Source organism: Uloborus diversus, chromosome 5 (genome assembly GCF_026930045.1).
Source record: "Uloborus diversus isolate 005 chromosome 5, Udiv.v.3.1, whole genome shotgun sequence".
NCBI classification, from domain to species: domain Eukaryota; kingdom Metazoa; phylum Arthropoda; class Arachnida; order Araneae; family Uloboridae; genus Uloborus; species Uloborus diversus.
Genome location: NC_072735.1, coordinates 46,859,786 through 47,003,964, shown reverse-complemented (window position 1 = coordinate 47,003,964; position 144,179 = coordinate 46,859,786). Strand labels below are relative to the sequence as shown.

Below are 144,179 nucleotides of genomic sequence, written 5' to 3'. Positions count from 1 at the left end.
ACCGGCGACAGGGAAAATTTGGTACACTCTGCAAAAAGGAAACTAATGAACGATTCTGTTTACGAAGTAGAGAATTGCGCTTGTATCAATTGTTTAAAAGCACACAACCAATCGAGAAAAGGACAAGACAGGGTTCAACGTCTTAAATGTCAAAACGCAGTCCCAAGACAAGTATGCGCAAAGAAATACTTCATTTTTGTTAGTAAAATCTCACAGTGATGAAGAAGATGACTCAATAGTTTTTGTTTTTAATTGGCAATAAGTCCTATGATTTTAGTTTAGCCTATAAAATGATCTTTAATTAATTATTTGTGATTTTATTTTTTTAAAGTGTTTTAAGATAAATAAAATATTTAAATTTCGTTAATAAATCTATTCCACTTACTATTTAATATAATTTTAATATGCGTGAACGTGCCCCACTCGGTGCGTAAACTTGCTCCATTTTCGGGACAAGTTTACGCAACCGACATGGACTCAAAAAACATTTTTCTTACGGTTAAAAACACAAGTTAAGCAACAACTGAATATACAAATTTTGACTTAATTAACTGCTTTTTAAAACCACAGTGTCTAAAATTTCCTAGGTTCAAATATAAAAATTTGAAAATTCATTGAAAAAAACCCTCGTAAATGTGCCCTGGTCTACCCTACTATGTGGGAGACTTAATCATGGAAAGAGAACAAAAATTTCTATTTAACGCTAATTATGTAATTCACTGTTTATTATTTTTCAGCTTAATAACTAAATTTTACCTTATATTTTAAAAAATATATATAGAAAAAAAATCAATTATTTGTAAAAATTTATAAATTGTATACCTTTTGCTGGACATCTAAATATACATGTATTTCGATTTGAATAATGTACCTTGGGACACATCCTGTTGTACCATGGGAAACTGTTCATGATTCAGGAAACAGCCATATAGGTTTGAACATGACATTTATACATGAACTAATTTTGCACCAAAAAACAAAAAAAAAAAAAAAAAAAAATTTTTCATGGTAATGAAATCAATCATGAATAATGAATTATTATTAAACATTAAATGTGTTTAAAGTACTACCTTATATTATAACATTTTCCACTATCCTAAACATATCTTAAGTATTCTGAACCATGCGTATGTTGTACATTGAAACGTGTCTTAAAGTACAATTGTTTGGCTGTCTCAAGGTACAATCACCAAGTGGTTTAAGAAAAACCAAAATGGTGGGGTCAATCTAGATGCATTATCATTATTTTCTCATACGCAGAATATTTAAAGTACTTCTGCTTTATAACAATATAAAATTCAGTTGATAAGTTTTACAAATACAAAGACAGAAAGTGAAATGAAAATAAAGAAAATATTTACCTTTCTTTATGGAGGAAACTTTATGGAGTCATAAAGTTTTCTTTCTCTCACAAAATCATCAATTTAGCTCATTTGATACTGATTGTTTCTATGAAACCATTTAGTGGTGAAGGTTACTATTAGATATTACAAAAAAACATGGCTGCTAAAAATAAATTCTAAGAAATCAGCAGTATCCCAAGGTGCAACACTATCCACTACAGGTTATCTCCAAAATTTTAAATTTGGTACTTACATCCCTTTGCTTCTAACTACCTCATTTGTATTTTAGCTCCTTCACTTTCCTTTGGAGGAATTGAGTGATATAATTTTGTGCATAGTTTTCTGAGAATACATGGATGTGAAAATCTCAATTTCATGAGTCGTTGTTAGCAAACAAAAATTTTCCTTTTTACCCCAGCCCATACCCCATTTACTTCCCAAAGAAGCTGTTGTGGGTAAATAATCGTTTCAACTTCAGATTCTTCCTTTTCTTTTCGATGAACTGAGCGATAGAATCATTAAAAAAATCATTCATCAATGAAAGCAACAAAAGCTCTCTGACCGATAAATTTTGACAATTTCCTTGCAAAAATGTGTTAACGGCTCTTCATCAAGGAACATGAAGTCCTTCAATTTGATAATGCATTGTCAACTAGAACAATGCCAGCTACAACAGAGTGTAACCAAAGACCATTTGTTTTCAAAACGTCAGGAAACCTTTCAGACTAATGCATTTAATTTATGTTTTAAAAAGTTATGCTGTTAGAAATAGTCTCATAATTAAAGGATTAAGTTTGATTTTAGAGTTAATCGTCAATGAGTTGTGCAATTCTTGTGAGAAAAAAAATAAACTTTTTTTTTATTTGATTAACAAAAGAGTGATCACAGGGACGCTTTGAACCTTAACTTTTGCGAGGAAGGAAATTCTGAATTTACAGAATGATTAGAAAAAAAGGCGTATGCATACATACCTATATCTAATGAGAAGAGACTAGGCATCTTTTAAAAAAAAATGTTTGCAATATTGCAATACTCACTCCAAATCGTCTGGAGTCAACATTTACTGAAAAGAGAATTTTGGAAGCCCATAATGAGTTTCCATAACCACCCATCTGTGTGCCTCTGAATGCAGTCAACTCCCGATTATCTGCGGGCAAATTATCCGCGAGTAAAGTCAGGAACATGTCTTTCCGCAGCAAGCAAAAAAAAAAAAAAAAAAAAAAAAAACAGTACTTTTTTTTTTTTTTTTTTTTTGCTTCCGAATAATTTCAAAGTTTAACTTATAGTTTATTTCGGTTTACTTATTTATTATAGTTATGTATTCTTCTTCTTCTTCTTTTTTTTTTCTTTTGCGCTTTCTTCACTGCACATGAACTTGATTGATGTTAAAAAGTTCGTTGTGCAAAAATACAACCCATTTTTACTGCACTGCATAGGGTCACTCGGGGTAAAATGGGTATAAAAAACAGCATTTTTGATTTCAGTGACCCATTGCAGAAATATCATGAAATATAATTGTGTTTTTGTTCAATATTCTATACATTGTGTATCTTAGGTATAAGTTGGACATTGTTTGTGTTAACTTTTTACTTTAAATTTAGTGTAAAGGGGTATACCTATTTTACCCCTGTGTATACCCATTTTACCCCGTGCTTCGGGGTAAAATGGGTATACACCGGGGTAAAATGGGTATATGCTGTTTAAAGTTGAACTACACTAACTAATGGAGAATTTTTTTTTTAATTGAGTATAATTGCATTGGAGGATAAAAACTTTAATCCAAAACAACCACAAAAAATGTTTACAGAACCAAATTTATGAACAAAAGACGCATTGGCAAAGACTTGCGTTTTGGCTGAGGTAGTATTTTTACAACTTTGTGATGCCTGCACAACATCAATGTTGTCTCTCTTGGGGAACACATAGGATAATTTGGCAGATGATTTTGTAGCAAACTTCTCAGTATATTCACCTTCAGCTGAGATTTCAGTGATAAAATCTTTGAATTCCACAAATTTAACAATCACCCTGTCGCCAATTGCTGGGGTGAACAACTAGGAGAACCACTAATTTTCACTCCTACTTCATTAGTTATTTTATCAATTATTGTTAATGGCTTTTTTTAATTTATTTAATTTATGTGTATTTATTTTTTCTGTTTTTGTTTGTCTCTTGCCTATTTATGTACAATCTTGCAGTCACCTGCTCTGTAATTAAAACTTCTCCCACCTTTGTTTGGACTCTTACTTTTTTTTATATATATATATAAATTTTTCATTTCCTTACCAGTGCTAAAAAATGGCTTTGAATCAAGAGGTATAGCAGGAGGATTTAGTTATTCAGTACAACTTTGCTATGATACATTAGGATTCTGTTGTGATTGTGTGTGAAGTTGTACTTAGACTATGTTCTGAGCATGGGAGGTTGGTAGTTTTAAAAGGAAATTAAAAAGACAGCGTATTAGCTATCAATACTTACTATGTTTTCTAATATGTAGCAATGAACCATATACATAATAAACTTACCATAAATTACTAACGTACAGTAATCATGAACTATAGCGATAAAAATCGAAAAATGTAATACCTTTAAGTACTAATTGGCGTAAGTCATAATAATTAAAATAAAACAAATAAATACAGAGTAATTATTTATAAAACTTTTTAAAAACATACTTTTAGTTTAAAAGATGAATAATATCTAACATTTGTCTTGCAAAGATAATTTAAGTTTTTTAATCTTCATGCATTCAATGTCTTTATCTCGAAAATGTTGGCTATACCCATTTTACCCCGTACAACTAAAAGTGCTATAAAATTTTTGTAAATATTAAAATTTACTTATTTTTTGAGTTTTCTGTTAGAAAAATTCATTTTCTATCAAATCCAAATAAAAAAACTTCCGAAAATCTTCCTGTAAATTTTTTTAGAAAGAAGTTTATCACTCACTATAAATGCATTGTTTTGTGTTCTGTAAATGAGTTGCTAGATTTTTTTTTCCGTAACTCAAAATGGTGCCTGATATGTAAACATTTTCATCATATTTTTTTATTTTCAAAAAATGTTGTCCAGTAGAATAAAATGAAGAAAAATGCAACTATACCCATTTTACCCCGGCTACCCATTTTACCCCGGGTCCCCCTATATTTTAACTGGTACTACTCTTCACCAATAATGCCATGTTTTCGAGGAAGAATTATTTTTGCCTTTGTTATCCCTCATTTCAGTCTTTTTGCAGTTTATCGGCCCTTTTTTATTTATCCGCGGCACTTGTGCCACTTAATTCCGCGGATAATTGGGAGTTAAATATACATACAAAATATAATCGTTTATTCGGAACAATATACTCGTATATTCTCACATGTGTTGTGCTTTAAACTTAAATGGCTTGTTATATTCCAATCCAGTTATTTTATTTTATTTTTTTAGTTATCACTAATATTTATTTTTGATAAAATGGAGGTGTCAAAAATGACATTAGAGATTTCACGGATGTGGAATGTCATTTTTAGAACACTCCGTGTTACAATTTAAAAAAAATATATATATATATTTAAAACCCTTTATTAAAAGTCCTTAGTTTGAGAAAAATACATTTTGTATGACAACGCTTCTTCATTGATTTACTACGCAAAAATTTAACGAAATACTTTTTCATGCATTTTTTTGTAGTAACTTACTGCTATAAATAAAGAACATGTTTGAAACTTCGAATGTAATCTTTCTTCCAATCAAATGAAAAACAATTCCCACGAAGTTATGATTGTTATCAATGAAAATTTGAATAAACGTAAATTCATACATATGTCCGTCATAACAATGTTTCATTCAGTGCGAAACAATATTTCATCTAACCATACGTTTCTCAACAAGTACAAACACTCTTTTATTAATTAATTTTTTTTAAAACCTTTTTGTTTCGTCCATTTCAGCGAAGAAAAGGGAAATTTCCACTACACTACGTTCTTTGGTAACATTTTTGACCCGTAACAGATTGCTAAACAATGTTATCTTTTGAAAGTAAACAAACAATTATTTAATTGTGATATGGACCTGGTTATGGTCTGTATAACAATTGAATAAGGGATGTAATGTTTAGTGGAGTCGTAATGTCTTGAAAAAAAAAAATAAATAAATTAAATGAACGAAAAAGCTGTTGGGAATTTCATTTTTCTTTTGTATCTAAACTAGAAGATAGATGTTACCCTCGTATATACTATAGTTTCAAGAGGAAGCGGATACAAGCGACCCCCCCCCCCCCCAAAGCCGTCGACAATATTATCCGTTCCCAGTATGTTCAAACATTTAATGAACTAAATGTGAAGAATTTCAGCAATATTTCCAATTTACAAATTTAACGATAAATATTTGAAATACCTCTTCTTTTCGTTACTTATGGAATTAGTAAGTGACCTGTATGCTCTATTATGTTTTTGCTTCAAGGTCATCCGCCTTCTTTTCGTGGGCAAGTAATACGGAAGTTCTGAGGCGATGATATAATCAGTTTAGTTTACATTTTCAATTCGCCAAATAAGATAATGGTGTAAGTCAGGGTTCATGTCACGGATTGAAGCAGCAATCGCAATTTTCTGCTTTCTTTCAATTAAAAACACTCCTAACATGTATTTGAATAACAGTCCCAGCTTTCATTAGTAAACCGTAGCATCCGTAAGAAATCATAAACGTAGAATGACAGTGATGTATGTCATCTGAAGTTACTTTAAAACACGTTACAAATAACTTATGAAAATAATTTTATTTCACTTAATCATGCAATTGTTTATCCCTTTCTTTCTTTGAAAGTTACATGTTTATGGTGATGGTAAAATTGCACCCAAACAGCTCAACAACGTCTTCGCCAGATTATTTTATTTAATAATCTTCTGTTTTCCATTTTACTAATTGTTTGTATTAATCATAAAAAAATTAGCCGCAAAAATTATTGCTAAATAGTTCATCTTTTAACGCATAAATTTTCATTACTGTATTTAGCATTATTGTTTAACTATTAAAATATATTTAATTTGAGGAAATAAGTTGCTCTTAATTTAAACTCTCTAAACAAGCCTTTTCTCAATTTGTTTCTCCTCCATTTTTTTCCCCTTCCATCCAAATTTGCTTAACTGATGTGATGCATTAACTCCAAGGTTTAAAACTGTAAAATAAACTAACTCACGATGTTGTATTTAATTTAGAAGTAAACATAATCCTTAGTTTGTGAATATATCGCTGTGAAAAATCATATAAATTTAAATACTTTATTCATGAAAGCTTTTAGAACAACTCCATAGAACTTAGCAATAAAATACGTAGAAAATAAATATTTAAAGACATGTTACCGCGACTAAAATCACAAAAAAAGTTTTACCAAACCATTTTGTTAAGAAGATAAAAACACAGGGAACATCTTGGATAGAATCCAACTCAGCTAAGTTTTAAACGTGTATTCAATATGTTTAAAATGTGTGTTAAATGTGTTATTCAAACTGTGCGCATGAAAAAACTAACTATAAAATCTGCTTTTCTTCACCGTGTAAGATGTCAGACGAAATTTCTGATCGTCCAAGAGTTGCACTCTAAATTGAACCAAGATTTCGGCTCAAGCTAGGATTTGCTGATAGCAATCACTAAACAAAACAAGGAAAATAATGCATTCTCTTTAAGATCCACGGATAAAAAGAAAAAGCACGTATTTTTTGTAGAACTAACAGATGCTGCTATACACCATGATTTAGAAAAACTTTTCAACAAAAGCATACCGAAAATTTTGAACTTTATACATATTTTGCTCCAAATTTTTACTGTCACTTACATCCCTTTGTTTCTCTATGCGATTGTTGTCTTTTCTGGAAATCTTCACCTGCACACGTCATATTAAAGTCAATATACTTAAGCTCGTTATTTCAAAGTTTTCTAGAGGCTAAAGTTTCAAATATGTATATATTACAATGTTATAATTCAATACATATTACAGGAAAAGAAACGAAATAAATACCAGTGTCTGAAAAATCTCAGGTGCCCGATCGCCGGGAAACTAAAACAATATTTTGGCGACTAGCTTTTCCAAAACAAGAATCATAACAAGACATGTTATACGGAAATTTTTAATAACTTCTCCGTCAAGCAGAAACTTTCCTGTCCCCTAAGATTTTACAATTTTTGTCGGTATTTGTAGATACACAATATTTACATTATGTTTATGAAATCCAGAGGGATTCCTGAAACCATTAATGGCAGGCTCACTTGATGGTTTTTTTTTTTTTAATCTGACAGATAAACGCCTATTTGCCTTCCATTGCTAACACATGGTAGATATCTTTTGGAATGACATTTTAGTCTCAAAAATAGTGTTTTCTGTTAGGACTGTTTCACAGCCGTACTTCTTTGAATCATTTTTTTCAGGTAAACTCCCTTTAAATATTACTATGCATCCAAACATGATTTTATTACAAAAGCATGCGCATACGTAACTCGACATCCTTTGTATTCATTTTATCCATAAATTTAAATGTAGTTTCGTATTTAAATGGAAACTAATGTTTGATTTTCACTTTCTAGTGATTGATTTTCACTTCCCCACTTTATTTAACCTGGATTATATAGTCAAAAGGCCGCAAACGAAAGTCCATGAATCAGGACCTCATTACTGATTATGCCAACTAGGCATTGGCCCGACTTTTAAGAAGTTTTTGGTCTAGCTTGATAGCTTAATCGGGCCCTTCCTACTATAGACTGCTATCGTCACAGAATTTTTGCTCAAATTAGGCAGTTAATTTTGCTGTAAGATATGAATGAATTTACGTCATGGTAGAAACCACTCATAACCAACAGCATCACCTGAAATTCGTGATCGTTTATCTATCTATTGAAATATAAGGTCTCAGATATGTATTACATCATTAAGGATATTTTTAAAACTGCTAAAAATGAATTCAAATTTTTATTTTATTTTTGACCTCACGTTCGCAATATTTATTCATTTAAACAGCAGAAATTATTGTCCAATACTGCCGAAATGTCTCTTTGATAGAAGTATATGAGGGACTGTCCATAAATGACGTCACACTGAGGGGGAAGGAGGTTCGCGAAATTGTGACTGTGAGATAAGGGGGAGGGAAGGAGCATCATGCATTTTTATAAGAATATGCTCATGAAAAATAGAGTCACCTTTGAAAAAGGGTGAGGAGGTAAAGTGGGGAGACTTTGTAACAAAAGAGGAGGGTCAACAATTTTGAAAAAAAGTGTGCCATTATTTATGAACAGCCCGTTACATAATTTAAAACTAACAAAACTAAACTAAACTCACAGAACTAAACTTAATAAGCTTTCAGGATTCTGTTTTATTCACTAATATACTGCCGTGGGCTGGTAAGCGACAGGATCAGCAGAAACGAGTTTTCGAAATGTTTGGAGAAACACGTTTTGAATTCAATGCTAACAATAGGGAAATGTTGGAATTAGATGTTTTGTTCGAGCTTTTTTTTCCAGTGGAAACGAAATAAGCAAGCTTGTACGATAAAGCTAACGTACAATAGATGACAAAAATGAAAACAAATTAAAAAAATTCAGTACTGCCCTTTACCTGCACACAGCAGTATAGGGTTATAACGGAAGTTGCGATAAGCGAGTGGAGTGTATTTGAACCTTATTTGAATGTTTGAACCAGTATCTTTATGAAAGTTCTATCATGCATCCTCTTCAATCCAGGCGTAAAATTTCAAAAAACTTGAAGAATGAAACACTTCAGATTTCCTTTCCGCCTACAGATGCTCTCACGATGAGCAGAATCACGTGGACGTAGTGAAAGATAGGAAAACAAAGGTTTGAACAATGCATGAACCTAACGTCATTTTGATTTTATTTTCGCCATCTTTTCTCTTGGTCTCGCTTTTATCTATTAGTTCATCGTTATGTTCTTTAAAAGGGAAAAGTGGAACTTCCTATGTTTTTTATTGTTTGCCAGAGTCTAGATAAACATCACGATTAACTCTTTGTAATGGCGAGTGATCATTTGGGCTTGGCTTTTGATTTCTTGTCTCGTGGGCGATTCGGTCCAGAAGCCATTTTATCCATCTCTCCCTCTCACACTTTCTCTATATCCATCTCTCTTTTTCCTCTCTCCCTCCTAAAGTTATGTTTTCTAAGAATAAATAATTTTATATGCCACTGCTAATTAGAAGGTCCATAAGATGAAACTGTATTTAAAAAATGTTGGCTCACCCCTTATTATGTCTAACCTCCTCCTCCCCCCTTTTTTGTCAGACTCAAAAAAGTTCTTTTTAAAACCGTATTTTTTAAATTATTTTTATAAGATTACTTACGGATATTTTTTATCATAAATTTCTAAAAGAAATTATCAAAAACATAGCTCATTGTAACAAGCTATGTTCCCCTTCTTAAATATAGGACCTTTTGTTTTCTTTAAAAAAAAATTGGGATTAAAATTTGAAATTGTCTTTTACATGTTTTCTATTGCATTCATTATTATATATATGGCATGTACCACCTCCAAAAACGTTTTCACATTATGATGAAAAAAGAAAAAAAAAAAAAAAAACTGCGTAGGCTCTGAGTCAGCTTTTCTTTTCTTCTCTTTCCTTCTTTTTTTTTTTTTTTTTTTTTTTTTTTGAGGATGGGGGAGGGGGATAGATGAAAAAAATGATTTTAATCCAGTGAATGAACACTCTTAACCAGTACACAAAACGCAACATTTTCTAGTCGTTTCCTTATTTATTTGAATTATACCTGGATTTACGAAAGTTGGAATTCTATGATTGGGTACCCCTTCATGAGCGTAAATGTTAATTTTTTTCTGGTGAAGTTCAAGTCAAATAGTATGAGAACTTTCCTGATTTAAGTTTTAAAGCATTAAATTCATTATTCATAATGAGTTGTTTTAAGTTTACTGCGTGAAGAGCCCTGGTCTCATCGGAACCCCTCTAAATATGCATATGCTCCCCTCCCCCACAAAAAACTCTTGCCAACGCCTTCGCTTTGTTTAATTAAATTGTAGTTTGTTTTGAGGTATTCAAGAAAGTATTTTTCTTCTCTTTTGCAATTTCCTGGAACTGGATTCCAGCCGACAAAAATTCTACCATCGACAAAATGACGCCTCAGAACTCGTAAAAATGTGTTCAACGTCAGTCTTTTCACATTTTTACATCCCTACCGTTTGATCGATGGTCCGACTTTATATCCCGAGGTTGAACACTAGGGTGAAAAACTTTTTTTTACAGATTCTGAGGCGTTTTCAACGCCTCTTTTTCAAACGCACACGTGAAGGAATGTGTAGGCAAACCCTTTCATTAATGTCTTGGAAGTGATAAAATATATGATTTGTCGTTGACTCTTTTATTTATGTTACTGGGTTTGTTGGTTAGAAAAATGGAAAATAAATACAAGGATTCAAGTGTAACGTAATAAATTGCGTCTATTTTTTATTGCATTGAGTTTTTTGTTTTATAGATGTCAGACAACTGCATTCTGTATTGAATAATTCAATTTATTCGCTTGAAATGTAAATGTCATCACTAAACCATTATTGCTTCAAGTTGTGGCTAACCTAACCAGGCAGATCTGTGAACGCTACGCCACTCCAGATCGCAGCATTGTGACTCTGTCAGGTTAGACAACTATAGGTACTTGTTTAGCCTAATAGAAAGGTGGGTGAAACAAATAAGGCCACGTAGACCACTAAAGCCAATCGCCCGTTTTTCTTTGTATTATAGCGAAAATTTGCTAGCTCGTGATTTCATCGTTATTAGAAAGCCTAACTGATGATAAAGCGTTATCAACAAGCCATTTGTAATCAACAGGGTAAAGTGTTGCAACCAAAAGAGTCTCGTCAAAATTGTCTGAACTTGATTTGCAGTAAATTTTGTTTCTTCTTGATTCACGGTAGTTTCTCTAATATATCAAAAAGTTTTTTAATGTGATAGAAAGTCTTATTTATGTAGATAATTAATTAAAAAATATACTTTAGAAAACCAATAAGGCCATGATAGGGATTATTAGTACTCCGATGCCCTTTTTAAGATAATGAAGGGTCAGGCGGAGGATATATCCAGAGTTGAATGTGCCGCACATCTGTGCACGAACTGTGCACAGGAGTGACCAAAAAAACAAAAAATAACGACTTATCTGTGCCCCAATAGTGATGATAAATTTCATCCATTCCATTAAAGTGAATATGGAATTTCTGATGATGTTTTTGAGTTTTTCAAAAGGATTTTTTCAATTTATTTTAGTTTGATAGTCTTTTTTGACGTTTTTTAAAAGTTGGCCTTATTAAAGGCGCCTGTCACTAAGATCAATTAGCCATTTTTGTGTTTAACTGCCGTCAAACATAACATAGACTTAAATTTTCATTGGAATGATTTTTTATTCTTATTTTTGTGAGTCATTTTATGAATGAAAAAAGATTAGAGCCAATTGAATTACAAATGATGGCTGTCTTTAGCACTCGATAGTTTCTGAATTGTTTGTTGGCAGCACCGGGACTCATACAAAAAAGGCGTTGCTGTATTGGCTCGTGGCTATTCGAATATTCGTCTGCTGTCGATGTTAAATGTCGAAATGAGATTTTTTCCGCCTAATTTTTATTGTACACTAGCCGCCTGCGGCGACCAGCTGGTCCGCCTTTTTACGCCAAGGTTGCCGCCTTCGGCGGCTGCTTAGACAATTTAGCGACGATATAATCAATGTTTTTCTCTATATATCAATATTATCATTCACCTTTTTACGCCAATGTCGCAGCCTTCGGCATTTGCTTGAAAAAAATTTCGTGGCGGTATCAACCAATCTATATCTATATCATTATTAATTTCAATAAAATACTTTCTAGACCTTACCGCTTCTCCGGGAAGCGCGCCACACACACAAACATCTTATTTTATCATAGTCGCCTGCGGCAACCAGCTGGTTCGCCCTCTTACGCCATTCGCCTTTCTATGCAAGCAGCCACCTACGGCAGCTGTTTGACTAACTTGTCATTTACCTTTTTACTTCAAGTTCGCCGCCTTCGGTGGCTGTTTAAATAAATTTGGCTGCGGTATTAATCAATCCAGCTTATATTTTTTTGTGCCATTCACATTTTTACGCCAAGATTGCCGCCTTCGGAGGCTATCTATCTTTACCATCTACCTCTAAATTTTCTTATCCGTCTCTATTTATTTTAACCTTCCCACCCATTTCCTAATAAAAACAAAGATCACTAAAAAAAACGCTTTTTTAGTTAAGTACAGCAAAAAAAAGGTATCTCTAAAATTCCCCATAGTGTGCAAAAAGCAGCGTTTGACAAAGAAAAAAAATCTCGCTGTTTTTATTGAATTAAATGCGCACAACTATGAAATCTAACGTAATAAAGATACAGCAAAACGTCCTGCTTGTTGGGGGGGGGGGGTGGAAAAATAAATAAGTGCAATCCCTAAATAAAACAACAAAAAGGAAAGAAAAAAAAGCAAGCGCTGCCGGAAAAAACACGTGGTCACACGTCTTAAAATGTAGAAGTAAGCTATATAGTAAAAAAAAAAAAAGATTAACATCGTTTGCGATTAAGATTCCATCGTAAATATCGAATTGAAATCCAAGTAGTGACGTCAGAGGCATAAAAGATTGAAGAACGCTTTCTTCGACCGATGCGTGGAAAGACATAATGTGTTCAGCATTAAAAAAACTATTAAAAACAACTATTGCGTATTTTTGAGAACTTTTTTCTTCTGAAGAGGGCGAAATGTTTTTATTATTACCAACTTAAGTTTCAGAAATGAGGCTTTGATACTTCTCGCAGGATGATATTAGAAAAAAATAAAACCAGGAAAAAGCGCAAATTAAAGGTTTTTTCAAAAATTCATAAAACATACAAAAATTGCTCAATTTTCAAAATTTTTTCATTCATCATATTTAAAATTAAATTTCCTAAACTATAGTGCAAAAATTATTTGTGTGGTACATTTGGTTCGGGGTCTGTGAGGTAAAAAGTGCAAAAAAACACATAAAAGATTAAAAATAACTTTTTTTTTCAATTAAAATATCAAAAATCCAAGCCCGAGGTGCACATCTTCAGTAAAAACTGCACCTGTATACCAAATTTCTTCTTTCTAGACCTTACCGTTTTCCCGGGAAGCGCGCCACACACACACACACAAACATCTTATTTTATTATATGTATAGAAGATATGTTCCAGTTACTAATTAAAGTTCTAACAAGTTTAAAATGATGGACTGTCGTTTTTTCAAAAAGAATAGAAATTTGCTCTCCCAAATAACCAAGCTATTTCGTTGATGAATTGAGCAAGGGATATCATAGGACATGAATCTTAGGTTGGACACATTTAGAACACTAACCTTTTTATTTTCGTTATTGTAATACATTATTCCAGTAGCGAAGCTGCAGCAGAATGGATTATTCAACGGTTTTTTTTTTTTTTTTTTTTTTTTTTTTTGATACTGATGAGATGAAGTAGGTTTTCTGACGCAAACCTTGCTGTGATCAAGTTGCCTGCTTTGTTTTCTCCTACAAATGCAGGGTAGTTGTTCAAAAGAGTCCTCCAAGAAGGCCTCCAAGTCTTTTTAGAGCATATCATATAATTTCCATCCACAATGGTTGGTGAGCAAGTACAAATAAGTGGTTAAAACCTAAACTGCAGTCACCTTACCCTCGTTAAATATAAACAGGAACTTTCAAAAATATCCTACAAGTAGGAAGTTATTCCTTCTTTAAGAAAAGAAAAAGTAGTATAGTAATGTTAATTTCTTCTTAGTGCTGTGTTTGCCAAACTTCAGTATCATCTCTTTTTTTACTCAGTGAAACTAGAAATGAAATTTAAAGCTAAATTTGAAATAGCATATTTTTTTCATGAAATATTTCATTTAAAAAAAAACTGCACTGTTTATTTCGGACAATTTTAAATATTTTAACACAATATATCTTTCTACCAAAGTAATTGATGAAAATGTTTGAACTAATCAGCTTGAAGAACCTAAAACGAAAAACCTAAAACATAAAACGAAACGTTAAGAATTAGTGTCTTGATTACACATTGTTGCTTTGGATCATCACATGCTTCTGCTAACAGTGACCCTAATGAGAGTTTCTGCGATTGAAATCTGGCAATTGGTGTCTCATTACTCGGAAAATAATCGGCTTACAAGATCATAACACTATTTCTATTATCTTGAAAATCTCAATATATGCAAATATGTGGTCTACATAAAATTGCATTTGCGGATTTAACTGCAAAATTATTGCTTACTATCAAGACGTCAAAAATTACACTTCTGACTTCAGAGGGAAGAAGAAAAACTCGATCTCTCAGAAGAAGCTCGGAAACAAACGATCATATTTTTCCGTTTTTCATCTTCGTTTTTCCAACATTAACTATTCGTTCATTTGAGCGTTAGTTCAGACTTCGTGGGCTCTTCTTTCTCAAACAGCTGTTTTCTGAGTTTTTAACTGTTTTCAGTGCTCTAATTTGTACTTATACTCGTTGAACTATTGTACGCATTTCATAGTACAAAGCTCTTCGACTGCCATTTTACATACCAACTAAATCTTTTTTTAAGTCCAATGAGGCTGAAAAATTTTTAAAATATACTTTTTGCAATTAGAAAGCTTTCTGAAGTTTAAATATGCATCTTTTACATGAAAGGCAGGACTTTCATATCGTTTTTATAGTCTTTATAGACGATATAAAGGAAATAAAAACGTTATAAAATTCATTTTTTCATAAATCCTACACAATTAGTTAATTAGTTATATATATATAGAAAAATTTCAATTAAAACGAGCGTAACTAAATATGACATTGGAAAAGTACAGTGATATAAGAAAAACTGAACAGTGCTTATAAATAAAATATTTAATGGTTATTTACAATGATCATTTGATGTGTTGCGTTGACATGAAAAATTTCATTTATCGTAACTTTAGTTTTCAAAATTACTTCCTGCAAATGAATTTGAAAATAACGAAAAGTTTCTTACTTCCTTTTCCGTGTCTTAAAAAAAAAAGAAATGTTACACTTTGCCCAGGTGTCAGTGTGGTTGGGTGGGACAAATATTTTGACCGTTGCCAAAAACAAAAACGAATATTAATGACAAAGATATTTTCAAATAAAATTAACAAATTAATCTGAAGGTGAAACTTAAGCAAGAATAGATTTGTGTATTTTGGCATTTTGAGACATTTCGACCTTTTCTAAAACGTTCCAATTTTCTAGGATCTCTTCAGGTCACTTTATCAATTTGAAAGGCTTTTAAAGACCGTTTCTTCTCCATATACTTGTTTAAAATTTATTCTGCAAAATTACCTTGGAAAGCCACAAACTTGATAAATCCCCAACTACCTTTTGATGTCTAATCTGTCTATGCCCGATGTCCTCAACAAAATAGTACTAAATCAATAGTAGTAAGAAGAGATTCATTTTATTTTAGACCGAAGGTCAGCATCACGCTTTTGAGTGAGATAGAGAAAAAATCCTATCAATTTCTGAAACGCGACTCCAACGACCTCCCTAAATTTTTCCACCTCTTGTTCATAATTCTGTCAGCAGTTTTGTACCATTGCTCGCCCATTTCATCCGATCAGAAACCATTTTCTTCCTTTTCAACGCCGACACGCTTGCCTTGTAAAGACAAAACATTTCTTATCGAAACAATGGCTTACTTTTGACAGGTTAATGGTTTTATACCTGAAGGAAAGCAGACTGGAGGAATTTAAATTTTGTTCGATTCTGACAATAAGATGAGATGAATGGCTTCCCTGTTGTGAAGAAGTGATGATGAGAGGAAAAACGAAACAATTGTTTTTTAGCTATCTAAGGTTCCTCGGTGTGTTTGAAAAAAAAAAAAAAACATTTATCATTTCTAAAATACAATGGTGGCACAAAATGCGACGTTTATGTCTCAAATAGCATTGCTGAAAATAAGGACACGAACTTGGATTTTCTCTTAAATGAACATAAACTTGTTAACGGGAGGATTCAAAGTCTGCAGTATGCGCTTTTAATGGTGGTCATTGATTTTTTTTTTCAATCCAAGTACGACATGATATCATATTCAATCCTCATATATATAATAGCCAATAATCGAATAACGCTCCTTACGTTATCAACAAACTCGCCTCACGGCATGATCATTTGATAATATTTTTTGGCAATGTTTGACAAGCAGAGAAACGCTTTTTTTTTTTTTTTTTTTTGACAAGACTGAACTGTATCCGGTAACTTAACTGTTTTACTGATAACACTGTCATTTTAAGAGAAAGGAAAAAGTGGTCAACATTTAACGCTATCTACTGCAGTTTAGGGTTCATCCACTGGAGTTAGGATTAAAATTTTAACAATCAAACAATTGCTTCATTCAAATGTAGAAGCAATTTTCACCCGTCGTATCTTGACGACTGATTTTCTAGTCCATTACATATTGACATAAATGCAGAAAGTTGCATCATTAAAATTGAGAACCGAAATGCAACCAAATAGTATTCCTTGATTCCACAAGGCGATCATTATTTTATTTACGAGAACTAGTATAGTAGATAGAACAGCAGAATCGGAATGTCCTGGGTTTTTTTTTTTGGAAACCGAAGCTATCCACCGAGTACGTGTACAAGCACCACCGAGTAGGTGCTTGTTTAAATCTGCGGATTTAAATGTCTGGTGTTATGTTGCTAGCAGTTATCATGGGTGCTGATTTTCTGATGATTTCCTTTCGTTTCGGAACGATGCTTAAATTGTAGAGATGGTGCTTCCATTTATAGAGGCTATGCCGAAACCATTCCCGTGTGTGGACAAGTTTTCCATAAAACTGCTCCTTTCTGTCTAAATATAAAAGATCAGACATCAGTTATTACGTTTTGAAGCAATGCTGCTTTTGACTCAGTCATAGTGGAATCTCCACTCTATCGGCAAATACAGAATACAACACTCGAGGAAAAATGACAATGTTTGTTCGGATCCTACCCGGTCCATCCACTGTGTTCATAAATGGTGACTGGGGGCCATTAAATATGCTCGTGATCATATAAAGTCTTCCAAAAGAATCAATACCTCTGGGGGTGCTAAACCAGGAGTGGTTCGACTTCTGGTTTGGTTCTAAATTATCGAACTGTTGATAGAGGATGCTGCCATCTATTGTGTGCTGTCTGAGCCAAACGCACATCCACCGAAATTGGTGCTCGATAAAACGAAAGCCGTACCTGTCTTCCTTAAATCGAGTAACATCGCAACTTTGGCTCGGGAATGCGAGTGGTGTAAGCAATAACAACTACAATTAATTAAACTACGTAGTTTAATTGTTGCCTATCGTCATTAGATCAAAACTTGATTTCAAAATTTGAAGGAACTGGTTAACCACCCTCTGCTTTTTTTACTTCCTTACTATAAACACAATTTCGGAGTTTTTTACCTTTTTTTTTTGCTGTGAACGTTGTCATGGAAATATTAGGTAGTGACACATTATTACGTTAATTTGAAATCATATTTTTAATATTATAAAATTTGTAAACATTAGGGGAGAGTGTTCTACTCTGGGAAACTGCTAATTTCTAAGAATCTATTTTTAGCAGCCACTTTTTTTTTTTTTTTTTTTTTTTTTGTAATCTCTAATAGTAACCTTCACCACTAAATAGTACCATAGTAAAAAATCAACATCAAATGAGTAAAATTGACGATTTTATGAGAGAAAGAAAATTTCATGACTCCAAAGTATTTATTGTCTTTATTTTTATTTCATTTTCTGTCTTTTCATTTGTAAACTTAATCAACTGAATTTTATTTTGTTATAAAAGAGAAGTACTTTAAATATTTTGTTTATGAGAAAATAATGATAGTGCATCTAGATTGACCATCATTTTGGTTTTTCTTAAACCACGTGGTGATTGTACCTTGGGACAGCCAAACATTTTGTACCTTAGAACCGTTCCAAGGTACAACATATCCGTGGTTCTTAATAATTAAGATATGTTTTAGAACAGACTTATGTCTTTAGTTTTAGTCTTATGTAGTCTTTTATGCACATTTAGTAAGATATATTAATTCATAATTCATTATTCATAATTTACTATTTATGATTCAAATCACTATCATGATTTTTTTTTTCTGGTGCAAAATTGGTTGAAGTATATGGCTGTTTCCTGAATCTTGAAGGCTTTCTCTTAGTATAACTAAAAATATATTGCATAGAAATATGTTGGGTTATTTTAATGTGACTCTTAGATTTTAAATTTGATTCAAATAATTGACGCTAAAAATTAGAACATGAAAAGTGTCCAAGGTGCAACACTTTCCCCTACAACAATACGGAATTGTTAATGAAGACATTATTTCTTAAATGCGGTATCATAAATTAAATTTGAGCATCCTGCCATTTGCGTTGGAGTGTAAAAATAGAATTCTCATTTCAGAGCCTCTAATTGACCTCCACAAAACCTTTTCTCTCTCTCTCTCTCTCTCTATTTTTTAAAAATCATTTATACCGAGCAAAAGGTTAAGAAATATTTTTTCCATACATTTAAAACCAAAGACAAGCTCCACTTTGTAACTTTGTCTTTGATTGTCTCATTGTCTTGCGGTCTCTCTATCATGCAGTATGTACCACTTCATTATTAAAAGGACACATGCTTCTGTATATAATTATTTTTCTCGCTATATTTAAAAGCATTTTGCACACCTGATAGGTGGTAATTACACACATTCCAATTTATGCTGATAATGAATCGCAAAATTTAGCTACAGAATAATTGCCACATTTGAGCTTCGACTAGGACAAGAACATACAATTTTCCCAATTGCCATCCAGTGCGTTCAAAACTTATTTAAAGCAACCGTAATAACAGTTCTCTGTTTCCCACCCTTTTGGCACAGAGGCGACCTTGAGAACAAAAGAGTCAAAACACCAAAAGCAAAAGTGTTTTTCCCGCTATCCTGACATAATGGGGCTGAAATCTGGAGCATTAGGCGTGTGATTTGTCAGATCTGCGATTGTGATTTCTTAGAAGGCGGGTTTTGTCGAGTTCATTGTTATTGTTATCAGAACAGAACATATTGCTAACGCTAACCATCATTATTATTTTTAAGGACAATTCGCAAACTGGTTAAGCGAGAGATAGATAAGAATGGTTAAGCTAGTATCTAAATTCCGATAATCATGTAATGATGCTTGGCGAAAAAAGGCTTTCATTCTTTATTAAGTTTTATTTTATTTATTTTTAATTTCTTATTTACTCACAGTATTGGTTATTTATTTTGAAGTGTTTTTTGCGAAGTTTTTTCTGGCAAATAAACAATCTAATTTTCGCGTTCAAAAGGATTAATTATTTGTGAATATTTGAAAGTAAAATGAACTTCAGAAGATAAACACTATTTGCTTGACTAAACATGCAGATGATTATAGTGTATTTTGCTTTTTTTTTTCTTGTTCAAAATATTTTTACGTGCATTAATATTAACTTCAAATAGTTTCTTTTCGAAAAACGTTTTTCATTATTTTTTAAAAACTGGTATTGATAACGTAAAGGAAAAGTGTTAGATATTGTTATTATAATAATATTTCAAAATTTTAAATAAATTTGGAATATGTATCAAAAACGCAGTTAATGTAGTTTTTAACCACGCTGTTATGATGTAAATAGTTTAGGCATGTTTTTTCGGATGATGTAAAATGCTCTTTATTTTTTTTAATTATTATTATTGTTTTGATTATTTACTTAAATCGTATTTCCATGCTTTTTCTCTCTCCTTTTACTTTCTGGTGTAAGGTTGTTTCGTCTCATTTACTGGTATGAGCTGTGTATTAGAAGCCAAAATACATAACTCTGAAAGAAACTTAATTTTTATTTTCTTAAAATGACAAGTTAACTTCATTAAAAAAAAGAAACTGATCAAAAATATGAACAGCATTAAAAATTTAATCGAACACATGAGAGTTATTTATCAAAAAATTTCGCAGTAAAAATGGAATCATATAAAATATTATCTAAAACTGAAATAGAATAGATGCACCGAGAAACATAGAGATACAAATAACTCAAAGGAAAATTTGGAGATAACTTGCGCAAATGGTAGGAGAAACACCAATCTGTTTTGTGACAATTGATTTTAATAGTAACCTAGACCCCACTCTCGACTATCCAGTGCTATTTGAAACTGTTTCTCAGTAGAGTAACCATATGCTTTAATTCTTACTCTTGTTTTACTTAAAATATTTTTTCCTTCTTACACCCTTTCTTTTCTCGTTGTTTTAGTTGGAACTGTTTGCTAATAAACTTAATTAATTACACTGAAAAAGAAAAAGATGATGTAGAGCAAAACCAAGAAGAATCGGATGAAGGAATAGGACAGCTTGACGAAAAAAGTCAAAAAAATATTTCTAGCCTGTCCAGCAAATATAACAGCAAGAGTTTAAAACCGAGGCCTTATCCACTAGTTATAGAGAAGTTAGAAAAAAGACGCCGTCCCATTCCTTCACTGATAATATTTCTAAATATCAAATTATCAATATGATTTATAGAGGCAAAACTTTTAAACAGTATCACAAGACAAGAACTGTTGGTAATACAACCGCTCTTACATTCAGGGGTGCCCACAGAGGGGGATTATGTCGCAAGTTGAGGCATCAAAATTTTTGGGTGGGATTTTTTAATTTTTTAAAAAAATTTTCTATTTAAATTGATTTATTGATTTATTTATTGATTTTTTTAAAATTCAAGTTATTTATTTTATTTTATTTTATTCTGTTTATATTTCATTTCATTTATTTATTTAGTTTTGTATGTGTGTGTGTGTTTGTCATTGGCGTATCACAGAACTTTTCTAATAAAATAATGATGATAATAATGATTAAAAATAAACAAATAAATAAAAAATTTTTAGAAAAAATAAATTAATTAACATATTTTTAAAAAAGAAAAAAGAAAGCTGGAAAATGAAAAAAAGGGGAAATAGGGCTGAGAAACATTTGGGGGGGGGGGGGGGGAATTGCGCCATTGAACTTGGGGGGGGGGATGGGCACCCCTGCTTACATTTGATAGTTTCATTACTTTCCCTAAGCTACTCTCATCAACATTAACAAAAAGAGCTAATGTCATAAAAAATAGCCAACATTAATAAATACAAATTGAAAGGAAAGAGGGGTGAATGTTCTTCAAACCTGTGTCCACGTTGGAACTAATTTCCGTCTCAAGCAGCAAAAAATGAAGGAAAAAAAAGGGTCATAGTTCAATTTCATATTACAAACGCGTCGCGAATCGCGTTATACAGCTTTTTCTCAACAAGCTTTTCAAATACATAATTAAGTTAAGCTCGATTTGCTGCTGAAAGTTGTTTCCTCTTCAACAATCAATGGGCTATGTTTTTGATTCTCTATGACTGAAGAATGACCCTAAACTTTTTTTTAACTAGCGGAGTCTTTGTTTCGGAGATTTCCTCACAGTTTTGTGTCTTTGTGATGGACATGGTGTTTATTTTTCTATAGTTATACTTCCGGGAATGCACTGATTACGGCTTTCGTGTTTCTTCCACGCATGCGATCGAAGTAAAGAGGCTGACTCAATGTCTGATCATAAGATTTGGAAAGTAAGAGTTCTTTATATAAACATTTTTTTTTTTTCAGTAAAAGAGTGTCCAACAATACGAATATGTTATTAAAATGGTTTTTCTTACAATAATTGTTAATGTTTGACACAAAAGAGGATGTTTTAACTCAGAATGTCTTCATTTCAAGTTTTGTATGTGGGCAACTTCTCGGGTAACTGACAGACATTTTTAAAGCAGAACAGAGCTTATGTGCGATATTCAACGCAAAATCTACATTGTGCAAAATGTCTGTTCTTCTTGATTATTGTATTTTTTAAGCAAAATTTAATGGAATAGTTGAATTCTCAAAATACATTTTACATTATTAAAAAAATATATATAAAAAGCTTAGTAAAGACTGACATGCTACTTTTTAAAATGTCTGTCAGTTACCGTGTTTTTAACAAACTTTTAAAAATCCTCCAAAATGTATTTCGAGAATTCAATTAAACCATTAAATTCAGCTTCAAAAATACAATTCTCCAGGAGAAAAGATCGTTTGCACAACGCTTATTTTGCGTTGTGCAATTTACGCTACAAAATACTTGTTTTTACGTTTCAAAATACGTTATAAAATAATGTTTTGCTCTAAAAAAGTCAGTCAGTTACCCCGGGAATTGCCCATATTTATTTCAAGTACAGGAGTCTTTCGTATAACACGTTACTTGTACAACACTCTTTCAAAATTACACGGTACGAAATTAGAGTCTAATATCATACGGATTCAAAATTACACGGAACAAAACTTCAATTTATTACTGCACGGTTTTGATTTTGATACAAAACGAATTTTAAAATATTGAGTTTTATTTTTGTTCAAAATGCACTGTTAAAAGATTATTTATAAAAAAAAAAATCTCGTATGACACGATTTCGATGCTACACGGTACGAATTAACCGTGTTATACCAGAGACACCTGTATGTAATTTAAACAAACCATAAGAAGTTTTATTTAGAACTAAATAAGCCTCTTTGAAACTATTTTGGATTATTTCATTGTTTCAACATAATATCAATAAATCAATAACAAAGGAACCAATTAAGAACATAATCTGGAAGTCTTCAATAACCAATGACACGTACTTAACTAAAAGTCATTAACTTATACACCTGAGCTTGTACTATAATGAATCTTAATAACAATAATTTAAGCGGATCATCTTTTATTTTGCTCGATTGCGATCGCTCGTAATCTTTTCGAACAAGGGGAATCATTAAAATGTTTTCATTGTATCCTAGTAATCGTTTAACTGGTAAATCAATATTATCTTGCTATAGGGCAAGTGTTTTAAACTAAATGATGCTTATATTAATATTGTTTTTTTTCTTTGTCACTGGTTTGAGTTTTACTTTTTTCGATAAAGTGCACAAGTTTTCAAATTTTCATTTTTAACGCGTTATAGTAGAAAGTTTAAATATAGTTTGTATGATTATCTTCTGCGTCATCCGATTTAGACTTTAATTGCTAGAATATGCGGTAATATAATAATTTTAGAAGATAATTTTACTGTGTTCCAGCAATACATTTCAGACGGAATGCAGAATTCTTCATGAATTCTTCATATGTTGTTTCATGAAGAGTGTTTATTAAAACTTGACAATTTATTTAACCCTTAAATAGTGATAAAGGGTGCCTTACACCAGGGGTGCCCATTCCTGAAATTCAATGGCGCAAATCCACCCCTCCCCTCTTTTTTTCTCTCAACCCTCTCCATTTTTATTTTTTATTTTTTAGCCTTTTATTATTATTTTTTATTTAAAAAAGATATTTTGAATTTATTTCTTTATTTTTAAAAACTATTATTACTATTATTTTATTAGAAAAGCTCTGTTCTACACTGATAACACACACACACACACATACACATTCTTTTAAAACAAGTCCATAAATAAATTCAAATAAATAAATTAAAAAAAATACCCCCCCCCTTCATTTTGATGGCGCAACTTGGGCCATACCTCCCCCCCCCATTTTGATGGCGGAACTTGGGCCATACCTCCCCCCCCCCCATTTTGATGGCGCAACTTGGGCCATACCTCCCCCTCCCCTGCGGGCATCCCTGAGTCTTACACACAAGAAAAAAAAGAAAACTAGAATAATGTTATTTTAGTTTGCTAGAGTGTGCTGCATAGTGCTGTAATTGGAGAGGAGATGCTATCCCCCCAAAATATTTTTGTTTTGCAACAATGATCAAGTTTAATATCGATTGGTTTCAAATAGCATTTTCTTTTGATGAGTGCCCTCCCCCCCCCCCCAAAGCCTAAGGTGAGTTGTGTGTCCAAAAATGTGTGTGTGTGTGTGTGTGTGTGTGTGTGTGTGTTTTTTTTTCAACTACAGCACACAGGCGCTGCGAGTTTATCCAAACTTTCTAAAGTCAAACATCACATGAAAGGCGCATAGCAGAGTTAAGTCAGCGTTGAATCCATTCCAGACCTTTAAAGTTTGGTGTGTAATGAACACCTCTTCATGGCGGTCATTTTAGGAATAGGAATAATGTCTCAACTCCGGCAAAAATGCTCCGCGACACATTTGGGGTCGCGACCCACAGGGTGGGAAACCCTATTTTAAGATGTAGTGGGAAAAAAAACCATTTTAAAACATATTTTGTTGAAAGAAGCAGGGATATGTCATTAAAAAAAAAAAAAAAAAAAAAATCAGGAGCCTTATACTGCTGCAGGAAGGTAAAACACAGTATATGTGCCAACTTCCTTTCTTTCGTTCTTTTTTTTTTTTTTAATTTTGTAATACTTTAGCTTTTTTGTACAATCTTGCTTACTTGATTTCCACTCAAAATAAAGCACAGAAAAACTTTAAATTCCAACAGTCCAGTATTGTTAGTATGGAAACCAAAATCCGTTTTTTCAAATATATCAAAAACTTATTTCTGCAGATACAGCGCTTTATCTTCCCACGGCACATACTCCGCACAATTCTTTTTTGCGCTTAAATGGCCCGAGTTTTGCCTGCAATAAAAAAAACCTCTTAACTCCCCTGCCCTAAATTACGGATCTTATTGAAAAAAAAGTAGTTTTTTTAAACTTTAACACTTGCCTTAGTGTGTATTGTTTCTTAGATTTTTTTAGTTCCATGTGTTTCTCTCAACCACTTTGTTTAGTCTTTTTAAGTTGCTTGTTTATTTCGTGAAAATAACTTATTCCTAAATTCTTTCACTTTTGCAAGATATCTTAATATTGAATTTTTCATTCCTACCCAAGAGCATCGAATTTTTTAGAATTTTTACATTATGGACATTTTTTTTTTTTTTTGAAACAGTTATAAAAAAAATCTTGAAGATTACACCAATCTTCCACACTTGGTAGATGCTTTTATTTCTCAACTTCGCTTTTGCTTAGGGCCAATTAACTTTAATTTTCAAGTTCCAAAACTTCAACCATGTGAAATATTCTTTTTATAAAGTAGGCTCATTGAACTTATGTTACCTTTACTTTCAATTAATAATGTGTTCAGTTTCAAGGGAAAAATACCTACATTTTCTATTTAACGGAAAAAAATTATGCAAACGAAAAATCTCTTATCCTTTTTGAAGGGAAAAGTTGTGAATTATATTCTTGAATTAATGACCGATTATTTTCAAAGAAGATTTAATGGCAAGCTTTTCAAAAAAACTACCCGTGTTTACATAAAAGAAAAACTTTTTACAAGCGAATTAGCATTTTAAAAATTTAAAATATAGCTGTAGTTTTCTTTTTTTAAATCATTTTCAGAAACTTATTACTTCGGTTTATTTCAAATAAAAGCATTCACAACTTCAAAGGTGTTTTCTGAAATCAATTATCCACTTTGGTTAAGCCACTTATCGGTGGCTTTGTTTTCGTCGTCAATTAAATCATTTTCTAATTTTAGCATTTACCTTTAAAAAATTCCTTAAAAAATCCATACAGAAAATTCATTTTCTGATCAAAAATAGGCTGGAAAACTAAGATTTAAAACAATCCACATATAGGACAATCTAGAGAAAGTAACTTTTGGACCAATATGATTTATTACTTGTTCAAAAGCAAAAACCGTCAGTTCTTAAACCTGTTTCCATTTTCAAAGAAACTGTTATGGTATTTAACAATGAGATACCTATTATCTTCGTATAGCCTTTTGAAAGTTCAATAAAGAATTATTGTATTGTGATGTTTTGTTAAAACATATTTAAGCAATGAAATTTAAGTATTCTAAATCCTTTTCTTTGAGAAGTATTAGTCAAACATACATGATTTCATTCTCAAATAATGCAAACAAATTATGCACTTTTTATTCTTTTCATTCAAAATTTAAATAGTTTTGCGATTTTTAATTTATGGAAACTCTAAATAGGTCAGAATGCAGGCAAGGCCCACTAAAAAGCATTTATCTGAGAGAAAACTAATGGTTGCTTGCTTAAAACTGATCCAGTTTCAGAAATTGAAGTAATTTTCTTGGATGAGAGCAATATTTACTCTTTCATGAGAATTTTGTGATACAATAGAAATGATGCATGACCTACATGGTGTATAATATCGTTGTGCTTATTTTAATAGGGACTTGGCTCCCAAACGGGATTTGTAGACCTTGTTTTATTGAACTGAAATTATTATAGTTAGTGTAAATACTTCATTTACTATATTTTCAATTTTAATTTTCATGTATGCCACCCTGAATGTGGTACGATAATAGTAATAGTAATAATAATAAAAATAATTTGAATTTGGACATCTTGAATTCAAGTTATGTTTTTCGCAATCACGAGTATGTGCGCGTGCAGACGCATGTGCGTGTGTGTGTGTTTGTGTATGTAGGCATATACGTGTGTATGTAGGCATGTACTTGTGTATGTGCAGGCGTGCGTGTGTATGTAGGCGTGTGTGTGTATATAGTGGTGTGTGTGTATGTAGGCGTGTGTGTGTGTGTGTATATATAGGCGTATGTGTATATGTAGGCGTGTGTGTGCATGTAGGCGTGCGTGTGTGTGTATGTAAACGTGTGTGTGTATGTAGGCGTCGTGTGCATGTAGTGGTGTGTGTGTGTGTGAAGGCGTGTTTAAGCGTATGTGTGTGTAGGCATCTTTGTGAGTTGGATATTGACGCAACCTGGAGACGGTGCTCACAGGAAAAGCAACATCGTTAGGGGACGACCAAGGTGGAGCACCTCCAAAAATTCACCAATTGTGGTAAAAATAAATCAAAGGAACGAATCAAATCCGAAAACAGTCAAGTGAGAACAATAAGCGATTCGTAATTGCTTAAAAATATTTGTTTTCTTTCTTTTTGCGTGTAAATATAGTTTAAAACAATATATCTCAAAAACTACTTTTTTTTTTTTGATTATTAGTTCACACTCTCTCCATATTAATTTTATCAAATCTAAAAAATCAAATAAAAATTCCTGAGGTACTATTTATGGCATGCTTTAGGCATCATTTTCCCATTGAAAAATACTGTTTTTCTTCCCATTATTTTATTTGATTAAACGGAAAAGAGAAATAAATAAAAAAATTACTAAATAAAACAAAGTTACCTTTGTGAAAGTATTTGTTTGCAGAAGTAAACACAATATTTTATCACTCTTTTTTCTGAAAAACGATGAAATAAAAGGCGACATTGGTGACGGTTTCATCTCAAACCTGAAAAAAAAAAAAAAAAAAAAAAAAGAAAAAAGAAATTCCAGAGGCACTATTTATTATTCTTTAGGCTCCATCTTCTACTAAATAAAGAATATAGTTTTTTTTCGTATACTTTTATTTCATATAACAGATTAAAAAACACAAGACATAATCACTGAAAATCTACTTGGCAAGCGAAACCCGTTACTTTCCTAACCTTCAGTTCTATCAAGTTCTTCACATCTATTGGTTACATTTCATATGACGCAGAGAGAAAAATACCGTTAAAGGCTCATCCAAAAATTGAAACAAGTTAGAAACAGGTTTAATTTCGAACCACGGAGCCAACATTTGGACAAATTTCCAAGTCATGCAATGGTATCGTCAGTAAGTTTTTTTTAAACAATGCGATTAGGTTCTACTAGGGTTCCAAGAACCCTGGAGTTAAATAGAAAGGTTCCGCAAGTAATTAGTATTTGCTTTGTTGAAGTACCCCACATTTAGTAAAATCATATTTAATTCCCAAAAGATAGAGTTCTTAAAGGTGATTTGCTTAAAAAAGTAAATGTAAACAAATGTTTTATTTGTTACTTTTGCTTTTCTGTTTCAGAACTTATTTTCGAGAGCTGTAATTTACGCGAAGAAGATATCGGTGAATTCAAGAGCTGAATATTTCTTAAATTTTAAGTGAACAAAACCGGAAGTTGGTTATAAAGTTGAAATATTTCAATCGACCGAAATTTTAGCGTTTACAACGGGCTCGTGAAAATCGCGAAAATTAAAGCCTCACGAAAATAAGTGCTTTAACAGAACAGTATAGACCCTCGTTTTACGTAGGTTCATTTTACGCGGTTTCGATTACACACGGTTTAAAATTTGACACCTTTATTTTATTTTACCAGATGAGTTTCGGTTTTACGCGGATGCGACAGTGCAAACAGATAAAATTTTCCCCTCTTTCAAAATCCAAACTCTTAAAGATTGCAGATTACATATAATAAACTGCATTTTGGAGTGCTAATAATCGAGCCTGTGCCACTGGAGATATTTTGCGCAATTGGTTGGCTCTTTCCAGAAGTAAAGTTATTAAAATCACACAGTTCAAAAATCACTGGAAGAAGAGCTTTTAGGAGTGACAAAGGCGGCCCACAAACCAACGAAGATACCAAGATCGGTGACACACAACCAAAAACGTTCACATTGAAAATTTTGAACCATTCCTAGACAATAGAAATGATATTTCTGATTTGTTAGTGAAGGAGGATTATATCATGGAAATGACGCAAGTGGTCATGGATGCGTTAATGCTCTGCAAAGAATTACAGAGAAAAATTCTTAATGACTGCCAAAAGACTATCATTGCCAGCTCCTCTTTATAAACATAACACGAAATTAAGTTATGTTTTCTTTATGCATGCTGTGCACAAAAATCGATATAAGTACGCATTAAACTTATTATACAATTAGTCATCACCAGAATAAAGTAGTTTTTTTATATACGGAACCTGTAGCCCCGATTTTAGTACTACTATTAGGTCTCAATTTACGCTGTTTCGATTTACGCGGAACATAACCCCCGCGTAAAAAGAGGGTCTACTGTATTCATAGAATCCTCATATATAAAATAGCGAATTCACTGATCGAGTAATACTCTGCCGTCATCAGGGTTGGCAAGTTTCTGCCGAGGTGGTTAAAACCACTGGTAGAAACCGGTTAAAACCGGAATGGCAAAAACCACTTTCTGCCACATTTGCGGCAGAAACTGGCAAAAACTCACAAAATGACGAAAAATTAAAATATGGCATACAACAGAAAATGCACCGAAAAAATGATTTATTGTTAACCAAAGCACAATTTAACTACAATATTGTCACAGTTCAAAATCAAATGTCACATTTTGTGGACCCTGCAGTTACCTCTTAGAAAAGGTGGTTTCAAAAATCTAAACGGTTTCTCGATTTAATGAGCACAAATGCAAAACTTTAGAATATTCTTGCTACAGAAGAGCAGGCAATGCATCAAGGAACAAGCAAAGTTCGTAAAACTTTCATCTGTTGCATATTTTTTAAAATCGGTCCACCACATACTAACTGGGTTAGCGGTAAAAATTTGACCAGAAAGATAAGTTTGGAGAGATGGGACCAATTTGTTTTGCAAAGCTGTGACATTAGGTACAAAATCTACGTTAATATTGGCAAGTAAAATTCTGGCACTTTCTTCTTAAAGCACGAGATAATTTCAATCACAAGAAATTCAGATGAAGCATATAAGCAAGCAAATTACAATCAGTAGTGTCTGTTTAATTCTTTAAGTCTCACCCCCTTTTCTTAAGCACCCATATGATTTTTCGTCCTTTGTTAGATTAATCCAATCATTAGAGCATCTACAATTGAAAAGTTCCCTTTCCAAACTAAATCAAGGGCACTATCATAGGATTTTAATTTTTACAATGATGAAATGAAAATTAATTTTTTAGTTTACTTAAACAAATATCATTTAGTAATTTGAGTTATTACAGACGCTTTTAAGTTTTTGCCAGTTTCTGCCTGTTTTTACCGGTTATAACCAGTTTCTGCCACTGGCACGGCAAAAACTAGTTTCTGCCGGCAGAAAGCCAACCCTGGCCGTCATCAACAATGAAACTCGCGCCATAGCATGATAATTTGATAAAATTTCTGGTAATTTTTAACATGCATGGAAATGCTTTATTTTGACAAGGCTGGACTGGAACCGAAAATTTAACTGTTTTACTGGTAAGACTGCAATTTTAGAAGAATGAAGAAATGAAAAAGTGGTCAACAAAAAACGCTATCTGCTGGAATTGATGGTTAACCCACTGGAGTTAGGGTTAAAATTTCAACTATCAAAATGTCATCAAAAAGGCAATTGCTTCGTTCAAATGTTGAAGCAATTTTCACCCATCATACCTTGACGGGCGATTTGCTAGTATATTTTAGAAAACCAAATATAAGCCCTATTAACCACCTTCCCATTCATTATCTTACTGAGACTTTTGCATTTTGATAAAATAAAGATGTAAAAAAAATCTAAATTTAGCTAGATAAAACTTTCGTATTCTTTTTGTGCGTTTTTTTTTCTGCTTTGCGATCAGGAGGCTCTTTTCAAAAAACATTAACTTCAAAGGGTTCTCCAAAGACTAAAAGGTCGAGCATGCCTTCGTTAAGGCAAAATATTAAATATGAAAGTTAAAGGCAATACTTATTCACAAAATCATATTATATCTACATTTTTCAAACTTTTAAATAAGCATTTGAAATTCCAGTAATCCAAGAAAAGCAACTTCCCTGAAACAAATTTTCACCAGCATAAACCATATTTTGTTTGCGCTAATAGATATCTGCTTTGCTGCAGTTTTACATTTTAACTAGTTAACCGCCTTTTACATCATTTAGCCGAACGTAATAAATTAGTTAAATAAAAAAAAACTCTGAAAAACTCGCATACATTTTAACTTTTCTTTTAACCTAAAGTTGCTTTAGTTTTATAAAAACAATTAACGAGGCGTTTGTTAATTCTCTCACTTGAGGAAGGAAACTTCCACATAAATGTTCGTTTATTCCTCGAATTTTAAACTTAATTTTGATGGCAATATTTTTCAGTCAAAATTAATATATGATAAAACACAAATTATAAGGTTTTGAAAAAACAAACACATCAATTATGAGCTTTACAATATAAAAGATTCTAATAAAAAATTTATGAAATAACTTTCTCTCTTTCTCTCTCAACTGAGTAGTAACTACAACTAAAAAAATTCGCTTCGCTTGTTACTCGTTAAAACAAATTATGCATAGTTACATTTAATTAGGTGATGAATTACATTGCTAAGATTTCACGAACTAATTTTTCTACTAATAAAACAAAATGCATAAAATAACATGATTGTTCTAACTTTAAAATGTAAACTAATCATGTACGAGCGTACATAACGCGTGCGTTATGTACTCGTAATTGATTACTATTTCTTTTAATAGTGTTGTTTTTTCTTGCATGGCATTTTTAAGTAATCCAGAATTGAGATAATTTAATTGTTTAAAATATAATTTTCAATGAGAGATTTTTTTGAAAAAAAAACTTTTTTTAGTTGCATATTGTAATGTGTGCAAAGGAAATCTCAAATGAAGGGGAAAAAAAGTCGAAAAGGATTTGTATCTGAATATTTTTAACATGCAGCTTTAATTTTTAGCATGGAAAAATGCTGTTCTTCTTTGCATTAGTATACTATTGTAGTATTTTAACAAAGAAATCAAGTAAAAAGGGATAAAAAATTCAGATTATTTTCTTGATTAAAATACAAACTACAAAGAGAGTTTTTTCTTTTGGAAAAAAAAGCTTTTTTTAGTTGTATAAAGTAATGTGTGGCGAGGAAATCTCAAACGAAGAAACATGAAAGTCAAAAAGGATTTGAAAACAAAAAATAGTTTTTTTCCCTGAATACTTTTAATATGTACATTACATTTTAAGCAAGGAAAAATGTAGTTTTTATTTATTTTAGAATATTACTGTGTTATCCTAATAAAGAAAAGCAAGCTTTGCTACTCATAATTGTTTTGAAAAAATTTCTGTTCACAACATTAATCTTAAAACATTTTTTATGTGTAACGAATTCAGGTCTGCTAATTTAAAATTCTAATACTAAGAAAAAAAACTGGCGTCTTTTCAAATGCTGTTTAGATAGTCTTCGTAACAAATGTGCTCCATCTATCTTCAACCGCTTTCTTATAAATTACTTGACAAATTGATGGTGATAACTTTCCTCCATATAATTCTCGCCTATTGTTGCATTGCGTATGTTTCAGGGTCAAGTTCATAAATTTTAAAACGGCTTTTCCACAATGATTCAACAAAGGGGGGGGGGGAGAACTGTTTTTTTTTCTTCTGAACAATCACGAATTACTTATTATCCTCACTTGATCAAAGTTGCTGTTGCTCTGGATTTTCAGATTACTATGACAACACTTGTTTTTAATATTTATTTCGAGGGTATAATTTTTGTCGTCATAGTTACAAATCCATAACATACACCGCCAGCTCAATAGCTCAGCTCGGCGGTGTATGTTATGGATTTCTGCTTTTGCCCTCGCTTAGGGTGGTAACTTACTGCAAAATAGTTACAAATCGTCTGCGTTTTACTTTGATTTATATTTTTTTCAGTGCTTAACTCAAGCAGACTTTACATTTAAAAAAGGGGGATTTTTTGTGTAAAACTACGTTTTTCAGGAAAAAAGTCCCATACAGATAAACGCAAACAGCACAACTTCATCTTCATGCAATATTTCTAGATTACTAATTCCAATCAATTTAGATTGAGAAGAAAAAGATTACATTTCGTTATTCGCTGTACATACTCGTTATGCTAAGTGTACTGGTAAATATCAGCCATAAAATACCTTTATTACCGCATCCTAATCACCATTTCTATTTCTTTTTTATGGATATACCGCGTCGTAATACTTGTTCTAGAAAATCACTAGTCATAAGATGACAGTTGCAATTTTTTTGGCTATTTCCATTCCTTTCATTTGTAGAAACAAGAAGCCCAACGAGAAGGGTCCTATCGCAGTTCGTGATTGCAAGAAACATAATTTTAATTCAAGAAGTCAAAATTCAAATGATTTTTTTTTCTTTTAAATGTTTGGACACATTTCTTTTCAATAGAAACCGATTGTTTTTATTTTAATGCAAAAAATTCTTTTCGTCAAATTTACATTTCTCCCCTTCCAAATGAAAAGAAAAAGCGATTACAACTCGTCTTTCTAGTTCGCAAGAGATGATTCAATTAATTTTTCAAGACCGCAAACATCCGCGCGCTACCTTAGCCACATTCTGCATAACACCTAAGCGCCACCTATCGACAACAGTTTCACTCATGGCCCCGTTAAGAACAGAAACTTGAAGTTGAAAGTTCTTTCCCATACCAGAACCAAAACGAGGAAGGTAACGGAACGGACAGGTGGTTGGATTTCGCACGTTTCCACAGCAGCCTCAGTTAGCGGTTTATTTAACTGATGCCGTGAGAGTTGATTCTCTCTGTCATAAATGCCTCCTCTGTCGCGGGCTTCGATATGCTCAAGGATTACGGTTGTATGTGGACAGTGGAGTCCACGCCATGGAAATTTTACTGAATTCTTAGACTTTGGTGATTTTTGTGTGAGTTAAGTTATTTCAAGAGGGTCATGTGAAGACAAGTCTGCATTAGTAACCTGGCTACTGCTGCTTCGCACTATTTGTTTAGATTATTTTTCTTGCATTTTCTTCAAAATGATTTCTTATTGCTTTTCATCCAAATTTCTCTGGTGGCTGCTACTAATTTTAGGTAAGTCATGTTTGTGTTATCTTCGTTGTTGAGATTTTAAAGTATGTACTTTTAAATTTTTCGTGTTGTTACAAGAAGGAAAAAAAAAGGATAAGATGCCATGGATTTCATTTTTTAACCGTTATTATTTTTCAAAGTACTTTAATAATTTAATAAGTCTCCTAAGAAATGCTGAACTTGACTATTAATAGGAATTAAAAGGTACGTTTAATGTGTGTAGTTTCCATATTTTTAACACAAAAAATCTTATCAGAGTTATAATGCGATGAAACGTAGGGATTTTAATGAGTTTTCAAGTATATTTGCTACTTACTTCATATCGCACTCTGGCAACATAAGAGATAAAACTTGGAAAAAAAAAAAAAAAACACAGCTTTGAGAGGCAACAAAATTTTATACTGAATAACTTTCAGCTGCTTACTTTTTTTTCCTGTAATATTACAATATGCACAAATTTATTTTGAAATTTTTCCTTGCTTTTAGAAGTCTTAATCAATTTTGTATATCTTAAACATAAAAAAGTCCTCTAAATTTTAATATTTTATTGATGTGTCGCTATTTATTAAAAATTTTTATTTGCCACCACGCACCCATTATATAAACTTTGTTCTAGTTTTGTCGCAAAAAAGATAACTAAGTTTAGTTTTTGTCAATAATTAGCACGTTTTTTCAATTTTTTGAAATTAGTAACTTCTGTTGCGGGGACATATGATATTCGCATTATCTTCGCTTTTTCTGATTTAACATGTGTTGCAAGATTGTATTGTGAAGCATAATTTCTTTTAAGTATAAATTGATTATTATGGTATTTCCAACCCACTTTTGTGTCATTGACGTGACTAAACCTTTCGAAAGAAACTTAGTTTTCAGACTTCGAAAATTATCGGACGCAAAATCGCTATTTTTCAAGTAATTGAACATTTTGAAAGAAAGTATTATAGACTGAAATGTTGTTTTGTATTTCTCAGTTTTTTCGAATTCCAAAGTTGTAGAAATATTGAACGTTTTTGCATAAATATATTTTAAAAATTTTAACTTCAAAAGATAGAAGTAACTTTTATTCCAGCACACAACTTTTAGTTTTAAAAGCTAATACCAATTGCTGACACACATTGAGTAAGCGGTGGTTGCAAATTTATTTTAGTAGTTTCGATATTTTAGTGTATAAATTTCGACTGTTTTTTCAATTGTTAATTTATTTTGTGTTTTTAGTTTTTTAATGTTTATGAGAAAAATCTGCATTTACATTTTAATTAATTTTCCACTATAAGTTCAGCTATGCGTAAGCACACATATTTAATTTATGAGCTTTGACCTACGCATTTCCACTTACGTGAGCTGTCACTGTACATGAAACTTTCACCTTAACAATCGCTATTCCAGACCCATTTATGAATAACAAATTACAAATACAGATAGCGTTTTAAACAGACCTCTTCTGACTTATTCTTGACTGTATTACGAAACAATGGTTAATGCACTTTCTCCCGTGTTCCGCATATATACCCCAGGCGAGACTTTCACTTCAGATTAGACCCGCTGTTGCCAAATCATTTGAGGTAGTGACTAGGAATTAAGGAAAGAAGCGAGGATGAATTTTATTTCAGATTCGAATATCGCCAGAAAAAAAATTAAACTGATAAATTTCGTTAGAAATAAAAAAAAAAAGTGACGTTTGAAATGTTTAGTAAAACTCGGACTGCAGAGAAATAGTTGATACAGATTAATTTTATTTCGCTATTATAAATAAGATATCCTTTATCAATGAAAAGGCGCTATCATTTTCTTTGGGGAACCTGTAAATATGGGAAATGTGTTGCGTATAATTCTTCAACCGGGCCCGTAACCAATGAGTTCGTGTCTTTCACACCAGAAAACACTTTTACATTCGAACATTTTTCCATGTTTACATATATACTTATGTGAAAGTGTATGTCCCTTTCGGCTTGGTTTTATTTAGATATCTTCATAATGAAAAGATTTTTTTTTATTTAATACGTTAAGTTTTGTACAGTGCATAAGAAATATTTGGAAGTTACATACAAGTGTACCTCACCATTCACGTTACGAAAGAAATAAAAAACAGAAGTTAAGGTTTCAAGAAGAAAGGTTGTTTGATTGCACATTGTAGTATTCTTGTGGTTTGACTTTTATTGAGTTCCAAACGTAATTTTTGGATTGTTCAGTCCAGGTTTTGAGATTAGAAATAGTAATAATATTTGAGTGCAACCAAAGTTTCTTGTAGTGAGTTGTCGCTTCGTAATAGTTCTTAAACATATGTATATTAACGTAGTTGAACTAGTACAGTGGACGCCGGTTAAGTTAACCAGTGGTCAATTGAATCAACAGCTTTAATGAATCAAATCGTCAAAAAGAGTTAAATTCTGCTTTATTGAATTAGCCACTTTATAGAATCAAATCTGTTTAGAATGGAACAAACGTGATTCACATAAACGGCGGCCACTGTAATGTGGTTGAAAACGAGAGGGTTTGTTTTTACCAACATCCTCGCTGTAATCCAACAAACCTAATTCTTTAGGTCAGTGGTTCTTAAACTTTTCACGACTGAGGACCACTTGATACCCTTCCGAATCCAAAGCAGATCACATACCATATAAATAATATTTTCACATGAGATTAATTCAAAAGGTTTCTCTAAATAAATTAAATTGTACCTATAAAAATGTTGTAGATTAATTTTCACTAGCTGACCACAGGTTACATTTTCACTAGCTGACCACAGGTTGCATTTTCACTTGCTGACATGAAAACTGCTTACTGACCACAGATGGAGAATAACTATTAGATTACTCTACGCCTGTGTTTTTAGCAATCACGTCATTGTAATTGAAAGTATTTTGAGCTTCATTAAGGGTAATATTTTAGATAATAATCGACAAAAAATATGGAGTCCCTATATATTATGTCTTTTTAAATGTTAGGTATCCAAAATTTTCGTACTTGAAAGTGTCCAAAATAAATAAATATATATTTTCGATTTTTTGATTTTGAAATGTATAGAGTCCTTTACCAATAACTCTACTAGAAAAGTTTTGAAACAATCTGATTCACTGTTCTATGCGTAAGTCCTTAATCGTTGTTTCATAAGTTTGAATTTTCAGCTTAGTAAATTAATATTTTCAATGCTTAAACTTCAGAAGTTATTCTTCAAAAAACTTGACAAGTCTTTAGGGAGCTTAATGCAATCTTCTTAACATTAATAGGATGAGTTTATACAGGCATGAGAAGATAAAATACTTAAAATGACAAAGTAGCGGATATTGTTATTTACCAAGTTTTTGGATAACATATTTTTTTTCTCAAACTAATTCATTTTCAGCAAAACCAACTCTTAAGGCTGTAATGTATACTATTGAGTGGGACAAAACAATTTTACGACAAACTATTCTATAAAAAAGGAAAAATAATTTTAAACGTTGATTTTTTTAATAAAAATCAAATTTAAATTTTCTGTTAAATGTATTTTTAATTTTAATGCGTAAGTAAAAAACTTGAAGCATAAAAAAAAAGACTTAAGGAGTAAAATGTTTGAAAAACGTGTTCCTAAAACGAGATTTAAATTGATGAGAATTTTCCTGAATATATGACATCCTTTCTAAACATATTTAACGAAGGCATTCGGAAATATTATTGGAGTACAATCGCATATAACTTTTTTACATGTTTTCCAAATAATTTTCAATGCATTATTATCCTGGTTACATTTTTTCTTTACCTTGATATGGACTGGAAGATAAACATTTTAATTCATTTATGGAATCGCATTGATGAAAAACACTGCAAAATGCGGAATTAAATGTATTTTCTTCAGTACTTCGATTAAACTAAATTTTCATTTCGTAAGAATGAAATGGTTTTTATGCCTGATAATTAATGCATTGAGGGAGCATCTTAACCTCAAAAAGATGCGTACAGTATGTGCTTGGTCTGTTTTCATCGCATCGGCGGTAATCTTCATAAATATTAAATATTTTCAAACTGATAATTGATTTACTTCATAATTGATCTTAGTTGTCTAACAATTCGTTGAGCAATCTTACTTCACTTACTAAACAATAAAACAAGTATTGACATGCTGTTAAGTCAATTTTTTCCCTTCATAAGTGTTAAACTTTTTTTTCGAAAAAGTGATATTAAAAACAAGTTTATAATTGGATAACTTGATCAATTGATTTTTAATGAATAACGAAGATGGCTAGAAAAATTTTTCATCAAAATGGAATACTTTCGAATTTTAGGCAACAGCATGCCTAATTAAAAAAAAGTTTAAAGAACAGTTTGTGCTTATTACAAAGAACAGAAATGAGCAGATGAAAATGATGAATGGTAGCTCAGATTTCAATAGACACATATATAAAAGTACACATAATCAATCACTATAAATAATTAAACATATGAGCAATTTGACACTCTGTTTTCTATGTGTCGGTCTCTAAGACTTGAGTTGTCAGATTAAGTTTTGAAAATAGCCAAAACTACATAAAACTAGCCAAAAATAGTTGGCATTTGGAAGAACTGCACCACCTTTTGACAATTTTAAAAGCTTCAATTGTACTACCACACTTACATATTTATAGTACATTCTCCGTATTTTTACCCACAAGGTAATATAGTAACTGCTACGCTGATATTATTTTGATTTGCCAAGTGTGATAATTCAAGAAAGCCAAATTGGCTAATGTTTGCCAGATATGGTAAAAACTTTCTATACACTGATCTACTAATCGCGTACTAGTGTTTAAAGTTGGACGATTAGTTAATTCTATTTTTTCAGTTACGTGACTAACTTGATCGCCGCTCTATTTTATCTGGAGCTCAAATTTCGTACCCTTTTTTTTCTTTTTCTTTTTTTTTTTTTTTTTCAATTTGCTAACTTACAGAAAGCGGGATAGTTCTGCGTCTCTACGCAATGTTCGGGGACAATGTGACAGGCTGCGTGAAAACGGAGCGTATCGTTACTGAAGGAATAAATAACCCACAAATTTCTTTTAATGGAGTTGGAAAGACATTTTTGTATAGTAAACAGATTGCTTTGTTTTTTTAATAGCAGTAAAAATTTCTTCCTGAGAGTGGGGGGCTGGGGGGAGTGAGGTTATCACAATCTATAATTGTGTTCAGGGTTTCCATTTACTTTCAGATAAGGGTTATCACTTTTTTAAAGAATAAACCAGTCTGCAGTAGAACTCATACTCTTTGATGCAAAATTAGAAAATTAATTATTTTTATCAACTCTTGGAAACGATTTTGCACACATAAAATTTTTTTAAAAATATTTTTAACTCAAACTCGTTAAACTTTAGTAATTTCCGCAGAGTCAAAATCGACTAGTTGAAATAATTTACGGTTCAAATATTTACCTGGTATTTTTTGCATTGTTTTGTTATTAATTTCACCCCTCTTATTTAAAAAATATTTATTTATTCATCACATATCAACAACGGGTTTGTAAATACAATTTAAAATTAGTTCAGGGCTACAGAGTAATTTAATTTCAATATGTCCTTTATCAAAAGAAAGCTCTCTGTCATGTATTGATGAAAGCACACTATTTACAGTGATAAGTCGATCAACACAGAAAAGATTCCGAGTTTATTTTCAATTTATTTCTCCTAGCACTTTATCCACTATCGTTGTTTTTTTTTCAAATATAAGCATTTTTTCAATCGCACCCTAAATTGTCAATGTCCCTCGAGTTTCAGGATTATTGATCTTATACTTTTTCTAGTTTGTTGTGTTGGATCTCACAACAAACGCTTGTACACTTTTGCCCAGCTTTACAGATAGTTCACAAAAAATATTGTAAAGTGTAAATGTGTTAAATACTAAAAAGGAAATGACAGCTAGGGCAAGTAAGAAGCGACAGTACTCCATATTTAGCTGTTTATTGCAACAAAAGTGTATAAACTCTTCTAGACCGTCCCCCCCCCCTCCCCTTTTCATTGCCAGGTTTTTCAACTTTCAACTTATCCATCTTCACTTTGATTTAAAAAAAAATACGCATTAATAAAATACAAGTCTTACAAAATACAATTTTCTGGTCAACAAAAATAATACAATCTCTTTAGATAATATTCGATTTTGATTAACTAAGCAGAAATGTGTCAACGACTGATTGATTGGTGCCCATTTGTGACCCATTGTAATCTTTTCCTGGTAAACATAAATAATTCAATCAGGTTGATCCAAATATAATTTTTTTTTCTGTTAGACTACAGTCAATATAGAAATTCCTTGTAATCTATTTGTAGAAGTTTTTGACATTTCGATTTTTTTTTCACACAGTGAAATAAATTGTTGCGCCAAATTAGTTCAAGTTTCAAACAGAGGTTATTTCAGGAGTTTTACTGTATAACAATTCTATGAATCTTTCGTTGAAGATTAAAAAAAAAAAAAAAAAACTTTTGATAAAATACTTTTTGAACAATGGTTTAAGGTAATGAAACATTAAGTTCTTCTATTTTTAATAACTATAGATTTATTTTGATAAGATATCCCTTACTATGAAATGGAAATGTCTATACTATATTTTCCATGTTTGTAAGGCGTAGTCTAAGCTTTTAACTATGATGTTCCAGCATTTAAAAAGCCGTGACATAAGAGCAAAAGAAAATTCCCCAAACCGCGACTTAAAAAAAGCCTATGGATAATTTGGTTGAAGATTCAAAACTTTTTCCTGAGTTAAATGGATCCTATTTCGAAAAAAAAAAAAAACATTAGCTTTAAAAACATATTACCACGATTATTCTAAAAATAAGGAATACCGTATAATAACACAAAATTGAAGATTACTGTGTACAAGTGTCACGGGGAGTTACAAAATTTCAATGCAAAATAAGTGAGTTGTGGATGAAAAGACATCCAACAAAAGTTCGGTTATTTTCGGATATACATGTTTATCTTTACTAATAATAAAGTTGAAAGTCTCTCTGTCCGGATCTCTGTCTTTCAGGATCTCTGTGACGCGCATAGCGCCTCTACCGTTCATCCGATTTTCATTAAACTTGGTACATAGTTAGTTTGTAGCAAGGGGGTGTGCACCTCGAAGCGATTTTTCAAAAATTCGATTTTTTTCTTTTTCTATTTCAATTTTAAGAATTTTTCCGAACAAATTATCACCACATGGAGTAGTAAATTACGAAATCATAACGTGAAACCGTAATATGGGCGAGCCATTTAACATAGCGAATTGGCGAGGAATTCATTATCCATTATTTGTTACTATACAGGTGGACCAAATGATCTTTTAATTTTCTACTACAGGCAAAGCCGTGCGGGTACCACTAGTATAAAAACAGTCATTGTGGTGAAATAAAACAGGTTAGGCTTATGAACTGTAAAGCAGCAATGCTCAACCTGGAATAAAAGGACCGTCTACCAAGCTTTTCAAGAAGGTATCATTTGCTACTTTAATTAACCAAATGTAAGGTTGGTGCGGAAATTAAAGTCTGTCGGCTAATAAGGCCTAAACGACAAAAATACAATTTTAAATGTTCGTATCCACTCAAGGACGCACTCGTAGGTAGCTAGCACTCATAGATGGCACTTCATACTGGTCGCGACGTGTCACCCACTTGTTGCGACCAGTGCGACCCGATTGCTTTGCGCGGAGCGGTTGTGCAACATGAGTAATAAAAAAATCGTCCGACTGAATGTCAAATTATTTTTGTAATATTACACTTTCAGATATAGTTCAGCACTCCAGTTATCTGTTGTCAATGCTTTTATTGATCTCTTATGTCTGAATTATGTATATAAACCAATTGTTGTACTTTTGTGTACTTTGTACACGATGTCAGTGGCTAATAAGGCCTACCAAATTTGGTTTTAGGTAGTGATTGCAATATCGGTATACTGAATACCGGTATTTCGAGCACTTTTGCAATTTCGTAATACCGGTATTTGCTGAGGTAAAATACCGGTATTTTCGGTATTAGCTGAAAATAAGTTTCAATTTAACTTATATCTACTTATACTTTAAATGTAGATTTCTTTTTCCATGATACAGAACCGAAATAAATCTATTGATGTAAAAATTTGGCTTCAAAAGCTAAAACTAATAGAATATCATCAAACAAAAGTTGCGGAAAGATTGCAAAATGATATTTTCATAATTAGCTTGTGAGATGAATCGCATTTTTCTGCACAATGTTTTTATTTTTCTATTTCCCCGATTACTCGCTTTCCCTTTTGTGGAAGTTAATTTCTAGTCTAATTTCGAAGGTGTTTTTTCCTACGAATAATTAATAGGGTCTGGTGGGGTAAAGTGGTCATAAAATCGTAGGTTTTCAACTTTGGTGGATAATAAATACAACAAATAATTTAAACACCTCAACTTTTTTTGTTGTTATTTTACATTGCATTATTAAAGAACAGTACATTGAAGTTTAGAAAAAAAATATTGATTTAATTAGTTTTATAACATTTTCTTTTCTCCTTGTATTTATGACCACTTTACCCCATGGGATGGGGGAAAGTGGGCATAGCATGGGGTAAAGTGGTCATAGTTAAAAATAAATGCAAATCCGTATTAAATAACCTTAATATTTGTATATTTCAGTTATTTTTATGGTTACAAGTATATGCACTAAAATATACGTGTATTCACGAGTATATACGTGTCGTGTAAACATGAGTAATCACGTTCATATATGAGTAGATACCGTGCATACCTGAGTATATACATGTATAGTAGACGTATATACGCATATATGTACAAGTGTACATGTGGGTATATACATAACTGTACATAAATGTATATACGGGTATACACGAGTTAATTCGTGGATGCATCCAGTGCGTGTTTGTACGTGTCTACTCACGTATATGCACATATATATGGAAGCACGAGTATATACGTATGTATACGTGTAAACACAATTATATACCTGAAAAAACGTATATACGTACATTTATGTGTCCGTACATACTCGTCAACCAGTACATATATGTATTCACGAGTATATACGCTTACATACGTGTATGCCTACAGAGTGAATCCAAGCTCTTGAGCAAAAATCTGAGGGGTGTGAGAGGTGAGGATAAAAAGCAAAGAATAATAAGGAGTTTATGGTGTTACATGCACACAAAGCCAGAAACTGATGGATGCAAAACAGGTCAAAAAATTTTTACACAAAGATGATTTTACTCAAAATTTAGTTTTTAAGAAATATTTAGAGCACTTTTTAAAAGTTACGGCCCGTAGTAGTTTTAATACACGCATCGCAACAAAGACGCAGCGACAGATGAATGTTTTTCAAAAGTCTCGTTATTAAAACAGAGTGCTTTGTGATTGCAACGCATGCATTACAGCTGAGGGCCGCAAATTTCTTCAATCGCTTTAAAACCTTCTTACTACCTAAAATGTTGTGCAAAATTCTCTTAGTGTAACAAATTTGTGACCTGTTTTGCATCCATCAGTCTTTGGCTTTGCGTGCATGTAGCGCGTCAGCATTGTGTTTGTGACCATATGTTCCTTGTGATTCTTGCTTCTTATCCTCCCCTCTAACACTTGGTAAAAATTTTCCCAAGAGTTTAAACTAACCCTGTATACTTGTATGTCATATGCTTGTATGTAAGTATCTACTCGAGTACGTACGTGTATATACGTGTCTACCTGAGTATATAAGTGTTCGTATACATACGAGTAAAAGCAAGTATATACTTGTATAGTCGAATGTATATCTGCATAGATAAAAAATACCCATATCGCAGATACCCATATACGTATTTATTGGTGCATTTATGTGAATACGTTTGTATACGTGCCTACACGAGTATATGCGTATGCATACGTATATACTCGTATATTTAACCCCATTTACGGTAAAAACAATACATATTAAGTGAAATTAATATTTAATTCATATGTGCCTTATACTTAAAGATTAAGTGACATTAGAAGAACAATATTCGTTAAGCCTAATATTATGACCACTTTACCCCATCTTACTGAAATTGTTCTAAAAAATGATCTAAAATATATTCAGCTAACTGCTAATGAGTAAGCAATCTTAAGACATGTAGGAAGCTTCCTGTGCCGTCAATCTGTTCATAATTCTAACAAACAAAATTTCCCAAAGAAGTTAAAAGAGGTGTTTAGATTTTTAAAATTTTCATCTTTACACAAAATATTTTTTTTACCAAATAAAATTTTGCCAGGTTTGGAAATTTTGTATTCAAAATGTAGTTTCTAACTCCCCGAACCTAAAATAAAATTTTCACATTCATTCGAACATTTATTTCCAAGCTATAGTCATTTATTTGACGTATGACCACTTTACCCCATTGACCACTTTCCCCCACCAGACCCTATTAATTAATATTACAATTTGTTGATTCGGATACATAGTTTTTTATTCCAAATCTCCCCTTAATTACCCGTATCTACCTAAGTGTAGTTTGTGTTAGCTCTCAAATGTATTTATCTCTATGTTATAAGTTTTTCAAAAGAGTTAAGTTATTTAACAATTAATAGAGATTCACAGACACCAAGAATCTAAATATGAAATTACAACATCGTAAATAAGTACAAAGAAAGCAAAACAAGTATTTCAAACAAAAAGAGTTAATAACTTAATCACATACCGATCAGCATTGTCTGTAAATATTTTACGAAATGAGAAAAAAATGTATGATACGAAATTTTGTAGAAACAAAACAAAGAATAAGCTTACAGAAATTTGACTAAAGAAAGTTCAAAGAAATATTTTTAGTTAAAAATAGGCTAATGATATTCATTGTTGATCCTTTACCTTGAATCATTAAACCTTTTTTATTATACTATGCGCGAGAAGATTTATATGTGTCACAGCAACAACGGCACTTCGGTAATCAATTTTCTTCTCTAAAAAAATTGTTTTTGCTCTCATCTTTAATATCGAATCTAAAGAAGGGGATTTCTTTTGCAATCAATTTACGAGGATTGGTATTTGAATGTGTAGTTTATCCGTTACGCCTTTGTTAAGTCACGGAGTCTGAGCGACCTTGCAAAATGTTCGACATTTCCTGGTAAAATATGCCCGCGAAACAAAAACAATAAATGTCGAGCAAAAACTTCTTTTTCTACCAACTTCGAGTTTCCTTCAAGGTTGGTTCGCCTAAAGAATTTGAATTGCAGAAATACTAAATTGAGGAACGATGTTAAATTCTTTTTTTTTTTTTTTCGAAAGAGGTTGTTTTTCTGTTTTAATCAACTAATTTTCCTCTCTCCTAAGAGGAATAAAGGGGTGAAAAATTTTCTTTTCCCACTAACTAGCGGAGTGGGGTGTCTTATATGAAAAAAAGACTTGCATTCAAACTAGGGTTGTATCTTAGGATCTGGTTGACAGAGTTTAAATTTCCTTCTCGATATTGTTCAAAACTATTCCAAAAAATGGTTTAAATAAAAAATTTTTGCTGAAAAAAATTACTGTTAAAAATATACATAGATATTTTTTTTTAATTTCATTTTGAAAATGAAGTAATTCTTTTTGAACAGTTGTTTCAACTTAGTGTATTTTCAAAGTAGTTACTGCGCGCATTTTTTTTTTTTTTTTTTTTTTGTAAAATAACGCAACGTTTTCTTTCCGATTTTGAATACCCGTGGCTAATAAAAACATCAATTCTTTAAATTAAGTACTAAACTCTGTTTAACGTATTTTATGAGTGTCGAAAAAATATGAATTCAAGAAGCGGGACTTAAAAAGTGCATATCTGTGTACACGCATCTATTCTTTTGCGTTGTTAAGAAAGCATCGAATATTTAACATAGGTGGATTTTTTCCTTTATTTAATTTATTCGCCATGCTTTATATTTGCTCATGTTAATGAAATAACAGCACTTCCGCAATGAAACAATCTATTGTAACAAGAATCAATAGAATAATTTTATCATATAGTTTATTGATCATATAGTTTTAACGAGAAATGTATCACTTTCAGAAGAATCACAGGTTGTCGACATAAATAATTATATATATATATCATTGCTATTGAAATATTAATGTAAATGACATGCTATGCTGAGTAAAAACACACTTAAGTTCGTAAGATTTGAAGATTGCACATTGCACACATATAGTTTTAAACCCTTGTTAACCAATATACCCCATTCCCCCAAATAAGGTGCAAAGGTCTGCTATTGTGTGAAGTGGTTGTCACAAATTATTTTTTAATGAAGATTAGTTCCGTAAATACAAATCAGGGTACCTAGGATCCGTAAAAAATGTTACATTTTTTATTTCTTTCACGAAATTTATTGTTTGCTTAAAACTTTCAATATCTTAATTCCGCGCCTTATTTTGACCATTTTTGCAAGAAGTACGCATCTAGAATAGCTGTTGCTAAAATAGAGATAGATATTGCAAAACTCCATTTTTCTCTCTGAAGAAATGATTTTTTTAACTCCAAATCACGATCATGAATTTTCCTCCGAAAACTTGTGCCTTAATTTCGCCGATATTGAGGTGGGTGTAAAATTGACTTCCACTTGGCTTTTTTTTTTTTCAAGAACTGAAAAAAATATATTACAACAAATAAAAGTAATAACGCTTAGCAGTAAATGTGTTGGGAGTCATAATGTTATGTAAGGCAATTGATTTCTCATGAAATGCGGAATATTGTTCATCGTTAAAATTAGTTTTGTGTATGAAATTATCTTATTAAATACGTTTTAAAAGCATTGTACTTGATATAGAGAAAAGTTTTCTGCTTTTGAAAACTTTTCCTTTAAGCTCTATAGCAAAAAAAATTTGTTTTCCTCTCATTAATAAGCAAGCTTACTTGCTCGCTTACATTCGACTTTTTTTTTTTTCAAACTTTAATTAAGGGAAAGTTTTGTAAGACACGTTTCTCATTGAAATGCCGTCGACACATGTCTCGTCTAAGCTGCTTCTTAATCTCATCTCTAGTTTTTACGTCCGACGCATTTTAAAGACATATTAGAAGAAAGCACGTATTTAGCATTCGGAACAAAGTTGCTTTTGGCTCTTAATCTTGAAATAGAAATAGTGTAACTTCGTAAGTATGCGACTATGACGAACTATTTTTGATCTCTGTGCTTATTTTCTTTTTAATAAGTTTAACTGAATACTTCATTAAGTGGCCAAACAGAAACTGTTTCTTTTTAAATCTACGAGGTGTCTATGTAAAAAGGTGGGGGGGGGGGGGCATAAGATTCAACTGGGGAGCAACGAGACGGAATCCCGTTTAGGAAAATCATCCTCATAATTTTACCAATGTAGTTACATAATACTTGAACGTTTTATAAGCATCTAGGCTAACTAGTTTTAAATTATATAATATATGCTTCTTCATTTTATGTTTTTTGCTCTTTTCTGTGCTCTTATCTTGTAAATCTTGCAAATGGGAAATGCTAAAGAAAAAAACCGAAATTTTTCATGATAGTAAAAAAAATTCTTTAAAATAGTTTTTAAAATTTTTGAAATGTAAACTTTGCAATTTTAGTGTAATATTTCTATAGCTTTTGCTATCTTTTGCATGTTTTATTGATTTGGAGTCATATATGTATTAGGGTGGTCCTTATTTATATGGGAAATTTTTTTTCCGGAATTCAACAAGTGACGCCCCCTAGTTTTGTGACACTATAATAAAATGTAACGTGTGCAAAATTTGAACTCGATCGTTAAATAACACGTGCCCCTAGGCCGTTGAACTTTAACACGTTTGATAATTTTCCCACAAATCTTCGAGTTTTTACTTCAGAGCCAGTACATCGTTTCTCCTAGGTTTGCAAAATATTTTTACAGTGAGGTAGCACTAAAATTAATCTTTTTAATTACTTTTTATCATCTAAAGATTTTAAGTTGAATAAGAATGAAATAAAGCTTTAGAAACTTTCCTTAATCGTACGCTTTTCTCAATGTATCTTGATAGTGTGTATTTTTTCCGATGGTCTTGGACGGTCTGTACTTTGTGACTCATATTTGGTAAATTAGTTGTGAAATTCTTCGATTAATATTGTGCTCCTCTTTCAGTTGTATCAGTCACAATTTCCAGTATTTTAACGATTTCTCTTCCCTTTAAATAGATTCCTTCATTTTGTCGTGAATCAGAACCAAATGGGAAAAAAACTTTTATTTGTAACTTATCAAACAGTTTTATTGACTCCAAATTGATTCTATAAAGAGGAAGATCTTTACTAAGAACGTATTCCAAATCATCTGCTGTTATCTGAAATTTGTTATAAACAGTCATGAGACAAGTCTTCGTTATTACAAGCATTTTTTGGACTAGTCTTTTCCTATCTTCGAAGTTAATTCCTTCATCCAATACGGACAAAGCTACTAGTTTATCCCCTGCTGCATGTTTGTCGTCATTTTGTACACTGCTAGTTTTTCAGCCATATTATATTATTCAAAGGAGCCTCGATTGGGTTGCTGCGAAAAACCATATCTTCACACAGCATTTAATTGTAAAACAGCATTGAATTGCTTTCTTTTCATGTAAGGTCAATTTAAATTGTTTCCTAAATATAAAATTTTCAAACAAATTTCTTTTGCCACCCATGTGGCTCAGGGATAAGCTCCAGGTTACCGAAAACATATCCCTGTAGGAGGAAATTCACCAGGAAATATTACAAGTTATGAGAACTCTCTGTAATCTTTCCCAATTCCGTTTTTTACGAACAATAATATGTCATCAACTTCGTCTTTTAGAATTTAAGTGGTATGTGTACTTAATTAAAATGTTATAAGTTCTGAATGATGGAGATCTTTCCACAAAGTTTTAAAGCGCTTAAATAATTGAATATCTGATCTAGAACTAAGAAAGGCAAGAACTTCATTAAGGACACACTCTGCAGTACGATTTCAAGTGCATGATGATGGCAATCCAAATGTAATATCTCACCGTTCAGTTTTTGCTGTAAAAAATTGCATGCACAATTTATATGGTTGGTATTGCAAGTAGTTGTATCAAACACTACAGCTAGAGCAGTTAGCAATAAAGAGCTATCATTTAAGATATTATATAAAAGAAGAAATATCTAAGGAATTCCGAGTAGCTGTTCAATATTAGGACTTGAAGCTATCACGATAATCCTGTAGGCGTTCTTTCTCCAGTTACATCTGGATGTAGCTTTGTATCCCAGTAAATAACTACAAAATCTAAATTTAAATTCATGTAATTTAATTTTACCTCTCATAAATTTTATCTTGCTCTCTTGAGGAATGTACGATTGATCACTAGGTCGTTTGGATTTAAATTTACTGCATCTAAATAGGCTGTAAACAAGATCTTTATCCATAATATGGCATTTGTCTAACAGTGATGAAAGGCAAGATGATATCAATAGTTGGTAAGCTTTTTTGCATTGTAGTAGACCAGCTGTAGAAAACAAAAGTTCAACAGGGTAGGATAGATACCCATTTCGGTTTCTAAATATTGTGAATCGCAAGAATTGCTTATATTTATAGCATTGAAACCTTGCGACTCTATTTGCCACACCTATTACATACACAGGAGATTTTGTAAATCAACAACCCCAAAGCCTGGAGGAGGCAATTTGTTGTTGTCAAAGATTATTCATTAATGTCCCCTGCCGCTTGGTTGAAACAAGCGCAGAAAAGCATTACGCTTGACCCAAGGCCATTGGTGTACATGTACCCTCTGTAATATGTAAAATTTTACAGAATGAAAGTGGGAGTATGGTCAGTCTGGAAGTAGCAACACCTATTGAGGTTCAAAATTACTTTAAATATAAAACGTTAGAATATTTTTACATAAAAATGAGAAAATCTGCAATTTTTTTCTTCGAAGTTCAAAGAAGGAGGCTCTAGGGGCACATGTTCATGGATTCATGGATTGACTTAAAATTTTGCAAGGATCATTTATTTGTATAATGGAACAAATTGAGAGGGCGTCGCGTAAAATACCTGGAACATCAAGAATAAGGACCACTCTAATATGTGCGCAATTAGAGTACTTTATTTCTTTAAAAATGACCCTTAGGAAATGTTCACGAAAAGTTGAAAAATCAGCTGGTGTTACACGGAATAAAAATAAGCTGGGAATCTGGCTGAGCGCAGCTTGCCAAAAAGTATTTTGAATTTAATTTCTTTTATATTAGCCTTTATAAACTTAATGAAGTAACTAAATGTACCTTTTTAAGTAAAATAACTAATCAACTGCAAACTTTAAAATTCATCTTTTCAAAACGCTAATCAAAGTGTTTGCGCTTTTTTTCTCATTTTGATCTTAGAATTTATAGGACTGTGTACGCTGTACACTATGCATGCAAATCTTGGATTTACACTTTTTGTGTTAAACTGTAAAACTGAATTTGAGCTGTAACTTATCTTTCTTTTAAAAACTTTTTGGAGTTAATTTCAAGCAGTTTGAAATAAAATTTTAAATGATCATCAAACTATATTCACGTAAAAATTTGAATCTTTAAACTGCTTAGCTTGTAATTAAGTAGTCGTACGTTATGAATACATTTTATTTAGTTAGTTATTTACTTTTTGCTTCAGTCGTATAAGAGTTTGCTCTTGCTGTCGTTCATTTGTAGGACCCTTCTCTATTAAGTGAAATGTAAAAAATCATTAATCTATAGACATAAATATCGAACATAGCTCGCAAAGTTCTCAGTACCTTTTAGATTAAATAGCGATGAAGTTCAGTTTAAAGGTGTTGACTCTTTACGTTTCTTTCACCTATCAGTTACTTTGTGATCATTTCTAATGACTTTTTTTTTTAATTTTATTTCATTGATCTCTAGCAGTCCCAAAGACTCACCATATAAGATGAGTAAAAGATTTCAGGAGTTAGTCTGTTAGAAAAGTGCAGAAGGAAAAATTAGTTTGCATTAAAAATAGCGAAATATAATTATTAAAAGCTCGATTTAAATTATTCACCCTTCCTTTTCAATTTTGTTGAATCAATTCGTAACTTTTTTTTCTAGATGCATATTTTCAGAGTACAATAGTTAAAAATACACAGCAATAGCAATCACTGCCGATTATTAATTTTTTAGTTTGAAAGTTTAATACATTTTAGCGTGAAAGTTGGATAATTTTGTATAACTCAATCTCATTTTAACTGTATTTTCTTTGCCGTGCCGATAACTAAATGTCTTTATGAAGAGTTTTTATAGAAATAAATTCTCGCAATAATGTTTTCATTTTCTAAAGATTATTGTATTCCATAATTGTCTGATATTAAATAGTACTTGCCCAAGTGAAATGATTGAAGCATAGTATTTTTCCGGCCTTATTTTCAGCAAAAGTAAAAAAAAGTTTTACTGAACAATGAATAGTATTTAAACGTGAATTCAAGCATTAATCGAAATTGTTTCTCTATCTAGTTCTAGTATCTCTAGTTTTATGAAAATTGAAGGGTTTACTGCAAAATGGAAGTAGTCCCAATTTCAATGATTTCAAAAGGTATGCATTAAAGCAAAAAAAACAATTCATTTTTTTCTTTTTTTTCATAACTCCCTTTATGTTTTTCCATAGTTTTGCATGAGTAATCACACAATTTTTTTTTAAATGATTTGATGTTTTAAGCTTTATTGGGACTTTTTGAAAATTTAAATTTTGAGCTACTTTAATTTCGCAGCAAGCCATTCATAGAGATACAGATAAACTGAAGATTATGACCATTCCTAGCAATATTTTAACACTGTTCCAGCTTTGATTCTCGAGTAAAAGTCACTTTAGTTTAGAATAAAACTTAAACATAAATGTTTTTTTTCTCGTCACGCTTGGCAAAATGGTCCTTGTAGTGCCTTTCTCTTCCGATTTTCTATCATAACCAGTAACACTTTAATGAGTCTCCTAATTGACGGAAGTGCCAATACAAAGGGCAAACAGTGCGTTTCCATGATGCGTTGAAAAGGAAAATGCTTTAATCACTTTCGTGGGAGCTTTTTCTGTCTTTCAAATGGGGAAACGTACGAAATAGGCGAAATAACGGATTTCCATTGATAATTTTGGATCTTTTACGCGTCATTTATTCCAATCAATTGTGCTCATTGCATGCGGACAAAGAGATTAAGGAAGATTAGTGTTATTAAGACATTTTGTTGGTGTAATAATGTATTACATTTTGACATTTTCCTGCTTTGAAAATTTCTGGCTGTGATGAAGTATTGCATGGATGTTTGTGGACAGAATCCTTTTGTAAACAAATGCTTGCATTTCAAAAACAAATCCCTGTGAAGACTTAGGATATCTTTGTTTAGTAGTTTTAAAAAAGAAAGGCTACCAGGAAACTTTGAAAATTTGATTGAACTGTCTTTACTTGTGTTAACATGAAAAATAGTGGAAGGTATGTTTTTTCGAATAGTTGCAATAAGGTTATAAGAGTATCTATGCATCATTCAGTCAGAAAATTCCACAATAAGTTTTAAAATACAAATGTACGTATTGGAAAGTTAGAAATAACTCTTTTAAAAATGCATGAATGTTTCTCTTGTTAAGTTTAAGTTTTAGATCTTGTTACTTTTTCGATTTTTTTTTCTGTAACAGTTTTACGAATCAATGGGTTACTTTCTACTTAGTCTTGGTAAGAAGAAATTTCTAAGTAATTATCTTACATTTCACGTTTAAAAGTGTTTAAGATAATCGTTAGTTATTGAAACGCTTACAGAAAAGACTCAACCTGTAAACCATTACTTTTTTGAATGATTTTCCAAGTAAAAGTTTGCGAAGTTTTTTTCAAATCTTGACTGGGTCCATTCATCCTAAAGCAAACGCGTTCTTGACGTCTTACAACATGTGCGGAAGAATGGATTCCTTATTTCTGCATACATAACATTTGAGATTTATGTTGAGATCACGCCAAAAAAAAAAAAAAAAAACACTTAACCACTTGTAATGTATGATGAAGATAACAAAGCGTAGAACGTTTGCTGCAATTTTACTTAAGGTGTGGATTTCTTTGTTTCCGTATTCTAAAGGCTGTTGACTTCAAATGGCTCGTAATTAAGATCGTGAACTAGTTTCTAGTTTTGTGAAAACTTCAGACAGTAAAATATTCTACGAAGAGTATCATTAGAAAGCTACTTACCACACCCGTGTTTTATGACATGTAATGCAACCACAGAAATTCTGCTCTTAAGGGCCTAAAAATAGAATGAATTTTCCTATTTTGTCCTTAGATTGTTTTTTGCAACCGCTTCAAGTATAGTTTTATCATCTTTCTTAATCGTTTATAAATGTCTGTTGTTCAGACTTACTAAGAATCAAGTTACACAGTGAGTTCTAAACCTCATTGTCTGTGATGCCCTTGAAACAGAACTTAATACTCCTTTAGAACATACAATTTAATGTCTCATAAAATTTCATTGGCAAAGTTTTTACTTGTTTATTTAATGACATGTTAAGCTAAAAAAATTGCTTAGTTTGGTTTTAACCAAATATGCACAAACAGAAATTTTAGTTTAGTAGTAGAAAAGGGATTTCGACTACTAAACTAAAATTTCTAAAAGAGATTATGGATTTCAAGCGAATTTCAAAAAAAAAAAAAAAAACCATACTAGTTTTATGTAGGCATGTTCTTTTGTAGGACTTTTTCTCTATCTGGTATAGAGTTAAGCATCTTCCATTTGTTGGTTCTGGTCGCATTTGTAGGAATCTGTCTGTTAGGCAGACTGTTTTCTTAAACTGCAATTGCACTCTTTAATTTTGTAACGTCAAAATTTAGATTTTATCATTATGCCTGACAGTGCTACAACAATTGCGTGAATCTGTAAGTTATACCTAAACGACTTCTAGCACAACATCAAATTATCAATTCTCTAAAAAGAAAAAAAAAACAGTTTGTTTCCTAATCTTTCTTACACTTATTTAAGTGGTGCATTGTTTATTGTGGAAGGGGAGATACCGTAGAACAATTGTTTTCTCAAAAGGAAATTCAGAAGAGCTTGTAACAGCACTTATTCCTTAGAACATATTTTGCTTGAACAACATTCAAATATGTATGGATCTTTTCAATGAGCAGCATTTTAAGAATTGGTTCTACTATGTGTTCAAATTTGAAAAAATATGTCCGTAATTATCTTTTAATGCTCGGATCCTGGAAACTTCAGCATTTGTTATGGTCATTTTTAGAAAATATTTAGTCTCAGTTTTGTGAATATGTAAAACGCTTTTTTCAATTCTTCACATATATATATATATTTTTTTTGCTGTCTTAACAAATTCTATGGAGATTTAGTATTTCATTGAAATTATCATTCTTGATAATCTAGAATTTTAGATGTAAAGCATGGATAAAATTTAAACAAGCGTCTGAGTAGTCATTTTAATGCTGCCATTGTATAATATTAAAATTCTGTGGTAAAAAGCATTTAAAAAATCGTGTTTCAATGTGCTACATACATTAACTTGGTGCAAAGAAAGATTAATGTCACCAGTTTGCTTCCGCTTAGATATATGTTGTGATTGTACAAGTTATGTTAATGGTCCAACATTTCATCTTAAAAGTCGAAAATGGTGTAATCTTGTAAGAATTTCTTTTGTTTCAAAAAGCTATGTACTTAAATTTGAAAAAAAAAATGTTTTGCCAGTTTTGTGAATTTCTTTGGCCTTAAATTTGATTCGATAATATGGCCGAAGTAAAAAAAGTTTAACTTCGGGGATAGATTTAGCAAAAACAAACTACAAGAAACTTAAGTGCAAAAAAAAAAAAGACTTGTCATTTACTGAATGATTAATTTCAAACTCTTATCTCAAAGGGTGCGATTAAAGCATAAACTAATTAGAAAACTGTGCTGCCATTTACTCTGAATGATAAATTTAAAGAACTTATCTTCAACAAGGGCAATCAATTAATTACGAAGTATGTTGATGAATTTAAATATAGTTTTTCCTTGCTTATAGATTCACTGTAAAATAGAAAGTTCCTATTTTAGGAAGAACGCTTTAAAAATCGTTCAGTTTTTGAAGTTAACCTTTTATCCACTAAGCTATTAAAACTTTATTTCTCACAGCTTTCGCATAAAAATTTCGCCAAAGTTTTTCTGTGCATAGTATGGAAAGGGCTGTCCATGAGTTGTCACACTTATTTCCAACATATTTGACCAGCCTCCCTCTATTTGTCAAAAAGTGTCACCCTTACCCCCCTCCCACGTCAAGAATTTTGATTTCAACCAAAAAGTGTGACGTCTCGGTTCTGGTTAACCTCTCCCTACCTCATAGTTTTCGAACCTGTCACCCTTTCATGAATCTACCTCCCACTTTTAAAGCGAAACATCATTTGAGGAAGCGAGAAGCAAAGCGATGCAAGTGACAAAATTAAAAATGAGGAGATAACCAGTACAAATAGTAGGTGAACTTCTACTCTGTCTTGGAGCAAGAAATAGTACTAGTAGCCCTGGTAGGTGCTGCTGTACAGCATGATTTAGAAAAAAACTCGATGAATAGGACGTAATCTTTATACGCGTTTTATTTAACTTGAAAATGTCCACCTACATGCCTTTGCTTCTCACTGCTTCATTTGTGAACGACCCTAAAGCTTATTCCGTTATACGTTTTGTGAAATAAACTACCTACAGTTTATCCTTAAAGATTGAGGGGGGGGGAGTACCCAATAAGATCATTTTACCGGGTGGATGTGAAGTTTAATCAACATAAGTTCAACGTGCTAAAAGATTAGTTATTTATACGTTCCCTTATCTTACGCTGGTATCGTCAGTGTGTAACATGTTTGAAATAATTATTTTTTAACTCTCCGAAGGTTTTTAGAAGTGATGTGTCGTTCATGAACGAACAGTCCTAAAAGACATTCCTTAAAATTAACGGTGTAATAGACTCTTCAAAAATATTCTTTTGAACGAGGATACTGATTTTATATAGTTCTATCATTTAGCTCAAAAATTTTAAGGCTTTTGATGTCACTTTCATTTTGCACGTTCAAAATGTTTGTTTCACCATCAAAATGTTTTATAGGACGGTATTCGGTGATTATATATTTTTAGAGTAAAGTTTGAAAAATATTTGACGTCACATTAATTTTATTTACTCTTTTTATTAAATGAAGTTTAGTTTTATTTTGTTCCATGCTGGAATCTAACATGATACATTTGGAATGGAAATTTTTTTTCCCATTCGATAAACGAGGAATTTGCTTTATGCATCTAAATAAAAGTAAAAAGGTTTTTGATTGAATTTTTATTGGCAAATTCCCTAGTGTTCAGTGATCTTAGCATGTTTTATTTTCAAGAATATAACGAAACCAATGAAATATTTTAACTTTACGTGAGTAACTCTTTCATAGAGATATCACCTGCAACATTTTTAAATGAACAAAGTCATTCAAATGAAAGAGTTCAATGTAAAGATCCAGAAACGAAAAAAGCAACGATCCTCTGATGAACGGATCAACAAAGAAAACGGATTACAAAGAAAATTGCCCATTTCTAATTTGTAGTCTACAATAGTTTACAAATTTAAAATTAAAAGACAAAATGGTGTTTTTCTGAAGAAAAAACTTGTTACTGCTTTCTATTTTTTTCACTTTCATAATTTTATGAAGTATTTGCGAGTTTTTTCCTTTATGACCACATTCCATTTATTTTTTGATCTGTACTTTTCCTTACTGATTTTAGCAATAATTATCATCGACATTTTAATTGTTTTATTTTTACTTGTCAGTGAAGGAAAAAACGTGTTTTGTTGTGCTTGTAAGTTCATTTCTTTTAGTATATGATTAGCGTTTCGCGCGAAAAGTATTTTTCGAAGACATTTTACGCTTCAGATGTAAAAACAAAATTACCAATAGGCACCAATAAACAGAAGATTTACTTTTTTAGTCTCATGCTTTATAGTTATAGTTACAAGTAATGTTTGTTGAGGGTCTCCTATGATCGTTAGTGAACTGGCGTCAGTCTGAGTTGAGCTTGTGGTGCTCTGATGTATACATTTATGTTTCAACCCTTTGACAATTAGAAAGATGACTAACCATGACAAATCAAGAGCGTGTGTGAAATTTCGCTTTCTTAGGGAAAAAAACTGACGCAAACACCGTTGGGATGCTTCGACAAGCATTTAATGATGTTTTAAGGAAATCAACAGTGGTTTTCCCGTTTCAAATCTTGCAACATGTCAGCTGAAGATATGTCACGCCTCGGGCACCCTTCGACAAAAAAAAAAAAAAAAAGACGGAACTCTTGCCAAAAACCAATCCTTGGACATCAGATTGGGAATTGAATAGTTCAACAGGAATTCAAAATAAATTTCACTCCATAACAAAAGTCTTTTTTTAAGCGAAGGATAAATACGGAAAGTTTGGCGGCACTTCCGATATCCCTCCTAAGAACAGTGTCGAAAGATTCACTTGCACCTAACTTGAGGTCATTCGTAGGTAGATACTGTCGCATACTTGAAACGCCCTAGGTCTTTTTAAACGCGTAAGTCCTGAACGAGCAAGTCGTGCGCTGAAAAGATAAGAGAAGAAAAAAAACATGTAAACTCGCGTCCTCATTCAAGTTGTTTTTTTCCTTCCCTGAGTACATTGATTAATCCTTAAGCTACTGAAAATCGCATCTCAGAATAGGAAAAGTGAAAAGTTCTCAAGTTTCTCAGAGTGTGGTGTCGATTTCACGAGTGATCTTGCTATATTTAAAACGAACTTTCTTTAACCTGTTTCCAAATCTTTGTCTTTTGTTTGTAAATTTTGTTTGACAGTTGAAGACTGATGAGAGGAGTAATAGAGAGAGTGCAGTCTTACTTGTAATTACATGATTGATGTTTTCGAGAATTTTTTACGGAAATACGCAATGCTAGTTTAATAACAATCAACAAAATGTTTTTGGCTAAACCTACGGGAATTAGACTTAATCTCAAATGGGTTGATAGCTCTGAAAAGGATTTTTCCACCATAAGAGTCAAAAATTGACAAACCATGGCCAAAAAAGAGATTTTTAAGAAGGTACTTGAGAGTCCACCTAGGGGTTGTTGTGCCGCTGAGGAAGGAATTTTTGTAACAAAAGGTTTATTATTGAGTGACTCTTAAATTATTTTCTTAGGTGAAAAGAACTATGTGAACTAAAGGATGATCTTCAAGCATCATAAAAAAATTTCTCAATTATTAAGATGACCTTTACTGCAAAACGTTGCATTAATTTTGCTTTGGCGTTAAATTAAAAATTAATTCTGGACAGGTTTCTCACTCTTTATCCAAGTTACAATAATGGTCTTTATGCAAAACACAATGTCAAAGACAATGTTTAAGTTTTTTGAGAAAAGCTATTTGCTGCATTTCAATTTGAAACATAGCGATATAAGTTTTCAAAAAAAAAAAAAAAAAAACTTGTGGCCAAAAGTGTTTCTTAAACAATTTTCGACTTAAATAATAATAAAAAAAGAATGTCATTTTAAATTAAACAATCGAGAACCGTAACTTTGTAAATGACTACCTTGGTGCACCAATAGGACAACAATGAATTTTAAAAACTTTCAAGAATCACAAAATAAAAACTTTAAAAATTCGTTTTAATATATTTTGCCGTCATATTTAATAAAAGCGTCTATATTTAATAAGAATTTGCGTCTATCTAGTCAATTTCAATGACATTATGATAAAATATTCTTTTAATATGTAATTGCTACGTATTGGAGATGTCTTCTTTCTCCAAATACGTTTTTTGATCCAATGCATTTTGGTTTTTTAAATAAACCAAATAGTTTGCTGCAATAAGAAAATATGAGTTTTGTGTCAAAAACCACGTTAGGTTCACAATAATACATTGAGTTATTGAGGAGCTTTATCAATCTTTTCTGTAAATGTAGTTTGTTAGAATTCCGTTTCTTTGACGGAATATTGTATAAAGACATCTCTGGTGCAGAACGAAAGATAATACTCATCTTTTATACATTTCAATGTGAAACTCAAAACCAGTAAGAAGTGATTTTAAAACTCAGCCTATCTTCATAGAACTCTGATGCGGTTTATAAATGTAAAAGAAAAAATGCATTAATAAAACAAACAATTCTTTATTTTTAAAGATACATTCACAATCATAGAAACCATTTTGATTCCAATCAATAAAGTTATACCATGCTTTTTTATGGCCCGGATTTGTAAATCGCGTCTGACCTTTTCTGTAGGATTTCAGCTATCTAAAGCCCGTAAAAAGTTACTAAATTCCAGTGACCGTGTAGTTTTAGGTACTTTAGTGGAATTCCTTTTTTCCATGAACCATAAAAAATTTTGCTATATGTCCTCATAGAACATAATTAGATTTTAAATTACAGTGAAATCCAGTACATAGTGTACCAATACTGATAAGTAATTCCCATAAAAAACATCAAAAAAATCTCCAATTTCTGTATCACCCCTACATTAAAATTAGTTCCGTTTAAGCGTGTGGTAGACGGAATGTGTTACAAATTTTCGGGCGTGTCCGCGACTTTGAAAATGCATTTCCAAGACTGGGACAATTCGCAGGCGCCTTTTGAATCTGGAACAGTTTGGCAGAAAGTGCTGTTCACTTTAAATAGGGTGTATTTCAAATTGCCTTTAATTAAGCTATAATGAACCGAACTGGGGCGGTGTAGCCTGCTTGATAAACGCTCTGCTCGACAAGGTTTGATATATCGTTAATTTCCTATTGTCTTAATGATAGGAAATGAGCTAGATAGTTGCTGCCCAAGTTATGCGACATTTTTTTCACAAAAGGTGGGGAAGTTGGAGTAAAAGATACAAGTACTAGATATTTCTTCACATTTGTACATATGCATAAAAAAATTGGGAGAAATCCCTTGCCATCCGTTTCTTTCAAAGAAATTAGTAGATTCTAAATTTCGACTCCAGAAACCACATTTTATGTTAGTGTATTCTGTTTTTAATAGAAGTATTGGTGTATCACACATGAATTTATTTATTTATTTTGTACAGCTACCCCCGTTTTAGCTGGATATTTACGTTTAGATGCTTAGAACATCGAAAAGAGTGTATTAAAAAAACAATGTACTTAAAAAAATAATAATAAATCACGGTCGCACCTACAGAAACATTACTCAAATATTAATAGAAAATATACGGTGGGATATTTTTTGTTATTTGGCTAACGTTTTACACTTAGGTCACATAAAGCGTACATAATAAGACACATCCTACACTACGAAATCAAATGTTCAGAGTAGTGATTGCAATACCTGTATTCGGTATTTTTAAAACGCGACACCAGAGTACCGGTTTAAAAACTAGAATTAGAAATGTAACAAAAATTGATAAAAAAAAAATACTGCTTCGTTCCCTGATTTCATAGTGTTCTGAAAAAAGTGCATTATTAATGAAAACTTATTGTGAATAAATATGGAATAAAAGAACAAATATTATAGATGAAAACTCACTAATAGTAAGAAACATTATGCATCTATTATATTGCCACTAAGCCTGGAGCTTGTTTTAGTGAACAAATTTCCTGCAGTGTAAAATACTATTTCTGAATTCACGCAGGTCAGTTGTATACATCGCGATACACACCTCCACTAATCTATTTCACCCTCAAATAATTTCATCCTTTGCGTTTTTATTTTGAACAAATCATTGTTTTTGTGTGTATGTTTATTTTTACTGTCAGTAGTGTTTTAATTTTTTTGATAGCTTCTTGTAATTTCCCTTCGAGAGACAATTTTTTTCTAATATTGACATCATCTTCAACTATTTCTTGATCAGGATAGGTTTGTGTTTGATTTTTATTAAGCCTTTTGTTTGAACTTTACTATAAACTTAACTAAATTTGATCATTTATTAGGTTATTTTTTATCTTTTATTCATTATAGTTTATTTATTTTTTTTTCAAAATTCTTTACCATTATGTAAATGATTGAAAATATGTTTCAGTTTATTATGCCTTTGCTCTATGTCAAATTTTCAAGACACTATATATTTGCTAAATAGTATTTTGCCTGGAATGAATGAAAATAGCTTTACAGAATAGCACACTAATGCTAAAATGAAATTTCTTTCTCAAAAATCAATACTGTTAAGACTAGAGATGTACCGAGTACTCGGTAACTACTCGGCCTACTCGGCCAATTTGCCGAGTACTCGGTACTCGGCCAAATTCTGCTCAGATACTCGGCCAAACCGAGTAGTTGCGAAAAATTGAATATTGTCCGAGACAGATACTAAAATTTATAAAAAAAAAAGAGCAAGCGTTATATTCTGCAATCATTTACAATTAAAATTTATAAGTCAAATTTAAATTTTTAGAATAATGAAGTTTGTAATGCTTCAATGTAATAAATCTTTATTTTAATGTCCCCAAAGTTAATAAAACTTATTTATCAAAAATTATGCAAACAAGGTAAGTATAGAAAATATGGAATTTTTTATATTAAAAATGGATTTTTGCTATAAACAAAAACTAGTTATACAAAATATAAAAATACTTTTGCTGAAAAATTAAAAGGAAATAAAACAACGTTAAAAGCACAGTGCAGGAACACTGCAGACACGTGTTTTGGCGTTACAAGGAATTCCTTTTTCAATGCACAAAATGGGAGCTCGTGGGTTTAAAGGCATCCGACAGATGTCGAATTTTTTTGTCGAATGTCTTTACACTCTTTAGCTCACATGTTATGCACTGAAAAAGACATTCCTTGTAACGGGGGGGGGGGTGGCAGAAACGCGTGTCTGCAGTGTTCCTGCACATTTGTTTTATCTGCTTTTAAAAATTATGTTTGGTGGACTGGAACTATAATTGATTGATATACAGTGAAACCCCTAATAACGGACACCCCTCTTATGTGGACAATTTTTAATTCTCCAGTTCCAATGCAAATAACATTATTAAGCCCCTATCCTGCGAACACCTCTCAATTGCGGACAAAAAAAATTGTCCTGTTAGTGTCCGCATTAGAGAGATTTTACTGTAATTTGTTTTAATTCCAACTTGATTAATCATGCCTTTTATTTATTTATAATTTTAAAAAAATTTTTGTAAAATTTTTGGCACAAACAAAATTGTTTATATAATGCATAATTAAATTTCAGCAGGAATTTAGTTTTAAAAACTATTATATGGACAAGGAGGTCTATACTACTATTCCAATAAGTTCAAAATTCATCACATGTGCGTCGGTGGTTCTTCTTAAAACATAATTGGTACGTGGTAACTCGGCCGAGTAGTGAAAGGCCGAGTACTCGGTACTCGGCTACTCGGCCAAAGTGCTACTCGGTACGTCTCTAAGACATATTTTTAAAAATATCAAATGGTATTACTGCAATGAGTGTTGGGATAAACTATTCATAGCACAAGTGGTAATTACGCTTAAAATTAACTGTCACAAAAGGGCAAATGAGTGATCAAGGAAATGGGAAAGACAAAAATATGGTGCACATTATTGCACGAAAATTCGAGTCATCTCATCAACTAGTGATAAAGGTATCATTTTTCAATATTTCCGCTACGTTTATTGCCCGACTGCGCGACGCGAAGGAGGGTAATGTGTTTAGGAGTCTATGTATGTTTGTTCCTATGTGGCGTTGTATAGGCTAAACGTCTTGGCCGATTTTGATAATTCTTACTTCAATCGATTTGTCTTAACTGTGGGAGCGTCACTAAACACATGACAGTAATCAAAATTCACAATACCAACAACCAGTCGCCATATTGTCAGTTCGGGATCTTGTCGCACGCTACCTGCGTGCGACACATGTACAACAAATGCAGATAGCGTTTACGCTGCTTGATATTTTTGTTTTCTAAGTCTACTAACTCGATTTTCATCTCTAACATGTTGCATTTGTTTTTGCCGTGATTCAGGAGATTGAGTTTCGCGACGTGTACTTTCTTGACGGGATTTTTTAGCTTTCCGAGAAAGATCTCACAGACGAAGTTTCCGAACTCGCGTCGTCATCAGTTATACAGGATATTTATCTAGCTGTAGTTCACTTAAGTTCGCGCATTTTTGTTAATGGTCAAGCGTATGTAGCTTTAAGCTGAGTTAGGTTTCTAAAAGGATTAATGATCAGTAGTTTAGATCACCGCAAGTTACTTAATAATCCTCACGATATAAACTCTCACAATAAAATGACAAGATTTCAAAATTTACAGTCTTATAATCATAACTAAGTCAATGAAAATTAACTAAAAAGGTTAAAATAAAAAATGATTATTGAATAAAAACCCGATTGCGTAAAAACCAAAAAAAACTAAAGAAAATAATATAAGCCCAGTAGTTTAGAATGTTAGTGTTATTGAATAACTACACCATTGAAATAGTTTTATAATCCATACACAAATAAAACAAATCATAACTTCAAAAGCAGAATAGAAGGTTCAACGGTCGTCGGGGCTCATTCCTTTTTGACCAATCAAGGAGCCCTCTAAAATTTGAATGGGCCCCGACTGTTGATCCTTCTATTCTGCTTTTGCAGTTATGATTCGTCTTATGTGTGTATCGATTTTAAAACTATTTCAATGGTGTAGTTGTTCAATAACACTTAACTTTCTAAACACATACTACTGGGCTTATATTTTTTCTTTTTAGTTTTTTTGTTTTTTACGCAGTCGAGTTTTTTATTTTTATTTAATAATTATTTTTTATTGATTTTCTATTCATTTGTGCTTTTTAAGATGAATTTGTATATCGAGGGAGGGGGGTGGATTTTGGTACTGTTCCATCTTGAAAGGAATGTGCACATTAAAAATAACAGTAGATATTTAGTAAGTAAAATTGAAAACTCTTCAATTAAAAATTATTTATTTTCAGCTTATACCGAAAGTACCGGTATTTCGAAACTTCAAAGTACCGGTATTTGGTATACCGGTATTGTATCCACTAGTTCAGAATTAAGATAAGATACATTTTGATCCCCAAAACACGCTTTTGTCCATTATACCTACATGTCGAAAATTTTTGCAGTTTAATTTTAAAAATTTGCATCAGTTTTTTTTTTGTCAAGAAATAATGAATCAAGTTGTTGTTCCAAATTTTAAGTAGCATACCGTTAAAAAAAATCCCTACTCTCTATAACCCCCCCCCCCCTCCGTAAAGCCCCGTATTGCAACCTTTTTTTTCATATTGTCAATTATATTTGCATTCGCATGTTAAGTACAAATGCGTAAAAACGTTTTCAAAGCTCAGAAAATGTGGCCAATCTTTTAACATTAAATGTTAAGAAAAGACAAATGATTGTGAGCCATTCTTTAAAGGGTACCGTTAATAGGAAACGTTAATAGGGTACCGTTAATAGGAAACGTTAAACGTTTCCTATTACTGTTAATAGGAAACATTTAAACCAAAGATAAATGGTAAAAAGAGGTTCCTAAAACTTTTATGCCGTTAAATTGATTGAAAACTGTTCCTTAAGCTTTTAAGTTTTACCTCTTTATGAAAAATATTGCTTTTTTGCATAAATGTGACTATTTAGTGACATACTTTTCCCTGCAACTACGTACAAATACGTAACCAAATTTAAGCTTACAATCTTAAATTGCTTAAATGTGTTCCAGTGTCACATAAAGCTTTTATTGCTCTTTCTTTCAGTAACTTCCGACCACCTCGTACTGTACAAGAGCTGCAAGGGTTTTTCAACCCAGTTTTGTGAACTAGAGTGAAGCTTTTTGAAATTAATCTCTATCACAAAAAGTAAATTGTGTCTAAGAAAAACATAAAACGAAGCTATATTGCGGAAAAAAATCGAAGTAATTTATTTCAACAATATATATTTTTTTTTATTTTAATTCAGTAATTCGCTGATTTTACGCTTTTTTCATATATCCTATTTTTTTCCCACATTTGTGCTCGTACATTTAAGTATGATACACGACATATATTTAAATATTGTATTTTATATATAATTTAAATTTTGCAGAAAAATAAAATGACTAGTTGTTCGAGCAATAGTAACTAGTAGATGGAGACAATATTTCATAACTTTCCTCAAGTTTTTTTTTTTTTTCTTTTTCACATTTTGCATAATTTCAAGAAAGGACAAACTAGTAAAATTTGCTTCTTTTTCAAAAAAAAAAGTTGCTACCTTGTAGGAAAAAAAACACAAATTATTTGCAAGAATCATTTTTTTAATTTCAATTAGACTAATTCGCTGGTTTTAAACTTGATTCATATATACCCAATTTTTCTCGCACAGTTCAGTTATTAAACTTAAGTATGTGTTAAAAACATGTATTGCATGGAGCATTTGATACAGAATTTATGTTACACAACATTAAAATGACTAGTTGTTAGAGTAAAATCAACTACTTGATGGAGACAATATTTCTTAGCAACTTTCACCAACGTTTAAATTTGAATTAATGTTTTCACGTTTTGCATAATGTCAAGAAAGAACAAAAAACCAATCTGACTTGCTCATTTTATATATATATATATATATATATATATATATATATAAATCCGCTGAAACAGAACGATCCTTTTTAGAACATCTTCACGTAAAGCTCGTAGCATAACAAACACTGAATTTTAATCGAAAAGATTTTGTATATTCGTGTTCTGCTGACGCCTACAGAGATGGTTTTCTCTAACTGAGCAAGCACTGTATGCCTTCATACACAAATTTAAATTTCATACTGTATTGTGCCGAGAAAAATAACCTAGAAGAATGTTGTGCAATATCCAACTAACCAAACTAATCTCCCAGGTCACCTTCTAATGTATCTTATTCACGTCTGCAGCAGGTTGATAGTCTCCTATGCAAATGATTTCCGAGCCACCCTGAGGTTATACACTTTAGCAGAGGTTTAAACAAGTCTCGAAATTTAATTTGCATTCTCTTGACACGTTTTTGTCTGTCACTTTCTTAACGATTTACTGAATATTTTGTGTTTCATTTCGGGGGAATTATCAATTATTCGGACAATTCAAAGTTATTCAGTGACATTTTACGTTGAATGTTGCGAGTTCAATGTTAAATAACATTCATGGCGTAGTATATCACACCCCGGTAACCGAAGTGACACAACTGGAAAAACAGCATTGAGTGGAAGAAGTGAGGATTTTACACGCGCAAAGTATTCGATATTTTTACTGGTTGGTTTTTGCAGTCTAAATTAAGACCTACTGTTCGAAAATGTGTCCACTAAATTATGAAATGTTAATGATATGTCACTATTGATTACATGATTATTAATCGTTTATGTGAACCGTCACGCACCAGTTATGTAAATTAAATTTCGTGCGAGTTTTATAGGAAGAATGATCATTAAATTTAGCTTATAAATCAGAAATCAGAACGTTATTCCAAACTTTTAAATTGTGTGCCAGTAATGCTGGGATGCGATATTGAACTTATTATGGAATTCATTGCTTTCAAATACTGTCCGTCAAACTTCCTCTTGATAAAGCTATTTAATTTTCCGAACTGATTTTAACATTTTTCTTTTATGAGAATATTTTTTTTACTGCTGAAAGCTTTTTTTTCCGAATTCATATTACTCAAGATCAACCGTAAGATTCCCAACCGATTTTTTTTATTAATCACTTTTCATTTAATTTGTATTTATTTTTTTTTCTTCTGTATTTGAACGTCGACGAGAAACATTATAAACTTGCGTAGTACTTGCGTATGTAAGAAGATTTCTGTATTGTTTTGACAATGCTTTCTTTTATTTTAACATAAAGATATCATTGGCATATGAAAAAATAAATGAATAAATCCTAGCATGATTTTTCTAAAGATTTCTAACGTAAGCCCTTTTTTAAGCCGTAATTGAAATGACCATACAAGTTGAAAAGAGGTTGTAATTGCAATATTGGGGCACAAGTAGGGGTCCTGGAGCTCACCACCTCCCTAAGTTTTCTATCTGATTTCTTTAAATTGCAGATTTGGTTGTTTTGATGGGATATCATAGTTATTGCACGGGAATAAATGCATCGAACTTGAACTAGTATTTTTGCTTAGATTTGAATCAACGTAATTCTTGAATATTTTTATAGTTTATTTATTTTTTATGAATTTTTCATTTTTATACATATGTATAGCAAAGAGCAAATATCAATTTTGATTCATAAAAAATGAGACATCCTCTGAAACAAAACCTCCTTTTTTTTCAACAAAAATCAGAGGCGGTGAGTGGGGCTTACAAGTGAGGGGGCAAATTGTTTTTGTAAATTGAAGAATATTTTAGGCTATTTTGGATGACGGGGAAGGGGAAGCTTCTGATGTTCTCTCGCGTCAATGTTTTGGAATAGTAGTTTTTAAAACGCCGTTTTTGTAGAGTTTTGTCAACGTTTGGGGAACCAAAAGAAGCTTCCAGGGTAGTCACCGTAATGTGTTTTTAAAAATAAAGTTAATATAAAGTTACTATTAATAATAAAAACGAAGTTAGGACTGTCTTTGGTAATGCAAGAGATATAAGAAAGGCTCTGCCGGGGAAAAAATCTTAAACTGATGTCTTGAAGATTCATGTTAAATTCACCTTTTAGCAAATTTGAAACAAGGGGTTTGGGGTTCGCTCCCAGTAATTTTGTAAAGTTTAAAACGTTTTTTAAAAGTATTTTTAAACGTTATTTCGAACTTCTCTTTGATTGACTTAAGAAGGAACAAAAGGGTTCGGAGGTTCTCCTGGTTTTTTCTTTTGAACTGATGAAATCCTAAGAACTCAGTTTTGAACATCCTGTGGGGACTTCAGAACAAAATCCTCCGGATTTTCCCCCCTAAATTTGAGTCTGAAAAACGCTGTTTTGCGCTATCTTGGTGGATTCTTTTCCTGATTTCCCCCCTCAAACTATAATCATTATGATGCAAATTTAGGTCATCTTTGACTTTAAAGGAAGGAGAGAGTGCGCTCGGAGATTTTCTCCCGGGAAATTTTGAAAATTGAAGTTTTAAAACTGAAATTTTAAACGATATTTGGTAACGTTCGGGCAAACTCGCCCAGAATGTGGTTTGAAATTAAAATCTTAACGTTGAGGAAATCTTTGAAAAAAGTGCGGGAACAGTCGCCCCCCCCCCGCCCCATTGCCACATCTGACAAAAATTGACAGAAGGTCCAGTCTTATTTTCGGGGAAACACGAAAACACGAAGAGATGGCGGACAACCTTCAAACGAAAACAAAATTTGTGTCATTTGTAATGGGTTGTTTATTTTTTGTAATAGGTAGGATCAGCGAGAGCGCACCTTTTCTCACTCAGTGCTTTCTGGCTGATTCCACCTGTTCGAAATGTTTCCGCTTTAATGTCCTACCGTAGTCAGACTTCGGTAGGAGTCGGCTGATCCGCAAATTGCCGACACCTGCTTTTGGTGGTTTAGGGTTAAATGGGGATTTTGGAAGAAAAAATTATGTGCAGATTCAAAGCATACAAAACATTGCAAATATCAAACTATGCATGAATGTCTTTAAAATAGAATCAGTACTGCACAACAAATGTCTTCAAAATAAATGTTAATGCTGTTGTTAGGCGAGAGTAAAAATTAACATGTATACAGTTGTAACAAGAGACTAAGAATAACCAAGCGTCGAAATATAGATTTTTTAGAGGTCTTCAATGTATGTTCGAATTTGTTTTTAAAAATAAACAACGGTTTCAAGACTTCTGTCTTTACCTTGATCAAAGAATAAATTATCTAGAAAAAGTAGAAACCAAATAAAAAAGCACACACACCCTTATTTAAAATATAAAGTTTTCGGAAGTGGATAGTTGAAACTGCAAAATATTTCGCTTATTAACAGGTGTGGAAGCTTGTTATATCAATGCTGTTTCTTTGCGAAAAGCAAACGTCTTCAAATCCGTGAAGCTTTGAAGTCATTCTTGCAAATTTAAAGACCCCTGTTTGGTAGAAATTTTCAGACAACGATAAACAGTGCATTTTGAATGGAAAAAGCCAAGGAAACTTCTTCAATATTTTGCACGAACTTATCTAGTGAAGTAAAATTGAAACTGTTCTTAATCTAGTTTTCACTTTGACATCCGTTAACAAACATAAAATATGCATTTTCTTTTCTTATTCCGTGATAGATGCGTTCCGATTTGAGCCATCTCAAGTTGAAACTCAATGACGGAACGTCAGATTCCGAGTTTAATTGATCATTAAAGTTCTGAAGAAGAAAATCATGCAATGAAGATACCGCATGAGTGATTTAGTCTTCCAACGAATTATGGGATTTGTAATTAGTGCAGAGACAAGTTCAAGGACTTTCTGTTAAGTCCGCTTGGTTTAGTTCAAACGTTTGGGTTGAAAAACTGTATTTGCCTGGAGGGAAATTACTGGTGCATGACAGCCTTTCTTTTCGTTTAAATACATTTTGGTATGTTATTGTCTGTAACTGGAGCTCGAAATTAAAAAATCAGTAAAAGGGTTCAAGCCTAGTTTCTCCAAACGCAGTTTGAAGCGCATATTACTCTCGTTTATTAACATTGTTTTCTTCTTATGATTTGAGATCTGTAAAAAAAATTGGAACTAAAGAAACACATTGTTATGTCCTTTCAGAATGGACAGGAAAATAGTGTATTATATGTTAATCGTTGCAAAAGGAATTGGTAGATTTCCTCTAAACTTTTCAATTATGTTTTTTTATGGAGTAAGACTAATTGACAAAAGAAAATTATTCATCTTTTGCATACATATTTCCATACGCTTACCATTTAACAGACGCTACATCTAACTCAAACGGTTTTCTTTGTCTTCGAAAAGCTTGCTATTGGAAATTATTGGACATAATCCCTTGGAAAAGCACACCTATCCATTTCAGTATTGCGGACACACTTTATTTTCGATCAAATTTTAAAAGGTATCTGCTGTCTTCAATATGCAATATTTAAACACACTTCTTTTTTTTTTTCTATCTCCTGTTGGCATGGTGAACACGAGTTATCTCGTGTTTGGTGGATCTGCAAAAGACCACTCACGAGTTTCCTTGAGTTTTGCAGCATCTACCAAGGCCTGCTCTCGAGCTTTCTATTTTCTTGTGCGTTCCATGCTGTATAAACCATAAATGTGCATAGCAGTTCTTGTGTTCCAGTGAACGGAAAGAAAGCATTTTTAACGAAAGCTTGCAGAGTTTGTGCCACGTATGGGGGAGGGGAGGATAAATCTAGCACGATACTTTTGCAAAAGGTTTTTTTTTTTTTTGCTCCCTCTTTATTTAGGAAAATGTTTTACGCAGCTCTAACGAAAAAAATGACAAGGAAACTTTTTATCAGTAAAAAAAATTGATTTTTTAATAAGAAAAAGTAACTTCTAATATGTATTATGGGTCGTAGTTATTATTTAAATAACGTGTACTTAGCCATAACACTTGCGATACATGGCCTTTTTCTTAATGATTTCTATGCGGTACGGAATAATAGTAAAAGTTGTCGAGTGATACATCCGACCTTAAAAAATAAAATATCTGACAGCACCCAAACTTTGCATTTTTCATATTGGTAGAATTTATAGTATGATTTATCTTGTTTTTATTATGGTGCTTTGTAAATATCTCAAATTTTAGAGAAGATTGGGTTTTCCCACGGAAGTCGAACTGGTTTTTGCAGTCCGCGGCGATGCTTTACCGTCAATTTCTCTTTTGGAAAGAAAAAAAGTCAGAAGGCCACTGAATGGAGCAGGTTTTCCATTTTATAGCCACAATGCCATTTTCACAACTGACCTTAAAAAGAAGAGATTTGATTACCTCGTTTTACTACGTTCCGTCTGCTTTCGCTTTAGATTTGCATTAGATAAAAAATTGCTCTTCCGTGGCCTACAAAGCAGAAGGATTACATCTCGTTTACTATGAGTAACTCTTGACTCTTTACAGTTTTGTCTTATGCAGAACGTGAATAGGTTACATCGCGTCCACCGTAAAATAAACTTCAATAGATCTAAATGTTTTATGTGTTTGTCATCGTAAAACCATCAGGAACAGAATGCGAAATACAAGGAATAAAACTAAAACGTTTGTGTAGAAGCAATGAAGAACAAAAATTGTCATTAAAGCTCAAATTTGCAAAAGGATTGTTTGCACATGTTCCTGGGTTAAAGTAAAATAATTTGTAAAGTAAAACGCAGAAAAAATGTTGTGAATGCAAAGAAGCTGTATTTCAGTTCTTTTGAATCTAGCAGACTTGCCTCACCGGAGAAATCTGATATAATTTCAGGAAGGGGCAGCAATGCCCAACAAATTTTAATACACACAAAAGTCAAATAGGTTCAGAGAATAAGAAACAGTCTTATGGCATTCCGTACGGAAGGGTTCTCCAAACTGCGACCCACGGGTCACATCTAGCTTTGAACCTATTTTGTGCGGCTCGTGAGAAGTTTACAAACCCAAAAAAAGAATCTATTTTATAATAGTTGTCTTCTTTGAGTCTTCGACATTTTTGCAGTCTTTTTTCACCTGCCTTTCACAATTGATTGGTGTCCAAAATGATTCATTTTTTTTTATATTTTGGATAACATCGAAAAAATCCTATTGCACTGTACAAAATCAAGAATATCACTTCAGTGGTCTTTAATTATTTTTTTTTTTGCTCCAACCGTCTAATAAGAAACAAAGAAGTTATCCCTCTCAGCAAATTACGTCAGAAGCTTTAAAGTCACAAATGCTTCAACTTCAGTACAAAAACACATAACATATGCATAAACTGATTTATCAAAAGTAAGAAGTTTTTAATGCAGGTTTGGCTTTGAATTAATTCAGTTCTCGCAGCAATGTTCTAACTAGTATGCCAGAACAAATTATGCAAAATGTCTTTCGTGAGAAACTAACTCACTATCATGTGTTTAATGGCTTAAGCAACATAAGATTTCTTTAGAAATAATTTGTATTTAAAGACAACTGAAATTGATTTTTACTCGTACTTGATTTTAGGTCAATAGACGAAACTCGAAATTTTAAAGCAGTCACGTTATAGTTTCGGTTTCCTGGGGAAATACGGTGCAAATTCTTCCTATTAATAGGTAGCTGATATAGCCAGCTATAATTAATTCACTGTAAAATTCTATCAGAAAACTGAAAAGATCTGCAGCATTTTCAAAACTTGATTTTTTGTTTCCTTTATAATTCAAAATTAAAATCTGAATAATTTAAAATGCCATTATGTACTATACTTGAAGATTAGACTATTCTCCTATTGCTTCGAGATGTGTATATGTAGAAGTAAAACAAAGGTGTTTCCACCAAAAAACAAATCAAATGCATAAAAGTGGTACTAAAATGTAAGATTAACTCAGCTAAGTTCATATTTAGTAAGAAAATTTGTCATAATGGACATTCCTTCGAGAACTATTAGTAAATTTCCCTTTCCAGCTATTTTCGATAGTTTTTCTGAGGTTGGGGAAAAAACATTAATCGTTTAATGACTTTTTGTCTTTTTATAACTGCATTGAAGTTTAAAATTGCATTATCAGTTGTTCCTTAACGAATTTCAAGCAAAGCACTTTTTTCCTACTGCTTTCCTCTTATACATAAAATATGAGTATTTAATAGGTGTAAGTCATGTGATGTTTTCATAGGGCAACGAACTGAATCTCTCTCTAAAATTAAAAACGACTCTGATAGGTCTTTTTTTTTTACTATATAAAGTTTTTCTTAAGAACTAATTGGGTATTAAGGATTGAAAAACCAGTTCATTGTTCACAAATCGTGGGCATCTTAATCTACATCTGACAATGTTGTAATTATTGACTTTATTTCGTTAGGTGATATGCAAACGCTTTGGAAAAAATGGATTTATCGTTAACCCTATAAAAATCACAAGCTCTGAATTAAATTATGTTTCCGCCTCATTAGCAACTGTACCTTCCTCAAAGAATTTTCACTTTTTGCTAATATTAACATAATTTCTCAATTTCATGAAAATCTATACACATAAAATTAGTGTTTGCATGAGTGTGTGTTCCTAAATAAAATCCAGTTTACATCGGATCTTTTCCAAATTTGGCACGGGAATTTCCGTGATGCTCAGGAATTCACATGGGGGAGGGGGAGTTGCCTTCAAAATGGGGATCAAAAACCACAATTAGGAAGGGAGGAAGGTTGCCTTAAAATCCGGGAAGCGAAATGTTTACACCTTTAAATTTATAACAATGACTGAATTTTTGGAATTTTACAAAAACCCAAAAGAGGGTTTAATTTGAATTTTATATAATTGTCCTTAAACTCTTGAATGACATTTAGGACAGGTAACTCACGTATAGCACACGTTTTGTTCTAGCACGGTATGATAAATTTCGGGACCTCTCGTATAACACTGCGCGCACCTACACGATGATGCGACGATTAGCTCCAATACGTCATGGTCTCTCTCTAGCACAGTCCAATAAATTTTAAAATTTTGGGAACTCTCGTATAACTTTGAAATTTATAACACGGTTTCAATCTAACAATATTTTGAAAATTGTAAAAACTTTGGACGAGTCTACGGCTTTTGAAACATGACGATGAACGCAATTAAAAACAAAGTTACTTTAAAATAACGTTGATAAGAAACAATGAATTGTAGTGAAATTAAAATTTCTTTCAGTATTATATTAACTGTTTATGATTAAATTGTAAGTTTTTAGTTATTTGGGTAAGCATGCAAATTCAACTTCACTGATAAGATATTTGGTCGTGTTTTTAGGACAAGGTTCAAATCTTCTGTACCACCTGTCAGCTTCAAACACGATTTCGTTATGCACTATTGCTCTTCACGAATAAATCCTATCAAATCGTTTATCTTTTAGGATTGTATGAAAATAAATGAACAATGGGGCACAAAATAACTTTTGCGGAAGTGATTTTAATAGGTTGAGAAAAAACTGCAGAGCATTAAGCTTAATACTTACCTTGACTGATTTATTGATTTTTCTTCAATATTTTTTAATGGCTTTTGAATGCCAAATTCTAGGAGTATTTTGTTAAATGAAAGCATCTTTTGAGTATATTTACCAAATTCAGCTCTATTTATTAGAATTGATTTATGTTTGCATAAGTTAAATTTGCTTATTCTTTTAAGAAAAAAAATGGTTAAATTTTCCCCTCAGTAAACTCTAAAATTTATTTGAATTTCTTTAACACGTACTTTCACTTATTCTGTGCATTTTTATTTCCAAGTAAAGTTTGTTTGCTATGTTAATATCCTGTAAACGTCGTTCTGAACCACATATGAGGCAGTGAGAAGCAAAGGGATGTAACAGCCAAAATTAAACATTTGGAGATAACCAGTGTACATGGTAGGTGAACCTCTCCTCTGTCTTGGGCAAGTGTTAGTACTAGTAGCCCTGGTTTGTGCTGCTATACAGCATGATTTATAAAATCGTTTCAATTAAAGCCTATCTAGGACCCGAAATTTAAACGCGTTTTAATCAATATTTAAAAATGTCCACTTACATACTTCTGTTTCTCACTGCCTCATACCTTCTAAATGTAACACATCAAGTTGTAAACGATAGTCATTAACAGCCATTACATTCATTTTATGTGTCGAAATTTACGAAAGTTATCATTGATTATAACAGCTCCACGCCAGAAGCAATTCAAACCTAAAACGTTTAATGGTGTGCTATTAAATAGCTCTTGCATGCTTTCAATGCATAACTTGATTAAATAAAAAACCATCTCATTTGGCTTTTCTATAATCTTGTATATAATAGCTATTTAAAATCATACAGGGAAACCTCTCTGAGCGGCCACCTGTTTTAAGCGGTCACCTCTCTTAGCGGTGAAATTTTTGTGCCACGGATTTTTTAGTCCGTAGACTTGATGTTAAAGACACCTCTAGCAACGGCTACCCAACCCTTCTGAATGACCGCCAAATGGATGCGTCCATCCCAATTTTTCAGAAATTTATTCCCTTTCTGTTTCTAATGGCCATTCTAACAGCCATTCATTTTAAGGAGGCTTCAGCAAATAAGGCCTTCAGTTCAAGTCTTATTGGCTGAAAACAAATTCTGATAGTTCGGAGTAAAAATGTCACTCATGCTAATTTTATCAGTTGGTCAGTATGTGTGTGTAATCTGAGTTGCAAACAACACTGTCGAAGATCATTTTTATGAATCTTGCTCAGAATTTCAATACGTTGTTCAATATGAGCACGGAAAACCTGCGAGAGAATTAAGAGTTCGAATTCTTATCAGCACGGAAGAGCATTGGAGTGCTTTGATAATTACAGTGCCGACTGCAAAAAACTTCTTCTGGTCAACGAGTCGGCGAAAATAAGCATTTTTATTCAAATCTAATATTAGTTATGGATTGATTTAAATTAACTTACCAATTCGCTGTATGCATTATTAAAGTTTTTTGAACAAAAACGTTTTTGTGCCTTTCAGTCCCTAATTTGGCCTTTGACGACCAATTTACTAATACGTTTTGTAATCAACAAACTCGACTTTCAACTGAAGTGGTTTTGGGGATAATAAAGTCATCGAAAATTCAGATACAATGACAAATAAATTGGCTAGAGATATGAATTTGCACTGAAAAACAAATTTAAAAACAACTATTAGAGCCAAGTACAAACTTAAGTCACAAATTGTATCCTTTCTCCGAAAAATATTCACAATAATTAAAAATTATACTATTTCCCCTTTAGAAAGGTCTCAAATTTCAATTTATGCGTTAGACTTGCTTATATTATGTATTACAGAAATTATATTGCAATTGTAACGAAAACTCTTTAAAGCGGCCACCCCCTCTCAACGGCCGAAATTTTATGGAACGGAGGGGTGGCCGCTCAGAGGTTTTTACTGTATTTTGATGCCTTATCCAATTGGTAGGTAATGACACCTAAAAAAAGACATTATCGTTAGAATCATTCGTCTGAGACTTTTTTTTATTGAATATTGTCATTTAAAAATCTCTCGCACTTTCGATAATCAAACCCATGCTTCAGCTTATATTTTCCTTCTTCGAAAACGTTACAAAGGAATTGAAATCAGTTTTTCGGATCCTTAACTAGTATTACAATGCCTCATTTCATTTTTGACTTCGTATTGAAGAAAGTTTCATCGGAGTAAAAAGGTGGTAAATTTTCGGAAAACTTCAAAACATAAGTTTTTTTAACATTGATTTTTAGCCTAAAACAAATTCAACAACATTTATAATTATAAACCGAATAAATATTAAGGTTTACTGATGCAGGTTGTAAAAACAGAGGAAGAAAAATAAAGTTTTAAAATGTATCATTCATGCACTGCATGATATATTTTATTTAAACACTATTTCGCAGATAAATTTTTTACTGTTTCTTGAATGTTAACTAATAAATTTTGTTTCACTCTCATATTTCTCCATTTGGTGCGCTTTTCAAGCAAAAATTTATTATAAAACTGATGATCATATTAATTACTAAATATAAATGAAACTAAAAAGAACTAGAAGTTTCAACTTAAGTGTTAAAATTAGCAAAAATAGTCCTGTCCTATAGATTAAAAACTGCATTCACTAAACTCATAATTGAAATAAAGATATCACTGAAGTTTTGAAATGGACATTAAAATCTATTTCATGTCCAAAGTAATAGAGTATAATATGTCAAATTTAGATTTAATTTTCTTGGATGCACCTATGTATACCTATGCCCCCATTGTACTTCCCCCCCCCCATCCTATTTCCACCGCTTTTACCTATATTCTTTGGTATACCTTTCCCCCCATAATTGCAGTAAAGTATTTATTTCTATTCTAAAAATATTGGCAAACTCATGACTAAAAATTGCTCTGCGGTCAACCTGCCGGCCACTTTTGCTATACGCTAGCTAACGAAATACATATGCTAAGACTCAACCGCCGTTGGCTACGAATAATTTTCATTGTTGGCTTAGAACTAAATTCAGTACTGATTAAATACGAAATACATTAAAATTCATGTTGTTGTACTACACTCTCTGTTTAGTCAATGAAAGCGTGGAGGAATGAAAAAATCCAACTTTTCCGGTCTGTTTCGCTCGTGTGTGGCCGCATAACGCGCGTTTTTACTTTCGGATGCCTGACACTGATATGTTTCCGAAACTTTCTCTTGTGAGTGGGAAAAAAAGTAATACAATTGGTGGCCAGGAAACAATACCATGGATGATTGGATAAGCTTTGATTCAATTTGTCTAATCCGTGAAATATAGTAGAAGGAACATTAATCTTTTAAAGTCCTTTTTTTTCAACTGAATGTCGTGTTTGATAATACCCTTCCTTCGGAAGTAGGTTGAGTTAGGTGAATTATTTAACATGCTAAATTATTGCTATATTACGTACTTATTTTTTCACTATTTATGTGCTAAAGTAGATTGCAGGCACTTAATTATATAAATTGCGTACATTTAAACCAAGTTCAAAATGTTCTGTTCCGCATGAGAGCTCAGGGGCTTGCATGGGGGGGGGGCGAGAAAGGTCACCTGATGGCCCGGGGCCGAGCCTGAAGGGAGCCCGAGATTTTAGAAATAAGAGGTGAAATATATGTAGGGACCAGAGGGAGTAAGCAATATGTATGGGGGCCGTAAAAACCATTTGTGACGGATCCCTAAATTTCTGTGCACGCCCCTGTTAGAGCACAATTCTTTAAGGTTATATGTTTGGCGTCTAAATCTTCTAAAACAAGTAGGAAATTGTTTGACGCATTAGATTCAGTATTTGTATTCAACTCATTAAATATTTCTAAAATACTGAGAGTTTAAACTACTCAATTCTTTTAAACAGTAAAACTGGACTGAAATTTAATTTTTCATTGTTAATGACGATTGTTTGAGTACTTTATTCGATTTTAAATGCATCAGCAATTTTAGAAAAGGTAAATCTCTTTTTTGCTAGATTCTAAATATATTTAAATGATATTTTTGAAATAAGTGCCTGATTAGTTAGTACATGCGTACCTTTTTGGACCCCATTTCAAGATCCTTCCGTCGAGGGGGCGTCCTGGCAATTGACATTTGCGAAATGGTAAAACCGCCCCTGTCAATGAAAACCTATAAAAGGTTTTGCACGTGTTTAACGCAAAACTTTAAAACGCTACCTCGCGGCGATTGAGGAACGGAAAATAAAGGTAAAACATTCAATTCAACGTTTTCTCATCATTTTCTAGATTGGCCTAAATATTCACAAAACAAAAAATTCATTAAAAAAAACCCCAAATCTTAAGAAAAATTACTGTCATTCTTTTAGCTTAAAATCGGGCTTTACGTTACGGCATTTGTTTGTTTTATCTTTTTTAGCCGCCATTAGCCAAAAACTGCAGTACCTTTTATAGTTTATAAGAACTGCGAATCGTTTTTAATGTAAAAAAAGATATTCATAAAATTGCTTTAAATACATATGGGCATGTCCATGAAACTAGTGACATCACAGTAAAAAAAAAATTCCATTGTATCAGCAATTTTTTCTTTCATATCAGATAAAAAAGACTGTAGTTTTATTAAACTATGCGAAAAAAGTTACAAAAAAAAATATATGTTTAAGTTTTATAGGCAAATTTTGACAACACTACTCAGTGTCCATGTGCCGTTGCATTAGCGATTCTAAAAGTTAATCTTTTTTTTTTCTCTTAGGAAAATAATTGCTATGTCTACAATCTTATTTTTTTATTGAAATGTGGTTTATCTAGGAAGAGATAGGAATAACAAAGAAATTTTAAACTGTTATAAATGTCTTGTAGCAAACATTTTTAAACTAGACCTCATACTTATATAACATCGGTCACAAAATCGCATAAAAGTTTGCATTGCTTTAAACAAAAACAAACCCAAGTTTATAAAAATTCATATTCTCTTCATTTATGCTGATATCTTTAATATTAATCCCTTAAATATTTAGAAATAGCTGAATTTAATTATTTAAAACTTATTTTAAATATGTAACATCAGTCACAATAACAATGAGTCACATTTTCTCTTTTCGTTAATAAACCTCAAACAAATTACTCAAGTAGCATTGGCTGCTGCAGAAAGGCAAAAAAGGAGGCGATATAAATTAAGAAATAAAGAAAAGCATGAAAATTACAAAAAGTAAAACAAAGTAGAAGTTGAAAAGAGCGGATGATGAAAAATAAATAATTTTTAAAAACCTGGTATAATTACCAAAGTTAGCTTAAATTAGCAGCTGCAATGCCCTTCTTTAAAGTTATGGAAACTTTCGTAAAATATGTTAGTCATTCAAAGCTCTCTTTGTTATATCTTCATAAAAGAAAACTGCTACTGTAAAAAATTTTCCGGCATGAAATTTGATAAATATATACTTCTATTTCTTCATGTATTGCATTTGAATAAAAGTGCTACGTCGTCGATACAGAAATATTTCTAAATATCACAGCTTTATGCAAATTTCATAGTTATCACCATCTGACTTGCACAATCATGTTATAAAGAGTTATATTTGAGTAATACTTTTTTTTTATTCAGAAGCTGTAGCAGGTGTTTAGCAACAACCTTTTTTTTACAGTAGAGGGAATCACTTCCAGCAGAACATGTTCCAAAATTGTTGACTGCTACTGGAGAACGGGTTCTTGAAGAATATGACAAACAATTGTATCACGAGAAGTTAGATGCATTGAAATTGAAAAGTAGGAGTATTTAGTGACTCAAGATTCAAGCAGTAAAACATTGGAAATAGCCTGTCAATGTGGCTGAAATTTATTATTCACATGAGAAAGGAATAAAATATTTAGCGCACTAGATGTAGTAAAGGCAAGAGGACTTTTTATTTTATGAAATACATCAAAAACATAACTTTTAAAACTTTATAAATGAACTTTTCTAGTATTTCAAATATAATTTTAAATGCAAATTTTATTTTTAAGGAGAAATAATTTACAATTACAGCAGTTCATTGTAAATGTAACATCAGTCAAATCTTTTTATCATCAGTCACGAGTGTTAAATAAGTTTTATGCTTTTAGTTTTTTCTATAAAACAAAGTGTTTTCATAAAGTCCAAAATCTCTATTTTTAGGGGAAGAAATCTGTTTAGATTTTACGTTATTAGTTTTAAGAGAATTTCAAATTATCTACTTTATTATTGTTACTTTTCTCAGTGTCTCTTATGCGTAACATCAGTCACGTTTTTTTATTCCCCTTAATTTCATACAAAAGTTTTCCTCAAGCTTTAAAACAAGTGTGGGGGCAGTGATGTGCCATATCATGATATTTTAGATCAATTTCAGAAGAAACAATTTAATTTCAAGACAGTGCTGAATTTATAAGTTAAAAATAGTCAAATTGTAACGTCAGTCATCGTGGACAGATCCATATGACGCGAATGAAATGCAGTTCCACTTCTCATACCCTTTTTCTGAATTTTTTTTTCTACCATTCTTCACACACCTCTAAAAAGTGTTTTCAGCCACAATTAGCTCTGCTCAAGTGATCTAATCGCTCACTCTGTCGCGTTTTGTACCATTGTTTACCGTTAACGAGTCCCGTAAGCACGGACCATGGCGAATTCGCCTCACGAATTTCGTGCCGACCTCTAAGTGTTTGCTCAAGAATGAAGGTGGGAAACTGTAAATGAGCTGATAATTGTAATTTTATCACCTCTCAACACAAACGGGTTTGTGTGCCTTTCTCCTCTATGGTACAGATTTGATATCTCACGAAAAACACTGCAATTCATTAATCACTCCAAAATGTTTAGTGTTGATTTTGTGTGTAATGAGCTCAGAAAGCTTTAGAATTCGGTCTACACAACAAACAGCGGGTATGATAGTATCTTCGTTATTCACAATATAAAGCACAGAAAAGCATACTGTAAAACGTATAGAAAGGAGTCGAGTAACTTGAATAGAAATTGAATCTATTTCCTGTTATGTTCTACTGATTTCTGATAAAGTAAAGAATATATATGTTTTCCCAATGCATAACTTGACCCATCCAACGGCATAAGTGGTATAGTGGAGAACTTCCGAGATGTAGACGCTGGTTCGAATCCCGGTCAGACGCGGATGTTATTGATCCTTCTTCCAGTTGTTCGAATTAGACATTGAGCTGTTGGTAACGTCACCAATATGTAGCAGCACTTTGTTTTTTTTTTTTTTTTTTGTCTAGGTAAATGTAAGAGCATTAGATGGCTGATTTACACTTTGATAGAGTTGCAATCAATGCACTTAAGTACAATACATAAATTTAAAAATGTTTTACGAATAGTCATTTTTCTAAAGAAAAAAATAATAAACCACTTTTTACGATTTTTTGTTCGTGCATAAAATATGCTTTAATAATCCAAATCATTAAATGTTATCTGAAGAACATTTTTTAAAGCAGTGCAGTTAAAAGATTCAAAACACCAACAGTTTTGCTCTAGAATGTCCACGAAGAATGTTCTTGTTATTTCCACCGTTTCCACCAGAAAGAATGTTTTGTTATTTTTTCTCAATAAATGACAAGGTTCCTTAGCACATTATACTCTGTTCATGGGAAAGATAGAACGAAAGTAAACAGTTGCTAGAAGGTTTGCAACTACGGGGTCTACTTTTGGAGATATTTTCTAGAATAAAAAAAAAATCAAATCGTATTCTCATGTACCGTCTGCTTGGCACTAATCTTTTCTCGTCAAAGACAAATACGTAATTGACAGCACCAAATGGCGCACTTTCTTCTTTCCCGTGAATGGAGTAAATCGCTTAAAATCAAATTTATCAGAATTTTTCATTATAATTTTTCGATTAAAATCATAGTATTCCTGTATGTATAATGATTCAAGACAAAAGTAAGGTAGCCCCTAATATTTAAAATTTTATTTTAATTTAAATACAGGTGTCTCTTCTATAACGCGGTTAATTCGTTCCGTGTAGTATCGAGGAACCGTGTTATACGAGACTTTTTTTTAAATAACTTTTTAACTTATTTTTTACGCTAATTAATCATGTACATAGTAAAAATCATGTCAATATGTATCGTGTTGTATTGAAACCTTGTTCCGTGTTATATCGAAATCGTGTTATACGAGACTTAGAAATAGAGTAAACCAAGGGATCTGTATCGTGTTATATCGAAAACAAGTTTCATAAGAACAAAGTAAAAACTTAGTTATCAACCATTAAAAAAATGAATTACACAAAAATGAAGTTCTATCTTGTATAAAGATAAAATTCGTGTTATATCGAAACCATGAAGCATTAAATTCATGATTCGTACCGTGTAATATCGAAACCGTGTTATAATAATTTCAAATTTGGTACCACGTAACATCGGAACCGTGTTGTACAAGTACCGTAATACGAGGGACGCCTGTATGTCAGAACAATTGTAAAAAAATGTTTCATATAGGTTGAACAACGGCAAGCCGTGCCGACTTGCGCCTGAAAGTGTAAACCAGGATTGTGTACTAGGCAGAATCGAAACAAAAAAATTTTTTAGAAGTTCGAAATTTCATTTAAACAAAACATTGCCCCTACAGCTCTACATATGTCACAAAAATAAAAAAAATTTAGGTGTCCAGTAGGGATGGACAATGCATCGTAAAAAAACGATATAATCCCACATCAATCAACCCGTTTAAAATTTTTCTTTAAACTGATGCATCAATTCTGCATTCACTACAGACCCAAGCACCGATATACAGATATTAGTTTGCGATTTTCATTGTTTCAATCTGTTTTTTTTTCGTACCAATGTTAAATTAGCAGAGTGTTAAGCTAATCTGGCATAGCAACGCTGGTGTGAAGAGATACTCTTTTCAAACTAACGTTAGTAGAAATATTATAAGTGAACAAGAACTTTCACTTCTTTCAAAACATGAAGGAATTGCAAATTTTGTTTTAGCTCCGAATAGAAAATATAAGGAACAAAGTTTAACATACAATCACTCACAAAATAAAGAAGGAAAGTTTAAACGGCAATGTAGCAACAAATTGCTGCTAAGTTATTTTGATGTTCAAAAAACTGTTTTTAAGTGCAAGAAAATGTGAGCTTGTGCATGACTTTGCTTTCGACTGCCATCAGCTCATACTCTTTTGCATTGAAAAGATAAACTCATTGTAATACAAAACACATGTCTGCAATACTATCTTACGCTTTTTTTTTTTTTTTTGATAAGATATTTGGTCGTGTTTTTAGGACAAGGTTCAAATCTTCTCTACCACCGAAGTATCTTACAAAAAATGTGTATATATTGTAAAATTTAAACAAGTAAGTTTAAGTAAATCTTTTTTAAAAAATATCTTTTGTCTTTTATCGTGATGTATCACAGTATCGCAATGGAAAAATTCCTATATCGCCCAGCCGTAGTGTCCAGCACGAGGCCTGAAATTTATAATTTTCTTCAAAAAAAGATTTTGTTCTACTTACTTTTTAAAACAAATTACATACAAATTTGAATAAAATATCAAGTTCAAAAAATGACATTAACATTTTCAAATGAATAACAAAAAATTATATTAGAATAAAATATTTAACTTAAACTTGAAAAAAAAACCAAAAAACCACGTCTTTGAGTACTATGTAGGAGACAGCAAAGATTTATAATTAACGCAAATTACCTGTTTTACTGTTCATATTTTTCAGGTTGATAATTTCTTAAAATGTAACATACATTTCTTTAAAAAATATTCAAAAAAAAAAATTGTTTTGGAGAAAATTATAAATTTTATAACTGTTGAACACTTAAATATTTCTCAGTTTGCATAAATATGTTTGTGATACATTGTCTATAGGGTCTCCTCGTTTTGCGCAATTTGAATGGATTAAAAATTTGAATTTGAAGATCGACGTTACATATGAATTCTTTTTAACTTATGCAACTAGTTACAACAGTTCGAATTATATCACAAGATTTCAAAAAACTACGTATAGATCAAAGGAAATGTATACATTTCAAAACGATAATTGCATCAGCACAACTTTTTTTAGAACTTTTTTGAACGCGTTGTTTAAGTATTTTAGAAGCTGCTGTTGGAAATAATATAGTTACGTTTTATTGCAGATTTTTTATTTTGTGACATTACTGAAATTACAGATCCACTTTAGCACGAACTACTTTAAAAAAAGCGAAATGAGTCTTTTTTTTTTCTCAGATTGATTAGGAGAACTTGCTGAATTTATGAAGTATGAATTATCTACTTTCCTAATGGGGTCCTTTCAACAGACATCATAATTTTATGAACATATTTTTGCTATTTAGAAAAGCTAAAGGCAAGAAAATATCACGTCGACGCCGTAAAAAATTACACTACGAAAGATAGCCCTCGTAAATGAGAACATTTTGAAATTTGAGCTTGTCCTTTACCCTAAAAAAAAACATTTGTGTTGTCAAAACCTCATACGATCAAGTCAAAGAATTAAATCTTTTGTAAGAGTCAGTCTTTTCGAAAATTGACTTATGAAGAAAAAAAGAAAGAAAACCTTGAAATTCCTGCAGGGTTTTTCTGGTAAAATTACTAGTCCTATTCGGAAATTTAATTTAATCCTTATCTTTTCTTGATTCTTAATCTTTTTTAACCTAATATGTAAATGACTGAATCATTTAGAAGATGTAAGATGGAATCGTTTTGGGAAAATTATGAAATTCCCGGTTATATTATCAAGAATAAAATGACTTTTTTTCATCATGTGAAAAAAAAATGTAGCAGTACTTTAATTCTTCAATCCCGCCTTTTAAGCCAAACTTGTATGATTGTTGCATCAGCCCAATGCAGAATTTCTATACCGAGGAATGTTAAATAATTGCACAAAAGGCTTTCGAAATCACTCAATGCGGCTCCTTCCTAAAGACAGTAATATTGCATTGAAATTGCCGTTTTCAGTTCGCTTAGTATAACCTTAAACCTCTTGTTGAACCACCTCCCCCTCTTCGACTGGTATTCTTTGTTTCTTTCCCAAGGTTTTACTTGCAGCCACAACGGTACTTCCAACTTACTGCTTGATTGATCAACAGCATCAGAATGGAAATAAAAGTGCTTTGTTGTATTTCTTTCAACCAAATTTTAAAAATTGTCTGATTGTCACTAATCTTTACCTTACCTAATGGTGTATGTTATTCTGCTGATTTTAAAAATGTCTTAAGCAGGGTTTTTTTCACGGCGATATACTTTCATAGTTTTGGAATATTTTTAAAATTCTTTAAATGCAGCATTGTATAATAAAGTTTTGACTTTTTGTTGGCAGAAGTAATTGATTACTATTTGATCAATGTTTTTTTTCTATTAGTCTCTCTTAGAGATGAGAGCAGGGGACATATCTGTACCTCCAAGTCGGACTGACGTCGGTCCAAAAATTGCGATTTTCCGTTTATTAGTGCACATCGTATGTAGTGACCTATTCCGCATCGAGGCATGTGAACGTAATTCTTTTTTTTTAAATCCTTTTGAATTTTTTACCATGATTAATAGAGCAGGTGTCTCATCCTTTGAATGCGCCAGAAAACGAGTTTTTCCTCTCTCCTGTAAAACCACCATACGTTCTCCTCGCTCCGGGGTACAGGTATTTTCCCTAAGTTCAAAGTTTCTTTTAAAAATCGTTGAATGTAAATAATTTATAAATCATACTTTTCCCATGTTATTGATACTAAATCTTATTAACAAAAACATTATGAATTGTCAAATTTATAATTATTCTTATTAAAATTACTATTTGATAGTTTATAAAAAAAAAATCCACTCTTCCACAATGTTTATGCTTCTTAAACTGTAAAAAGCGGTGCAATAATCCCTTGCTGCACTTTTTATCAAGACATTCCAATCTAAAAGTGTTTGAACTGCGTCATTTCTTCACCTTTCAAGGTCGATATTTTTACCTACAAATTATTTCGCATGAGCCACAGAAGTCTTTGAACCGAACTCAAGGTCGCATACCTATCGCAACTTCTGTTCAGTAAGCAAGACAAGTAGTCAATTTATAAAGATGAATGGTTTGCCTTTACGTTAAACCCCAGAGCTGATTAATGTGAATCCCGACTGGTACATTTATGGGAACGATGTAATTTGCATCCTTGAGTATGCATATTTGGAGAATTGGACAGGTGTTTTAATTTGGGAGTAATTGCTTAAAATCCAAGTCTAATGGTGCGTTTAATGGATTCATTACTTGTACCTGATCAAAACCAATTTTTCTGTGATAACGGTAGGTGATGAAACTTGGTGTTCATAAATAACAATTTGAGCAGTTGAAGCTATTTAGTTTGTTTTTGTACGTTAGCTGTGATGAATAATTTTGCAAAGATTTGATTATGATAGCTCAAGAATGCTAATTTTTAGGTATAGATGAATTAAGTTACATAACTGCTTGGTACTGGTTATTTATGATCAGTTTTTGACAACCGAACTATAATACGTAACTTTAAAAGGTATTATTTGAAAAAACATTAGACGCAATTTCGTCCTAAACAAGAAGCATATTTGCTTCTGGACGCTTTGTCGAATTTCTTGAAAATCTGACTGTTAATTTCGAAACTCTAAGGTTGTAAAAACATGTGATACCTTGTGCGTTTCAAACCGCAAAGGAGCATAGAGAAGCAGAAGGAAATATACTTCAAAGCATTCTGAAAATTATTGCATATCTTTAGTTTTTACTGTAGCACATGACTGTTACATCTTTACACTACCGATGTCTATTTTTATCAAAGTAGTTAGTAAATCTTGCGTAACGATAAATGAAAGTGCACTAGAAGAGGAAATATCATTTGTACAATTTGTAGTAGGTTGTTTGTTAGTACTTTGTAATGGATATGATCAGCAACAATGCGACGCTTACTGCTCTGAGCGTTATCGCTGATTCTACCAATATATTCGTGGATATTAAAAACATAACTTACTCGACTAAAAAAAAAAAACTTTAAGTCGTAAGTTTTTGTTTTTTGTTTGTAACACATAGAAATATCAAATCAATACCATTTCAACGAATCTGGACAATCTTCAGTAGAACAGAAAATATCAGTGAAAAACGTAAATATTTTATGTTATGCGAGTGTTTTTATAAACTAAAGAATATTTAATACAGTCGAGCCCGCTTATTAGAATATCGGTTAAGAGTATTTTGCTTAAAAAATACATTTTTAATGTACCAAACCACTGTAATGTGTTATTTTGATTCCAGTTAATGAAATATCCCTCTTATTGAAATATTTTTAGATTCAAAATGGCTATTCCATTAAGCGGGTTCGATTGGAGGATTTGATATATAAGAGAATGGTCTTGTAGTAGCCTTGGATATTTGAATGGATTACATACGAAAGTAACAAAAAAATGTTTTTACTTTACATTTGAAGTAAAACTATGAGTTTCCTTACTCATATGAGAAATTAGTAATCGTATAAAATGTTTAAGAAAATGCATTGAAAACACTATAGTTGGATTTTTGGCGACACCAAAGATCGCTTTTTCCCAGACAGAGTAATCAATTTGGTCACTATTGATAACTTCGTAAAAATTTGCTTACGTAGCTTTATGAATATAATTATCAAATAATGTACTCGTTAGCAATCGCCAACTTAAGCAATTAAACCCGGAAATATCTCCTATAGTTCCAACCGTAACTTGAAAGCAAGATGTTGTAGGATCACATTTTTAAGAGCCTTTAGAATTAAATACAAATTTGAACAAAAAAAAAACATTTCATTGAAGTCGCATTTTTTCATGCCATTTTGAATTCATTTAGCTACTGCGCTCCATTACCAGCGAACTTCTTATCCCACAAGAGTCTAGCACACTCTATACTATATGCTCTATGTTTTTACTTAAGAGAATAAATTATTTAAAGGCTGCACGAACCAAATTTCTCTCTTTTCAAACTTCGTATGTCTTTTTTAAATTCTTCACAGTATTTTTTAATGAATAACTTGTAACTGATAATACTTTTGATCAAATATAGAGGGTGTACTACATATTACTGTAACGGTTGAATAATTTATAACCAATAGATCTACTATTGGAAAGGCATTTTATACCTTTACATTTTACTTCAAAAAAGAAATCTGAAATCTGCACTCTTGATTTACTGATTGAAGTCGTTGTTCTTCATAAAATTGTATGTTAACCATCATTATAATGAACCTTAAAAACTAAAGAAAAAATAACTAACGTTAATGAAGCCTTAATTGAAAACAAAATACCCACAAACTCTTTATTTCACCTTTTTTTAAATTTCTTCAAATGTTTGGTGTATTAATATAAATTGTCACTTAAGCATAAAAAGTTGCTATTTAGCAATCACGATTGTGTTTTGTTTTCATTTGACCATAGTTGATGTTCCTTTGGTTTTATTTTCTCCGGCTTATAGTTCAAAGCCTCTGATGTGCGGGCCTGCGCGGGCATGTCCCACTTCCTAGGCAGAGGCGTCTGTCCCCCGGAATCAGCTTCATTGATACCCGACCCTCTTGACTCTATACAATCAATAATATAGTTAAAACGTAGAGAATAGATAATAATAGATTCGCTAGAAAATAACATATAGGACCTTTTCAATTTTAGAAATAGTGATTTTATCATTAGCAAAGAAGTAAAACCATATTTTTCTCCTCTTTAGACAAACAGCATTCTGCACTCAACATCTAGTATCCTGCACCTAGAACTTATTTGAACTTAGACGTCTAGAAATCAAATTATGTTTTTCACAATTATGTTTCGGATAAGAGCCAAAAAAGAAGTTCTTGTAGAAACAAACCCAGTGAGAAGGGTCCTGTCGCAGCGCCTGACTGCAAAAACTTATGAATTCAAGAAATCAAAATTCAAACGAGGAGATGCTTTTTTTTCCTTTAAAAACTAAGAAAGAAATAGTTTAAAAGATCTTAAATCGGTAAATTCGGAACGCCTTTCGCAGCTAAATTATATTAAAAAACGCTTATGGGAGAGGAGCACCCTCTTTTTAACCCCAGAACCAAAAACGTAACTATTCATGGTCAATTCACAGCACGTAAGACAAACTAACCAAAATGATAAAAGAAACAACAATATTTCGTCAAGTCACCACAACACTTGACTCGCAAAAAACCTGTAATAGTAGCCGCAAGACATTTTACTACAAAGGAGTTCAAGTGTTTGTGTAGTAGCCGATATTTTTTCTCTTCTGTCATAAGAAAACAAACGTGATATATGCAGTAAAAGAGATTGTCGTCTATTAAGCCACTTTTTTCCCAAATGTTTTGCTCGTCAAGCAGGAAAGGCTAGTGTTCCACATTCAGTAGCCTCGTTTCCAACACGTTTTCTGCATATTGAGCTAGTGTTACATCCCGAAGAACATAGCACACGACCTTGACATTTCAATTTTCGTTTTCAGTTACGAAATTTGCAAAACCTGTGAACTGTTTGTAATAAAGTTCTTGACTTAGAATTGTTTTCATTGAGGTTTTTTTAAAGTTAATCAGTGTCCAATTATAGAAGGCAAATTTGCATTCTGAGATACTGATTTTCGATATCTTAGCATTTTACATCTTTATTTCACTTTCGCTCCTTTTAAAAACGTGGACTCTATTTTTATTCGATTTATAAATTGCGTTTCTAGGATTTGTTTAAAAAAAAGTCATTTTCTTTTAGAGCTAACGAAATTTGCAAAACCTGTGAACTGTTTGTAATACGGTGCTTGAATTATAATTGTTTTCATTGGACACATTCAATTTTTTAAAAAAAAAATTCAATTACATAAGGTAAATTTGCATTTAGAGATACTGATTTTCGATATCTTAGCGTTTTGCTTTTTCATTTCACTTTCGCTCGCTTTAAAAACGAGGACTTCTATTTTTATTAGATTTATAAGTTGCGTTTTTTATTTTTATTCGAAAAAAATTGTCTTTTTTCTTTTTTTTTACAAGTAACGAAATTAGGTGCACTTTTTACTACGAAACTACCCATCAATGCAAAGGCACCCATATGGAAGGGGGCAAGTTAAGCTCAAGCCTCCCTCCCCTTTGAAGTTAGAACTTCCTTGCTTTTAGTAATTTTTCTTTGCAAAAATGTAAAAACATTTCTTCTCCAGCAATTAATGAATAAATTATTAAAAATGTCAAATTTTAATAACTCTAATCTGAACTGAAATTGGTTTCTATGGGGAAAGTATCCTGCTCAATCATGGGGAAAATATCTGAAGACTCCCCTTGAAAATTTGTGTATAGGCGCCCTTGCATAAATGTCACTTTTTGAACATTTTAAACCTCCCTCTGTCCCTTTGTCACAACCTTCTTCTCCTCTCTCCTTGTATGAAGTCGCACTATCACGTAAACATTTTTCTATAAACGTATACGCCGGTTAATTGAATCAGTGGTTAATTGAATCAACCGCTTTAGTGAATCAAATATTCAAAAGCAGAATAAGATCCAGCTTTATTGAATTAGTCGTTCCTTATTGAATCAACCGCTTTATGGAATCAACTGTTCAGAAGAAATGTGATTCATACATGCGGTGACCACTGTATATACTATAGTACATATTTTTTCAAACAATGTGTGATTTCATACTTCTTGTTACCTCCTACCTCCTCCTCTCACAAACTGACTTTTTCACAACCCTTCCCCCCCCCCCTCAAAGTGTGGCATAATTTGTGAACGACCACAACTTGTATTTTCATTTCGATGTTTTGGCCAGCTTGTGCAACTATATTTAATTTATCTACTCTTGAGTTAATTTTCAAAAAAAAAAAAAAAAAAAAACTACGTACTAAAATTTTCGAATTAAAGCACTTCAGCATTTAAATCCAATGCCTGCAGTTGTATTTTATGACTTAAATTGCAAAACGTAAGACAGTAGTAAGTAACTATCATAATAATTTTCACATATTTGTCTTTCTGTACATGATGCATGAAATGACTAGGGAAACATTGATATTTTTTCTGCTGAAGATTTAAAAGTTCAATATCCTATTTTAACAACCAAATTTTAGAACAAACATGTTTTGTTCTTTGCTTGTTTAAATCTCATGCTTTTGGTTGCGCCTTTAAACTAAAAAAAAAATCAATCAAACGCCGCGCCGTAATCTTGCAGTGATTTTCCTCTTTAAAAAAAGTCCCAGAATACGTTTTGAATATACCTTAATTTTCGAAGAGGAGTTTTGTGAACAAAGCCGATCTCCTTTGCGGTAAAGTTGGGTGGAGGAGAGAGGGAACAAAAGTAGATGACAACTTTTGCAGTCACGGGGACACTCGATCATTAAAAAAATAATTTAAATCGGCATTGGAAGAAGGTTTTCTAATTGCATTTTTACTGTGAAATTATTTATGCTTTTAAAAAAAAGGCACGTATATAGTGTTAATTATAAACTCTACGTGTTTATCGTTCTCAAGTTTATTTCTGTAAGGTTTTCCCAACCTGTCCATTCATATAATTTTTAATGGCTTATTTAGTTGAATGCATTGACTGCAGGTGCATTTTTGAATATTAAAGCAAACTGTTATCGTGGAAAAGGCAACTTTGATTTTGCTTTTGAGTGAAATTTTTATTTATTCATTTATTTTTATTTGCTTTTTAATTTCTTAATTCTACCTGCTCTATTTAAAACTGGACCTTCAAGGGACTCGGACGGTTGCTGTTGATTTTTTTATACGGAATTAGTACTTACGTAAATTTCCTACAAGAACTCTCAATTAGATTTTATTTTACGAGGGACGTTCAGAAAGTAAGTTCAGTTTAAGCAGTGACCTTTATTTTAACACTATCGTGTTTCTCAACTGGTAAAATGGGATGTCTTAAACCCCAGAAAAATTCGATTATTGCAGTTCAATGTTCTGTAATGTTTAATTACACGGTTTTATGACTATTTGTCACTTGCGATATTGATTCAGTTATATTATTTATAAGTACAAAATACACAAATCGTTCGAAATGTTTCTACTTTAACTCGCTAAACTTTGTGAAGTGCACAAGAAATATTAGGGTTACACACGTTTTACACTGCCACTTATGTCAAATGAAATAAAATAATTAAAAATTATAACTATCCTGTCCAGTAATGGGTTAATTCGGTCAAAAAGCCTTTCATTCCATGTCTCGCGACTTCTACGGAAAACGTGGGAGCAGCAAAAATTGCTCTCCCCGTGATTTCCACGTATTTTGAAAACCTTATTTCCGTTTTTTTATCATTTAAATGTCGTTAATGCATTTTCTGAAGTAATTATATTAACCACGTGTCAATTTTGCAAGCCCCATAGCTTATTCTTATGAAAGAGTTTTGCCTATTGAGAAGAGATAAATAGAGGGAGTGAAGACTTTCATTCGTGAAGGAAAGACCCCAAGTCACGTGATAGATTTTAAAGAAAAGCATTGGCAGAAATCGGGTTTCTTTCAATAGTTTTACGCAAAACGTGTTAACCATTCGTCGTTGAGTCAACTGGAGGTCTTTGCCCAAGCTTTTGCTTAGCCAATAATTGGACTTGCTCGCTCCATTTACATAATCCTGCTCTATGGTTTACCGTAAGTGTGTTATTTGTTGTTCATAAAAATGGGAAAAAATAGTAAAGAAGTTCGATTTTATTGCCAATAATACGAAATTAAAAGTTTCCCAAGAACCTTGTATGAAATTTATCATAGAAAACATTGTTGTTAAGGGAATTCGAGAAAATTGAGTATATACCTGTATATTTAAATATCGCTTCTTTTCGCGTAAAAACATATAAATATTTTGAAGCGTCTTTACATAAAAAAATCAGCAGTTAGAAGTTTAACAATCAGACGTACCACAATACATGAAATGCTGTGTAAAGGTAGTTGAATAGACGAGTTGAATTTATAGCTCAAACTTAATATATAACCATATGCCACTATATTTGTATAGGTATAGTTTTTTTTTTTTTTTAAGTGCTTCCAAATAAAAAGAAACATGGGAACCATAAGTCACAATCATGTAACTGCAAAACAAAATGAAAGCTTTTTAAATGTTTTGGAGGACACAATTTTTCAATTTAAAACAGATCATTCAAATGAGGAAAACCAATGTTTAAAAGTATATTTTCGAATTCACACAAAGACGGGCAGATAAATATGTCTCATAGTCAAACTATTGTTCATGGTGTGACAATTGTACTCACGTTTTTGCTCAGTAATATAGTAATTTTCAACTTTATCATTTAGTTTTTGTATATTTAAATAAAATTTACCGCTGACTATCTCAGAGATGGGCAATGTTGTTCTTTCTACTTCCTTTTACAAAAAGGGAAGTATTGTATTCGCGAAAAAAATTTCACTCAAAAATCGGCCTTAACTTCCATTTTGCTCATCCCCGAAAGAATGTTGATTTTTCTTTTTCAACTCGACCACACGTGGATAAGTGCCTAAGAACTTAGACATTAGAAATATCAATTTTCAAGATCTCCAAGTTAATTACAACGAGTTTTCGCGTCACGTGCGTATGTATGTTGTATAACTCAAGAACAGCATGTCCTAGAAAGTTGAAATTTGGTACGTAGACTCCTAATAGGATCTAGTTGTGCACCTCTTTCTTTGGTTTCATTCGGATGTTCCAAATGGGGTCTTTTATACCTTTTACGGGGGAAATCATTGAAATTTCAATGCAAACTCAAGTGGTGTTATAATTTGGCAAACACTTGGCGATATATCGCCAAGGGGCTTTTGTTCGCCAAGTTCTGTCGCCAACTTGGTAACAAATTTGGCGGGTTTTTTTTTTTTTTTTTAATTTGGTTTTATTTTCGCCACTATTGGCGATATTTAGAGAATTAACCATTGAATCACATTAAAATTACCAATAGTGGGAAAATAACATTAAATTTGTGTAAAAGGAAGTCATGTGATGCCCACATCACCTCGTTAATTATCCGTTCGTCATAGGATCTTTCACGTTTTTGACCCGTACAGTGAACTCGTTCATTAAAACAGTTGAGGAGAAATCTCTGCGAGATATACTCGCGTACATTGAAAATGTTTCATTGATGTCGTTATATATATATTTTTTTTTTTTTTAGGAAAAGCAACTGAAACGACCTAACACTTAGAAAATATACTAATTAAAATTAAATCAAAAAATGTTTTCTTTGGGTTCAGGTGTATAATGAAGCAATTATAGTTCATTTTGCGAACTTTTTATCCGTAAGTGAATGCTAAGACATGTTATTCCGAAAGTCGTAGACTCGATTCCTGCATGAAACAGAGTTAAACAGGTTTACTTTATTTCATAAAAAAATATTGACATAACGTCGAAAATTTTGCACAATTGATCTTTTAAAAATATATAAATCTACAAAAACATTTGCCGAATACCGTCCTATAAAACATTTTGAAGGGGAGAATAATGCAAAAAATTTTGAATGTATAAAATTCAATTATATTTAAAAGTACACTAAATAAAATAAATACTAATAATAAATTAGTAAATGAAATATACAAATACCATCGTTCAAAAGAACGGCTGTTCATATTTTTAGGAGATTGTACTACACCGTGCCTTTTAAGGAGTCGGTCTTAAAGACCGTTCGTTCATGAACGACACATCCCTTATCTCAATGTATCAACTTTTTATAAAATAAAAATTAGGTTGGATAAAACAATTTGTACGTTGCGGATGTCGACATAAAACAACCTCAACATAGGCAGATTACTGCTTTATTTGCACAAATGTTTGTTAGAAAATTTATACTTTATATTAAGTTACTCGATGGTAACTTCTTTGCAAATATAGGTCATTCTTCAAAAGTAACTTTTCTGTCACACGCCTTTTACAGAGAAACTTTCAGGAATAATTCATTTAACAATGATTTTTAATTTCATTAAAAATATATCTATTTAGCCCTGCCAACATTTTTTTAATAATAATTTTTATTTTAAGTATATTTTTGTTTCACAACATGTGAATTCTCACCTCCGTGGCGGGTCACACACCTTGTGTGACTGTTTATGTTGTTTAATAACTCGTTTAATTAAACGTATATACTTATTCATTGATTATTTCTTTCACTAGTGTCTCAAATGCTAATTGTTTAAGCATATTTAATGTTTTAATATTGTGTTTTAATTAGTTTTAGTTCGACAAGAAGTTATGTCACACAATACATTCTCACTTCCGTTACCAAAACACAAAATACCATTCCTCATTAACACGTGGCGGTAATGAAAACAAATTTTATTTTCCATGATACAAGAGAGCCCCCTTGTTCATTTTCAGCCATAAAGAAGTTGTGAGATTTTTGTCTAAAAAATGGATAGATTTTGTTCAGTAAGTTACTGCCCTAGAGATAGGGCTAAGGCAGAAATATATGAAATACACCACCAGTTCAGCCAATTCCAGCCGAGGACTGCAGTTTCATGCTTATTAGCACTCATCAGCCCGGCATAGGAGTGACTGTGCTGGAGGTGGAAAACCCCTTAAGGAAGTCAAGAGTGCCAAACAAACTGGTAGCTAATACAGAATTAGCACTGACTAGACGAGTGACCGAAGCAATGGTTCGGTTCAACTCTAATATTGAAGGCAAGGCAGGTATATTCAGTAAGTTACCGCCCTATAGCCAGGGCTGAGGCAGAAATGCATGAAATACACCGCCACTCAGTCAATTCCAGCCGAGGACTGTTGAACCGAACCATTGTTTCGGTCACTCGTGTGGTCAGTGCTAATTCTGTGATGGCTACCAGTTTGTTTGGTACTATTGGCTTCTTTAAGAGGTTTTCCACCTCCAGCTTAGTTACTCCTATGCTGGGCTGATGATTGCTAATAAGCACGAAACTGCAGTCCTCGACTGGAATTGGCTGAACTGGTGGTGTATTTCATATATTTCTGCCTTAGCCCTATCTCTAGGGCGGTAACTTACTGAACAAAATCTATCCATTTTTTAGACAAAAATCTCACAACTTCTTTATGGTTGAAAATGAACAAAGGGGCTCTCTTGTATCATGGAAAATAAAATTTGTTTTCATTACCGCCACGTGTTAATGAGGAATGGTATTTTGTGTTTTGGTAACGGAAGTGAGAATGTATTGTGTGACATAACTTCTTGTCGAACTAAAACTAATTAAAACACAATATTAAAACCTCGACTGGAATTAGCTAAGCTGACGGTTTATTTCATGTAAGATAGATGTTGCTTTAAAAACATAGTATGGTTATTCTGACTTTTCACCTCCGTTACCTTGAATTTCAGGGATGTAAATCAATGTAAAAAAAGAAATGAACATGTTTTCATATGCGTAACATGTGCAGACTGTAGCAACGAAGAAAAAAAATCCTTAAAATAATACCTAGTAGGCCTATATTAATGGAAAATTCCTCACATCCGTGAACGGCCTTATCAATGTCATTATTTCTGAGGTGAAGATAAATGGAGGGGAAATACATCAATGATAGGCATTCTATCAAAATTATAAATTGCCAATATATCCTCAAATTTACTAAATACCATTTAACATAAATTTGAAATGACTAATTAAGCCGTACTTTAAGAGAGCTTAATATTATATTCCCATTAATCATTAAAATAACAGATTTTTTGCACAATTAACAAAATTACTACTTTGATATTAAATTGGCCTCGTTTTTTAAATATTAAGCTTTTTCTTTTTATTTCCGTGAACAAGGCATTTTTTATTTATTTTTTTTTTAATTTATGAGTCAAATAATTGGAACTTAGCTGGCCCATTATTTATGGTTACTTCTAGTGGGTAACACTTTCATGTAAGAATGAAAAAAAAAGGTTTTGAAATTGAAAAATATTTGCGTTCAAAAGTTACGTTTTCTGGAGAATGGCCCATATATAAAAACTGAGAGGTAAAGTTAAAAATTCTTTAATCAAAGCGCAAATATATATGTGCAAATGTCACACTCAATGAAAACCTAACAAGGTAAGGAGAAATCATAGTATGCATGATTTTTTTTTTTTTTTTTTTTTTTTTTTAAATTAACGCTAGCTTCATAAATGCATTTTGCTCTGCTAACTTTCTCGGAAACGAAGCAATGCATAATGCATGAAATAGCCGAGCAGAAACATTTCCGGCTTATAACGTTTTAAATGACCGATTGTTCGCAAGAAAGTTATTCTGAAGGTATCTTGACCGATTTCGAGTGTAATAATTCGGATTGCTTTCTTCACAAAAGCGAAAAACCTGACGTCTTCACTTTTACGTTTAAGTTGGCAACGAGTTAATTATCATTTTTTGTCGTGAAGTTTTTGACGGGATATTTTACTTGTAGCTGGAGAGATTAATGGTATGTGGATGAGTTTAGATATTGAGGCTAATGTTACAAAATACGTTTCAGAAAACAGAGTTAACTTTAAAAAAAAGGTTAACGTCCGCGCACTTTGAAGTATTTGACATGAATGTGGATGTATCTTATGAAAACTTTACTCGGATACTAAAGTAGTTCTTGAGAACACTACATTTTGTGTATGTACACACTTATTTTTCATTTGAGTCTTATATGAAATGCAGATCCTATTTTTGAAAAAAGCAATTTTACTTAACTTAATGAAAGAGTCGCAAATTTAAAAAAAATTACTACATTGCGGAAAAAAAGTTTTTATGCGCATATGCTTATTTTAGTTATTTTAAGTCATTTTTTATTTTAATGAAAATATCGAAGTATGCACACCGGTTAAATAAACTTTTCATCAAGAAAAACAGCTTGCAATTTATATCCCGAATTGTATGTACTAAAAACCCTCGAAACGTACTTTTAAATTTGCACTTAAAATACTTATGTGCTCGGGAAAATTTTGCATTTTTTTTTAACTTGCGCAACAAACTGTCAATAAAGAAATAGTGTACATTAAAGAAATAACATTAATAAAATAATGGCTTTTCTCCCCTTTTCATTTCGCTATTGAAGTGATCAACATGCATTAATACAATTATTCACACGGAAAATGGATGAACACTACTTTTGTATACTGCCATATATCACTATGTATTTTTCAAGATTTCTGTAAGACGTTTTCTGTTGTCACTTAATGCCAATTCTAAAGAAAAAAAAATATCCTAACTTCTAGATATGATATTGGTCAGTGCTTGATCCATTCAACTTTGACCGGTGTTATGAAATACAGAATGTAAGATGCCTTCTCTTACTCCGTTTAGAAGATTTTCTCTTTCAATTTAGAGTGGCATTTGTTCTTTCCAAAAATATTGTTGACTTCTTCTTTGCCTATTTTTCCGAAATAAATTTTTCATCAGTAATTAAGGTTTTTCCATGATCATAAGTCACTCTTCATAGCTGCCCTTTTACTGCTTTCGGCACACTTATGCGTGACAATATGAATAAGTATTCTAAAAAGTGATGTTAGTCTTGCTACTCAAGAACCTCAGGTGCTTAGACTCGTTGAACGTGTCGTTTTGACGCAATTTAATTGATGTGATCGCTCGTTGATCGCCTCCTCAGTAAACATTTTATTTTTAACCAGAACAACTCTAGAAAATGCAGTATTCTATCCCACGAAATGGCTTACCATCGGTCGCCTCATATTTTGTATAAATTTATGTGGTCGTTGCTTTTTGAAATCGCTGTTTGTAACCATACCTATATATTGATGCTGCTTAGGATATATCGTGTATTCGATATAATGTGGCTTGAGTGCATTTTATATGATATTAACGCACTCCAAGTAATTTTTGCTATAAAAGTGTAATAACTTATTTGAAATCAACAACAACGATTGAAAAAAAAAAAGTTTGTAATGTGCCATCAGCGAAGTTTTTAATACTTAATTTGTTTTAAATAGGGTAAAATTAAAAAACCTTACTATTTCGCTTCAAGAAATAGATCTAATCCTAATCGTCCAATTCCAAAAGTTCAAAATATCTTTAACACCCTATAACTAAACCAAATCCGAAGTCCAAAAAATCTAACTTTAAAATTCTATAACTATATAATCAAAAGGACTTTCTTTAAAAAAAATTAATTAAAGCACCAAATAAGTGACTGTTGCAATTCCGCAGTATGCAATAAGTGCTCATGTTAATTTATTAAACATTTTTAACTCTGTCTACAATAAAATACAGAACTAAATTATCTATGCTTAACCTCAAATGAATAACTATGGAAATGAAGCAGGTTGAGAGGCGCAATATGATGTTGCTTTAAGTTTTCAAACATATTCAATGCTTTCTCAAATTGCAAGTTTTTTTTTAATACATCTCCTGAATTTTTTACTCAAGTAGTCTTGTAGAAAAATGCATTGTATTCCATAAGAGTGGCCGTTATTTACCAAACTTCACTTTAGCGCTTTCATGTTGCGCAGAAAATTACTTGTCCTAGATATTTAGGATTCACCCCTTCCTCAGATGGGCTCAGCATTTGTATTTCAGCATTGACCGATATCATCAAATTAACGACGCCGAGGAGGTGGGCGAATCTCCTGATACATGTAAGGAAAAGAAACAATGAGTTACAGAAAACTCGAAATTAACTTATGTCTCTCTGTTGCATCATCCCTTTTACGAAAGGAAGTATCAGAAACTAGTAGTATCCGAAGATTATAACCAGTACATCAATCCTAAAGACAATGTAATCTTCCCGCTGGATCGTGACGGAGGAACATCACGACATTTGGCTGCATTGTCAAAGATGGATTCCTCCTTTTGTCATAGTCTGCAACCTTCCGCTGTTTGGGAAAAAGTACAAGCGGTTCAGAGGTCAGTGGATCTCACTAAAATGGAAGATGTTTGACTTCGGGTGAACTTTCTCAACAGTTGATGGAAAGTGTGGTACTAGGAAATGAGCTTGTGAAAGTGAGTGTCCAAGTTTTTTGGGTCGTTAGAAGAGAATGGTTGTATATTTAACTGTGCGGGGAGCACTTTTGTTTTGGGTAGATTGTAATTATAGTATCGAAAGTTAAAAGGCTCTTTGTAAACATTTCTGTGCAGATTTAGAGCACTTCACGTGGTGTTTACTCTCTATTTGATCACTTCCTTACCTTTTTTTTTTTTTGAGCAATCACGATTGCTAATTGTTTTCACTTGACCGTTCTTGATGTTTGGTTCCTTTTTCAGCCCCACCGTCCTCTGCAGGCGCGACTCCTTCCTGTAGTCGCTGCTCCTGGCTGGTGGCGTCCATGTCCTACACACAAGGACGCTCATACACACTCACACATCCACACACGCACCTTTGCACACACACGCCAATGTGCATACACACAGGTCTACGCACGCACACACACACAAGCCTACACCACATACACAACTGCGCACAAGTAACCGCCCAAAAGGAAGGAGAGGAGCCGTTTCTGGAAACAAACGAGTGGGGTAGTAACCAATGAGTAGGGTCCTATAGCAACTCGTGATTGCGAAAAACGTAATTTAAATTTTGAAAATTTGATTTTTTTTTAAAGTTTGTTCTCTCATTGTTATCTATACCCATGTGTTTATTTTTATGGTCAGAAATGTTTGACAAAAAAATTCCATGTGTATGGCAAATTAATAAAATTTCTGACAATAGTACGTTTTACATAAAGTATATTTTGAATTTTCTGTTCATTTATTCTAAACAATTTCAAAAACAGTTTTTTGAGAATAGACAATTTAGTGAACTCGTTCAGTATCTTCATCTACATTTGAACGTAATACTTGAATGTTACTGATTACATTTTCTTTATGTAAACATTCATGCATCGCATATGTGCGTACAGTCGGAAGAATCTACATGGACTGCAATAAATAAACTTAGCTGAAAGAGGCCAGGTTTTGCAAAATACATCCAAAACTGCATCGTAAGTGTGGATTTATAAAATTGGCTTAAGTAGTTTTAGTCGAACTACTGTAACATTTAGAAAAATTCACAATTTCATTGAGTTTATTTTTTTTTTCCATTTATCTTCAGAATTTCTCTCAATGGCTTGGAAAGATGCTTTTTTCTGGTATATCATCCCGGTTTTCCCTAAACATTTTTTTTTCCTTTATTGACAAGGTTCCCCATTTTGACGTCATTAAGGAATAAAAGGTAACGGTTAGCACACTTATGCTTATAATTATTGGTTGATGTCGAGAAATTGAGGCACAAGAAACGTTTTTTCCCCCCTAAATGTAAATTACACGTGCTTTCCTTCAAGATGGGTTTTTTGTTCTCCCAAAACTGATGCATTCATGGCAGCGCGTTTAAATTCATGCATCACTACTAAAAGTCACGGCTACAGTCATCTGGTTTCTAACGAATAACTGAAACAGTTAACCTAGTTTCTTAGAGGAAAACTGCTGTTAAAATTTTCTTTCATTTTAAGCTGAGTCAAAGACGTCTGTCAATCATTGTTTTTGTAAAGAATCGGGGAATTGTCTGGAATATCTACGTGCGCAAATTTGCATTGCATACCCTATACCCAAAATAACACAATTAAACTAGCCTTCGTATGAGCGGATTTATTTTTGCTTCTTTCAATAGCTATAAGATCAGATGTTTCTAGACTTTTTTCTCCCGTAAACAGATCACTTGTTAAATTTTTGTAAACCCCATCCACCAGGGGTCGTTCAAAACCAAGTTAGTTTGTTAAAAGGGGAAAACTGGTAACAAAGTTCCTCCGAAGCGATTTGAAGTCAGTCACGAGAAATTAAAAAATTTAGATGTCATGTGAAAATTGTAAAAGAAAACATGGATATAAAATTTTTGAGAACTTTTTGTATGAATTATTTTTTTGATCATGTAAAGTTTAACATCATGCAAAAACATTCAAAATTTTCTGCGAGTGCCGGGGGAGGAGGCACACCTTTCTTGGCAACGGCCTTGTTTATGTCTCAAATGTACAAGTTTTTACTAGTTACAAAACCAAAGAAACTACACACCATTTACAAAAGTTGGTGAAATAGATAGAAATAATATGCAAGAAGGCAATTTACCTACTAATTGTATAAGAATGATCATTATGTAAGTATATTGGTAAAAAAGTATGTTAGGTGCATTTTCGTCAAAAAATTTAGTGTTTCTGGCTTTCGGACCAGTCTCTTGGCCCCTTTAAACCCCTAGGGTGCTATTTCAACCCACAAAGGGACCCCTTTGAAGTTCAATGAATTAGGTGATCATTTATAACCGCGTCACTTCTTATCAAGTTGGAACATAAAATCAGTACATTAGGTCATCAACGTGTAACTGACAAACTAAGTCATCTTCACAAACATCAACAACGCTCCTATTATAACTAAGGTAAACTTTCACATGCAATACATTTGTACAATTTAGCATGCTTTAGCTATACGGTTAAAAAACTTGCAAAGGGTTGATTGAAGAACGTATCTAAATTTGTTACGAATTTAAAGTATTTGGATTTTCCCCAAGTATGTGTAACTTACTACAAAATATGTCATTTCTTGCCGTGGATCTCGAGCGCTCGGAAGAAAAAATTGGAGATTTAAGCTTTTTCCACTGCATATTTCCCCGACGTCATTCATACACTATACAAATTCGTTTCACGCGAATATTTTCGTTAATTTTTCCTTCACTTCTAATGTTAAAACTGCTTGAAGTCGCTGATTGATATTCAAAGTTTTTCGATTTGCTACTTAAATGAATTATTATGGAACAAAAATAACAAACCAATTGTATTTTTAATATAATTTTAATTTCTCTCTTTTACAGCTAATCTCTTTTCCGCAACCTTTGCCGAAGAACTTTTCAAATGTCCGGAACAATTTGGGTACTACAGAGACGCTAAGGATTGTGCTAAATATTATGTCTGCGTTTTCGGGGATTCTCACCACGAGAAGTGCACGGGGGGATTGCACTTCAGCTTGGAACTTCAAACTTGCGATTGGCCCAGGAATGTAAATTGCTTAAAAAGTAAGTAAAACTTGCAATTTTAAAAGAAACTCTTACTTTTAACTTGCAATTTTAAAAGAAACTCTTGCTTTTAACTTGCAATTTTAAAAGAAACTCTTGCTTTTATGCATATGAATTGACTCATATATAAAAGCGGACGCAAGTTTTCGCTTATTTACATAGGATACGCTAAAATATCACTACACCAATACAATACAATGTCCATTTTTGTAGAATAAATTTTCAGTTTCGTTTTAATTGGTGTTTTCATTGTTTGAATTCCATTAGAACAAATATCCCGTCACTACGAACAAAATTTGCAGCCTTGAAGTTCCTTTTAACGAGATTTCTGTGCTTTTCTTTCTCAGAATTTGAATGCTAAAATGACAACTTATATATTCAATTTCAGCAAGACTTGAATTTCTTGACTTAAATTCCAGCGGGAAGATTATTTAAATATCTTCTGTATATATGATCTTAAAGTTCTCACAACTAAATCAAAGATTTTAAAATATTTTTGCATTTTTCACAAAAGAAAGTAAAGGAATAATCTTCGATCTATTTCATTACGTTTTAGAAAAGAAAACTTGTAATTTAATATTCAACTATTTTTTACGCATCCGCAAAACAAATATGTTTGTAATAATTTACAACAGTTATAACTTTGCCCTTTTTCAGAAAAAATATTTCTAGCACATTATGCAATCAATACCAGAAGACAGTTAGCAGTTCATTCGAGTTTATTAACACTAGAAAGACGGAGGGGCCTGTGTGGCCCCTCGCGTGGTTTGTAGTTTAATAACTCGGATAATATCTAACGGAACTTAATGGAATTTTCTGACTTTTCATTATATGACACTATTTGAATGCGTGTTTAATCATTTAATCATTCGCCTCATAGTACTGTTAATATTGATCCTTATCCCTAGAAAGACGGGAGGGGCCACAGTGGCCCCTAAGCATTTTGACAATTAAAAAATTTATTTTTTTCCTTTCTCCTAATTGTTGTAGCATTAAAAAAAAAAGCCATTCACTCTAGTTTAACCTGTAACTTCCTCTTTATGCAGCCGATTGGGTATCCAAATGCTATAAACAGTACCGACTGCTTACCATCCAAACAGTGGCCATCGCTCTTAGAAAGGAAAACTAATTCAACCTTTTGCCCAGTATAGAGAGAAAAACTAAAAATAATTAAGTACTAAGTTTTTATTTAGTCATGAAAGAAGGTGTATCAGGCATGTGGACTCCCTCAGGAAGAATTTTTAAAAGAATTCACTCCAAAAATGGGTAGGGGCCACAATGGCTCCTTCAGTCTTTCTAGGTATACAGAAAATGTCAGTCGTTCTAGTGTTAAACTAAAATTAAACTTGCTGAGTTTCCACCTACCCTCACAAATAAAGAAAAAAAAACTCTTTATTAATGAAGTTCATACTAAAGAAGTAAATCAAAAATTTCATCCATGTATTTTGAGATTTGCACACAAAACGCAAGTTTTAGGTCTGTGGTTAGCCACTAGTTTTCGAGTGATAGATTTAAAACAAGTTTTTTTCAAGCATTTGATTACCTTTATTTCATTTAAAACCATACATTTAAATAAATGAAGTCAAGTGAACTAATATACAGGGTGAGTTCGATCGAATCTGCCATACGAAAGGGGGTGATAGAGTCCAAGCGGAGCATAGAACCACCCATTATCGTGTTCAATCCTTAACCGTAACCGAGTTTTGGTAAATTTAAGGAAAATGAGTAAAAAAACAAAATTCTGAGAAAGCGACTGATTTCTGAAATTCATGTAGGACCTACAAAGAAAATGAGTACATATTTGGAAAGAGCAGACTAAATCCTACAAAATGATACCTTTCGCATTAAGACAGTCGTATTTTACTGAGAGCTACAAGCTTTGAAACATTGGACACACTCAGAATTAAAATGGTGCCCACGTTTTTAATCGACATTTTCAAAAACAACCGTAAGAGCTACAATCGGGCAAATCTACCAAAAACTGGCCCATTTTATTGGCTTTCAGATGATACAACAACAAATCATATTGGACTTCAAGTTCAGCTGAAAGTCAGGCTTTTGTTTGAAACAGTGTAAAAATCTGCATTCGTTAAAAAAGGAAAACTAGCAAAGAGTCGCACTTTTCTGTTTTGAATTTTCTGTTTCACGATAGCATGTTGCTTTCTTTGTTTAAGAAAATGATATTTTTATATAAAAATAATAGTTTTAACATTTAATTTAGAGAAAAAACACATGAGATAACGATTCGTAGAAATAACAGAAGCATTACTTTCCCGTGCTTTTCACAAAGGGAAAATCAATAACAAAAAATGTTACACCAACATCGATTAGTACATTTAATAAACCTGCAAAATTTACAATAGCTGCTGAAATTAGTCGCCGCCACATCTGATACACGCTCTTGCCCTTTTGCGAACGGAAACAACCGTTTCTCTTAGAGAAACTTCATTCCTTAGTTCCCCTACTGCTTCAACAAGCCGGTCGCTCAATTCTTTCAAACTTGCTACTTCTGTTTTGTAAACTTCTTGTTTTAAGAATCCCTAAACAAAGAAGTCCACTGGCGTCAGGTCTGGGGATCTAGGGGGCCAAGGGATGGGGCCCATACGACCAATCCATTGGGAGACTGTTCAGTTAGAAATTCCCGAACGGCATTTGAAGAATGTGCAGGGGCTCCATCGTGTTGAAAAATGATTTCTACCCTCTCCTGAACAGGAATAGCATCAAGGTCAGGCAAATGATGTTCAATGAACTCTAAATACAGTAAAACCTGTAAAGTTGACCACCTTTGTAAGTTGACCACCTGTCTAAGTTGACCGCTTTTGTCAGGAACGGAATTAGTCTTATCTTATGTAATGAAGGAAAACCTCTGTAACTTGACCACCTCTCTATCTTGACCACCTGTCTATCTTGACCACTAATATACACCAGCTTTGGTTTGGAGTATTGTAAAAAACCCTTTGTAAGTCGACCACTAGGCAAAAGCATTAAATGTGCTAAAAGTTTCATCAGTTATGCCTCAAATAAGCAACCAGACCATTTTGGAAAAAACCTATGAATATTTATGTTGCCATCGAAAAACATTGGGCTAATGTTAAGTCCCAGAAAATGAGCCAAACTTCAATAAGGAGTTATTTTGTTGAAAAATAGATTACTATGGTTACAAATGTGCAAGAAAAAATCAAATGAAGAATTCAGGGTTCGTACTCAATTTCAGAAATTAAATGAAGGAGTTTTGGAGGAGTTTTGAAGGAGTAAAATGATGTTTTGAAGGAGTAATTTTGAGCTATCCTTATAAATTTTGTCACTTTTTTTCAACAGATTTGAACCCCTTTCCCCTTCGTCACACTTTACCTTTCTCCTTCCCTTGTCACATGTCTTATCTTTCATAAACATATTGTTATAATAACTGTGATGTCACTTTTTTGGCACCCTCTCTTTCCCTTGTCACAATTTCTTGAGCCTGTCTCCTCTCAAGGCATGACATCCCTTGTGGATGACTCTTTTTACAATGTAAAAACTGCAATTCACTAAACAATTGCCTTTTTTTAACAAAATCACTTAATATAGTAACATCTACTAATGTATTTTTTTAATACTTAAGTATTGAACAAACTGACTTTTGCTACTGAGAGTGTGGCGGAGTAAAAAGCAATAAACATAATATTTGTCAAAATAGTCAAGTACCATTTAAGCATGATTTAATTCACGTATGAAATGTCTTAGTCATCATCTAATAATATTTTCACATTCAGCTTTTATGACTTCTATAACCAATTTGTAAATCACATCTTTATGAAAAAAAATATATCAAATTACTACATTAAAATCGCTCTTATACCTTCGCCCCTGTGACAAAGTTAAGTTGTCGATCGAAGTATTTTAAATTACTGTCATAAAGGACGATTAGTCTTGATCCAAAAAAGGAGTTTTGAAGGAGTTATAAACCAAAATGAAGGAGTTTGAAGGGCCCTTCAAAAAATTTCCTAAATGAAGGAGTATTGGAGGTGTTTTGAAGGAGCGTACGAACCCTGGAATTTGAGTCACTTTTGATTTGTTATGAATTTTTAAGAATTGTTAATATCAGTAAGTAGTTTTTCATAAGCAATGAAGCATTTTTTTTAATCAATTCACAGAAATTTTAAATTTGTATGATACTTTACGAGTCAGTCTGGTAAATATATCTCTAAAAATATTTAAACAACATTTTTTCCTTATTGTTTTAAAATGTTAAACAATGAAAGTGAGTTTAAAGTATTCCAGTTAGTTAAAAAATAAATGCATGGGACAAAAAAATGGCAAAAAAAAAAAAAAAAAAAGCTTTCATTACTACCCTCTATAAGTTGACCACCTGTCTAAGTTGACCACCAAAGTATTGCACCGCAAGTGGTCAACTTACACAGGTTTCACTGTATGTGTTTCCTTTTAGGTTACCTCGAAACACATACGTACCAATTAAATGATCTCCTATTACGCCAATCCAAACATTTATGCTGAATCGAGTTTGGAATGATGAGTTTTGGGTTAAGAAAGGTTTATTTTCAGTATAATGATGCCAGTTATGCAAATATATGATGCCCCCTCTAGTGAACAAACGACTCATCTGTCCACAATATCTTTCTTTGAAAATGGTGATCTTCCGTGCCTCGGGCTAGTAGCCATCTGCAAAATGTTACCCACTTTTCTAAATCTTAATTGCGCAGCTTCTTGTACTAGAGTAAAATGATACGGGTGATACTTGTTTTGGTGCAATGTTTTCATCACTTTACGTTGTGATAGTCCACCTTCTATAGTAATCGAGCGTGAACTCACACTTTGGTTTTCCACTACTCGGTCCAGCACATACTCCTCAACATTGGCAGAACGGTAATCCTGGCCCCTCTCGAACAACGTAGCAAATGAACCTGTCTCTCTGAGCTTTCGATGTATAGAGGCAAACACATCTATTAGATGCAGAACGATTTGGGTAACGGAGCCGGTATTCTTTCTCGGCTCTGCGAGCATTACCATCACAAAATCCGTACACGAAATGCATGTCAGCATACTCTTCGTTAAAAAATCGAGACATACCCAAAAATCGAGAAAAGAATATAGCAACTTATCTTTAGAAACTTTAACGAAAACTTTCAAAAAACTAAAAACACACTCTCTACTGACTTACTGTAAAAAGAATCATATTTCTAGCAATTTTCAAAACACATTTACAAAATATCAGAAAGAAGCATAACGATGCATAAAATATTATGACAAATGAATAATTCTGTTTAGTTTTTATCATTAATTGTTTTGTTAAACAAATGCTTTTTATTTTCAGACGATATTTTTCACAATCATAAATTGTATTCGGAAGTCTTTTGATGGGTCTGTATACGTTTTAAAGGTCTTATAATGCAGGAAGCTCATATTTAGAGTTCATTGAACATCATTTGCCTGACCTTCTTGATACTATTCCTGTTCAGGAGAGAGCGGAAATCATTTTCCAACACGATGGAGCCCTTGCACATTCTTCAAATGCCGTTCGAGAATTTCTAACTGAACAGTATCCCCAATGGATTGGTTGTATGGGCCCCATCCCTTGCCCCCCTAGATCCCCAGACCTGACGCCAGTGGACTTTGTTTGGGGATTCTTTAAAACAAGAAGTTTACAAAACAGAAGTAGCAAGTTTGCAAGGATTGAGCGACCGGCTTGCTGAAGCAGTAGGGAAACTAAGGAATGAAATTTCTTTAAGAGCAACGGTTGTTTTCGTTCGCAAAAGGGCAAGAGCGTGTATCAGGTGTGGCGGTGACCAATTTCAGCAGCTATTGCAAATTTTGAAGGTTTATTAAATGTACTAATTGAAGTTGGTGTAACATTTTTTGTTCTTGATTTTCCCCTTTGTGAAAAGCACGGGAAAGTAATGCTTGTTTTATTTCTACGAATCGTTATCTCGTGTGTTTTTTCTTTTTATTAAACTGTTAAAACTATTATTTTTATATAAAAATATTTTCTTAAACAAAGAAAGCAACATGCTATCGTGAAACAGAAAATTTAAAACAGAAAAGTGCGACTCTTCGCTGGTTTTCCTTTTTTTAACGAATGCAGAGTTTTACACTGTTTCAAACAAAAGCCTGAATTTCAGCTGAACATGAAGCCCAATATGATTTGTTGTTGTATCATCTGAAAGCTAATGGAATGGGCCAGTTTTTGGTAGATTTGCCCGATTGTAACTCTTACGGTTGTTTTTGAAAATGTCGATTAAAAATGTTGGCACCATCTTAATTCTGAGTGTGTCCAATATTTCAAAGCTTGTAGCTCTCGGTAAAATGCGACTATCTTAGTCCGAAAGGTATCATTTTGTAGGATTTAGTCTGCTCTTTCCAAATATGTACTTATTTTCCTTGTATGTCCCACAAAAATTTCAGAAATCGGCCGTTTTCTCAGAATTTTGTTTTTTTACTCATTTTCCTTAAATTTACCAAAACTCGGTTACGGTTAAGGATTGGACACGATAATGGGTGGTTCTGTGCTCCACTTGGGCTCATCTATCACCCCCTTTCGTATGGCAGATTCGATCGAACTCACCCTGTATACTGTTAGTTTTAGTTCTAATATTTTATTACTAGTGGTACCCGCACAGCTTTGCCCGTAGTAAAAAGTTAAAAGGTCATTTGGTCCACCTGTATATTTTCAAATAATGGATGATAAATTTCTCGTCAATTGGCTTGTGTCCATGTTACGGTTCCACGTTATGATAATTTCGTAATTTACTCGTCCATCTTATAATTTTGTTCTTAAAATTGGATTAGAAAAAGAACCACATTGAATTTTCGGAAAAACGCTTCGAAGTGCTCACCCGCATGCTACAAACTAACTTTGTGCCGAATTTTATGAAAATCTGCTGAACGGTCTAGGCGCTATGCGCGTCACAGAGACACTGACAGAGAGAGATCCGGACAGAGAGAGATCCTGACAGATCCGGACAGAGAGAGATCCGGACAGAGACTTTCAGCTTTATTATTAGTAAAGATTCTTAACTTTAAACAAATACTCAATTGTTGTACAATCATACGGAATATTCAACAACTTGTATTTCAAACATTCGATGCACGTGTAACAGCTGATATTTTCAGTCATACTTTCTAAAATTTATAACTGTCCCTCAATTTTAAGAGTAAGGATGGAAAAGAAAACTTAACTATTAGTTATATTAACTATATATAGTTATGCATTTTAGTTTTCAGTACTGCTTCTGAAAGTTCAATTGTCAGGAAAAATCTCTCAATTGAGTAATAAAATAAATTAGATCAAAATGTGCTCAGGGATAAAATGTTTCAATTGCGAATCACAGTAGGCTATTTAAACAGATGTACGTTTTTACGATGTTTTACTGGTGTTATACGCAGCAGTATAATACTAGCAAGTAAAAATATTTTCGAAACTAATTCGAAAACTGAAATCCGTTTGTTTATAAAAAAAAAAAAATAAGCTTATCAGAAAAGAATTTTACTGAGGGTGTTTTATTACATATTTTGCTAACTTTCCCACATAACCGCCATTTAAAATTACGCCGTTTCTGTAACGCTGCTCTCTTTAGCCCTCCAGAGCTAGCGGCGTAAGCAAAATACTTAATTTGAGAAGAAAAAAACAACTTATTTTTAATTTCGTTTAATCAAATATTATTATATACAAGATTTGGGTGTTTAGAAAATGAAAATTTTTCAACAAAAAAAAAATTTAACCATTTTTAATGGGAAATCGGTAGTGTTAGAAATTCTGACGCGCGAGTTCTCAAATCACTCATTTTGACGCGAATTTTGGAGGGTATATCCCTCAGCGTAAGACTGCGTCCTGGGAATTGAACCAGTTGTTAGTTCCAGTCTCGAGCTCATTGTACTTTTGAAATCGTCGTCTACCCTGCAATTTTTTTAATGCAAGAGGAAGAAATACTCGCTTGGGGCAAGGTCGGGATTGTACGGAGCTCGATCGAAGAAGGTCTCGACAAACGTTTCGAATCTTTTTAATTTTGGCAGGGGTGTGAGGGCGTAGGTTGTTATCTCACACACGAGGCATAGCTCACGATGGGTTTCAGCAGCTAAAGATCCTTTCACCACAAAAATCGAATCGCACCATCCAGGGCCTGATTACTGAACAATCCAATTGTGAGGGTTGAATACACAGGGGCCCCGAAAAAGCATGCGGAATAGGGCCCCTTCATATCTTAATCAGGCCCTGACACCATCCACTTCACAAATGGCAAGACCTAAGTTTCTCTTTAGCATCAGTGAAATGTTTGTCCCCGTACCTTAACTTTTTGAGTATGCTTGGTAATATTTAAAAAATATACAATTTATGCAGTGAATATTTTAACCATCCTAGCAAAAGCAAAAGAAGTAATTATTTATATTTTTCAGCTGAAGATCCTGCTCTAATAAAACCTGAATACGATGTCGAAGATGAAATTTTCAGCTCTAGTCGCAGAACCTCAGCAACAGCTTCGAGCGACGGAGTGCAACAAATAAAAAGTCCTGTAAAAGAAACAGTTTCCAATTATCAACCATTTGAAGACAACAATGGCGCTGAATCAAATGATTATTCAAAAACAAGCATAGAAGTTTCAAACGATTCAAATCAAAAATCCAGACCACAAAGTCATTCTCCTCAGAGGATACAGACGACAACTGAAGCCACCTCAACAACTCAGTATCAATTGAATCGTCAATCAACATTTGGGGATAAACCAACTTCAGAAAAAGATTCTCTGCAAAGCACCTCTGAAGACCCATTATACGCTAGCGATGAAGATAGTAAAGTAAGACTTTCGAAATTTAATTTGTATAATTTGTGTATACTTTGTGCTCTCTCTCACAAATACTTGTGATTTAAAAAAGAGAGAATTGTTATTTAAAAAAATACATAGATATTTCAAATAGCCCAAAAAGTTTGGTTGAAATCATGCTGGGTTAAATCCGGTGTTTTTTTTTTTTTCTTCTAACGATTGGTCGATAAGGTAAAACATATTTTGTTCTCAAACTATTATTTACATTTATGTAAAAGCTATAAGCAGAGCTTTAATTATTGAAATAACGATTTTCTATAGACGTTACCTTTTTTTCGCTAAGAGAACTTTTCTATACTTGATCAACTACAGTCAAAGTGAAATGTCAGAGAGAGAGGAAAAAGGTTTTTTTTTTTAAATAAAAACATCTGTTACTAGATGCATGCGAAAATAAATTTTGTGTCATCTTTTGAAAAACTATTTTATTTCAAGCAAATTATAGTAAGGGAAGTTAAGGATGATATAGATAGTAAACTTTGGGAAAGCTGCTGTACCCAATGACGGTTGTACCTACGGACGTTGGTCGGGAAATTCCGGGTATCGTCAAGAGGGATCCTAAGTGGGGGTCAACGTGTTAGTCACAGCCCTCTCCTATACCCCAGAAAGTTTCAACCCCATCAAACGAACATTTCAGATTATGTCACATTTTTTCGGTTTTAGTAGGATCTAAGTAAAAAATAACATGAGCAACTTCTTTTTTTTTTTTTCGTCCGTCGTATATTTTATTTATTTTTGTTGTAGGTATCATGATTCCCTATATTTTGAAGGTTTTGTTTCTGATTTTTAATGTTGTGAAACTGTGGTCTTGTCGATGTGACTGCCTTGCAAAACCAAAATGGCATACGTTTGTACCCAAGGACACACTACCATGTGTACCCACGAACGGCTATTTTTAGTCGCTTTGGGTCACACTTGAGTCTTCTTACGATATGAAGAACCTCAAAATGGTGCCTTGTCATAAAGTTCGAAATTTGCTTTTAACAATAATAATGAATTTGAAGTAGGGCTTGAAGATGTAGTGTTGAAATAACCAACACCTGTTGTAGGATCTTCAGACCGTCAATCCCACCTGTTTTCATTTGAAGTCGACTTTTCTAGATTTGATTTAATCTAAACTGAGTTTTTTGTGACGGGTTAATTTTAGTTAAAGGTTTCATTTTGCATGTAGGTACATAGAGAGCCATACTATCATGAGTCTAGTTTTTTTTCTTTTCTTTTTTTTTTTTTTTTTTGTTTTAAAAAAATGTTAATTATTCATAACATCATTAACTCTCTTAAGACTAATAACTTTTTTAAAGAGTTCACTGATGTTAATGATTAAGGAGAATTAAAAAGAGAAAAAAAACTTCGATTAATTTTTAAATTTTAATTTCTGTTGCATATTTTATTTAAGATTATTTTCAATTGATGTTTGAAGTATTTCAACATAAAATGGCTTATGAAAATGTATTGAGTATAATTGAGTTTCTCAGACCTAGTTATATAGTATTTTTTTATGTCCATGGGCACAAAGGCACCTGTCCGCGGGGTGAACGGTTGTTGTACCCGCGGGCAAAAAAGATGGTTGGTAAGGAAAAATTTTTGAGGTTGAAAGCTTTGAGATTTTCACCTGACAAAAATTTCCAAATTAGATAAGCTGTAGATTCTGCCAGAAAATTTTTCCGATCGATAGAAGATTTCCCTACAAGATAATTTTGAAAATTTTAATTAAAGTTTTTATTTAAATAGAAATACACTAATTTCTTTTAAAACGGAAATTGTTTTCTTTCCTGTTTTTATTCAGGAAAATGTCTTTTTTCGTTTTCATTTCCCAAAATTATTTCATAAATTATTTTTTAAAATTTCCATACAGGTTTATTGGCAGGATTAGTATAATCAACTCTCGATGATTTGAAATCAAAAGGGACTGGCAAAAATCTTCGAGTTATTGGTAGTTCGAATTATCGGAAGTTCCTTTCGCAGCCTTCTTATTTTTAGTTTATTTTCAGGAATAGTGCATAATGGATAGATTATAATACTTATAGATTGCATAAAATTATTAGTATTAGTACTATTGAAAAATACTTTTAAATAAATACTTCGGAAGTGAAATTTATTTTTGACTGCTTACTGTTTGTTTTATTGCATCTTAAAGCGTTATTGAGTTTTTATGTCTTAGGTCCAATTTATTTTCTCTTGATTTCAGTAAACATCTTTTTGTTCTAAAAGCAGATCATTTGAGTCATCCAGAAAATAAAGGCTATTTTTTAAAATTTTTGCCAAAATTTTAATTCTTTTAAGAATAGCCAACAATTAAATTTCAGGTAGTCAGACCAGCCACGGCAAAATGTTGCCTAATCAGCTACTTTTTACGTAATTTTCCAACACTGTGTGCATTTAAAGAGCACTATTGTAAATTAATTTTCCTTCTCACACATGCTGATAATCAAAGCAATGTGCTAAAGGGGAAAAACACTTTTTGTTTCGTATTTTGGCTGCATTTTCATGCATACAATGGAAATTAAACTCTCGAAAACACTTAGACTTAAAGGGAGTACATACGAGATATAGCTACAACTTTGTATTGAAAACATTAAATTATATTGGGAGCGAATAAAAACTTCGAGAAAAAGGAATATTCGAGTTATAAGGCTTCGAGTTATCGAGAGTGGACTGTATTAGGTATTTTATGCAATAAATGATTTTTTGTAAAAGGATATAGTCGTGCAGTAGATAACTAATAAAAAGTGAACACTCTGTTATTTAATTCCTTAAGTAACTAATTTGAATAAGCAAAATTCATTAACAATTGTATAAGGGTGATTTTCAAAATGATTGACAGTTAGGTGTCCTGACTCTTTCCATTGAATTAAATGTTAATAAAACTATTTTTTGTCGTTGCATAAGCATGTTGTGAGGCAATATTACATTAAATTCATTGCATTCAGTCTTTTTTCGTGGTTGTAAATTTATAAGCCTTTCCTACTAATGTATTTAACTAGTAATGGAAATTTCCTTGTCCTGACTACAAAGTTCGCATAAACTTTAGCTTTTTGTACGCTTCAAAAGAGCTTCTTTATTTTTTGTGCATTAAAGAAAGAAGTAATATTTGTTATTTAAACACAGCTGAAAATGATTTTACAGAACTGCTCATCTAACATTTTAAAATTGCAATGCAGTTTGGGTCCTAAAGTGCAACTCATGAGTGTTACCCTAGGGAATTGAATATTTTTTATGTGCAAAATCTTTCTTTACCGTAGTTGGCAACAGTGTTAGGGAAGCCATATTTGTATCTTCTTAGAATATGCAAGTCGAAAATTGAATATTTATTCCTTATGTTATGTATTGAAATGTACAATTCAATGTGAAGAGTATTTTAATCAAATCTCATGAGTGTTACCCATTTATTTTGTAATGGGTTTTTAAGTATATAAGTATGCAATTCGGCATTAATGTATTTTTTGTTAAGGAAACAAGAGACGAAGAGTAAACGGTGACTTGCTAAGTTTTTTTTGAATTTCTAAAATATAAGCAATTAACTCTCAAAATCTAACTCTCTAAAATTAACTCTCTAAATAATCACCTGGTTAGAAAGCCATAAGTTGGAAAGTTTTATTTTTATGACAAAATATTCTAACTTTTGTCGAATATAATATGTCAATTTATTTGAAATTAATCCATAAATATCCATGACTCTCTACATAACAAGCATGCATATAGGCATTGCAACAAATATTTGTGCTTCATTTTTCTTCAAGTTTTCCTTTTTTTCCCCTTATTTTTACTGCATCCTTTTTTTCTTTAAACAACAGCAGTCAGTAAAAGTTAAGTGTCTCAAACTATACATGGAATTTAATGAATATTGAAACACTAAATAGTTAGAAATATATTTCAATCTTTTCATTCTAACTAGCGAACAATATTAAAATATAGGTATTGGTTTAATTGGGAAAAATGTATGCATAAAATGGAAACTAAACTCCCGAAAAAACATTCGAGATATCGCGACACTTTTGTATTGAAAACTATAAATTATTTTGGGTTCGAAGCGCTATTTCTAGTAGAGTGGATAAATAGAATTTTTCCAGTTACTAAATACGGAAGTTTATTCTACACTCGTGTAATTTCGCTTTCAACTTGTTTTAATTCATTATACTATATTTTTCCCAATTAAACCAATACCTATATTTTAATATTGTTCGCTAGTTAGAATGAAAAGATTGAAATATATTTCTAACTATTTAGTGTTTCAATATTCATTAAATTCCATGTATAGTTTGAGACACTTAACTTTTACTGACAGCTGTTGTTTAAAGAAAAAAAGGATGCATGCTCCAACTACAAGGTTGTAATTTATTCCAAATGGATTAAAAATTTTGAAACTGTTTTTTATTTCATTACTCCAGTGATTTACAAGTTCCTTGAATTGTATATTAGTAGTTTATATTAGAGCGACAAACAAGTTTTAAGTTAGGGCTTAAGTTTTAAGTAAGTTGTACTGTTTTCATACATGGCTCTATATAGATGTCCCTTACGGCAAGGTGTCACTTGTAGTCATATAAATAACTCAAAAAAAATCATTGAAAGTTTGCTACTTTAACTTGCTAAAATTTGTGAAGGGCATAAGAAATATAATGCTGGGCTTACAGGGTGTACCTGAATGTCGTGTACAAACTTAAAGTGGAAGCAAATAACACGATAATAAACAAGAATCACTCACATTAGGTCGAGACGCCAATGCTGGCGCGTTGCAAGCACACGAAGCCAGACACTAAAAGATGCGAAAAAGACAACAAATAATGATAAATTATCCCGTAAACAAAAGTTGATCCTGCATTTCAGTTATTGAGAAGGGCTTGTAATGTTGCGACTGCAGCTGTAGTACATGCGTCGCATTGACAACGTACCGAGCGAAGCAATTACGAGTCATTTTGACAAGTTTTCTTCCATGGTTGCGTTGTCGTTGCGACGCGCATGTTAGAATTACTAGCAGCAATTTCAAACAACCACTTGGAAACCATTCTTAAAATCTAAAATATTGTGTAAAATCGTCTTTGTGTAATAAATGTATGACTTGCTTCACATCCCTCAGCGTCTGGTTTTGTGTGCATGTATTACGTCAGCATTGCTTTTGCGACCATCTGTTCCAAAGAGATTCTTGATTGTTATCCTGCTCTCTACCTCCAGTTCAAGACTGTACACGACATTCAGGTACACCCTGTATACATTTATCTCATCACGAGCGATACAAAATATCCCCTCACCAATTAAGGGTTAACATTACTGACTGAATAATATACATACAATCACTTATTTTCTCGTAGCTTATGTTTTCACTATTTTTCCGAGCTCGTCGTTATTACTAAAACTTCAGCCATGCAAAATATGTAAACTTTCGGCTCCGTTCATATGAAATTCACAAATTTCAGCTCGTGAAACCGCTGGTATCTTTATTTTCGTGAAACTTACGGTGTGTATAGAAGTAAGTGAGTTACTTTTAAGTTTTTTGTTACAAAATGAAGTTTGAAAGTAATTTCAACGGTATATTGATTTGGCTTAAATATATTTCTTATCACTATTAGGTTATTTTTTTATTGTGTTTAAATTTAAACTCAACACTTTTGTATTGCAGATTCCTCTCGATAATTACGATCCTCAAGAACCAAAATTCGATGAAGCTGCTCCTCCTCTGATTGATTCTGAAGGTGGGATCCATATTGCAGATGGTGGCCACGGTCTTGATGCTTTTGGTGGACTGGCTCATCTTCCTGGTCTTGGAGATTTTAGAGTTTTTGAGAAACCAATCTACAATGCTAATACTGGAAACCGGGAAAAAGATCAAGATTACCAGAGAAATAAAGAGGTAACGCTATCCACGCGGCCAAGAAGTCTTGAAAGCTATCCCAACAGTAATGGGCAATCTAAAGATCCAGATGTAATAATAGACTATTCTAACGGAAACGATAAAAATCTAAATTATGATTATCAAGAAAGGAAAAAATCGAACACACCACCTCCAACTATATTTGATGATAATGCTGACCATCGAGACTTCGGCGGTTTTGATATTATTACACCAATTCGCAACAAAAAACAAAACTCTGAATCTCTTAATCTCAATAGGGATCCTCCTAAATCTAAAGATGCTTTGGACTTTGACTTATTAAATCCTGTTACAGTTCCTGATCTACCACGAATTTTGCAAAAAGGAAATAGAGATTTTTCGTCAGAAAGAAAATCAGAAGTTAATCCAATCGACACAAATTTGGCTGATTTTGAAAAGTCTAATTTTGACAGTGATCGTAGTTTGAAAAATGTAACACTTCCCGAAGTACAATTTGATGATCAGCCTTCCAGTTTTGGTCGCGATGTATCTCTTGTTTCCCAGAGAAATAGATTTGGTCCAGAAATTCCTAGCAAAGACTTTACTATCATTGATTTAGGAAGAAAAGATCAACTTGAGAACGAAAAAAGAGTTTTTAACTTGGATGATGCGTATGTAAATAATGGTAAAGGTTCGGATATTGGTGTGCGATATCCTCCAAATAATCCAAATGGAGAAAAAGACTATGGGAACTTTGATCTTTTCCCTGAAGTGATTCATGAACCAGTTAGAAATATTCGTCCTACAGCTACACAAACTAGTCGAATACCTTCTGAAACTCCCAAATTAAACGAGAAAAATAAAGATGAATTGAAAGATTTCTCTGATGCCAAAGTTTTGTATCCAGCAAATATTGAAGAATTTGTAGATTACCAGAGTAAAAAATTCGATTTGCCTACACATCAAATCAATGCACAAAACGCAGAAGACCTTACATTCCCGGATCAACCGTCAGATAAGAATTTCGGTGCATATACTGGAAACGAAAGGCAAGGGAAAAAACTTGATACATTACCTGAGGATGATAATACGCAGACTTTGAACAATCAGAAAGACATTTCAGTTAATCAAAGAAAACCAATAATTTACCGCCAGACTGATAAAGCAGTTGACGAAATACGAACAAAGGAAATTTTGTTTCCAGAAAAAATAGATGATTCTTCAGCAAGCTATGATTACGATACTTCCAAGCATTATTTCACTGACGATTTTTTTACTCAGGAAACCACCCCAGAGCTTACCACTAAAGCTGCAATTAGAACTCGTCCCACTAGGCCTCGCAAGTCTACTACAACTACTACTACAACCACTACTACAACAACTCCAGCACCAATAAAAATAAGAACCAGAGCACCAATCAGCCAAGTGTCAAAGCCGACAAAGCCCCCTTACGTTGCAACAACCCCTGCCAGTCCACCATCCAGGCCAATAAACCAGTTTCCTACACCCGAGCCGTATACTCAGGCTCAGAAATGTGATCCTAGAAAATGCAGATTGCCTGATTGTCGTTGTGGAGGTTCAGACATCCCTGATGGTCTAAGGGTCAATGAGATCCCTCAACTTGTCCTCTTGACCTTCGATGATGCTGTAAATGACCTCAACAATGACCTTTATGATGAACTGTTCAATACCGGCAGAGCTAACCCGAATGGATGCCCTATATTAGGCACGTTCTATGTTTCACATGAATGGACTGATTATGGCCAGGTGCAAACACTATATTCCAACGGTCATGAAATTGCATCTCATTCTATTACGTAAGTCATACAACTTTTGTCATCTTAAAGCTATCATACGTAGATATTATTTCTGAAAAGTGTTTCTTGTAAGATCGCCATAATTTCCTCGCTACTTTATCAAACTTTAAAATTAAAGTACCGTTTTAAGATGTTTTTAGAAGCTTTAGATGAAAAATAAACAGGCAATGCACATTTTGATTTTTTTTTCTTCGAAAAGACAGATTCTTTTCTGTTTTTTATTGCGCATTGCTTCATTGCTGAAATGAAGACCAACTGGATCAGCTGCTCAGATCGCCTTGCTAATAGTTCGTAGGTCGAGAGTTCGAATCACCATTGGCTGAAAATTGTCATTTTAATAACTTATTTTCTGCAGCAGAATTCTGATCCAAATAGCTGTAAATGTAGAATTTAAACTCATTGCAGGATTCCGAGTCTCTTTTAAAGATTCGGACTAAAAATTAAAAAAAAAATACAATTTTTCAGCATGATAAATCGCAGTATGACTTTTAAAAAATGTTAAAGCAAAGTACAGCCAGCGATTTCAGTTAATTTTGTTTTGTATTGCTTTAAAGCTTAGCATCCCCTGCGTTGTATCAGTACGCCCCTGCTTTGGTGAAACTTTCCTGCTAATGAAGCAAAGTTCATTTTATCTGTCTTTCCATGAGCCAGAAAATGTAGCTTTTGAATGACTAATTTTCTTCAGATGAATTCTGGTCCAATTTCAAGTGAATCTGTAATTTAACTCATCGAGTACAGGATTCTAAACCACTGTTGTGTTGTTGCATTAAAATCAGAAGCAAAAAATGTTTTTTTTTCACCATATGGTAAATCAGTGTCATAAAAATTATCTCTAAGGTGTTTCTTGTGGATACGCCATTAGTTCCTTAATACTTTATCAAGCTTCAAAAGCAAGATTTTTTTTTGGGGGGGGGGGAAACAAACAAGACACACATTTGCTATAGTTCAAAAAATTAGTTTTAAAAAACGGATTTTTTAATTAGTGTTGAGCGCGAATGCTTCGTATAGTTAAGCTAGTTTATGAAGAATTATTCTTGTCAAATTATCCAAATTAAAACTTCTAGTAAAAACCATTACTCCTATTTTGACATTTCATTTTGTTTCCTATCTTTAAAAAAGACCAGAATTTTAATTAACAAAGTTATAAACGCAGAAATAGTAAAATGGCTGGCTCATTATTTTAACTTCTCCAATAAGTACGAAAATATAATGAAATTGAACCTTTAAGCTAATGAACTGAAAAGTATAAGATTTGAAATCAAAACTATTTTACAATGGTAAAAAGAGAAAAAATATTATTTGACTTAACAGCAAGCAAATGCAGAACAAAAAAAAAAAACTGAAGCATTAAAACATTCAAGTTACGTCCGTGTATTTTAAAAATCGGAGAACCGATAAAAACCCTGAGGGGTGCAGAAAAGAAGTGTATAACTGAGTTTATACCATACATCAGAATTTTTGCTTAAAACGCTGTAGCGAAGTATATGATGCATTAACTTTTCAGCTACTGTTTTTCAAACCACTCAATCTATGTAAAATGAGAAAAAGCAACGTCGAATCGCGCAAAGTGCAGATTACTGCACACAAACTTAACCAATCAATCTGTGTTGTAAAAATGGAGTTTTAGCAATCTTAACTAGAACAAGAAAATGCAGAGTTTTAAATTTTTCCTAATTTTCTTTGAGTTTAATTAGCAGTTAACTATTTTGAAAAATTTATTGTATATTTAATCAGTATTTCCTAAAAAAAAAAAAATTAAGCAGCTTTGTAAAAGTGGAGAAACTGGCTCTTAAAAGTAAGATCAGACAGTTGTACTTCCTATTACGTATTTTTTTCAAAGATTTTACTTTAAATTTTTGATGCTATTTTACGCTGCTGTATTCATGTACTTTCAATTTAAGTTGAGACAAACCTAACCTTGCAGCGTCGTAGTGCTGTAATTAGGATTTGTATAGCCTTCACAATGCTGCGAGGTTAGGCCTTCCTCAACTATAGTTACGTTACCTGAATGAAGCACCTTTAAATAATATTGAAAACTTAAAATTTACGTCAGGGCATTGTATGCAATTCTATGAATGAGTTTCATGTGACGACTTATAAATCATTTTCTTTTTTCCAGTCATAGCTACGGTGAAAAGTTCTCAAAGAATCAATGGATGAGAGAAATTCATGGACAAAGAGAAATTCTGCACTTGTACGGAGGAGTCCAGATGGAAGATATTCGCGGAATGCGCGCACCCTTCCTCCAGATTGGTGGCAACAAGATGTTCGAAATGTTGTACGATGCAAATTTCACTTACGACTCTTCCATGCCAGTGTATGAGAACAATCCGCCTTTCTGGCCTTACACACTCGATTATGCCCAAAGTCATGAATGTATGATCTTCCCATGTCCAACCAAATCCTATCCAGGACTATGGGAAGTGGGCATGGTCATGTGGGTGGACCTCAGAGGTGGTCGCTGCTCTATGGGTGACGCATGCTCCAACCCACAGGATGAAGAGGCAGTCACAAAAATGTTGATGAAGAACTTTAATCGCCATTACAAATCAAACAGGGCACCTTTTGGTCTGTTCTATCACTCAGCATGGTTCAACACCCAACATCACAGGCGAGGTTTCATGAAGTTCTTGGACGAAGTTCTAAAGAAGGATGATGTCTGGTTTGTGACAAATTGGCAGTTGATCCAGTGGATGCGAAATCCGACTCCAAATAAAGAATTGAACAGTTTTGAACCGTTTAATTGTCGGAGGCTCAACAGGCCTCCACCTTGTCCTACTCCAACTGTGTGCAATGTGTGGTATCAGGGTGGTGTCAGGTACATGAAGACTTGCCAGCCTTGTCCCGTGAAATATCCATGGGTGGGAAGCACAGGTTACGACAATAACAGCCGAGGATGATGTCTTGAAATGTTTTAGCATGTTTTTAAAGTGAAGATTTTAGCGAGAACATCGATAGGAAATTGTGATTTCATTTGGTTATTTAATTCTTCTGTTGTTCCTTTCATTCTTAGAGTCATTTAAAAATAAAAAATATTGCGAATTGGACAATTATCTTGCCATACTTTCAAATGCAGTGCAAGCTTTAAACTGGACACCAAAAACTTTTCATTGAAAATGTGTTAAGATACTATTAGATGCCATAACTACCATTTGTACAGCAATTAATTTATGAAGTGTGTTTCGGTGGCACGAGAAAGCTTCCCGAGTTTATTGAAAGTTGCCAAATTGATTATCTGCTTTATGAAAGCCAACTTCGGGGTACACCTCTTTCTTCTGCCATGCCAAATGATTTGTGGTTTATTGATTCTGGTTCTCTTTTGTACATTGAAAACTTTCTGTAATGTGATGAAATCTTTCTTACTACTTGGGCTTCATAAAAAGTATTTTATCTATAAGCACCAAGCGTTTTTACGAAAATGGGGCGGAAGGATTTTTTTATCATAAATTACTAAAACAAACTACGCCTTCATAAATGAACGAAAATTTTATCACATGTGTGCTTTGTACTTAAAAAATCAAAATTGGTGCTGGATTAAAACTACATTCTACCCACACTTCATTGTAACTGTATTTTATTTCAAATGAAACCTGTTTCTAAATTCTTCTGATCGTTTTTAGAAAACAGGCTATACTGCAATTTTTAAATTTCACAAATTGTAATTAATACATCCTAATGATATTTGACAACCGCTTGGTGCTAATGTCTTTTCATGCAAGAACTGCATCAATTTTTGTTTTTAAATAAAAATTATAATGAATATTTTAATAACAATTAACTATCTTTGCCATACTTGGATTGTCAAATGCAATCTCAGTTTTTAAAAAATACTTTTAAGTCGTTACACATTGACGTTAGAAAAGAAAAGTTAATGAACATTGGTTGATGCAGTTTTTCCAATTGATCTTGGTTTTGGTGGGTTACTCGTTATTTTTGTCCTGGGCTTTCTCTTAAATGTGTTTCAATGTGTAAACTTGTGAATAAATTAAAATTACTTTGTAAATGTTATTAGTTTATCTTTTTTTTCCAGAACACAATCATTCTCTGAATTTTGGTAGACAATGATATTTCATTACAGAAAATAAAATAATATAGAAGCTCATTCATAGCATAAAGCTTCTCAAATGCATTAGGTACACTTTCTGACTAGTATACATACTATACGTAAGCGATTTTTGCGTTCTCATTAGTGGTAGTATTTTTTAAAGCGTTCTTACTAAATACAAGATCATTATATATTTTAAATACTATATCTCTACATAGTATAAAATGAAGTGTCCAAAAAGCGTCTGTTTGTTTGAACTCGCAAAACTCGAGAACTACCCGGCCGATTTCGCTGAAATTTTCACAATTTGTTCCTTTAAGTCCTGAGAAGGTTTGCAGACCAGTTCGAAAAGAATTCGATGAATAGTTCTTTTTTTATTCCAAATTAGGCCCAATTTTCACATAAATTCCCGAATATGGGGGAGAAAAATTACTCGCAGTTAGTAATATTATATATTGTTGGAAAGGGAAGAATTTTCCGCGTTCTACGCAATTTGTTCCAACGCTCTAACTTAATTGCGGCGGAAGTTATTTACGTTTTTAGCTCGAATTTGTTTGGGCTTAACTGAAATTTAGGCACTACTTTCTTCATTAAATTTATCAATAAAAAGTGAATGAATTGTCCTACAGTTTTCGTTTTGACACCATTGAAACGAGCTACCTTTTTTACTCCAGATCTAACTCGACCTATGGTCGGAAGTTTAATTCTCTATCTCCATTAGAAAAAAAGTTACAAGCGATTTAAATGAAGTTCAAAAATCTGTTCACTAATGAAGTTTTTAACCATTTTATTTTGAGTTTCCACGGTAACGCTTTTTGAATCCATTGTTTCTATCTTTCTAATTTTCAATTCTGAAACTTATTTTATTTTGTGTTTCCATAGTTACGCTTTTTAAATCCATCTTTCTCATTTTATTTTAATTTCTTAAGTATTTTAATATCGGTCGTCATTGTTTGGAGTTGAAATTTTCCATGATGATTTTTTTTTCTTTTATTTATGCCTGATTGTTGAATATACGTCACTTGACACAATTTTTGTTTTCAAAATAGACCGGGCAAAGCCGGGCAACGCAACTAGTAATGTGACATATAACTTTTTTTTTGATAAACAAATTGAACTTTAAATATTTCATTTTAATATTATTTAGTGGAATATTCTTACATCTAAACCCTTTCTTCCGGTGTTTTTTCCTTTATTTTCATTTTCTTTCTTTTTTTAAAATTCCTGTATAAAAGGAGTACTTCTAAAACTGTTGTACAGTACTTATATCAATAAAACATGAAACATAAAATCTCAGCATTGCACGTCTTGTGACAGAGTTGTTTTGACACAATTTAACTTATTAAATTACTAACTACGCACCTATTTTCCAAATTTTAAATAAATGAAAGTCTAAATAAAAAAGATGTTTCATCAAAAGGAAATGAAACGAGCTGATGTGTGCATCACATGACTTCCTTTTACTTCAATTTAATGTCATTTCCCCATTACTGGCAATTTTAATGTGATTCAATAACTTACTCTCTATATATCACCAACAGTGGCCAAATTAAAATCAGATTTAAAAAAAAAAAAATCGCCAAGTTGGCGACAAAACTTTGCGACCAAAAGACTGGCGATATATCGCCAAGTGCCCGCCAAATAATAACACCACATGAGTTTACATCGAAATTAACAATTTCAACCAAAAAAGGGGGAAAAGACCCCTTTAGAAACACCCGAATGCAACCAAAAGGGGAGGTGCACTACTAGACTTCATTAGGAGTCTACGTACTAAATTTCAACTTTCTAGGGCTCACCGTTCTTGAGTTATGTGACATACATACGTACATACAGACGTCACGAGAAAATTCGTTGTAATTAACTCGGGAATCGTCATTATGGATATTTCGTGTGTCTATACGTTCTTAGGCACTTATCCACGTGTGATCGAGTCAAAAAAAAAAAAAACTCAATATTCATTTGGGGGTCAGTAAAATGGAAATAAAGGTCGACTTTTGAGTGAAATTTTTTTTTGCGAATACAATACTTCCTTTTTCGTAAAAGGAAGTTAAAACTGCGTTTATATTGTGAAATCCTATTTTTACATTCATTAATATCCACTTCAGGCCCTTAGGTTTTTAAACTAGGTCCACCTTAGTTTAAAAATGGTGGTCAAACGTATAAATCAAAATGAGCCTTGTATCTCAAGTACCGAAGTACGAAAAATTAAATATTTCAGGGTAAAGCAAAAAATAAATACTATAAAAAGACAACGATTTTTCAGGGGAAAATAACTCTTAGTGTAGTAGATTCACACAAACTAATACAGCTTCAAAAAATTAATCATGAACTTCCTACTCATATTGATCAGATGCTAAAAAGTCGATATTGATATACGGAAAAATAGGCTCGCTTAGTTCTGGACGAACGTGTTGTTTAACGCGCTTAGATATGCATGCCCATATTTTATCATTCGAAAAACATTGGAGCTTCATTTGGCAAATTGAAAATTTCCATTTTCCCCATAAATGTAAGTGAAGACTGTCCCTGCAGGGCTGCACTATACTTTTAAACAATTATGTAAACAACCTGTTGTAATGCCGACATTACATTTTTACGTATGTTGGCCTGTTGAGTTAACTCCCTTCATATTCTAGTAACCTGTCTTTCGGAGGAGCAGAGGAAAATGAGTGTGTGTAGGCCTGTAGGTGCTTTTACCGTGTTTTGTTTAACTAGGGGGGAATTGAATTGGCGAGGAACTTGTCTCGGTTCCGTGGGAAATTTTTGAATGAGGGAGAGGAGAGATATAGTGGGAACAGGTGGAAAAGTTATGCTACGGCCTCTTTGCCTCATCAGAAAATGCGTCTTACATTATCATTAGAATATCTAAGTGGTTTGTAGTGGGCTAAGTGCCAGTAAACTTAGTAAAACTAGATTTGATACATATAAATTAAAACTTAGTACTAATAGCAATGTCCTTATTTTCATTCTGCTGAACCTCAGTACTGTCGTTCATTTCGATTCGGTCATCATTGATCGATCATTGTTATTTTGCTAGATATAACCAATAAACAACGTCATCACGCCTGTACCTTTTTAAAAAATCTTTTTCGGAAATTCATATAAATGTTCCGATTGAAACCATATAACATGAAACTTGCCGACTCTTATAGAGATTTTAAATACCTTGTCCCAGGCTCCCATTCTTAGGGGAACAGAAATTATCGCTGTTAGTTAGCAGCAGAAACCGTATCGCAACAAAAAATATGATATAAATGAAGATATGCATCATTCGTATTCTCATTCAAACAGGCAAAAAATCATGTTTAAATAAATGTAGGGATATTGTGCAAACTATACACTGTTAAAACCTCTGGTTGCATATGGCACCTATAAGGGGGGTAAGTGGCACACCATAGGGAGATAAAATAGCACCCATTAGGGGATGTCTCTCATACTACAAGCGTTTCACCCAATATGCAAGGTGCCATACGCAACTTTTCAGTTTCAACGGCGTTATATCATACCTAATGAGCTAATTAATTGTTCAGAATTTATTCCGCTCAACTACTTGCATTCAGTTAAACAAATACATTTGACAAAATATTTTTCTAAAATATCGAATCTTTTTGACCTTGTAACAAAAAAAAATCGATGAAGGCATCACTTTGCTTTGAATTTTAATAATTATTACTTTTAACGTTACTATTCAAGAATCTAAACAGCTTCACATCTGAGAACTACGAACAAAGCGCCTTGCTTCCGTACAGGAAATACACAGGAAAGACATCGCAATGAGAAGGAAATAACACATGAGACTTCGAAGAGAATCGAACCTACGACCTCCCTTAATATGCTCTTATAGCATTCCGAGCAAGTGCTTACTGCCTATTAGTCATGCAAAGGGTCAAGCTATTATTGGTGAAAATTTTATTTAAATTTTGCGTGGCAACACTGAATTGGATAATTTTTACACAATACTCGCCAATGATGTGGCTATGTTTGGTTATTACATTTGTTTATTTACTAAAAGGAAATTTAGTCTTAATATCGTATAGCTGGGGCCTCGGTGGTCGTGTGGTTTCGCCTACCGCTTTGTAAGCAGAGTAGGCACGCGTTCGAGTCTCGCCTGCAGCACTGGGCGTTCCCTCATTCTCTTGTAATGTACATCTTTCATGTGTATTGTCCTGGAAATAAAATGTGAAAAAAGATTGTGGATTATTAGAGGTAAAAGCTTCTCCGCTGAGAATATCTATATACCCCAATGTGTGTTATCATAAATCAAATCGCATAGCTTCATTATTCAAGAGGTATAGAACTTAATTCATAATCTATTCCATTTTATATTACCTTATGCATGGCGGCCACAGCAATGGAACCAGTTGTAAGAAGTTAGAACAAAACATTTTTAAACATTTCACCAAGGCAGCAAATAACGCCGACGGGGTAAAAAAAAAAAAAAAAACTCGAAGAAGTCAAATCGTCGTAGTTGAGAGTATGTTTGAAATTTGAGCATTTATATGAAAGATACAGAAGAAAGTTTTATGTTGGCTACAAAATACTAATTACACTTGTTAGAGAATTACTTCTCAGAACTTTAAGGATTACCTGACCGATGAGGTATTTCAGAAGTCTTCTGGCTAACTTTCAATTGTGCCAAGTCTTTAAGATAATGGAGCACGCCGCTTGACAGTGAATATTGAAAAAATTCAAAAGATAGTTCGGTATTGATGAGATACGCAAAGGGTCAGTTTATACTGTAAGTAGTTTTCAATTTATACAACAACATTATATCATAAACAATTCGCAAAAATATGTATTACAAATATAGAACTTGTTAAAACGCTTTTTAAAATGTTTTAGTAGTATTTACTGATCAAATAATTTAATTGAACATAAAAAAAATATATGCTTTAGTTAAAATTAAGCAATTCAAGTCAATTGCATCAATAAATATGTCTAACTATAATCTGTAAAGACTTACTCGAAATAATAACCAGAAAATCGATAAAAGGCAATTTTCAGGTAGTTGCAATGTATGTAGAATCTTATTCAGCACAGATTCATTTGAAAGCAATTCTTCAAAAGAAAATTCCCGCATAATTACTTACCAGTGTTATAAGTTCATGTTTTGTTTCGACTAACATTTTTTATTTATCGTTAGCCAAATTTATCTTATGTTTAATCCTAATGTTATTTTCTTATAATGCATTAGAAACAAAATAATGTTAACCTTATTGCTTTTAGATCTCTGATGAGAAAAATCAAGTATGTATTTAAAATTAAAAAGTTAGTGTTATACGGGGAAACCAAACTTTTGAGGTCAAGACAGATCATTTTTCGAAAAAGTTTCATAAAAACAAAGTAAAAACTTATTGCAGGTATTATCATACATTTTTAACAGTGTATTGAACAATGTTAATGTATGGAATGTTAATGGATTAAATTTTTGCACCGAAAGCAGGACAAGGGGTCATTGTTTTAAGCTATTCAAATCTCAGGCTAACCTGGAAATAAGGAAAAACTACTGCTTTAGTAGAGTTGTGTGGGCACTTGGAACAGCTTACCGGAAAAGGTGGTATTGGGAACTAATAAATTGACTAGAACCAGCCTAGCTGGGCCAAGAGCCTGTTGCTGGTCGTCACATTTGTATTTGTATAAAAATTAAATTCTTTCTTTTAAAATTCGTGTTACATCAAAACCGTGTAGTTATTAATTAAAGTTTTGTACCGTGTAATATCGAAACCGTGTTATAATAATCGCAAATTTGGCACCGTGTAATATCGAAACCGTGTTGTAGAAGTACCGTGTTACACGAGGGACGCCTGTTTATTTAATTTCATTAGCCTATTTTTTTCCCCAACGTAGATTAAAAAAAAAGATAACGTTACATGAAATTGCGGTTCGAATGGGCTGTAATAACATTTAGTTCCTATTGTATAAAAAACCCTTCAAACCTAATGAGTTTCAATATATTCGCTGAGATTGTTTTCAATAATGAAAAAATTACAAAAAACAATTAAAATCTAATTAATCACCGGAAAGTGAACGTTGGTATGTTTATCACAATGTTTCAACGTGATTTTAAACGTAGATAGCAAACCACTATCATAGAAACATCATTCAGGACACGTATAACTTAAAAATTATTGGTTTCAAAGCTCTTAAGTTTTAATTAATTAATCGAAACTGAGTCAGAAGTACCTCTGTGTGTATACCTGACATATTGCATCTGTTCCTTCATAGAAAATAATCATTTGTTTTTGTTGCGTTTTAGACACGCCCTGTTATTAGTTTCAGAGCAAAGTAATTATTGACCTGCTTCCCCCTTTTGAAAGTATGAAACTAAAATGTTTCTCCCCTCAGAAAAAATGTATTGAACTTAAACAATGAAGTAAAGTTTTTAAGCCAGAAACAATTTATAAGGAGTTTGAAACGAAAAAAAATTGACTTTTGTTCTTACAAAATGTCTATATTGAGGGATATTTGGTAGTTTTCTGTTAAACGTTTCGCCGCACAGTGGAGTATTTGACTGAAAATCCTGGCCAAAAGTCCAAAATTAAAAATTTACCCGATTTTTATGAAAATTTATTCCATGATAGTTGACTAACTGGTGCATCGATCGGCACCTGTTTTGGAAACTTGAGTCACATACAGTTGCTCATAGCCTCAGTGAAAGATGAGATTTCTATAAGAATTTTCGCTTTTTTGTTACGTTTCAGCTTAATTATTACGTTTCAATGTAGATTTTTTTGTGGCTTTCTAAATGAATGGAATTGAACCAAACCAATTTTACGGTATAAAGAAATGTCAGGGCTTAGTGCTAATTATAAATCAAAGTAAATATTTTTATTTTCTTTTAGTGAAAAAAATAAAGAAAACTTGGTACGTGAGATTTTTAAAGGCTTTTCGCCTTAATTTATAACTAGAGAAAGCTTTTTAAATGGGTGTCGGGCTTGGTCGGGCTGTTTTGAAAGTTGCATCGTATTTGGCAAAGTCTCTAGTGCTAATTTCAGCAAAAAAATCTTCCGCCTACAACTGCCCTTTTTTTAAATGATTTTTTTAAAAAAAAGTGCATAATCCGATCTTTTTGTGACAAGTCATGATTTTAAACTGAATTTACCTACAAAGATTTAATAAATTTGCAAAAAAGTTATCATAAGTACTACTGAATGAAAAGATCGACATATTTGAGCGCACAAACAACAGTAAAATTTCAGACACGAGTTTCATGGTTATGAGAAACCGCTTCATCAATGTGTAAAGATGTAAGTTATGGAATGAAAATCATCCAATTAATTTCGAAAACGCTTACTTTTATGCATCGCTAAAGAGATTCACTGCACCCCTAAAACATGTGTTTGCGTTCAGTTATGTTAATTTTCTCATGTACGTTAATGAGTTAATAAATTAAATTATTTTGTGATCTCGCTAAGAAAATTTGCTCTTCCTTAAAATTGAGATAGATTTTCGATAAAATAAATAAATATTTATATTTTTTCAGCTCATTGCTGCAAATAATGTGCCGGGGGAGGGGGTCTTTCCCCCTTCTAGGTAGCAAAAGGGGGGAAATACCCCCCCCCCCACACTTGCTAGCGTTAGGAGACAATTGTAATTGTCTCCTAACGTTCCTACGCTAGCGAGCTATCCATATTTAAGACATTTTACCTACTCATTGTGAAATTAAAGTTGCATAAAATTTTAGTTCCAAATTTGTTCGTACAATTTTTAGCGGGACACATCACACGATGTAAAACTAAGGATCGACCCAAGGTAGGAGTACAATATATACAATTCAAAAACAAAGAGCTTTTGAATATCCATTTTCGAGTGTTTTTACAGTTATAATATCCTAGTTCATTTATTAATTTATTTATTTTTCCAATAGAAAAAAGGTTCTTTGTAACCCCGAAACCCTTGTCTTTAATTATTTTTGTGCATGATTAACTCAGGGTTTTAGTAATTGAAACCAAACGAAAAGAATAAAATTGATTATTTTTTGGTTTCAAATTAGGGTTTTGTACAGAATACTAGGATTTTTTTAACCGCTTTTTGCTCTCCCCCCCCCCCCCCTCGAACAGTGCACTTAATTACATATCTTCAAAGGAAAACAGCAATTCGCATCGAACATGTTTACTTATCACTTGTCTAAGCATTATTGGCAAAGAGCCAACCGTGGCACTCATTTCGGATCGAGTGAAAATAATTGAAAATTTTTATTTCAACTCATTGAAAAAAAATTCATTATAAATCAGTGAAAGAACATAACTTCACCGTTTTCGCTGTAAATGAAGGTAAGGTGTTTATATTATTTCCTTAAAAAGTTTCAGAGCCATAACATTATTAGAATATTGGATGCAAGAATTTTAGTTTACATGGATTGAATAATTGAAAAAAGTCGAAAAAGTGACCTCCCTATGTAAATTCTTAGAAATTCGGTTAATTACGTTAGAACTTCAAACAAACCATAATCTTGAAGAAAATTATTTTTCCTATCTAGTGATGCATTAGATTTTTTTCTACGTTTACTAGGATCGTTTTTACGGTCGTAAACATGCAAAAGTCTAAACCGTGGATAAAATATTAAATATTTCATTTTCTAATTCAAATTTTAAAAATCGAGTTTCAAATTGTAACATTAGACATTTCAGACAACTTGTATACCAAATTTCATGTCTATAAGTGGAATAGCTTCGCCGTACAGCGCACAAACGCACACAAGGATGTCGCCTTCAGAAGGGTGAAAATTTCAAACTAGTTTTGGCCAGGATTTTCAGTCAAATACTCCACTGTGCGCCGTTCAAATTTTCAATGCATAATTCCGCTACACAGCTACAAAAAACAGGTTTGTGTTTTATAACAGAAAGCTGCCTATATAGTTTTATCCGTTTTTTGTTCTTCTACATTTCGCACTCCAGCAAGGAAAAGTGACACAACCCAAAAAAAAAAAGCAATGATCAAGATTTTTTACAACAGTAGTTTTAATCGATTTATTCTCAAATTTAATACACGCAAAAAAAAAAATCACGTGACTGTGATGATCTAAATTAGCAGTGCATTCTTAAAATTCGAAAATTGTTCTTCCAAACTATGAAATTTTAATGATGCGTTACGATTGAAAACATTCTTTTTCCGACACCATGCACAAGTTATTCAAGCTAACTTAGAACGGGTTTTAAGGCAAGAAAGAGTATTTAACTTAGATTTAAAATCAAAAGCTAGTACGTACCTCCTTAATACGCAAGCACACACACACACACACACACACACGCGCGCGCGCGCGCGCAAAGGTTTTAATTTTCTATGCAAACGTGAAACTAGAATTTATACAATTTTCAGAAACAACTACATTTATGTATTAAGTGAGCTAATGTACAAAAGTCAATTTTTAGAAACAACTTCACTTGAGTAATATCGAAATTTGAAGTGGGCTAATGTACAAAAGACAAATAAAAACTAAAAAGGCTTTTTATATAACTTGCCCTTGATGTGTGCAGGGCCATCGCGAGGTCAAAAAGTAAAGGAGTGTATGAAAATGATCTCCCCTTAATTATTTTATGCGTCTCTTAAACACAATGAAAGGAAATGTGGTTCAGTGTTTTGGTTCCAGAGGAAGTCACTACTAGATCTTAGAATTGACAATATAAATCTAATCCAAAGTATTATAGTTACTCCATGATGCTGGGAGGGGGATATGGGTCCAAAGGTTTCCCCTTCAAAAACATTTTTAATTTGTAGTCTTAAAAATGCATTTTAGGTTCATATTTTTCAAAAATTTGCAATTACTTTGGGTTGGGCATCATCCTTCCACACGCGGGACGCCAAGGCGAATCCCCCCTCCCCCCCGTTGGCGATGACACTATCTAATTTAAGGACATTCAAAACTTCTGCTACAAGTAAATCTATGAAATCTGGTTTTGAGTGTATTTTATTCTAAAGTGAAAATATAGGGAGCTACGGGTTAAAGGCCGTAGTCGGGTTTCTATGTTAAATCTGCCCTTGCGACTTTTTCGGCTTGCACTTGGGGGATCATTTTGGTGTCGAGTAAAAGTAATTTAGCTAAATTTTCTGCTCTATCTCAATCGACCTTCAAGTTTTTCAAAAAAAAAAACAACCTGTTTTTTCGATTTTAATTTTTTTTTCATAGTAAAATTCAAAATTAATGAATGATAATTTTTTCCCTTATTCATAGGAATAAAATACATAAAAAATTATTATACTCATAATTTTTAAACGAATAGCTGATTTTTGCCGACGGATGCCTTTCTGAAAAGTGTCACTCATCAACTTTTGTCAGAAAATGTCTTTTAAACTCCTTTAGACTCAGGATTTTTTTCAATTTTTTTAAAGTGGTAAACAATACAAAAAAAAATTAAAAAGTGTTTTTTTAATTATTTTGCGTTTAAACAAATTTAAATATTTTTGATTCCCAAAAGAATTCATTTGATTAAGTCAGTAAAAAAATCGTCTGCTAAGTGAAAAGAAAATTAAAAAAAAAGTCTCAAAAATACTATCTTACCAGAGAAAAAACACTATATAAAAACTAAGACACATCCTTCATGAAGTTATTAGGAATGTAAAAAATGCTAAATTGTTCAAAAGACGATTATATAATTTGTCCACTCTATTTTGAATAATTTTTCAATCTGCATCCAGTAAAGACAAAAACTTTGAATATTAAAATAACTTTTGTACACCATTTAAGTTTTTTTTTTAAATAATTGACATTACCAGGGTAGCCAACTGCTCCGCATTTTGCGGAGTTGCTCCACAAAAATAGCGAAACTTCGCAGCTCCACAAAAAATTATTTTCTCCGCATTCCCCGGCCGTGTGTTTTCAAGCATGACAAAGTGTTTAAAACTTTTTTTAATTCTTATGCTAGTGCTTAAAATGGTTATCAAAGCTCAAAAACAATTTTAGATAAGTGGTTAAATATTTTTTTATTGAATATATGCAAAATACCGAACTGCTTCGCAAAACTTCAAAATGTTCCTCAAAATCACCACAGATGCTCCCCAAACCATTTCTGCAAGGTTGGCTACCCTGCATTAATTAATGTAATAATTTTCAACAATTTATGATAATTTTTTAAGTAAGGTTAGTCTTCGTCCCTGTCTTCATTCACAAAGACGGTGACTTTTTCATCAATGAACAGACGACTCAATATTTCAGCAGGCTTTACAACGTATTTTTGCCAAATATCGAGCATGAGACAGAGAATGTGTGTCAAAATCAAATGTCTCAAGCTATATCATACTTAGCTGAGAAGATGAATGAAGATGATGTCTCCCTTATGTAAAAGTTACATCTAATATTATAAAACTTGAAGTAAGATCGTGACAAATGAAATCAAAAACATATCGTTGCTTTCTTGATTATCAGTCAGATAAGAATGACGTCACTGGGATTATAAAATATTGTTTTGACTGTGCTAATGGTAGGCGTACTGCCATTGCTCACACATTGCTGCGATCCTATATTTTCTGCCTCACGCTCGATATTTGGCAAAAATATTAAAGCCTGCTGAAACATTGAGTTGTCTGTTCATTGATGAAAAAGTCAGTGTCTTTGTGAACGAAGACAGTGACGAAGACTAACCTTACTTAAAAAATTACCACAAATTGTTGAAAATTATTGTATTTAATGTCAGTTAGTTAAAAAAGTATGATAAATGGTGTAAAAAAGTTACTTTAATGTTTGAAATTTTTCTCTTTATTGGATCCAGACGGAAAAATTATTCAAAATAGCGTGGACAAATTATATAATCGTCTCTATGTACAATTTAGCATTGAATAACAATTATTTAAAAACTCTTTAATCATTTTTTTTTACATTCCTAATAACTTCATGAAGGATGTGCCTTAGTTTTTTATGGTGTTTTTTTTTTTCTGGTAAGATAGTATTTTCGAAGTATTTTTTTTTTCCCACTTAGCAGACGATTTTTTACTGACTTAGTTCAAATCTTTTTTTTTAAACCAAAAATATTTAAATTTGTTTAAACGCAAAATGATGAAAAAAAATCACTTTTCTATTTTTTTGGTAATGTTTCACCACTTCAAAAAAGTTTGAAAACGTTCCTGAGTGTAGAGGGGTATAAAAGACATTTTCTGACAAAATTTTGTGAGTGACACTTTTTAGAAAGGCATTGAAAAAAAATATTTAAATATCACTTCCGTCGCCAAAAATCGGTTTTTCATTTAAAAATTATGACTATAATAATTTTTCATGTATTTTATTCATAAGAATAAAGGGAAAAATTACCATTCATCAATTTTCAATTTTACTATGAAAAAAAAATTTAAATCGAAAATACAGGTTTTTTTGAAAAATTCGAAGATCAGTTGAGATAATGAGCTGAAACTTTGGCTAAATTATTTTTATTCGACACCAAAATGATTCCCCAAGCGCGAGCCGAAAGATTCGATGATAGCAGAATTTTTTTTTTTCTCAAAATATTAGGTCTCATTACAGCTATCCATTGAATCAAGCTAATTTGTTTTGTAATTTTCAAGTTGCGGTTTATTACATAACAACTGCACTAAAGTATTCTTTGATTTTAGGGTATACAAAATATTGCTTAAGAAATACAAAATTAAACCCTTTTTAATAAGAAGAAAGTTTTAGCGGATGGAATGGTTTCTTCGAAGGTATCATGCAAACAGTGAGACCTTTCTTTCTCTCTCTCGCTTTTTATTTTAAAGTCAAGTTTGAAACATTTCACTAAATTTGGATTAAAACTGTAAGATAATCTAAGTAGCAAACTCAGCATCATATGTTTAGATTACTTAAATAATCATTTTCCTTGAAAAGCTGTTTCGCGGAATTTAAAACACATCGAATGATTACGAAATGAAAACTTCAAAAAAAGATGAACTATTATCAACATTTTTCATCTGCCTCAAACAAGATGCTTATCAATAATTTCTCAAAGACCTTTGAAAAACGAGTCACACAAGAAATGTGCTGTAAAATTCCATCATTCAGTATTTATATTAACCTAGCCTCTAATAATTGCAGAAGATAATTGATATTTCCGAATTAAAATTCAGAATGACGATGATCAAAAAATTAAATGCGCTATTACTTTCTAGTCAAATGACTTATTATGTCTTGAACTTTGTTATTCTTTCTCCCACGACCTAATTTAACTTTAGAGAAAGTACCCTTGTCTTCCAGTTACAACCCAATCACAATTCTTAGCATTCCGATTGTCCTCAACTTAGACACGGATGGACTACGTTTTGTTCTTGCGCTTTGTTTGCTCAACCAGAAATTCCACTGACAAGCTTTATTTGCTGTCGCCAGTATTTATGTCTAGGTCAACCTGAATTTTGGCAAAACCGATAATACTTTCAAGAATTAGTTCCTTTCTTTTTCACACATTAGTAATGAATCAATCTGATTGCTGATTAATCATGCATAACCTTGAACGGTATTTTAAAATGTAAAACAAGTGATGTTATGAAAATCGTTGTTTTCCTTGTATTATCTTTGGTAAATTACTTAACATAATACTGAGGTGTTTTCCTATGCCCAGTTAGGTTTCAATTAAACTGTCTCAGTTCCGTAAATTTTCTATTTTCTTTTTTTTACGGTGCTTCATCTTTTTAAATTTTTTTAAAAGTCCAAAACTTTCGATTTTCAGTTTATTAGTGCATTATATGCAAAATCCCATTCCGCATCGAGTCCAGGCCATCTATAAATTTTGGGCCCCAGTGCAACAAAATCTGTAGGGCTTTTTTCCAGAGGCCAGCAATATATATTTGCAACGTTAACTGCTTATACTGCCCTTACTGCTTTTTTTTTTTTTTTTTTTTGAATTTCTTGGGTAGTTGGTCCCCTTAAAGACGCCCCTCCCCCCGCACTGGTCTCTGGGTACGCAGATCCGGGCCTGATCGAGTAATTTGTAAACAGAAAAGAAAAATATTTGTAACTGTTTACCAGTGTTTAAAGAGCGTAAGTCCCATCCTTTTTTACACCAGGCAAACGGTTTCCTTTCCTTTTGTAAAGTAATACTGTACAGATATGTCATAAGCACTTTTTGTTGAATCACTAGCTTTTTAAAAGTTTTGGCGCATCCCCTTCGCTTACACGAGAACCATTAAAAAATTCTGAGAAATGGGTGATAATTAAAGGGTACAGGGAAGAAAAAGGAAATGTTACTATTTCCCGAGTTTGAAAGAAGCACATTTGAAACTTCAAAATGCCAACCTATCTGCATTGCACAGAAAGCTTTTGGGTGATTTTTAGTTTGAACTTTCTCCTTATCATAGCAGAAAATTCAACTCTACAAACACTCAGTGCTGCCGTATAGAACTCAATTTGAAAGATAAAATTAATGGCATTTCGCTTTTCGTCCCTGAACTCTTCAATTGATTTCAAGCCGGGCTGTGGAGTCGGAGTTGAAGAGTGGAAGTCAGAGAGACAGATTTTGGGGTAAAGAAGTTGGAGTCGACGGTTTGAAATTTCCAGAGTCGGAGTCCGTCATTTTTCCTCAAAGTCAGCAATTCTGCCAGGACATGCGGAGCCGGAGACAGAGTTGGATTGATTTTGAGGTAAATTAGTCGGAGTCGAAGACTCTTAAATTCTCGGAGTCGGTCATCTTTCCTCCGACTCCGCAGTCCTGGTTTCAAGACTGAAAGAACAGTAAAACTTTCGTCCAACCCAAGTTAAACAAAATTAGAGCCACGAAATCAAGGTAAAATTTCATTGAAATTAATTGTTTTTCTGCAGTTTTAGTATTTTTGTTTGCCTTTTAGAATAATCCGCAAAACAATAGAAAAAGAAATAATTTTTACTTTGTCCCCATCTATGTATTTTTCTTTCTATGCAACAAACCACCAATCACGTTTGAAAGCTAATCCGATTAGATGCTCATTGTAAAAAAAATTTCTAACTCTCAAAAATATATTCATGGCAAATGGATTATGTTTTTAAAGATTATTTTTCTCCAATAAAAGTTCGTTTACGGTCAAATAAATTTATTTTTTAGAGTAGATGAACCCATTTAAATACGATTACTTTTCCATTCTTCAGACAAAGTGAATTTAAAACGTACGTTTACTTTGGTGATACTATTATTCAAGTGGATGATCATTTGTGGCAAAGAACCGATTCAATTTGAGGCAATGAGAAGCAAAGGGATATAAGTGAACTTTATAAAGATTCGAATCGGCATGGATGTACTTTCTCTCTCTTGTCTTTGTCCTTTCCTTGTGTGAATGTGTTGCTGTGTTGTGAATGGATGCCAACCCTATAAACAGGTTTTTATGGCACGTGTATACTGCGGAAATCGGACTTCATGCCAAATAACGGTACAGTTGGAAAAGTGAAACAGCACACCCCAAAATTGCCAGTCTAGCCGGGCACAAGTCAACATCCATGTTGTTAATAGTTATTAGAAGTACTAATAATTTTGGTATTTTAAGTTTTTTCAGATAAATTAATTGATGTTTTATTAAGTTTGAGCATTAAAAAAATGATGAGTTATTTCATTTTAATCAAAAGGTATAAAAGTCCGTTGTCAACGCTGTCAAAAAACAAAATTTTGCAGCCTACTGCACCAGGAAATAACCTTTATCTATTAACCCCAGTTAAAATCATATATATCTTTTCACTTTCACTTTCGTAACTCCACTTTCTCAATTACAACCACAGAAGGTAAATGACGACGGTCATTTTTCCAATAAATAAGAGCATTTTGACAAGTCGCCAAAAAATAAGAAAAAAGAAACGAAAAGAAACGTTGCACCCACCGCCGGTGAACGACTGGAAGTGGTTACGTGACCGGTGTGACACCCTTGGCGAAGTTAGTGTCATCTGTGACGGGTGCGTGACGGGTATGATCTTGACATGGCATAGCGTCACCATGGCAACTGGGATTACATCACGGACAGCCGACTGAGATTCGGGCGTCACGGAACAGAGGACGAAATCGTGCTCAGTTGGAGACTCTTCCTTAAATTTTTCATCTTTTCAAACAAAGACAGAATCCCATTAAACACTCGATGGATTCACGCAAAAGCCTCAGGTGGGCCCGATATTTCAGACACCACGGCTCAATGTATTTTTTTTTGGAAATTTCCTTCAAAGGAGAAGTGTCAAATTTTGACGTGGTGTAACTTTCATGAGACTACAGTTTTGACATTGTGCTAATGAACTAGAAAACTTTTTGAGAAATCCATTGCATAAATTGTATTCTGAAGGATCAAAGGCAGACGATATTTCATCAAGTGATACTTTTGCAAAAAATAAACATCGTTGCTTTACTTGGCGCAAGAAAATTTTTTATTGTACATTTTCAAATGTAAAAACTTTTAAAACACGAACTACACAGAGAAACAGTTATTTGGCAGCCTTAGATCAGACTTCTTTTTGATTAACTTTTGGCATCTGAATCTAAAAGCAATATCAGTTTTGTTCCATCACTTCAAGTTATAGCTACATAGAACTCAAATGGACCATGGGACCAATTCGCTGTTTCTTCATTGTTGAAACTCATTTTATAGGAATACTTTTGAAAAAAAAAAGATGGCAACAGTAATTTCAGCAAGACGACGTTCACAAGCCCTATGTATAGGACAAAGGAAATTCTAGTAATGAAGACAATTTTTTTTACTGTAGGACAGCAGAAAATATGTGTTTGCCAAGTAATACTTACATACATTACATACACAATGCAAAAAATATATTTTTTTTTGTGTGTGTTTTTGAGGAAAACAGAATTATTTTACCTCCCTTACTGATTTTTTTTTTTTTTTTTTGCCTTGACAACAAAGTGAATTAAAATTGTCACGAGTAATGTTAATAATATTTTGGGAATGAAGCAAGTTATTTGTGTATGAAAAATTTATATCAGACAATAGGGAAGCAGGATAGCTTCTTGCGGTACGCACTCGCCTGCTGAAAATGGCTACATTCGCATAAAGTGTAAAGAAAAAAATCTGACGTGGTAGAAGACAACTAATTCGAATTCTGAAATGAGTGTACCTATTTTACTCTAAAATATCGCAATAATTTGACTCTCTAGAAATTTTGTTGAAAAATCCCCCCCCCCCTTCTCCTGTATTATTATTGTATTTTTGAGATCTTGCGGTTCTTTCTTGTTTGTCATCCTATTTTTAGAAAGCTTAGCTAGTTCTTTTATTATGCCCGTTCCTAACCTCTTCCTACTTAAGATAGTGTATTGGAATAAAAGTAATTTTTGGGGTTCGCTGATTTAAATCAACTTGATTTGAAGAAAATAAAAGAAAAATCACTGATACAAACTAAACAGTAAGATTTTAATTTAAAGGAGAAAATTTCGAGAAATAAAATTTTATTTTAAGTGAAAGAAATGTTGAATGAACATTTTCCATTAAAAAAATAACAGACACAGTACTAAACAATTTAAGCTATTATTGAGGAATATTGCTTATTTTCTTATGTTTCAACTTACTCCCTGACTGTTCCAACATGCCCTACCATAGGGTACGTTAGGACAGATTTTTCACTGTTATATTAAAGTTCGCTATTTTCTTACAGATGGTTTTAAAAAAATGATTTTTTAATTTTAGCTGTTATTCGTAGTTATAACATAATAGTCCAAGAGCCCATGATAGCCAGACATACGTCATAGTATAAAGGCCCAAAATTTTCCTGCGTAAACGCACTGGAGCAGGTATGAAGGGTTCGCTATTAGTTAAGCTGACTCGCGCTGGCTTTGGTGGGCAAGAGGTAGCAAAGGCGCGAAAAAATGGTGAACAAAAACATCATAGTATAACGCGTGATTTTTTAATATTTAATTAGGGGTACTATTACGAGTTAAACCTTACAAAGCCAGACACTTAGCGCGCTGGCTTTGCGCAGCCAGACACTTCAAAGCAGGGAAAAAATGGTGCACAAAAACATCATAGTATAAAGCGTGATTTTTTTATATTTTGTAAGGGGTGCTACTAGGAGTTACGCCTTACAATGCCAGACACTTCGCACGCTGGCCTTGCGCAGCCAGACACTTCAAAGTTGGGAAAAATCGTGTTCAAAAACATCATAGTATAAAGCGTGATTTTTTTATATTTTGTAAGGGGTGCTACTAGGAGTTATGCCTTACAATGCCAGACACTTCGCACGCTGGCCTTGCGCAGCCAGACACTTCAAAGTTGGGAAAAATCGTGTCCAAAAACATCATAGTATAAAGCGTGATTTTTTTATATTTTGTAAGGGGTGCTACTAGGAGTTACGCCTTACAATGCCAGACACTTCGCACGCTGGCCTTGCGCAGCCAGACACTTCAAAGTTGGGAAAAATCGTGTCCAAAAACATCATAGTATAAAGCGTGATTTTTTTATATTTTGTAAGGGGTGCTACTAGGAGTTACGCCTTACAATGCCAGACACTTCGCACGCTGGCCTTGCGCAGCCAGACACTTCAAAGTTGGAAAAAATCGTGTCTAAAAACATCATAATATAAAGCGTGATTTTTTTATATTTTGTAAGGGGTGCTACTGGGAGTTACGCCTTACAATGCCAGACACTTCGCACGCTGGCCTTGCGCAGCCAGACACTTAAAATAAATGGTGTCTAAAAACATCATAATATAAAGCGTGATTTAAAGCGTCATAATATAAAGCGCTGCGCAAGGCCAGCGTGCGAAGTGTCTGGCATTGTAAGGCATAACTCCTAGTAGCACCCCTTACAAAATATAAAAAAATCACGCTTTATACTATGATGTTTTTGGACACGATTTTTCGCAACTTTGAAGTGTCTGGCTGCGCAAGGCCAGCGTGCGAAGTGTCTGGCATTGTAAGGCATAACTCCTAGTAGCACCCCTTACAAAATAAAAAAAAATCACGCTTTATACTATGATGTTTTTGGACACGATTTTTCCCAACTTTGAAGTGTCTGGCTGCGCAAGGCCAGCGTGCGAAGTGTCTGGCATTGTAAGGCATAACTCCTAGTAGCACCCCTTACAAAATATAAAAAAATCACGCTTTATACTATGATGTTTTTGTGCACCATTTTTACCCTGCTTTGAAGTGTCTGGCTGCGCAAAGCCAGCGCGCTAAGTGTCTGGCTTTGTAAGGTTTAACTCGTAATAGTACCCCTAATAAAATATTAAAAAATCACGCGTTATACTATGATGTTTTTGTTCACCATTTTTTCGCACCTTTGCTACCTCTTGCCCGCCAAAGCCAGCGCGAGTCAGCTTAACTAATAGCGAACCCTTCATACCTGCTCCAGTGCGCTTACGCAGTAAAATTTTGGGCCTTTATACTATGACGTATGTCTGGCACCCATGGGCTCTTACTCTATAAGCTTAAGTCGGTGAACTAATATCCTTAACTAACTAGGTTTACAGAAAAAAAACTAAAAAATGTTTCAACATGCCTTGCTCTCCCCTAATCTGACTTTGAAATAACTTTTCAGGCAAGAAGAGCATTTCATTTAGATAGTAAATCAAACACTATTACGTTATTTAAAAAAGATGAGATGCAACAGTATTGTCGTCGATGAACGATATAATTATAAAAGCCCATGCACTTTTTTCCATGTCTCTGCAGGTGATTGATTTGTTTTTCAGGAGGAAACTTATTTTATCTCTGTGAAAACTTTCACTAGATGAATTTAGGTCGTGTTAGTACTTCCGCTCTGAGCCGCCGGAAGATCTAGGTGACCATGAGGTTTACAATTCCATTCCCATTTGATACCATCATTTAACCGCAACTATCTGATTTCTAACTCTGCAACGGGATTTTATCTTAGGGAATCCACCATTTCAGTTTCAGCAGAAAACGTGAGAAAGCTTTCAGAAATGCTTGAATATGTTCAGAAAATTTTTAAAGTACATTTTGAGAAAACCGTCATTATCGTATTCACTTTCTGAACATGATCATTTTCTGAATTGTAAAAAGGAAAAACATTTTTTTTTTCATATAAACTATAATTTATAAAATAAATAGTATGTAGATTATATATATATATATATATATATATATATATATATATATATATATATATATATATATATATATATATATATATAACTTCGATTTAACGATAACTTTTTCCAGTCCCTTGACAATCGTTAAATTGAAGTTATACCGTATATTTGTAATTGCTGTGAATTTATATGTATCGCCTGTGTTTTGCATCACATAACAAAACGCTTTGACACAAATGTTTCTGACTAATATATACTTGCTTTTCGTGAATTAAAGAACTTCAAATGGAAATGCAGTCTGACAGTCCAGCCTTCAACATAAAATATAAATTTCGTAAAACAGTGCAAAATTTAATGTTGTTTCATATTTAATTATGCGCCCGTGAAAGAAACGGAACTCATGTTTACAAGCTACTATTTTTGTAGTTCCAATGCCGCAAACTTATTTGGCTGGACCATCGAGGAAAAGAAGGTCAATTTGTGTGTGATTGGATTAATTACATTTTCTTTAATGACGTTAGGTTTCATGTAAAGACAGATAATTGAGCCATTATTACGATTGTGTTATCTTAGAACCGGTACAGTGTGAAAAACTCTCACAATAGGGACAAATTGGAGCTACAACGCTCGTTTAGTCATACATTTATTTCAAAAAAAATGAAGCAATCTGAAAGTGCTTGTCAGCTAACAAATTCAAGTTAAACGATGAGACTTCAGTAGTTTCCAATGCACATTAAAAATTGTACCACTAAATGGAGGCGGCCATAGCAGTTATCACATATTTTTGTTAAACTAATTAATTGCGAATTTTGTTTAAGCTTAAGAGGGAGTCTGGCTATTCGTTTGAACTTTTTTCTGAAGGAGGATGGGGATCATAGGATAAATACAATGAATAATCTATCTAAAAACAACAAAACCACCCTTACATATGTGTAGTATGCTAACTCATCCCATTACACTTTTAAAGTTTCGTCAAACATTATGTTGTACTGTTGTCAGTGGAAGTAGCAACACATGTACTGCTTTCTATAAGGTTGCTGAATAATGATGATTGTAGATGGAGACTATTGAGAAATCTTACCAGCCAGAAATATTTTTAACCAGCCAACATTATACGATTCGTGTATAAAAAGTGACTGATAAATAAACATTGTATTCGTCACATCGAAGAATCATCGTCAGCCAAAGAGGAAAAGAGGACTTTTTTTTTTAATGGTGATTAACTAATCAGCTGTCAATCGACATCCAATCGCCACCTTAAATGTAAATTTATGATTTAAATGTAAATTTATAAAAAAAAAAAAGACACTCAATTATAGGTTATATCTTTTGCACCAAAATCAAGATAAAGCCTTTTTGAACGAATTTATTTTAAAAAAAAATGTTATTTACATTAATTGGTGCTTTGAGCTTATTAACTTCAACAAGTTAAAATATGTATCACTCAATACTTTGAATATAAAAAAGAACCATTATTTCAAAAGAAAAAAAGAAAAGAAATAGTCCTGATAAAATTGTTACAACTAGC

General features: G+C 32.6%; 1 protein-coding gene across 1 annotated transcript; it reads left to right on the top strand.

The window, feature by feature from the left end:
- Positions 1–33,458: 33,458 nt before the first annotated feature.
- Positions 33,459–122,708, top strand: LOC129223434 (uncharacterized). Its single transcript, XM_054858045.1, has 5 exons — positions 33,459–33,844; positions 102,073–102,273; positions 110,662–111,059; positions 116,698–118,706; positions 120,826–122,708. Exons 1-5 carry the CDS (start codon positions 33,790–33,792, stop codon positions 121,604–121,606), a joined length of 3,444 nt encoding a protein of 1,147 aa, XP_054714020.1. The 5' UTR covers positions 33,459–33,789; the 3' UTR covers positions 121,607–122,708.
- The last annotated feature ends 21,471 nt before the right edge of the window (positions 122,709–144,179 follow it).

What these genes read in the sequence shown, in the direction of transcription:
- LOC129223434 (XM_054858045.1), top strand. Translation starts at nt 33,790, where the DNA reads ATGATTTCTTATTGCTTTTCATCCAAATTTCTCTGGTGGCTGCTACTA. An exon ending in GAATGTAAATTGCTTAAAAA is followed by an intron (nt 102,274 to 110,661) that starts GTAAGTAAAACT and finishes TATATTTTTCAG; the next exon opens with CTGAAGATCCTGCTCTAATA. An exon ending in CTAGCGATGAAGATAGTAAA is followed by an intron (nt 111,060 to 116,697) that starts GTAAGACTTTCG and finishes TTTGTATTGCAG; the next exon opens with ATTCCTCTCGATAATTACGA.